This window comes from Gambusia affinis, linkage group LG09 (assembly GCF_019740435.1).
Source record: "Gambusia affinis linkage group LG09, SWU_Gaff_1.0, whole genome shotgun sequence".
NCBI classification, from domain to species: domain Eukaryota; kingdom Metazoa; phylum Chordata; class Actinopteri; order Cyprinodontiformes; family Poeciliidae; genus Gambusia; species Gambusia affinis.
In genome coordinates, this window is record NC_057876.1 from 15756688 (window position 1) to 15873822 (window position 117135).

The 117135-nt window shown below is 37.5% G+C and overlaps 5 protein-coding genes and 1 long non-coding RNA gene across 6 annotated transcripts; 4 read left to right on the forward strand and 2 right to left on the reverse strand.

The window, feature by feature from the left end:
• The first annotated feature begins 4108 nt into the window (after positions 1-4108).
• LOC122836693 (neuronal acetylcholine receptor subunit alpha-7-like) lies at positions 4109-37859 on the forward strand. The gene is made up of 9 exons (XM_044126453.1): positions 4109-4241; positions 14931-15070; positions 16325-16369; positions 16611-16720; positions 29654-29901; positions 32584-32778; positions 33303-33389; positions 34411-34520; positions 34610-37859. The coding sequence occupies exons 1-9, from the start codon at positions 4172-4174 to the stop codon at positions 35210-35212; spliced, it is 1608 nt and encodes a 535-aa protein (XP_043982388.1). The 5' UTR covers positions 4109-4171; the 3' UTR covers positions 35213-37859.
• Positions 37860-46837: 8978 nt separating this feature from the next.
• On the reverse strand, positions 46838-49942 carry si:ch211-175m2.5 (uncharacterized protein LOC568697 homolog). Its single transcript, XM_044126897.1, has 5 exons — positions 49602-49942; positions 49360-49533; positions 49182-49281; positions 48453-48583; positions 46838-47741 (listed from the first exon to the last, which is right to left on the reverse strand). Exons 1-5 carry the CDS (start codon positions 49653-49655, stop codon positions 47457-47459), a joined length of 744 nt encoding a protein of 247 aa, XP_043982832.1. The 5' UTR covers positions 49656-49942; the 3' UTR covers positions 46838-47456.
• A 15-nt stretch (positions 49943-49957) lies between these two features.
• Positions 49958-53647, forward strand: polr2g (RNA polymerase II subunit G). The gene is made up of 8 exons (XM_044126898.1): positions 49958-50140; positions 50303-50412; positions 51156-51315; positions 52155-52205; positions 52309-52374; positions 52566-52637; positions 53107-53140; positions 53324-53647. Exons 1-8 carry the CDS (start codon positions 50129-50131, stop codon positions 53335-53337), a joined length of 519 nt encoding a protein of 172 aa, XP_043982833.1. The 5' UTR covers positions 49958-50128; the 3' UTR covers positions 53338-53647.
• Positions 53648-53805: 158 nt separating this feature from the next.
• On the forward strand, positions 53806-60557 carry eef1g (eukaryotic translation elongation factor 1 gamma). Its single transcript, XM_044126896.1, has 10 exons — positions 53806-53903; positions 54723-54881; positions 55137-55200; positions 55628-55770; positions 55883-56026; positions 56125-56254; positions 56513-56717; positions 57488-57660; positions 58738-58862; positions 60211-60557. The coding sequence occupies exons 1-10, from the start codon at positions 53892-53894 to the stop codon at positions 60367-60369; spliced, it is 1314 nt and encodes a 437-aa protein (XP_043982831.1). The 5' UTR covers positions 53806-53891; the 3' UTR covers positions 60370-60557.
• Positions 60558-62806: 2249 nt separating this feature from the next.
• On the reverse strand, positions 62807-69858 carry LOC122836919. The gene is made up of 3 exons (XR_006371664.1): positions 69687-69858; positions 63925-64076; positions 62807-63665 (listed from the first exon to the last, which is right to left on the reverse strand). It is a non-coding gene; the product is annotated as an uncharacterized LOC122836919 (long non-coding RNA).
• Positions 69859-81264: 11406 nt separating this feature from the next.
• ahnak (AHNAK nucleoprotein) lies at positions 81265-115371 on the forward strand. The gene is given in 16 exon segments (XM_044126899.1): positions 81265-81548; positions 88213-88275; positions 91095-91153; positions 93045-93201; positions 93300-93526; positions 93657-101637; positions 101640-102332; positions 102512-102609; positions 102765-104004; positions 104184-104426; positions 104429-105439; positions 105442-105675; positions 105855-106034; positions 106037-106789; positions 106968-110615; positions 110618-115371. Coding segments are annotated over 13 exon segments (21219 nt in total). The 5' UTR covers positions 81265-81548; positions 88213-88275; positions 91095-91153.
• The last annotated feature ends 1764 nt before the right edge of the window (positions 115372-117135 follow it).

Genomic DNA, 117135 nt, shown 5'->3' on the forward strand with positions numbered 1-117135 from the left:
TTTTTTTCCCTCTATTTACTATTACTTATTCACCCAGCCAAAAAGTGTTGAATGCTTAGTTATGGAGAAACAGAGATTGGGATTGAATAGAGGACTTGTGTAATGACATCATGTGGTGCCAAATACTCTGGGCTCCTTAGGTAGCTGTTTATTTTTTAACTCATAACATTAAATGACTAAATAATGCACAAGAGACCGAGCTGTTACAAACATCTCACAGCTGCTACTTTAGCCTCCAAATGTCTCTGTCTTTACACTCAATATAGTGGTAGGTAGAACAACTCCTTTGGGATTTTATTTTTTACGTCAACAGATGTTTTTTAAAATGTGAAGATGATTAATGGCTGAGCTCGTTATGCGTTTAGGAGATCTACAGTCACAGTTTGGAGTGATATTATGCACAAATTGACGTTAGTTAAACACATGTCCTACAATACAGTTTCCTCAATCATAAATAAGTCAGGTAAGACAAAATACATGGATATGAATGAATTAAATACCACAGACTCAACACGTCATTTTAGATAAAAGTCCTTTTTCTGCTGGGAAGAGTGATAACATGGAGACAGAACATTTGGAAGAATAGTCAGTATTCTTGCTCCCTGCCTGTGGGGCCCTATTTTCATCTGAAATTATTTATGGACTGGAATAAATAGGCCACTTGATTATGAGCCAGCTTGGCACAAAAAGGAGACAAATACAACAAAAATGCAGTTGATGAACCTCATTGTAACACCAGGAAGTGGGAAATTGCAAAGCGACACATGGCACGTTTAGAGAAAAACAGTCGACAGCTGTGCGACAAGCAGGGTCGGCTGGTGATAGCTGCTTGCTTTACGAACTGGAGACACTGATTCTGTCCATTACACAGAACTTATGGAGAATGGATCTCTCTCTCTCCTTTTTTTCTTTTCTGTTATTTTTTAATACGAATCAACAGGAGCTATTTTTGAAATGAACAGTCAAAATAATCTTTCACACAGCTTTAGTTCATTCAGCTTTTTTGATTAAATAAATAATAATAAGAGTAGCTTATAAGTAAGTGTTTTACTCTTAACAGCAAATAATTACTCTGTAGTGTATGTGGTGCCAATATAATTATAGCAGGTCTCTGCAGTGAAGCCATTCAGTGCTGCAACACTCTTACCTCACCGTAATAAACTCATTACATACTATTTGTTTACCAACACGCTAAGTGTACATGAAATGGTCCTTTGCTGTTTTAATTGGGCTTATTTCAGACTGTGTTGAACATATGCAGTTACTATGTAAACTACATTTGTTTTCATTGCAGATTGGAGGCTGTTTTGATTCATTAACAAGCACAATGAAGCCAATTAGTCAAGAAACAAACGGCAGAGAGCTGCACAATCTGTCCTCTCCTGGTTCCAGGCTGCTGAGCACCACCAGTTAAAGGTTTGCAGCACCAACCTGACCTTTTCACTCAACACACTTTGATTTGTTTTCTAAAAAAAATATTTAAAAAAACAACAAAAACCAAATTACCTCATTCTTCAGTCAAAACAAAATACATGTTATTTAATATGACTAAAATTTACTACTGATCAGTTTTTGTTTAAAAGGAAAAAAGCAAATAAATAGAGAGTAGAAATGTGATGGACTACACCTTTTGATTGAAATATCTCATAATTTAATCAAACCTTGGTGAAGAACAAGTAAACACTAGGAAATATTTAGACTATATAAAATGTCCATACACCCGTCCATCTGTCCATCCATACGTCGTCTTGAACTTGTTCAAGATAGAGAAGCAGAGGTAAAAGTTCTAGGAGGGCAACCCAGACATTTCTTCCCATCAATGCTCACTCCAATAAGTTCTGAGTCTCCAGAGTCTCCATTTGGTGGAAAACCTTCACAAGAAGGCTCCTGAGAGCTTAATGACCAGAAACTGCTACATCTAAGCTTTGTTGTTTTATTTATTTTTTTAATGAGAAAGTGCAGTGAATAAAGTTTGAGTTCAATCAGCCTATTTCGTCCACATCTGCTCTTAAGATGTCCCCTTATAAACATGGGAGGAATAAGACATGAATACAGACATATTGGCTCAACTCCTTCAACCCAACACAGGATAACGCTGCAGACAAGGCCTCTTATTTTCTGTCTATCCATTTGCTGCTCCATCAGTAATAAAAATCCTCCATCTAGGTGGAGGTTTACCCTAATTTTGTTACTTGAGAAACATAAACTCAACCTTATATGAACTGATTCTCAACCAAGGGCGCCTCAGTTGCTGACTTCTCCAATGCGAGCTGAATTTCATATTTTTAATACACCAACAAAACCACATCATCTATAAAAACTATGAGTTTCCCAAAAGGACCATCCTCTACTTTACTTCTTCTTAAGATCCTGTCCATGAACACCATAAACAATCTCAGTGAAAAGCTGCAGCTATTGCATGCAGAGTTCCATCGTGCACTGAGAATAACTTTGACTAATATTTGACATTTTATAGCTACTATTTTATGAGAAACAAGGATTTTTACCGTTCCTTCATTAAATTTAATGTGCAGATAAAACACTAGACTCTTTTTGTTGGAGTGTCATTGTGCTCCAGACAGAATGTGACAGGTTCCAGTCTTTGCTCAGACTTCTCTATAAGTTGTCATTGTCTTCCTGACCTTAAAAAGATTTTCCGATGTTCTGCAGGTGAATAATTTATCCTGTTGCACATCTAAATATTCTGTGAGTATGAGGTTGTATACTTGTTTCTAGGGAGCTCCTTTCTTACTTTGATAATATAGACTTTTAGAAGAAACTGAAAGGAAACATTGGGGGGCTCTCTTCAGCTGGAACTACAATCCACATGTTTAAGGCCATTAAAGTAATTTATATGTCTCTATGTCCATCCATCCATCCATTCATCCATCCATCCATCCATTTTCTAACACCCTTGTCTCTAGTTGGGTCGAGAGGTGCTGGTGTCTTTCTCCAGCTAACGTTCCAGGTGAGAGGCTGGGTTCACCCTGGACAGGTCGCCAGTCTGACGCAGTGCAATAATTGTGTAAAATCAAAAGAAAACTGTAAAATGTCTTAATCTTTTAGAGTTTAAATTATCTGTGGCGCAAAGGAAATACAGAGAATTACCCCATTAAAGAATAAATGGTTTGGCAGATGTGGAGCAATTTAAGTTAAAGTTTTTAGGCAGTCAGGATCCTAAGTAGCTCAAAAAATGGATTTAAAATTTTAATTTAAAAAATAACTTAGATTCTGTTCCTTTCTGCTTTTTCTCCAGCTTCTGGGACCTAGATTTCCAAAAGTAGCCTATCATAAAACTTACTTCAATATGAAAGGGGATCTCCATCTCTTGATGGAGATCCCCTTTCAGGTGAAAAAAAGTCAATCATTTGAATTTTTCTCTTACGCAACCCACTTCCTCCATTATTTTTATTATTATTATTATTATTATTATTATTATTATTATTATTATTATTATTATTATTATTATTATTATAGTCACAGTTCTGATTACATACGCTCTCACTGAGAGCGTATGTAAACAGACGCTTGAATGGGTTTTGCTTTGCAGTCCTCAACCACACTTTATTTTCCCTCCACTCAACTTTCCACTAATATCTTTAGACACAACACAACAGAAACAGACATCTTTTTAAGGAATTCATTTTAGAAATCTATTTTAATGTTTTTATGAGACTGTACCGTTTTAAATTGTAAACCGAAATTACAAAATAATAATAATAATAATAATAATAATAATAATAATAATAATAATAATAATAATAATAATAATAATAATAATAATAATCAAAGCAAAGCTTCAAATATTTGTTTCTCTGTAAAAAAAAATAAAAAAGTGAGTGCAATCACTAATAGTAACGTAAATCTATTTGTCTCTCTTCATCTGCTTTGCGTGTTTTTCACAAAAGCACAATTGCAAAGAGACAGACTGCTAACCAGCTTGTGTGTGTGAGTGAATCTGTACCTGGTGCTGCGTGACGGCGCCATTCTGAACTCCACTCTGCCGTCTGTCAGCCCTTTCCCCCCTCCTCACACTCTCTTCCCTCCTCCTCCTGCTCTTTGTCTCTTTCCTGCCTCTCGTTCATTCCACTGGAGAGCCGCAGCGCCATCCTCAAGGATCCGACACGGAGAGCCCACGGCTGGGCAGCGGAGTTCAGTGAACAGCGTCAGAATGCGGTGCCACAAGTTTTGGGGTCCCTGTTCGGTTGGATTTTATATTTGTACTGCCATGCTTTTTAAAGGTAGGTTTGAATTATTGTCACTTTGGATTATTTTAGGTTAAATAGCGTTGCATGAGTTTTAATTCAAAGCCAAGATAATATTTTATTCATTTGAATGATCCCTGTGGGAAGCTACAAGTTTGACTTGAATTTGATATTTTAGCAGTTTCTTTTCATGTTGTGATGCGTTCACTAAGGAGTTATCAAAATTAACTGAAAAAAATATGATTTAGTTTACTACTGCATGCTTTCTGAATTTCTACATGGACAGTTTGAATCAGTTTGGTCTTAACTAATTTATACAAGGGCAAATAATTATCACAAGTAGTTATTTTCAAACCCTGTGCACACGTCTGCTTACATACATGTACCTTCTGCACATTTGGCTTTGGTTAATTCATGTGTAAATTGATGTGCATGCATGGGTTTGTAATTCTCTACGAAGCTCCATTCCATCATCAGCAGCAGCAGCAGCAGCCACAACATCTGGGCTGTTTTCTTCCCACTTTGTAGTGGAGAAGTTTATTAAATTTCTACCTTCAAACTCAATGTGCGAGTGTGCGTTGCCACCCACAAAATTATATATTGACTGGTCCTCACACCTTCCAATGCTCATATCTCACCTTGTTACACCCAGCCAGGGGCCAATCTGTGGGAAGGAAGATGGAGGGAAGGGAGTGCACAAAAAAAATAGATACAGATTACATTTAAACCCATAACAACAGGCCTTCCCATCATATTTATGTTGCACACCTGGAGGCAACTTCCAATTGAATATATTAATAGATATTAAAGTTTCACAAATATTGTAAATTTGGGGTTTTGTGTTCGTTTTTACAAAACTGACTAAGCTATAAGAACCAAAAGCATGCTTGGTTGTCAGATAAGTAAATAAAAAAATGCTATCCAATCTAATCCTGTTCTAAGTGAATAAGTAATATGTTAAATTATGTTAAGTTATGAATCAGCTGTCATTAGCTATATTTTTGGGGAATTTGATAACTCCACACTTTAATGCCAGATATCTGAAGCAACAAATGCTTAAATAGAACCTGTCTAATAACATCAAGTAGAGTAAAAGATCTAAAAAAGGTTCACATTATGCACCAATCTTAAGAAATTAAAGAAATAGTAAGAAATAAAGTCCAAGACTGAAAATGATCCATTTGGAAAGGGTTGCAAAAACATTTTCTTTTTTTTATTTTATTTTATGACTAACGCAAACCACAATGAGAGGCAGTATTCAGAAAAGGAGAGAACATGAAACAGTGGTAAATCTTCCCTGGAATGGCCAAATTACCAAAATTACTCTAATCATACAGAAGGTCACAAAAAGAACCCATAACAACATCTTAAGCTTCACAGGCCTTCCTGAGTTAAGGTCATTATTCATGACTCAGTAATAAGAAAGAGAATGGACAAAAATAGCATCCATTGGGAAACATCAATGCAGAAACCATTGATGACCAAAAACTAACCCCGATCTCATATTTACCAAAAGAAAGATTTTGATCAAAACTTTTACATATATTGATCTTCAAACATATTAGAAATACACTAACTATTAGTCTGACAGCAAATATGCTAAAGTATGTTAAACTTTAGTGTAGTTATTACACCTTTTAGATGCCTCAATCAAGCTTTTTCCTAGTTGATGCTGATTTCTGAGGTCTGACTGATTCTGATTTGTTTTCAAAGAGCTATGAAACATAAAAAAGGTTGATGTGTTCAGAAAAATGGTAGTAAGAATCAATGGATTGTCAATAACTGATCATAGCTTATGAACAGGGAATTTACTGTGTCTCCTGACTGATTGGTGCATCTCTAATATTTTGCTTTTTAAAGTGCACAAGGTTAACAAAATCTATGCCAAACATTCCAGATTTCAAATCACGTTTGATGAAAAAGCCAAATTTTGAATCATCACTACTATGATTGTGTGGTTCCACTCAGTTTGTCCATTCAACTCAGCTTCAGTCATCCAGAACTTTAAGGCTGCTCTTCTCTCCGTGACTCTTGCTGTATTTTTAAAACAGTTTGGGTAATGGGCGAACCAACTGGGTTACCGTCTGAACATCTGTATGCCTCCCTGCTGTTTTCCCCCCAACAAACTCATTCCTCTTCCAAATGATTATGACTGAAATAATGAGGTGCTTGAACATGGCCTCTAAATTATTGTAGACTTTAATCTGTCAACAACAGATAACTAGACTGCTAAAATGAAAAGGAAACACTTTTCTTTTCCTTTGATTCTTTGCTTTTTGTAGGACACTTGTTTCCTGTTATAAAAACTGTAAAGTTACACACATCCACAAATTTTATTTGTTTCCCATTGACATTTCAATGCTAAAACTTCTGTTAGCAATATTTAAGGTGCTTTACAATCTGAAACACAGATAGAAAAGAGTAAAGAATCACATATTTAGTTTCATTTCTTTAATCCTGCCAAAGCGTTGCCCTTTTTTTGTAAAGTTGCGAATTAAACTCACATTTATTAGCTTTTATCCAAATATTCATCTTTAAATGTCTATTAGGTTGGATGTAATAAGTCCCTTTCTACTGTGTGTTCACTGGCTCAGTCTTTCATTTTAAACTTTGAGTTGTGTATTCAAGATTTGCATGCCAGTATCACAGATGAGAAATATGTGAAAGACACTCAGCACTGCCCAGTACTTCACTGATCCAGCCAGAGGATAGTGCAGAGCTGGAGTTGTGTCTATAAAGTTGTAGCCAACAAAGTCAATAAGAATATCATTACCTGTAAAGTATATATGAATGACAAAGTCTAGGTTGGAGGTTGAAAAACACCTTTGGTGCAAAGTTTCAGCGATATCTTTGTAATTATCTCAAAAATAACATATTTCGAAAATCTTTAGAAAAAACAAAAGCACAATCTTTTATTCGTTTTAATACACTGACTGGATCTTGATTGGTTATTTAACAACTTAAAATTACAAATATCTTAAAGCCTGGACTTCATCTTATGATCATAATGTGGTATTACACATGTGTTAGACATGTTGGTTGGTGACAACGTGCATTTATCATTTTAGATTACTATCTGCAGTTTGCATGTTACCTACTCTTCCCTGTTTTCGTTAATACCACTTTTATATTTGCTACAACTTGTCGTATGGCATTTGTTGGAGCATCAGCATCAGGGAGGAACGTCTGTCAGAGTTGACTTTTTATGCTGAATCGGGGTCGCTCCTCAATAACTGCTCTGTTTCAGATTGTTTGGAGATCAGAATACTTACATGTTCCAAACTGCATAAAAGATTTGACTTTTGCATTTATTCCTGATATTCATCAAACGACTTTTAAGATGTGAAATTCTTCTCTGGTCTCCAATGTTGTTTTCCGAGGTCATACCTAAAGAGGAAAACTTCTGAAAGCCATTAGATCTTGAGCTGAATGAGAATGCAAATGTGTTTCCTTGAAAGCAATTCAGTGCTCCAATTTTCCAAAGCCCTTACTCATTTCATCTGTATTTTGTTTATATTTATTTCTTTGAATTTAGGTGAATTTATTACAATTAGACTAAACACATTAGAAAGCAAAAGTAAGAAAAAACTGAATATGCAAAACCAAAGTAGCTAAGAAAAACGTTACGTCCTAAAGATTATCATTATTATTCATGATTACTTTCCATCTTAGGTTGCTGTTTCATCCCTTCCTACTTCCATTTCCTTCATTGAACTATGGAGACAATTAAAATGCTTGAGACCTGAAGAAAATCAAAGTAACTGTTATATCTACCATTCTTCTGATGGTAGATATGATTTAATGGAGTCAATCACTTTGCTTACAGTAAACAATGCATAGGGCATACAAAATTACTTTAGGTCTCTTGTTGTCCAGTGGTGGTAACATCCCCCAAATGGATACAAATTGGTTCATTGCTCAAATATTGCAAAGCTAAAAGCTTCTTTCAGGTTTGAAAACATGCATCAGAGCACTAAATGACAAAAAATCATGTTACTGCTGTTGCTGTATGTCTTGTTGCCATGGCACTAATTATTATATATATTTTTTTAAACAGATGTAATCAGTGGTGGATCGCCTAAGCAAAAGATATTGAATAAACACGGGAAATGTAGTTTTAGTTTTGATAGTGAACAATGTAGTCATTCCTGCTTTTCTTTTTATTTATCACGAGGAAAAAAAATGTTTTTGAACACTATAATGTTATAATAGGATAATTAAACTGTATAAAGAAAAATCAGTCTGATCTTGTAGATGTGGCCATCTGGAGAGTTATGGGAGGCTTCATAAGTTTTATCATGTGTTCAGCATGGATATTTGACTCAAAGTACAATAAGACATCTGTTTAATTTTCTTAACCCCAGTAGTGTGAAAAGGAGGTGCATGCATGTAAATCCTGGACATAATTTCATGTGGCATATAGACTGATATGGTTTCCATAGGAATCAAAACCATAGATATCCATATTTTTAGCCATTCATTCTTCACCACTTGTATCCTGCAATAACTAAATGAAATGTAACATATTTCAGAGCCTGTTGAACCTCTTTGTCAGCTTTATAAGAGCTATTATCTGCATTGTGCAGCAGATGCTGATGTTATCAAGTAAACACCAATGCATATGCACCTAAAAATCCAAGTCACATTGTTTAACTAAAGAGTTACTGAATAACAACTGTTGATTGTGAATTTTAAAGAAAATATCAAGCCCAGAGAGGCAGCAATCACTGTGTTTTGCATGAGAACCAGTCAACCTACTTAGAAGATCTTAAAAAGATGTAATCTCTATATCATTAATGGTTTCGTTAAACATGGATTAGCAGTTGCTGAATATCTCAAATAGGAATGGAAAATATTAATGTTATGTAATCAAAACAAGCCCGCTATTTCTGCTCGGCAGCTTTTTAAGCATTTATCCGCATTAGAAATCTGGTGGCAATCTTTTAATTTACCCAAAGCATAAGGAAAATATTGGTTTATATAGGTTTATATAATGTTTGGATTACTTAGCTTCAACGAATGTACCACAACACCTGCACTGAAAGAAAGAAAAGAACATCCCGTAATTGTGTAGGTAAGCTGCTCTGACTGGATGGGTACAGCTGGGTGCTTCTGGGTTCACAAAAACACCCTGATGGTCATTTAGTGCTCTCCCTAAAATAGCATTCCTGTTTTTTGTTTTTTTTTGTTTGGGTGTTTATCTATGATGTGGTGTGAGAGAAAAAGAGAGGAAAAAAGTCCCCCAGGCTGCCTGATGAGCATGTTTAGAAGCCTCATCTGAATGCACTGACCCAGTAAAGAATATTCAAATTGGCCCAAATCACCAAGCTGGATTTCTCAGTATCTGTTTTCTTGTGAGAGTGTGACTGAAAGAAGTCAGTGCGTACGCAGATGCCCCCCTAAAAGAACGTAGTTTTGGCTTTCAAATAACATAAGACCATTTTTTGATTGTCTTATACCTTTTTACTTTTTCAGCTTTAGCTGTGATATTTTTGGTAATTATTTTGCCCCCATACCGTAAATCATCAGTAGAATGCTCCCATCAACTGCAAATAAGGGCAAAAGTTTGAAGAGCTGACATAAAAGTCTGCGCAAGGACAATAAGAAACACTGAGATAGAGGGAGGGATGCTGTGAAAATAAATAAAAAGAAAGAGGGATTTACTGTTCATGGCAAATGAGGGTTGGTGGCGATGAAGATGATATAAAAGGCTGATGGTGAGAGATGGGAAGCTTGACAGAAATAGAACAGAGAAATGATGGGGACAACCCACAATTGGTTTTAAAGATTCTAAAGATTATTCGTATCCCTTAGTAAATGTTTTGTTTAATCATATAAACAAGAGCTTTTGAATCAGGTAAAGATTTTTTTCTATTCATCCATCCATCCATCTTGATGTGCTTATTCTTACTTCAGATGATAATAGATCAAAGTTTTATGATGTGGATTTAATGCCTTTTTTCTTCAAAGGTTTCTGCTGCCATCTGCATCTCACTTTGAGCACAGCTGTCAGTCCTTCTTACTCATTCTAATGGTGCCCATAATTGTGAAGTGAAAGCAAAAGGATGCACAGATTTTGAAATTTTTCACAAATAAAAATCTAAAAAGTTTTCTGTGCATATGAATTCGGAAGACTTTATTCTAACCAATGTCCTTTTTAGGTCTCCTAATTAGTCACTGAGTACACCTGATATTAACCTAATTATAAATACAGGTTTATTAGAGAACAACAGAGAACAAACAGCATTATAAAAACAGGTCAGGGATAAAGTTACACTGAAGATTTAAGCAAAGTGACTTTATCAACTAATTAAAATATTTCAATAACAACTAAAAAGGAAGGGAATTGTTGTTTGGCTGTCAGTCAAAACATTTTCCAGATTTTCTCCCCCTTTTTTTACAGACAATGTGTATTGTCTTTAAAAGATAAATTATTTCTGTGCTCTACTATGCTGTTTATTTTTATCCGTAAAACTTGTTTTAGAAAATTGTAGATGAAAAGAGAGGAGCATAGAGGAGCATTAGAATACAAACCTTGGAAAGAATGTGTCTCCACATGTTGCACTTTGTTATTTAAGCTTGAGTGCTATCACAATAAAAGATGATATAGTGATCATGCGAAACATTGTCTAGTTTTCATTAAAAATGTATGGCGATCAATTCCCTTGTTTGGTCTTTTTGGAGCCTCAGTTGTTAAGAAAAACTTGACCAGAGAAGCTGAATTACTTGTTTCTGTTAGTTTTCTCTGGAGAAACACAGACGTACTCTGATAAGTCTTGTCTTTTACTTTGCCCTCAACACTGGACTGCACTGTTAATTGAATTATAATCTTGGTTACAGCTTTGGCTTCTCACGGCTATATTGATATCAACAGCCACTATTGAAATTTTCCATTTAGCTGAGCAAAGAGCAAACTAAACTGTTTAAAATTACTTGTCTGACCCAGATGTTTCAGTGATGGATCAATTAAGCAAAAAATAAAGTTCTGCAATGTTAATATTTCATTAAAGAAACATTTTTTCAAGACTTTTTCAAGTAGATTTTTCATTAAAATAGACAGATTTAATTTAGATAAAAGTACTAGAGCTCATTTCTGCACATTTACAACGTGTGCCTGAGCAGCTCTGCTGTAGTTTGTCATGGATTTATGCTCAATGTGTGGGAACGTTTTTTTCCTGAGATGACCTTAATATATTAAGAATCTTAACATGTTTTCTGAATAATTTTAAATCAGTGGTAAAGTACGCACCAGATTTTGTCATGGATTGGATCTATTATGTTTCTCTGTTAATCCTTGTAGTTAAAATGATATCTTTATGGGGCGTGCTCCGGTGGCGTAGAGGTTAGCACGCCCCACGTTTGGAGGCCCTCAGTCCTCGACGCGGCCGTCACGGGTTCGATTCCCATTTGCCGCATGTCTTCCCCCTTCCTGTCAGCCTACTATGATAAAAGGGACACTAGAACCCACAAAAAGGATCCCCTGGTGGGAAAAAAAATTAAAATTATATCTTTATTGAATTTAGCTTGTTGCTTTTTACTAGGCTCAATTGGTTTGGTAAACACACACATGTGAGATTGTGTTCATGTTTTATGTTAGATACAATTAAACAGAAAATGCAGAAAAAATTCTCAGAACAAGAAACGTTTCAGTCTTTCTGTCTCCATTAAGTACGGTGGCTGATTATTTCTTCATGGATTTCTGTGTGATTTTGCCAATTTCTTATATTTGCTTCACTAGTGGGTTGATTAAAAATAATACTCTAAGATCTTTTCCTTCATCCTGAGTTTCTGGTGCACATGTTTTGTTTTTGAATTAAAGTTGCTCTCCTGGTTGATTTTATCCAATTATTTAATTCCCATTGAACACAGTTTTATTATACAAGCAGCTCCAGAGACTGAGTTTTCAATTCTTCTCCACTGACTTTATTAGCTTAGCTTTTTCTTTTCTCCTGGCCCCCAGTCCACATATCACAGTAATAAAACACAACAGAGACGCAGGGGGATGTTGGCAGGATGGCAACTGTTGATGAGGCGACAATAGAATTTGTGTACATGTGTCTTTGAACATCTTATTTTGTGTTTATAGGCAAATTTAGGACTGTTCCTTCTGCTGAGAGCTTGTAATTGTGTTTTGTCTTTCCAGAATTAAAATGAGAAAATGCCTTAAGGACTTGTCCATTAGTGAAAACCCAACCATGTTTACTGGCAGACCAAGGAAAATGCTGCAAAAATATCTTTCTGCATTACTCTGTGAATTGTCTTAATCCATCTTTCACAGAACTCCTAGTGGCTTCAGAAGAGCTTTCAGAGAGGTTGTGTTGTGCTCAGCAGCCTTTCATAGCTCCTCTGTCTCTGACCTTAGGCTCTATTCTGCTATAACTCTCCTTGTTATGGTCTTAATGGACCAATCAGCACCACGCAGGCCAAAGGCACATGTCTCTTCACATTTTTCTCCACAGCTTCACTGCTATGTTTTCATTTCTTTGCCCATATTTCCCATTCATAGTTCTTGTCTGTCTATAATATCCTGTTTACTTTTGATTGGCTGGTTCCTCCCACCCACCATTTATCAATAGAATACTCGCTGGATGTGTGTATGCAGGAAGCACTGTAATTTTAATATCAAGAGCCGATGTTGTCTGCCTATCAGTTACACATTATACACCTAAATGTTTTTTAAGCGGTATTAAAATGCACAGGAATGCCAAAGCTATGCAAGACTATTTTCTTCCATAAGACTGAATTCAAAGACCAGTGGCCCTTTAGTAGCAGGGCCACAGGTAGAACTATTTCCTGAATCACAAGCTTCTTATTCTTTGGAGAAAAACCCCCCCACTGCATTACACCCAACCTCTTGTTGTAGAAATTATGACTACATAATATTATTCAGATTCAGAATTCAGTTTAAGGAACAGCTAACAGAAACAGAATAGTCAACTAATAATAATTACTAGTGAACTTTTTTACCTCATGCTGGGTAACAGGTGTCCCTGGTTTTTATGATTTAGTCAAATTAAATGGAGTATTTTTTCAAATTAAATTAGTTATTGTGGTAAAGCTTTGTGAATTCAAAAATGCCAGAAATAATTGTGATTATGATGTTTTCCCAAACTCAAAACATTTCATTCAGATGCCGTTTAGAACAATGAGTCAGATATTGTTTAATATATTTGAAGATTTGAAACATCTATGTGTTTTCTTATCTCAGATTTTGTCCTTTGCTTTCTACAAGGTTGTGAATGTGTTTATGGAAATTGTTGACTATTTTTCTGAAGCACTGCATCCAATTGGTACTATTTTGTATTATTAACAATAATGTGATTTAATATTTTAATCCTGTGCTATCTCATAAACCTACCAGGGACTCCAGATGACAGGTAATTTCTAAGGCTAAATTTAGCATATTTATTAATAATAAACTCATGTTGATTCATCTTTATTTTTTTTAAATAAGTAGATGAACATAGTGTGCCCATGAAATAAATCCAAAAATCTTGCATACTTGAGCTGATTGGCAGCGCTAAGGCCCACCTCTTGGCTCTGATTGGCTGTTTCTATCCAGCAGCAGCGTCTCTCTGCAGATGACAGTAGGACCACAGGGCAGCTCAATTCTTTTTCACAGATTATCTGTCTCATGCTACAGTGTCATGACATTGTGATAGTTTGAACAAATGTGTGAAAAAACCTATTGTTCGTAAAAGTTACACACTGCAGATTTATTCATGTTACCACCCATTTGAAAAAGGGGTTCTGTACTCTCATAGATGTCACCAGGTGTTCTGTTCTCTGTGATGACGATAAAATACAAATTAACTCGCTCTATCTTAGCAAATGCTTCGTGATGTGTTGTTTTATTAGACCACATTTTCACACATATAAGCAATATCAAATGCAGCGTTGGTTACTGGAAAACAATAAAAACAAATTAAAAACTTTTCCAGTACTGCCTGGGAGCCTTGAATTAAGTAAGAGTGCAGACACATACTGCACTGTATAACAGAAAACAGTTTGTGTGTGTCTGTCATGGTGCTAAATACATATGGAAAGTTATGCAAAAAAGGATGTTTTGGGGTGATGAGAGGCATGCCAACAAACACATCATCCTGATCACCACAGATTGTACGATTATATTAACTCTTAGTTCTGCCACTCTGTGTGCACATGTAGGTGCTACAGTCAGCAGATATTAGTGCAAATGTCAGCAAGTGTTTATTTATTCATTATTCAACAAAACTTCTGCCTCAACAGATACAGACCTCATCCCTGTAAACCAAGCTTGAATGTTCAGGAGTAGAACATCAAAACCCATCCTGGCACAGTCTTTATAGGATAAGTGATGAGGTAGAGTAAGTGGCAGCTTGTTCGAAAATTCATCAAGTAATTTATAATCCATCTGGAGGCAGATGACAGCAAAGGATAAAAGGTTAAAGAACCATTAAAGCACTTTTCTGGATTAGAATTAAGCAGCAGAGCTTTTTAAGGAAAACAGAGACAGAATTCAAGCCAAAACACTGAAAAGTTTAGAAAAACAATCATAGTCTAAACCATTGTTGATCTGGGTATTGGTTATCAGTTTAGGAATTCGTTAATTAAGTAATGTCCATAACCAAAGAGTCATTGGTCATGGCGCCGTTTGTTGCTCTATTGGAATAGATTAGTTTGTTTTGAAAATGCAATGGATGCAAAAATTCAAACCACACTTTTTTTTTCCATTTATTTCCACAGGCTCCTTGCAGGGGGAACACCAGAGGAAGCTGTACAAGGAGCTGCTGGCGAACTACAATCGATTAGAGAGACCCGTTGTTAATGATTCAGCTCCTATCCTGGTGGAGCTCGGCCTCACGCTGCTACAGATTATAGACGTGGTGAGGAAAACTGATTGTGTGTGTGTGTATGAAACGATGTTTGGCCAGTTTAGAGTAGGGATCAGCTTTGTAATGTGAATAAAAGTGAACATTTTTAGGAAATGAATATTTTTATTATTGTCAGAAGAAAAACAACAAAGACACAATCACACATATGCCTTGTGCCTAGTGAAAATATTCACCTTGTTGGCATTTTTTAACACCCTAGAACTAAAAGAGTTCATTTTAGGGTTTGTATAAATTCACCGACAGAACATGTCAACAACTTTGAATATTTAATTTTCTTTTTAGTCAGAAACAAACAACAAGTAAACCGAAGTAACAGAAAGCTTCACTCTATATTCCTATCCACTCCCCTAAATCCAGTACTTTGTAAAGCCACGTTTTGCTGCAATTACAGCTACAAGCTGCCTTGTCTGTGAGTTCCCCTTATGTGGCCACTGAGATTTTTGCCCATTCCTCCAGATAAACCTGCTCCAACTCCTTCAAGTTACGTGGTTTTCGCCAGTGAACAGCAGTCTTTCAGTTTGACCACACATTCTAGTTTGAGGTCTGGGCTTTGACTAGGCCATTCCAATACATGTTTCCCCTTGAACCACTCGAATGTTGCTTTAGCAGAATGCTTCGGATCATTGTTCTGTTAAGATCTCCGTCTCAAATCTCTGATGGACTGAAACAAGTTTTGCTCAAGAATTTATTATCATCCATCCTTCCCTCACCTCAGATCAGTTTTCTGGATATATGAAAAGTAAAGATATGAGAGATAGATCTGGCATGTGTAAATTATTAACTTAGTTCATAGCCTGGACTAAACTATCCACTAAGGCAACGACTACTAAACACACAACAATCTGGAAAACTTTGCATTCCTAGGATTGATGTTGTATGCTGCAAAAATGCTGAAAAAAGTGAAAATGTAAAGCTTTTATGTGCCAAAGGGATGGATACATATTTTTAACTCTATAGTGACATAAGCATTGTGCTTTTCATCTGTTATCCTTGGAATATTGCTTTTCTATTATTTAGCTACTGTGGAGAGAACAGCTCCAGTTCATCATTACTGCTTAGATCCTTTGGGATCAGCAATGCTCATTGCAATGCCCAGAAACAGAGCAGCCATGTTAACAGTTTGTCTTTGAGAGAACTGAAGAAACTATGTGTTGACTTACTGACGGCATTTTGTTTTGCTGTACACCACATCATCTATTTTTTTTTCTTTTCTTTTTTGGTTTTGGCTTTTATTCCCATCTCCAGGATGAGAAAAACCAAGTGCTAATGACCAATGCGTGGCTGCAGCTGGTGAGTCAAAGTTTCTTAGGGACACATTATCAACATCTGGATGTGCTTCAATTACATTTTATGACACAATAATTTTGAAGAGCTTTGTGTGATAATGCTGCTAGTATGAAGAGTGTCACATCATGAAGATTGTGTTAGTGAAATCTAACTGTGTTCATTCAAATATGTTTTCATTCTTTAAAAACGTTTAACAATATTGTTTCCTCTCTGCCTCTGGTGAAAGTTGTTCTGTTTTTCTCAGTACTGGACAGACGTCTACTTAAGCTGGAATCCAGAGAATTACCCTGGTGTCCAGAACCTGCGATTCCCTTCTGACCAGATCTGGACTCCTGACATTCTTCTTTACAACAGGTCAGGACCACCCTTTCTTGACCCATGTACATATTTTCTCTTTTTTTGCTTATGCCAAACAAAATACTCCAAATGATGCATTTTGATAGTACTTTACAGCAAATAAACTGTCAACCTTTATATTCAAGATGTATTTATTTTAGTGTACAGCAATGTGATTTACTATTACGTTTGTTTGGCAATGAATTAGAAAAGGCCAATGAAGTGTGATGTCAGGAGCACTTACTCCACTTTTCATCACCCTCTGGTTGGCAAAACAGCTCAGGTGCAATCTTGAAGTACAGTGCAAAGCTCATTGAAATTATGAGATGTGTGAAACCCAGATGTTCATTGTTATAGAGTTCCTTCTACTACCAATAAAACACACCTCTTCATGCACATCGCATGGAAAAACACAAAGGTTGGGGAGTATTAACCCACATTTAAAAGCAAAGCTTTTAGACCTATGAGGATTACCTACATAATCTCTCTGCTTACACCCCTCTCTTGTCCCCATCCCTGCCTTTCACCATGAGCCTTCACTTTCCCACTCGGCCCATCCTCTCTTTTCATCACAATCTATTTTTGTCTCTCTACTTCTCTCTTTCATGAATCACCCTCTCACTATAATTCACTCTATTCAATCCGCGTTCTCCACCATATTTTATTGTTTCTGACCTTTATAAATAATTTCATCTAACTGACCCTAAAAGTGTCAGCGTTTTACTGTTGCTCTCCTCTTGTGGTCAACCTTTCTTGTTTCACAGATGGCTTCTGTTGTGTTGTTACTCTGCTAACTTCTTAGATATGTGAAAAGTGCAAATCAAACTTCAGGAAATGTTCAGGTGCTATTTGTCCTTCTCAGTAAATGGAAGCAGATCTTCTTTTTATGCTGCTCATAATCATTGCAGCGAGTTTAATTAAGTAACATTTTTATATTCTATAAGTATTTAAAGATGTCTCAAGTATAACGTCCCTGGTGCTTTTTGTCTAGATTTGAATGGTGATAATCATAATGTTGACTAGGGAAAACTGGTTGCCATGTGTTTATGTAACGCCTGTAAGCAGCTTACTGTCATCGTTACTCGCCTTTAAAACTATTGATTGATTTAACCCCTTAACTGTCACCTCCAAAATGCTTATGTGTTAGTCAGTCCAGATAAGTAGTTCTTTTTGTTCAGTCAGTCTTGGATCTGTCAGACATTTTTCGTTTCACATTTGGAAAATATAAACTCATCCCACAGGCACAGTTTCAGTTTGTCTCTGAAGGTTCTGGTTCTGGTTTTGGCTAAAACTCTTGGCCCAAATGGCTGCTTGGAACTGAGGTTACAGGCAGACATTCAGTTTACAGTCAAGCTAGCGAGGTCGAAGCTTCCCATTAGTAGAAATTAATGCTCTTTTGTTTTGAGCATTTACATGGGCTGTTGACGAAAGCTCACTGTAAACTCTTCTCATACTTAAAATCTGATTATAAACATAAACAGAAATGTGGAAGTAGCTGTTTGCATGCAACAAATTAATTACCTGCTCCTTGTATACAACTGATCTATAATGCAATTATGGGAGGTAATAACACACCACACATCATTACACAGTGAATGCAACTAATATCAAGGAGAGTGACTGTGTCGAACAACAGACAGATGTACTCATCGTTCTTATGCTGCTCAGATGAGAACTCACAATCAGTTTACTCATTGATCTGGTTTTAATTTGAAATTAATGATGTTCATAGAGCTCAGTTTGGAGATCAATTCAGGAAGTGAATTTAAAGTGATTACAATGTATGATGATGACTTTGAACTAGTGAAAGCATACACACACACACACACACACACACGCACACACACACACACACACACTATGTTCTCACTAATATTTGCAAAAAAAAGTGTTTTGCTCATATTTAGCAAAACTATTTGCTATACACAAAACTGTTATAAGGGAAAAAAGATTAAAAATGGCTGCCCTGAGTGGGGATTTTTCCATCTTCTTGATGTGTTCCAGTAGATCGAATTTACAGTTGCTCTCTTAGCTCGTAGCCACAACTGAACAACATTTTCTACATGCGAGTCATTTTCTGCTAACAGTTTTCATTGGGAGATTTTTTCTTTTGTATTCCGTCACAATAAGTTTACATTTCCCTCTCAATAAATATTGTGCTACATCGGAATAGGGCTTGCATTTTCTCGCAAAATAGTTGCAAATTAACCCTGGTCCATTTTGTATACAGTCAAAGTGATAACAAATGTCTATTTAAAATTGCATTGTAGAACTTTAAGGTATAACTTAGTCATACTCTCGATGTTCTTTGCCTGAACTTTTGATGTCAGTGTTGTTGCCAGCTAATGCCATGGCATTACAATATTTATGTTTACATAAATGCAAATTTGTGACTGGAAAGTTCTGAAGGCCTGGGTACTTGTGAATAATCCTTAAGCTTTTTAACATGCCTTAAATCAGGGGTGCCCAAGTCCAGTTCTCAAGAGCTGCTATCTTACAACATTTAGATGCATCTCTGCTCCAACAATCCTGAATCAAATATCTACATTTTCTCAAGGCGCAGAATGAATGCTGATAACAAGTAGTTCATTTGATTCAGGTTTGTTGGAGAAGGAATGCATCTAAAAATTGAAGAATGGTAGGACAGGACTTTTGCACTCATGCTTTACATTGTATTGTATTTACAAAGTGTAAACAATTAAATTTAATTAGGCAAAGCCCAGACAAAGAAATTTTACTTCCGCTTATTTAGTACAACTTCACAATCAATCCCAATAAAGACCCAAGAAAGGCTTTTTGTTTTAGTTAAAAGCAGAATGAGATGGAAATAATGTTTTTTGCCTATTTCGTCCTGACGTGACAGCTGAGTTGTTTTGAGTAACACAATAACGTTGAATGCAAGGAAGGTTTTATAGCATCTGTTGAGTCATGTATTTACCATTCACATTGTGTCCATGTACGCCTGGAGAAATCATATGGCTAATTACCACAATTCTATACATACTGCCTGGGGAAAATATGTTGCTAATCACCATGTTTGCATCTTTTCTGCTTTATGATTAGCAAACAGAATGTTCCAGTTCAGTAATTACTGTGTCTGATGCCAGAATGACTCAGTTTGATAAGTAGAATGGAAGATATTTAATTTTTTTTTCCCAACTGAGATGTGATTTTATAATACAGATTTGAACAACCTATATTTTGAAATCCAGTTATGAATTAAGAAAAAGGTAACTCTAGATCTTTCAACTACATTTAATAGATCTAACAGTGAACTTCGCATTGGTTCCTGATGTCCAGGAGTCCATGCTTGGACAGTTGTTTGTGAATGCCTGTGTGAATCAGGAGTAAACGCTTGCATACAAAGTACAGTATATGCTTCTAAAACAGTCATGTTGGCTGCTTGTGTCCTTTTTCAATGTCAGTGGTCAATGGTTTCACTTGACTGGAGATCGATGAGGCACATAAAGGACATCAAGCTCCGGTAGACCATATAGATTATTTCTGTTCAGGTGACAGAAAGGTTTGGCATTAGGCTCGCAATTTTTTAGATAGCTGTTTCGATTTGTTTTCTTTTATAAAATATGTTTGTTGTTGGTAAGAAATGTGCTTTTTATAGCACCAAAAAGAAGAACTGAGTTTATGCCTGACTATATAAGCAGGCTGTTGTCACCACAGTTGTTGCTCTGTTGCCTTGACATAAGAAGGTCCTGGGTTTGAATCTTGCCCTCAGCTTTTTCTGCATGAAGTTTGCATGGATGGATGGATGTATCTAAAAGCTTTGCAGTACACACAAGATGTTGTGATACATACACAAGTTGCTGCTCATACATACACAAGCATGAGCACGCCTAATGAGGATTTCCGTAAGAACAGAAAGGGTTATTTACTTTTACAGATCTCTACCCTGACTAATCATTTTTTCCCCTTCCTGTTCTTTCTCTGTGATTGTAAGATAAAACTAAGCCGTTCAGCTCTATGGATCTGTATCTACAGGATTAAAAACATCCTACTTTAAGTTGGAAACATTTTGCTCATTGTTTATGCAGTTTGTTCTTGCAGCTAGTGAACTTTGGCACCTTAAGGCTGTCAAACAGAATGCCTCACATCATGTTTCTCAGAGGGCCGTTTAGTTATTTGGTTATGACGTAACATGTATGGATGGATGGTTCTGACAACACCGCAGCCTTGAATTGGAGGCACTGACCTCAAGGTGCTCTCAACTATGAAAAGCCGAAAGCTTCCAGGAAGAAATAAACCCTCTTTTGTCTCTTTTTGCCATTTTTAATAACAAAAACTGAAATCATTTTCAAAACATAAAAGATAAATAATGTTAAAAAGAAAAGAACTGTCACAGATTTTTTTTCTAACAGATACATCATTAAATAGGAAAGTTAATTTTAGTAAGTATTACTATAATAGAAATTATGTAAAATAAATTAGTTTGGTGTTCTGCACCACATTTAAAGTTTTTAAACTCTGTAAACGAATATTTTAGTAATCAAGTATTCTATTGATTATTTTTACGATTAATTGAGTAATCAGATTTAAAAAATTCGAAAATAAAATATTGATAAATCTATCATAACAGCAGTGTCACTATCGGATATCAACATCAGTCCAATTTTTCATATTTGAGCATCCCTAGCAGTTACTTTTCTGTAGTTTATAAAATTAACCTGTAACGATGTAACATGTTAACTCTGAGATGCATTTTTTGGCAAAGCAAATTATTATCCCCTATGAGTTTCATATCAATAGGATAATATTTGGAGGAAATAGACAGGGCAAGCAGATATCGACAGGCTAACAATTTGCTTTGCCAAAAATGCAACCCCTGCTAACATGGATAAATAGAGTTAAGGGTGAAATGACCTTTTCTACATAGTGACACTTCTTCTCTGAGCTGCTGGTATAAGTTTCATATCAATAGGACAATATTTGGGGGAAATAGACAGGGCATGCAGATATTGGCAGACTCAGAAATTAAAATGCATCCCATCCTATGTTAACAGACTGGATAGTTAAGGGTGATATAAAATGTTCTACATAATGGGCCTCTGTTTTGTCATGCGTTAAGCTATTGTGGTGTTAAAAGAAAAAGTGGGGAATTGCATCAGACACTGACTGTAAAATGTTCGACTCATATGTCTCAATAAAGGTGTCAAAACCGTATTTATTTCAATTCATCTGCGAAATAAAACCCACTGATGTAGGGCTTATGTGATTAAGAAACATGACAGAAGAGGCAACTTTTAAAGATATTAGTAACATTATCATTCTTACAGATCCCTCAAAAAAACGATAAAAACATGAACATTATTATCAATCAATAAAATCCCCATTGGCTGAACTTGAAAGTTGGATGTTATGCTGCTAACACTTAGCTTTCATCAACAACTCAGGTGGAAGTGAGAGCGCTGCTCAACACAATTAATATCACTGCCAGAGCATGGTGCACTAAATAATAAAACATAAATTAACGAAGGCAAATAAATTATTCCTCGAGGAATTTTAATAATCGAGGTACTCCAATCATTCGCAGAATCATTGCAGCCCTAATATACACGCATATACATACATATAAACACATATATTTAATAAAATATGCTTATTATTATTATTATTATTATTATTATTATTATTATTATTATTATTATTATTATTAACTGGTCAGTAATGTAATTCAGTCTTTATACTGGATTAAGACACTTTATGGTCTCTGTAAAACCATCTGAGCCGCACTGGATCACAGAAATGTTGGAAAGTCTTTTCAATTTAAAGGGCTGTTATGATTTTACCTGTCTGGTTTTCCAGACGTCCTACCGTGTGTGTGTGTGTGTGTGTGTGTGTGCGTGTGCGTGTGTGTGTGTGTGTGTGCGTGAGTGTGTGTGTGTGTGTGTGTGTGTGTGTGTGTGTGTGTGTGTGCGTGTGTGTGTGTGTGGATAGCAGCAAGTGTTGAGTGAGTGAGAGAGGAGTTTGGTGACTCATGTCCCACAGTGCAGGATATCATCACTACCACCATTGTCACTGTGGATCAGCGTCTGGTTCCCTCTTGCTCTACGCTGAGGTTTTCACAGTGCTCTTTCTCCAGTGAGTGTGTCTGTGGGGGGTTTCGGGCTCCCCACTCTCTCAGGGATATCACTTGTCCATTTACATTTCTAACACCTGTTATGTGTATATTGCAAAAAAGCACTTTATGCCAAAACCCAGGGGTCTTGAACGGAAATAGAAAAATCTCAGAAATTAAAATATTGTGTAAAAGTTCAATGTTTCTCGTCAGTCATCTGAGAAACTGAAATTGACATTTTATATTGTTTCCGCATGAGAATCCCACTAACTGCAGTCTCTTTATGAACACAAGAAGTCACTGCAGATAAAAAATATACTTCTAATCAATGGAAATGGCAAGAGAAGCAAAGTTTTGACTTTTAAAACACAAAACAAATAGTGTCAGATTTGAATGTCTTCATACAGCCATTGGCAAAATGCAGCCGTTTTTAGTGCTGGTATCCAAAACAATCTTGTTACTAATTTTGAATAATCTTGTTTACCTTTATAGTTTTACTGCCTTTATATAGACATTTGCCATTTTTATTTTGCCCATTCAAAGCACTCTTTATACGTGTCGTTATTTTTAAAAGTAGCTTGATAGGGAATTAACAGTGAGTTGGAATATTTATTTTCAGCATAGTAGCATATGCAAATATATGAAAAATATTAATATAGAATAAAATACTCCAGCACTGCTTTTTTTTCCTTGTGACATTATTGTCTTAAAGTAGAGATGTGAAGTAATTTTGAGATATTTGCAAGTGTTTTCTAGTCTGTGGACTGTGGAGTTCAGAGTTTTTCTTCAAACTCTCACCAGCAACAGCAGAACAACTCATTAAAGCTAAATTAGAGTTTAACCAGAGTGCCAGAGCAGAGGGTGCGTGAAGGCTTTCCCAATGTAACTGCATAACCCTGACTGTTTACTTGCTAATTTAATATCAATACAATTTAGACTCTATTCTGGTAAATGATTCATTGTGGATGGGGGGTCACGTGACCGAGATCCGAGATGGCAGCACAGTGAAGAACTCCGATGACAGTGTTCGAAATTTTCTTTTAAAACCCTTGTAAAAGCTGTGAGTAAGGCTCGAAACATACGACACTGATATGTCTAAAGCGTCGTCTATGAAACAGTGCGAAATTTTTTCAAAAAGACGCAAGGCAGCCACCAAAACAACATCGAGTCCAACGTGCGGTGAAGAAGCTAATATGGCTACCATAGCTGAGGTGTTGGAAGAGCTAAAGCTACTCCGGTCGGATTTTGGAGTCAAGCTGGACAGTATAGATGAAAGACTGACTGGAATGGCGAGCGCTATGACTGCACTGGAGGCTAAAGTGTCTGAGGTAAAACAAGACCTATTAAACCAGGCGGCTCATATGGAGGAGGCCGAGGCTCGCATTGCCGAAGTAGAAAGTTCGCTTGAAAAGGCTGACACAACGTTGACTTCAGCTATGAAACGAATCATGCTCCTTGAGGCCAAAACAGATGATTTGGAAAACCGAGGAAGGCGAAAGAACCTGCGTGTCTTTGGCATTCGAGAAGGAGCGGAGGGACGACAACCACTTTTTGACTTTATTAGCAACATGCTACCGAAGTGGCTGGAGCTCACACCGGACAAGTCATTCACATTGGAGCGGGTACACCGCACACCGGCCTCCGGGAAACCTAACCAGGGCAGAGCGGTTCTGATTCGCTTCTTAAAATTCCCGGAGAAGGAATTTGTGTACCGAGAGGCAAGGAAAAGAGATATTATGCAAGATGGGGTCAAAATAACGTTTGCACAGGATCTATCTGCGGAGACGGTGCGGATTAGACGCGGGTTTCACCCCGTGGTGAAGCTGTTTGTCGACATCGGTGCGTTCCGCGGATTCCAACACAACCCCTGCAAACTTCGGATCCTCCACGATGGAAAGATTCATCTCTTCTCAACACCTCAAGAAGCTGAACAATTTTACAAGTCTCTTCCAAAATAAGCACAGCGGATGCTTTTGATCAGTGAGTCATGAAAGACATGCTGGTTAAGAAACAGGTAAACCGATAAGACATTCTGTGTGGCTATTCCTGCTCCAATAGAACTGATCAACGACAGGAACATAAGCAGGATAAGTTCTACGTTAGTGGGCAGTTCATATATGCATAGCTGATTGCTGTTATGTGCTCACATATTCTAAGTCTAATTTGAACTGTTTTGGAATTAATGCTAAAAGTTAAGCCTTAAATAAGTTACTACTGTTCTATCAAGGGTTAATGGTATTATTTTATTTTTATAGTTGGACACTGTCTACTGTGTGGAGTTTTGGTGAGGTCACGTTGACTGGTTGCTCCTCAGTAGTGTGGATCAACGTCCTCCATATGCTTGGTTCAAGGGGAGGGGGAGGCATTTCAGACAAGGAAATGCAAAAGTTCAGTCGGGGGTTGTTCATGACGAGTTCTGTGTCTTGTATGGTTGAATGTGTGAATGTATGTACAAACCTGCACTTTCAGTACTATCTTTATTTTAGTTTAACAGTATATTGAATAATCTGATATGGAGAAGACAACCAAAGGAAATGTTTTGAATATCAAAATCACAAGCTGGAATGTCAGAGGAATAAGAAAGCTAACTAAATTGAAACAAGTATTAGACCGACTAAAATATTTGAAATCTAAAATAATTTTTCTACAAGAATCTCATTTAATTGATCCAGAAATACATCGGATAACCAAAAGATGGCAGGGTCAGGTGTATCACTCTTCCTTTACTAGTCACGCCAGAGGAGTTATTATTCTTATACATAAGTCAATACCATTTCAAACTATAAGGTCAATAAAAGACCCTTATGGGAGATATATTATTGTGCAGGGACACATCTCAACTTTAAAACTAAATTTGATAAATATTTATGGACCTAACAATGATAACCCATCCTTTTATGAAAATTTATTCTTAACCTTGTCAACCCTGGAGGGACTTTATATCATTGGAGGGGACTTTAATTGCACCCTAAACCCAAGTCTGGATAAATCTACTCAAATTGATACCAGTCATACACAAACCAGGAAAATACTCCTGAATTATATGAAAGATTTAAGAATAAATGAAGTATGGAGAACAAGGAACCCAAATAGCAGGGAATTTTCATGTTATTCAAGCTCACACCAATCCCATTCGCGTATTGATTATTTTCTCATCTCTGTGGAGCTATTGTCCCACGTGGAGAACTGCTGGTATAACAGTATTGTAATTAGTGATCATGCTGCAGTGTCCCTGGAGATTAAAGTAAATAAGATTGATCAAGAGGTGAAACGATGGAGGATGCAGACACTTCTGCTAAAAGATTCAAAATTTGTTACATTTATAGAAACTTGCATCGACAAATATTTTGAAATGAATAAAGATGAAACAACAGCTAGTATTAGATGGGAAGCTTTTAAAGCTTATATTAGAGGAGAAATCATCAGCTATAGCAGTAATAAAAATAAACAATATAACCAAGAATTAAAATCATTAGAGAGACAAATTAAATCTAGCGAAGCAGAACTTTATCAGAGCAATGATCATACAAAATTACATAAACTGACTGTTTTAAGAACCAGATATGATAAATTAACGACAGAGAAGGTGGCAAAAAACTTAATGTGGACTAAACAAGCATTTTATGATCAAGGAGAAAAGGCCGGTAAATTATTGGCTTGGAGGATAAAACGAATGCAAGCAGAAAGAACAATTAACAGCATAAAATTAAAATCGGACATTTTAACCACAGACCCTTCAGAAATAAATGAAAATTTTAGAGAATTCTATAAAACCTTGTATAAATCTGAATACTCTGGAAACGAAGAAGCACAAACCGCATTTCTTAATCAATTAAAATTCAAAACCCTTTTAGAGGAGGAGAAAACAACTCTTGATAGTCCTTTAACAGTGAAAGATCTATCTGAAGCAATAGACAGCATGAATAGCGGTAAAACACCAGGTCCTGATGGGCTTCCAATAGAATTTTATAAAGCATTTAAAAATAAATTAATCCCACCACTTCTCAACATGTATGAGGAATCATATAAAGCTGGAATACTCCCAGAATCACTGAGGTTAGCTACAATAACTCTTTTGCTAAAACCAAATAAACCCCCGACTGAATGCTCCTCTTATAGAGGAATCAGTCTTATGGGATGTGATACAAAGATTTTGTGTAAAGCACTCTCTAGGAGATTAGATAAATATCTTCCCAATTTAATAATAGACGATCAACAAGGATTTATTAAAACAAGACAAGGCTACCATAATATAAGACGGGTTCTTAATGTATTGCATGAAAAACATAATTGTCAGGACACAGCGATGTTATCATTGGACGCACGTCAAGCTTTTGATAGAATAGAGTGGAACTATCTGTTTAAAGTGCTCCCCAAATATGGATTTGGTGAAACCTTTCTGAAATGGATAAGACTACTATATACTGATCCCACAGCACAAGTTTTAACCAATAATAACATGTCAAAACCTTTTAATTTACAGCGGTCAACCAGACAGGGTTGCCCCCTGTCACCACTGCTTTTTGTATTGGCAATAGAACCTCTGGCGATCGCTGTTAGAGTAAATAGAGGAATATCAGGAATTAGAATTGGAGGAAGAGAACATCTCATTTCCTTGTTTGCAGATGACATCATATTTTTCATAAGTAATTTGAAGATCAGTATTCCCAATTTATTAAATCTAATACAAGAATTTGGTGAATTTTCAGGATATAAAATTAATAATTCTAAATCAGAGTTAATGTTTCTTAATGAAGATGAAAGGAGAAGTCCTATTGTGGTTACTCCATTCAAAACAACTACAAAAGGTTTTACATACTTAGGCATTAAGGTCACCCCATCCCTCAATGAAATAAATGCAGCAAATTATGACCCCCTTGTGGAAAAAGTCACAGAAATGTTAAATCGATGGTCAAATTTGCCTATATCCATGATAGGTCGAATAAATTTATTAAAAATGACAATTTTGCCCAAATTTTTGTACTATTTTCAAACACTTCCATTGCCACTGTCAGATTCGTTTTATGACAGTTTGGACAAACTATTTAATCAATTTATTTGGAGTAATAGAAAAGCAAGACTCCGTCTAAAGCTACTCTATTTGCCCTATGAAAGAGGTGGACTTCAAGTCCCTAATCTCAGATGGTATTATATGGCCGCCCAATTAACATCAGCTACTCATTACTTTTGTCCAATGGCGCCTCCAGCTTGGGTAGACATTGAACAGAAATCTGTTCCAGACTTCCCCTTAAACACCTTCCTATATTCTTCAGATATAAAGACACTTAAAAAAAACACAAAGAACCCTTTCTTAAAAAATACAATTATAACTTGGCATGCAGCACATAAACATGTAGGTGACCGACCAGAGTTATCACAATTCACCCCGATTTGGGGTAATGAAAGGTTCACCCCAGGAAAAAATGATGGAGGATTTAAACTATGGAAAACCAAAGGCATTCAGAAAATTAAAGACCTATATGCCAATGGCATGTTGCTTACATTTGATCAGTTATGCAAGAAGTATTTAATACCCCCAAAACATTTTTTTAAATATTTACAACTGAAAAATTATATGTCATCAAAACTGAAACGAATAGTTGACATTCCACCCTTAACAAAAATAGAAGAGGTGTGTGTTGGGGACTCAAAAGGGAAAGGTTTTCTTTCGGTGTTCTATAATTTGTTGATGCTTTCCTCAAAGGATTCAGCAATTGATAAGTTAGAGGCTTGGAGAAGCGATACTCTTGAAGATATCGATGAGGAAGACTGGAATCAGGCCTGTTTAAAAGCGCAAAAACAAACGATAAACACACGATTTAAACTTCTGCAATATAAATGGCTTATGAGAACCTATATAACCCCAGTTAGGCTTCATCACATGTCCAGTGATATTCCAGACACTTGCACTAAATGCTTATTTGAAAAAGGAACTCTTCTCCATTGTTTGTGGGAATGTCTTAAAATCCAGAAGTTTTGGAGGGAGGTTATTAGATGTTTATCTGAATTGTTTAAGGTTAAAGTTCCATTAGAGGTTAGAATCTGTGTTCTAGGAATATACCCAGTGGAATTTAAACAATCACAGACTAAAACTAAATTGATTGATTACGGACTTCTTCAAGCCAGAAGATCTATTGCATTATGCTGGAGGAGCATGGACGCTCCATGCCTGGGATTGTGGAAGAAAGAAATTGCAAATTCACTCGGACTGGAAAGACTAACATACATCGCCAAGGGCAAACACCGGGACTTTGAGAACCTCTGGGAGCCGTATATGAGGATCATAGGGACTGAAGGCGGAGCTCATTAACGGGTGTCTTAAATGGATGTCTTGACTACAGTTTTTATTTTCATATTATCTTGTTTTGTTTTTTTTCTGTCATAATCTAAAGTGTTTTATATATATTATAACAAATGCAGGTTTGAAGGGTGAATGCGTGAGTGAATGCAAGTGTGTATAAGTACGTGTTTACAATGTTAAGTTTGTTTGTAAATGTCCTAAAAGAGAAAATTCAATAAAATATATTGGAAAAAAAAAAAAAAAAAAAAAAAAAAAAAAATGATTCATTGTGGGTCGTGTTTTAAAATTATGCAAATGAGACCAGATCCGTTTTAAACCTTTGTTGTTTCAGCAGCAGTTTGGGGAAATATTCTGCGTCTGGTTTTGCTGATTGGGTTACAGTGGATTTCATTGAATAAAAAATTATATTTTTGTTTAATTTGAACAACAATGACTTTGGAGTTTTCAAATATCTGTCCTAAAGCACAAACATCTATTATTTATAACAGATGACTGACATGTCTTAGTTGTGCAGGGATAAATATGTTGAACTTCACCTGGAACAGGAAATTTATTAACGTCCCTTCTGTCCTTTCTCCAGTGCGGATGAGCGCTTTGATGCCACATTTCACACCAACGTCCTGGTGAATGCTTCTGGTCACTGTCAGTACATTCCCCCGGGCATCTTGAAGAGCACTTGTTACATCGATGTGCGTTGGTTCCCCTTTGACGTGCAGAAGTGTGACTTAAAGTTCGGCTCGTGGACTCACAACGGCTGGCTACTGGACCTGCAGATGCTCGATGTGGACACATCCACTTACATACCCAACGGAGAGTGGGACCTCGTGGGTAAGTGGGCATCGATGTTTGCTACATCACTGGAGCTGAGCAGTGGGGAGGTATAATTTTAAAGATTGTCTAAACTCTTACACAGGTCAAAGCCTCGTAATTAAATCGAAATCAACAGCGATCAAAATGCTACGTGAAAGACTGCAAAAAGAATAAATGTAGATCAGTCCCACTGCACAGCCACAGTCTGTAAATTTGAATATGCATTGCAGTGAGGATCGTTCTTCAGCTTAAAAGTATGTTTTGAAAACAACAACCTTTATTAAGATATTAAGCAAATTTACATTTCTGTATTAAAAATGTTTTTTGTTATTCATCTGATATAAATGGTCTAACCATAAATGTTGTTCTAAGTGGAAAATTATCATTGCTAACAGATATGATTATATCTGTGTGTAATTACATAATGTGTTTCCCTACTGCCTATTGAAATAAAAGTAACATATAAAATAAAATTTATAGCATTTGATTGATTAATTAACATAAAAAACTGGGTCTTTAAAAATTTGTAACTGAAACACATTTGGTACAACCTTTGTTTAAATTCTGAAATTAAGAAGCGTGTTATTACAGCCTCACTGCTCAGGAAGAACAACAGACTTCGACCAGGACAGATTTAAAAGGAGGAAAAACAGCATCATGTTCTCAGTATGTAGTGAGGCGGCGAGGGAAGTGGAGATCATTCAACATAATGAAGGAGAAACAGCCCACACTTAGAAACGTGTGGGCTGATTAGAGCTATTTTATTCAAAATCAAAATAACACATATCTAGTATTCATCACAAAAATGAGGTTGGACTGTTTGTTTTTTGACAAACAATGAATATGACAGGATTTATAAAACCCTCCATGCTGTTTTTTTTCCACCCTGGACAATTCAGAATATGGTCCTTGTGTCAAGACCCCCTGTTGTAACAATTAGCAGGAAATGGGTGTCAGACGGGGCCAGATGGTATGCAATGGGATTTTGTGACACTCAGGCAAGCAAGTAACAACACCATATGTGATCTCTGCACTGCCCATCTCAAGAGTTTGCGCTGAAGGTGAGAGAGTTCTTCCATCAAAAATGAAATGGTTCAGCCACTTCTTTTTTTTCTCTCTATAACTTTTTAATACAAAGTTGAAATAAGGACAAGGTAAAGTTTACTTCACTGACAGACTCAAAGTTCTTCACCTGAAAGTTTTCAGGGTCGAGGAAATAAGATCCAGCTCAGTGATCTGAGGGAGGGGTTTCTCATATTGACCATAAATTATATAGCTCCTTCTTTCTCTTCTCACAAGTGCACAGCCTGTATTCTTATACTGAAATATAAAGTTTTAGTTTTTTTATCCAAAGGGGCAAAAAGAGTGTCAATGTAAAAAAATATTTGTTTCTCATTTTGATCAAATTCATGAAACAATTTGAGTTTGTTCAGATTTAGTTTTATGATCTGTAAATAAAAAACATGATTTTCCTTCTTCCTGGGTAAACTGCAGATTTACCTAGATGCAAAATTAATTGTTTACATATAATAAAACAAGAATTTAGTAACATGGCCAGGTTAAATGCTGTTGTGCTTCACTGAATACTTACTGTTACAGTTAAATTGAACAAAGGTGTTTTTGGAAAGGAAATACCTACATAGCTCCTTTACATGACAGATTATGGCTTTTAAACTTTTCTGCACACTTAATAATACGTTCAGCAATAATAGATTTCTTTTTACATGAATAATTTACAGCTGCATTGAATAAAACGTTTAAAAGGAAAAATCTCTGATTTACTGGGAGATGTGTTGAATTTTGAAATAACTAACTTGTATCTATCCTGATGTCTGAAGGATGTCTGTCTGTGATTGATTATTATTTATTTACATTTGAATAAGCAGCCAGTATTGCACAGCTTCTGTTCTTTCTCTGGCTCAATTTTGAAATACCTCATTGATACTGGAAACGCTAATTTTGAGTCTTTCCCACTAAAGCATGGTTTTGCTGATGCATCTAGTTAATACACAGGTTGAGTTGCTTTCACTGATGAGACTACACATCAGATTTTTCATTTCAGACTGTTTGCTCACCAGTTAGGACAGCAATGATTCAGAAGATTCCTGTCACCAGCCAATATCTCAGTGTGTCCTTAAAAATGATCCAGTTAGGGTGACAATTTGAGCTGTAGGTCATTATGGAGGGTCATTATTTATAGGAATATAACATTATCTCTGGGTAGACAACCATTACTGTATCAATAATAACCTTAAGGTGCAGATAAATAGGAAGGATTAGCTCCTGGTGGAAAATGCTGGACAGCAGGCGGATCATTGGCATTTGAACCTTCAGATTGTTGGTTCAATCCCCAACAACAGACCTGCTAAACTACATGCTCTCTGCCTGCTTTTTAATTTAATCCAAACTCTCGTGTTTTCTCACATGTACCAAAGTCATGTATGTTGAGGTCCACATATGTCTGTTATATATTTTTTTCCACCAATTTAAACTGGTACATTACATTAAACGCAACGTTTCTGCCTACTTAGGCTTCTGCAAGAGTGGCAAGTTATGCATTTTAGCTTGGATCTCCGTTTTAAGTTTCTGCTGGTATTTCTACCACATTTAGATTGGATTTTTATTTATTTCAAAAGCCTAAATGGCTTTATCATAGCTGTAAAAGACACCGTTATCTCTGTGGATGTGCTTCTCCCACAGGTGTGCCAGCCAAGCGTAATGAGCTGTATTATGAGTGCTGTAAGGAGCCCTATCCTGATGTGACCTTCACAGTCACCATGCGCCGCAGGACTCTTTATTATGGACTAAATCTGCTCATTCCCTGTGTGCTGATCTCTGGCTTGGCTTTACTGGTCTTCCTGTTGCCAGCAGATTCTGGAGAAAAGATTTCTCTGGGTGAGAGGAGATTACTGGAATCACAAATGAACCATATTTTAGATGCGGGGAACATATCAGATAATGTTTATGTTGGTGCATTTGGCAGACATTTTTATCCAAAGCAACTTACAAATGAAGATTTACCAGTTAGCTTGTCCAGTGTAAACATTGTTTACATTGTCATGGAGATTATTATTATTATTATTATTATTATTATTATTATTATTATTATTATTATTATTATTATTATTATTATTATTATTATTATTATTATTATTATTATTATAAGTAATGGTGGTCATTTCCATGTAAAATTATTTCTCTGAAAGCCATCAGCATAAACATAATGTTAGTGTTTCAGGGGTTTTTAAGCAACCTTGGGCACATCAAGCAGCCACAAACTGACAAATGACTGTTGTCATGAAAATCGATTGCATTAATATGTAATTACAGGAAGACTTTCACACACCAGTGACCCCGATCACATATTCAGCTGCTGTGCTCTTGTTCTCTTCCCTTGTGTCTCTGTCTTTGTCACACAGGCATCACTGTGCTGCTTTCGCTCACTGTCTTCATGCTTCTGGTAGCAGAGATTATGCCTGCCACATCTGACTCTGTACCGCTTATCGGTGGGTTTCGTTTTATGTATTTCCGTGTGCATACAACATTTTTACATCTGCGTAAATACAGAATGAAAAGAATCAAGCAAAATTTAAGGAAAAGAGAAAGAATTTATCTTTGGTATTTTTTGTTATATTTCTGTAGTTCTCTCCAAAGCTTTTAAACTATTCACCTTTTCATTTTACTTTGTTTCAACGCGACAAGAATTTGAATATATTATATATATATTTGTTGTGCAGTTCTTACAGTTCTAGAGGTAAGAATAAGAAGTTGTAGTCATAAAACAAATTTGTAAAGCAGACAAATAGTTTTTGAAAGTCATAGGTGTGACTGACTCAGGATGTTCGAGAGGACTTATCCTTTAGTTGATCATATGTTAAATGTCAAATTTCCAGTCAATATATTTTGGGAGTCTCCTTATAGGTAAAAAAAATAAATAAATGTGCCTCATGTATCCAATATTTGTTGTTGTCACCAATGGAAACAGCATGACCTTTCCATAGCACTGATTTAGATTACTAAAGTAAAGATTGGCTTGAAACCTAAATTTAAGCCTAGATTAAATAATTGTCATGGACAGGTCTGCTTCTAATTCGGGACTGCTGCCCAAGTACATAATGCCCTTGGATTCTGGCAAAAAAAACTCTGCACTTCAGTTCTGGCTCAGAAAATACACAACTGGTTGCAGTAAAATGCTTAAGTCTAGACTGACAAATGCATTCAGGCAATGTTGTGGTTAGGGTTATGCACATCTTTTATCTATAATATTAAATTTCACCTTAATTTTTGTTTAAGGTGCACCGTAACGTCACCACCAAATTCAGTAATTAATTCAGTGCAGTAAATCTATTCAGCCGTCTGGTATCAAGATCCGCAAAGACCTCGTTTTAAATATAACATTTAACTCGTGTGTTGAAGAACAAAGTATCTGAACTCTCCAGAGTGATATGTTAGAAGAGCCAGAATTGGGAAATACTTTACTATACAGTTTGCAGTAAAAGTTAGTAGCACTGTTTTTCTACCCAACAGCTCAGTACTTTGCCAGCACAATGATGATTGTGGGAATGTCTGTGGTGGTGACTGTCATAGTCCTGCAGTTTCATCATCATGACCCTCACGGGGGCAAGATGCCCAAGTGGGTGAGTGAGTGGAGCAAACCATATAGGCTAAATCATGCACTAGAATATCATTGACATAAAAAATGCTGACACAGTCTTTCTCTTCTCAGGTTCGTGTGGTTCTGTTGAACTGGTGTGCCTGGTTCCTCCGTATGAAACAACCTGGTGATGAGCGCAAGAGGCCACAGTACAAGTATCGCCATACCTCCCAGCATCACTCCAGAACCAGCTCCATTGAGATGGGCACGATGCCAAGCCTCACAGTGCCCCTGTCACAGGCGTCATGCCCACCCTGCACAACAGGCTCTTCCAATGGTTCCATGAGTCTCTACTTTGGGAGTTACCATCCCATGGAGAGTCCACATTGCCCACCTTCCAGTGACTCTGGAGTCACGGTGGGTGGACGTACTCATGGATCTCTGGGTGACGAGGCTGAGCCGCCAGGGGGAGTTTGTGGTGTTGGAACTCTTGGGATGGGAGTTGGCATCCCCCCACCTGAGATCTTGCGCATCTTGGAGGAGGTGTCGTACATTGCACAGAGGTTTCGGGACCAGGACGAAGCTGAGGCAATCTGCAGTGAGTGGAAGTTTGCAGCTGCTGTAGTGGACCGACTGTGTTTGGTGGCCTTCTCTCTCTTCTCCATCATTTGCACTTTCACCATCCTCATGTCAGCTCCTAACTTCATTGAGGCTGTTTCCAAGGACTTCACATAACCAGCTGCTGAAAGACAGAGAAGGAAGGAGGTGTAAATAATCAACCCATTATGTGTTGAAATAATCAGACTTTAAAGAGAGATTTGGAAAGGAAATCAGAGACAGGGAGAAGTGTATTCCCCAACCCACCTACTTGGCAGCCATTTGTTTTGAGATGGGCTTGTAGTGTTTCATTAGAAAGATAATATTTTCTTCAGCAAGTTTGTAAAGAAATCATATCGTAATAAGCAACTGTTAAATAATGTAAACACCTAAACTTATGAGAAGATATAAACTAATTACAAACCTGTAAATAAAAACTTGGTATGTATGTAAGATTAACACATAAAATTCAGCTGTTTACAAATGATGTAAATCTTAAATGCAATGTTGATACAGTGAAATATTATTTTTAAGCAATTTTTGCTTTCTTGATTTTAATATCATCAACAACTTACAGAAAGATGGCAGTACCTTCAAATATATTGAAGCTACTACTTCAATATCTTGATATATTGCCTTGCTAATCAGATAAATTGGCATTCCTACTCCCTCTTTAAACCAGTCATTTGTCTATATCAGAGGATTCAGCGTAGAATGATGGACAGATTTTTATCAGGCTATAACAGGATAGAAAAGAAGACCAAAGAAATTGACTGGGAACAAAGGAAACTACCAAAATCAGATCACTGTGAATGTTGGATTATTTTAATTTGGGTAATCCAATAGCTTTAGACTTTTCCACTTTGTGTTTTGCGTCAGACTTATCTCCCTCAACAGACAATGCCAAAACACAGATATTATATCATAAGACCACTTTGACAATGTTCATTAGTAACACAAATGTTTCGCCATAACACAGTCTTAAATCTAGTAAAGTCATTCAATTGTTTCCCAATGTAATGTATCATAACAAGGGAGCACATTAGTGTGACTGTGGCTCAGTGGTAGAGCAGTCATCTTTTAATCAAAAGGTTGCATGTTTGATTTCAGATTCCTCTTGTCATAATGCTGATGTGCCCCAGAGCAAGGTACTTAACCCTAAGTTGCCTCCTAATCCTTGTATTGGTGTATAAATGTGTGAGTTTGAATTGATGTGTCTGTACTCTCTATATATTTGTGTGCTTGACTTGAAAAGCACAATATAAAATCAGTCAATTCACCAAGCTTTTAATTTATCCACTGAAACTAGCTGTGATTATGCATTTTCATAAATAAGTAGTGGAATCTAATAATTTCACTTCAGAATGATATTTCTGTTCAAAACAGAAATCATCATAGCTGTGCAGAAAAAAAGCATCTATAAGTACAATTAAATTATTCAAAGGATCCATAACAACGATCTTAATCCAACTTGGTTGATAAATATGCTTTTTGAAGATATCCATTGGGAAACGGTGTTTAAAACACAAATGGTATTAAACAATATACTGGTATCTAATGGGACTCTATTGGCTTTTAAAGTAAAAGTCCTAAGTATTAAAGCTTTTTGTTTGATTTATTTCAGCAAATAGAAATAATTGAGAGTCTCACAGCAAAATCCATTCAGGGCCTTCACATTTATTGGCACCCATTGTGAATTATTATGTGTAAAAAAGCTTAAATAAATGGATCTTTTATGATGCTATGAGTTCTAAGCAATGTTCCCAGGGCTTTTCTTAATTTTAACCTTAGCTTAGTTTAACAATCCCTACATTTTTATGTTTGTGTTGGTCGTGTAGGAAAAGCTTTTTCTGAACCCCAAACAATCTGTTAGCACATACAGCAGATATGGTTTGATGGTTGCAGTGTGGTTGACAACATAAATGTATCTCTTTGCTGCAGCACTGAGCTGTGGATTTTTTTTTACTTCCCTCATCATCCTACTCATTGTGCATGGAGGCAACATGAATATGCCTCGTTATCCAGTGTCGTGACCAGGGGCTAAAAGAAATGACCGTCTGTCATGTCATATCGAGAGAGGCAAAAGTCATGGATTAATAATGAGGAGTTCCTAGAAGTTCAAATTAACAGAAAAAGTAACTTGTGAATATAAAAATGTGTCACTTACATTTAATTTCAAAGGGTCTTGGACAATCAAGGATGCAGACAATTGTAGGCAATTTCTTAAACAAATTAGAGCTTGTATTTTTCTACATTTTCCAATGTGAGATTAGGCTACAGGAATTAAAAATATGTATATTTTTTATGTGTTTTTTACACATTTTTAACAGGGTGCCAATAAATGTGGCTCACAGGGTTTCAGAGTAATTTTTATAAAACTACTGTTTTGCTTAGCAGAGCAGTGTGCAATTATCCTTTTCAGTGTTTCTCTGAGTGTGATTTATCAGTAACTTTACGGTATGGGGACACACACGACTTACCGAGCCTTTTAAATCTTCTCTGGAAATGAAGAGCAATCTAAATTTTGAACATTAAATCCAAAACACAGTGTAGCTTAGGGCTTAATAGTAGACAGAAAACTTACCACTCTCTTATTGTACCATATTGTACATACAGAAAAGACTTTCTGGAGTTTCAATGATTTATCTGTTTTGCAAATTCAGCTGAGAAAGTAAAAATGAGTGAACTTTGTAAATGTGCTTGCATCCATCTCCACCCTGTAGTTTCAGTTGTGGTTGCGATCCTTGTTCTGTTCATCTCTGTCATTCTAACCATGCATTCGTCACTGTGGTAATAAAAGGTATTTATTCTGTCTATAACAGGCTCTGGGTGAATGTGTGCTACATATACAATATGATAAATACTTATACATAAAAAGAGTCATTAGATGGATTGCTCCCCTGCTGCAAGTATTAAAATTATGTCATCGTTGTATTTAAAGTAGTATTAATGGTATGAACTTTGCTAGTAACATTAGACAATTTTAGCCAATATGCAGAGACATGCTGATTGCAACAGAGTGCCAAGCTGAAAGAAACTGGATTGTTTCATCACTGACAAAAGGGAATTTGGAAGAGAAGAAGAAATTTGGTTTTCTGCAGTCAGGAAAGTGAAATAGTGGCTCAGGAAAGGGAGAGGCCCAAACCACTAAACAAAAACCAAAAGAACATTAATGTAGGCCATCATTTTCTCCAGTTTTGTTCTAGAAAATATGGTTTGATTTGTTTTTTACGTAACCAAGAAAAACATCTTCAGAACAGTGGATGAGCCTCTATCAGCAAGACCCAGACTTCAGGCAATACAACGTCTGTAATTATTTTTTACAAGCCAAAGTTTTTTTCTGGAGCACCAACCATGTTCTTCTAAACTCAGCCCATTCCCTCATGACACTGTAATCTTCAATATTGAAACTAATTCAAATACAGCTGAAAACTAGACATCAACTACAAAGGTTAGAGATGCAATATTTGGTATAGCTTGAAGTTGTTTTACATAAAATAAACAAATTGTTAATATATACATTTTGTTAAGTAACAGCTTCTGTTTACAACATGTAGAAAAATAGTCCAAACTGCTCTTGTTAAATTATGGGACTTGTTCTTTTCCCACATAAAGAAAGTCTGTCTCCACATTTGAAATATGAAAAGCAACGTCCCACAGCATTAGTACTACCTCAGCCACACATACTGTATGTATACTCTATAAGCAAAACAAATGAGGAGAATCCCTGCCTTGCATAAACAAGTATCAAAAACATTTAACCTCTGGTCCTGTTATTCAGAGAAATACATTAAAGACGTGCTTCTGCACATTTACAATTACAAAGGGTTGATTTACATTTCTATTATGCAAAATACCAAGAAATAATGCAAGAGTTGACACAGAAACTTCTCCAGTCCATTAAAATCCAATTATGCAAACGTTGGCCACATTATCAGGAACAACTTGCTGAACCTCATTGCTGCAGAGTGGACAAAACAAGTGCACCATATTGAGGAGAGGACAGATGGGCCATCGCTACATTTAGGGCTACGGATTACAACCTCATTTCCTCAGTAAGAGTTTTGAAGATGGGTTGTGGGTCTTCTGGCTTGAGAATGATGTGAAACATTTCCAGAGCAACTTAGTAGTGGCTCCATAAGAAGTATTACAAACTTCATAATTTTTTGTTAGTAGGGAAACATGAAAAACCAGTATTGTATCAAATGCTTATTTTTTTCTACTGTACATCATTAAAAATACTTGCTGTTGGTGGATGAATAAATCATTGACAAAAACAAATACGTACATGAGTGTCACCAGCTTGACATATTGTAGTATTCATTTAAAAACTCCCAACAGGAAGCAAGAACTCATGCTACAAGGTGAGGCTGCTTAAAATTTTCCAAGAGGAAATTTTGTTTAATGAAAACATCTCACCTGACGATGAAGCCATGGCTGTGTTTGTTTTTGCAGTTCCATCTCATTAGGAAATGGAGACAGACGGTACTGAGTTTAAATCTAAGAGTCAGAGTGCCTTCTGTTTAAAGGTTAATGAAAAGTACTTTTACACTGCCAACATAGCCATTTTCACACACTGACCATGCACAGTAGGGTTTTGAGTGACACCAGATTTTGTTTGGCAAACTGCTGAGCTCAGCACACAGATAAAATATTCCTTCTGGAGGAACAAAACATTATAAACCAAAACAAACATTACATTTTCTCAAGCAATTTTGATTGAAATATTATTTGTGAAGATTCATGACTGATGTAGGTGAATTCTGCTTATATACAAACCATGTAGGTAGATGACTGACGTGGCAGGAGAAAACAAGGAAAGGGCAAGAAAGTATAAAAATCTGTTTAAAAATTCAAAATGAAGCTCAAAACAGCATTGCCCTCTGTCTGCAGAACTGCTGGCCCAGTGTTGTTTTCAACAAAAATAAAAGCTCTCTGTTTGTATATGTTTGTGAGTGCCAGGTATTCTATAGGAGACTGAAACTGCATGTGCTTATTGTGGGTGGGAGGGATTTGGCAGCTAAATCTTATTGCATTCCCAAAACAGAGATGCTGCGTGTCACCTGAGGTCATTACAACCTCTCTTGCTCCCACTTCACGTTTTCTCATTCCAACCCCAATCAGTCCAGCAGCCTGATTATTCCGTGAGGGTGGAGAGAAGAAACAACCCTGAAAGGTGCTCTGGCCACCTGTCTGGTCTAAAAGAAAACAGAAACGTCAACAACTTTCTGTCCTTTTTATATCCTTTTGTCACTTTTTGTTTTTGGATCATAAACTTTTTACACTGAAAAAGCATTTCAGTGACCAGAACAGACCAGAATATCAGTTAGTAGAAATTATTTAAATGTCCATGTAACACAAATCATATCACAAATAAAAATAATGAATTATTGTGTTTGTGTGTGTGTGTATAAAGCATACTTGTCCTAGAATAATTTATTTCATTCCAATCTCATGGGCAAGACAAAGGCACTGGCATGCCAGCTTTTATTTAGGCATCTAAATGAGTCAGAGATGCTTGGGAAAAAGTGCTGTGGTCAGATGACAGCAAAATTGAACCCTTTGTCTTCACCCACCAAGTTTGGTGGAGAAGGAATGCTGATTGTTAAACTTAAGAATTAAAGAAACATTACTGTTTGGGGTGGTTTTCTAGAGGCAAAGAAAGACTTAACTGGATTGAGAGACCAAAAGACAATGAAATGTGCCATAAAATCGCAGACAAGAATCATTCCTTCCATCAAGACAAACACATCAAAATTTACCACCAAGTTAATGAAGTAAAACTGCATTAACGTCATGTATTCTCCAGACTTCAGACCTGCAGGAAGTCTGTGAAGGAAGGTGAAGCTTTGGAATATGATAACCAGGAAATATAAAGATTTTGTTGAGTTTTTATCAAGAAGAGAGGGCCAAAATTCTTTCAGAGATGTAGGAAAACATAGGCCAACTCAAATACAGAAATGTCTTTGTGCCGTGTCTGCAAATAGAGATTTTACAAATAGAGATCCCCATGCTTCACTTGAGGATCAAATCCTGGTTTCCCACAGTGGCATGCAACACAGTTTTTAACATTCATGTCAAGGATTATTTTCTGGATTTTTGGTTGATATCTTCTTTCTCTACATAAAAGGCTACAATGAATAATTTACATCTTTTATTTTCTTTGTAAAGGAGAAAACTAAATAAGTATCACCAGAGGATCAAATATTTATTTCCCTTTATGTAATTGAGTCTTAACAAAAGAAATATATAATGGTCTCTGAGCCAGGATAACCTCGAAAAACCTTTCGCTCAGGAAGAGTGAAATGTGTTTTTGGCTTATTTTTAGTTTTTCAGATTTAAGCAAGCATGAACTGGAAGCCAGTAATATTGTTCTGCAGAGTATCTCTCAGGAAAAGTAGTAGAAATTTGAAAAAAAGAGTACAGACTGAGTATATATATATATATATATATATATATATATATGTATATATCTTTCTTAAGCTGTGTGTTAGCTGTCTGGTACATAAAGTTGTTTGCGTGAGTCTTTTTGTTTTTACCCCAGTTGGTGATATCAGTGCACATCTGCTTAATTACCAGCATGGCCTCACTTCAACTGATGTGTGTTGAGCATAATTTCACACAGATGTTGCATCAGAGTAAGATTCATGACATTAGCAGTTCAAATTAATTCAGTTAAGTTCAGTTTATTTATTTAGTAAATTTTCAAAATAAATGTTGTCTCGGGGGAATTTTACAAAACAAAAAAAGAAATTTAGTCTAATCAAGTTCAGTTTGTTATTCTAAAAGTTAAAAAGTTTTTGGAAGTAGATTTCATTGAGTCAATGACTTGCAGCATTCATTCCTCCTATGTTGTGATGACAACATAGGATGAACCATGTTGGTTCGATTTTATTTTTTATTTTTTAGTTTGGCCAAAACAGTTTGTGTTTGTATGTTAAAGTGATTTCATATCAGTCTGTTTGCTCTACTTTCTGTAAACTGGAACAGGTACTGAGGAAGAGCCAAATGGAAATTAGCCACAATAAAGAAGTCTGAGGCAAAAGAAGGGTGATGTGAAATAGAAGAGAAATTCAGGACGCAAAGCGTAGCAAAGGGACTTGAACGATAGAAGTAGGTTGACGTAATGATGCCTACTGGTTAAAAATGAAAAATATTTTAGTAAATTAAACTGACCTGATACAAAGCAAAATTCAACCTTAAATCCATGTAAATTAAAAAAGCTGTTGCTGAACTCTTTGGTTCAATCTGCAGTTTAAATCATCATCATCATCATCATCATCATCAAACTTTATTTGTAGCACATTTCAGCAGCAAGGCATTTCAAAGTGCTTTACATCAAATCAAACACAAAAACACAATGCAACATAGAATCAACAATAAAAACACAACATCAAGTCAGGTTCCGTCAATAAACTTGCAATTGATTACATTTCAAATACAACTCTAAACAAGTGGGTTTTTAGTTGAGATTTAAAGGAAGTCAGTGTTTCAGCTGTTTTACAGTTTTCTGGAAATTTGTTCCAGATTTTTGGTGCATAGATGCTAAATCCCGCTTCTCCTCAAATCACATCTTTTCAGAATTTTCTGCATACAGTAGATCAAAGTGATTCATTTAGCAGTTCTGTTTGAACATTTTTGTAGTCTCTTATATCCTTTTTTGGGACATTAACTCCAGAAGCTGACTCTGCACATTCTGTTTGATATATTCCACCATTTCTACGTGGTAGAAAGGGAAATATTGTTTTTGCATTCTGGCTGTCTGAAATATTAATGCTGTGTTCAATCATTATACAACTGATCATCATCGTTTTTAAAGTCATCGATCCAAAAAATGACTAGTTTTGGGATGAAACTGTTACTGATCCAAAAACTTTCCTTCCTTATTTAAAAAATGTAATCACTGTTATGAGTAATAACCTTCAATTAGAGCACTCCTGATTTATCTAATCTAAACTTTGAAACAAGCTCTTTTGCAGTGATGACATATTGCCAGATTTAATTTAGTTAAATTAAATCTGCTCGACTCCTTTTTCAGTTTTTTTGTCCTGTCTTTTCTCGCCTTAAAATGATGATTTAGAAAAATCAAGGAGATAAATATTTTTTCAAGGGACTCTATATGGTATTGTGAACTTGTGACATCAGATCTTTAATATATACTTTGCTATTTTGTGATCATAAAGTAATGGATAAAGGTTTTTATTGTACTGCTGGCCTAATGACATCAATATAAGACACTGAATATTATGGCTTCAATGAACCATTGTCATGATTCTCTCTTGGTTCAAAGTTATGGAGATGTTGCAAACCGAATTTTATTGTAATATTCGAGAAACAAGTGCTCTGAGCATTAAAGCTATCAACTTGCTAATTTCATGTCACTTTTGTAATTGTAGTAAGCTGTAATCCATTTCTTTGGGTTCAAAATGAAGCAGCCTGTAAGAATGTACCTCAAAAAGAGAGAGCTCAGCGCTGGCTTACGTTGAAAATAATCCTCGCAATTTGTCAATCTTCTCTCCTTCTGTTCGCCTTCTGGCTGTCCTGACAGTGCAGATAATTCTTCACACAGCTCCGTCTGCAGTTTGAAAGTTTTACATGTGAGATAATGTGAATCCCCTTTCAAAAATATAACAGCTAATATTTATGTTCATATTCAAGTCACACCCAAACAAATGAGCTCAGCGGCCAAGTGACTATCTTGCCAAGTTTCAAGGACAACCCCACAGGAAGCAGATTTAAAAGAAAACGCTCAGATTAAACCATATTCCGGCGCCTGGAGGCTGTGAAAACTAGGAAGGATGGAACATTTTTGGTGTGCTCAAAGAAAAAGCTTCAGGTCAAACACAAACTGTTTGCACTAATCAGCAGTTTAGTTCCCATCATGAAAAACAGATAAAAACTGTATAAACAGAAACTGTGAGCAGCAATCTCTCTTCACCCAGTCGACACATGGCAAAGCCTGGTGCATAATCCCCAAACACAAAGTAATCTGAGTAAAAGTCCATTTGGATTATGAGTTTGAAACAGTCTAATCTGAAACATTTCAACTTATCCCTGGGAGGTACAGCCATAAGGAGTTTGTGAATGCTAGCTGTAGAGGAGTCACCCTGGTTAGTGACAAAATACTTTTGCTCAAGAAAATTGTCACACTTGACAATCATCCTGATATTTATGTTGTTGATAGTCGGAGTCAGACAACCAGATAGTAAAAACTAATCATCAGAAGAAACTCAGTTTGTCACGATGCACAGCCCTGGTTGTGTCTTTCCTTGTGTTTCATGCATTTAACACTTCCTTCATTACATGTGTCCTCGCCCTGATGCTATTAACAAACCGCATACCTGACACAATTACACAATAAAACAAACTACAAAACAGACTGTAATTTGCTACAATTTATCTGAACATCTCTCCATCTTAAAGAGCTTATGTTTTTTCCACTGATATTTGGCATATGGTTCATCAGCTTAGAAGTCCATCACTGTCTATAACAGGACATTCACAGTCTGGCTGCGTGTCATCTAATGCAAACAAAGGAAACCCAAGCTGTAACCTCTGACCAGTCATTTTAATGAAGTAAAAGGATACACAGCTCAAAATTCATGCGCTGCCAGAAAACGTGTGCCTTTTTTTTATGAATCCATTATAATATGGTACCTCCCTGATATTTATGCCCCACCAATTTTCACAGATATGTTTAATTTTATTTCAAAACAGGGATTGCCCATGTTAATGAACAAATATACGTTAATAAATACATCACTGTAAGACAATAGCTGCATAAAAGGCAATCATGTCACCTTCTTGGCAACTTAATGCCATTGTTTTGCATGTTTCCCTTGATATGAACATAATTTCGTCCTGCTGCAGTAAGGCTGTGCATAAATATTATTTTTGTTGACATGATATCTTATCTCTGCACACACTCCACCAGTAATCCCATGCACCTTTGCAGATATGGAGCACAGATTTCCACCAGTCGAGGAATCTCTGCCTTCATGGACACCAGAAAATTCTAGCAACATGAACAAGACTTTTCCCCTTCTGGTGACATGCTTATTCTTATTAAATCTTAGTACTTTTTTATTTGGACATCCCTCCTGTCTCCTCTGGCTGTGTAAAATATAAATGACTTGTCTGACAGGATTCAAAGTTGTGCTAAATGAAAGCAAAAATGTTTTCATGAATACCCACAGGAAACCTCTCTTCAAGCTGTAAGGGTCTCCTCTGATGTACTGTAGAGGAAGATGCTGTGAGGCACTATCTATCTTCCTCTCTGTGCATAAAGATCACATATTTTTAAGTGCTACTGATAAAATTTTTAAGATTTTTCTGATAAAAGGGACATTGCAAGTGCAAATCGTGATCCACCGATGTAGTCAAGTCACATAACTGTACAAGCTTCATGTATTGTAACAGGAAAATCTAAAAGAAAATTATATCAGCATTTTGACACATTATAGCAATCGGTAACTGTACATATTATCCTATTACTTTCTTGTGTAATCTGAGACTAAAGGTTTGCCATGTTATATTTAAATCTATAATTTTTTGTGGTTTCCTCATGCCTGAAACATGGACCAACACATCCACTCTAATTAGAAATCATCTGATAAGGAAATTAGATTTTATGGCGGGTGTATCATTTCTCACTCTATCTTTCTGCTCTTTGTCATGCACCATTAGTTGCATGTTTCAAGACTTGATTTAATACCCTGAGAAGAATAACGACACAGCATCTCCCCCCTGCCTCCACTTCTCAGGTAAGCATGGATATAAAACCACATTGATTTGTCTATTAATGTAAGTAATTTGCATATTCTATTCTATGCAGAGTTACGAGAGAAATGCAGAACAGCTGCAGGTCATCAGCTGCTCTCCAGGAGCCTGTCGTCTTGTTTTTGCAGTGTGAGGAGACGTGGAGGTTGTGAGAGACTGATGCCTAATTAGGATCTGTAATGCATTTAAACATCAAGACAAAGAGTATAGGTCAGGCATATAACAAGAGTTATTTGTGAAATATTTAAATAAATTTCAGGGATATACATCATCCAGTCTGTGTGGAAAAAACAAGTAATTTGAACTCGGAATGACATTCAGATCACTTAGAAAATATCCATAATGTGTGATTCTGTGGAGTGATTGCAGTTATTCTCAAAAGATCACATTTAGTCCCTACATATTCACAAATTAACATTCACCACAGCGATGAGGTAAATTCTGTGTTGATTTTTTTAAAGATTTTGGGGGAAAATGTAACATAGAACCAAGATCAGGAATAAAAGAAAGAAAGTGCTTTCTTATCTTTTTGTAATGGTATGTTACACTGCGTTTCATTAATGATTCTATTAAATATATGAACACGTTCACATTTTAGCTGCGCATCCTAATAAGTGCAGGAATATACTGCCCTCTAGAGGTGACATAACAGGATTGTAGCTGTGAACTTTGTGGGACAAAAAATCTAACTTTTAACATTTTACAAGTACAAAGAGCTGAAACTTTCTATCGTTTTGTATCAAGGCTGGTTTCCAGTTCATTAAAAATAAAAAATAAATCAAAAGATAGCTCTAAGTAGTTGTCAACAACAGTAACGTTTTTGTACTTTTATTTACCAGGTGACAAATACTGGAAAAAAAAGGCAGTGTATTCAATAAAAGTGTTTTCTAGTTCTGAATAATGAAAAAGTAACCAAGATGAGGTTCAGAGCTTTCAGACAGTCATTTTGCACCCCAGACTTTAAACATAAAGAGATACAATTCATTGGCAACAGACCTCTGTCTTTTATTCGGATATTCTAATCATGTGCAAACAGAACCTCTTAGCAGGAAAATAAAGCAAGGAAAATTCCTAATATAAAGAACATAGCCACTACAAGCAAACAGCAGAAAAATATTTAAATTTAGGTGATATATAAAGAAAAACTCTCCCAACAACATACACACATGAATCACACATTACATTATATTTGTGCTTCTTTGTCTTCTTAGTGCGGAAAGGTTTTAGAGGTAAATAAAATTCACATACGCAGGACATTTCTGATTACCCTCTTTCTTTTTTGTGCTTAAGGTAGTTCCAACACGGAGCTTCCTTACGAAACTATCTGTCATTTCATGAAAACACACAGCAGATAAAGTTTTTTACAGACATTGAAGATTTACGTCCAATCAATAATAATTGAAAGTCAACATGCATTTAACTCCTCTCATGTCGTCTTCACTTTAGGTAGTTTCCCTTCTTTCACTACACTGAACAAAAAACATAAGAGAGACAAGAAACCAAAAATAGACCTGAGAGATTTCTGGCTGTATTATGAATGTGTTGCATCACACATAACTTTTGCTTTAGAAAAGACTGCATGTGACACAGCTTTCCTTCTCCACTAGTTATCTTCTGTCTTGTCCTGGCTCTTGTCCCGGGGAACACGGCCCAAGTTAAAAAACTCCTGGTTGGGCCTCATGTCTGTGAAATGGGCGAGTCGGTTGGACATGGCAAAGAAACCAGCGATGGCCGCAATATCCCAGGCGTCCTCGCGGTCAAAGCCGACTTCCTCCAAAGACTGAAAGTGCTTATCTGTGATGGTGTCACAGCGACACACGGCCATCGCAAACTCCAGCATGGCATGCTCCCGAGGTGTGAGCTCCGCAACTTTGTAGTTAGCAACTACCTGAAATGGGACATAAAAAGCTTTTTTTTTTAAAAGTGTTTTCCAAAACTAACAATTAATGTAGAAACTTTTCAGATCTTCTCAACTACCAAAAAGAAACCTCACAGTATATTACTAGGACTTCTGGGGTAGGCCAACATATTATAACACGATATATGGTGGAAGGGAAAGAAACAGATAAATGACTTGCATTTTTCATGAATTTAAAAAATGTGGACCAAGTGTATTTAGAAATTTTAGTTTAAGCAAATCTTTGAAAACCATGTATCACAATTACTTACTACTTTGTTAATTTATCCAAAATTATAATAAAATACTATGAAGTTTATTGTGACATGACAAGATAGGAAGAAATCAAAGTATATCAATATTTTTAGAGCGTTCTATAGTTGCTAAGTTCTTGAGTCACTGGCAGAATTTAGTCATTTCCTTGACTTTTTGTCCTTGACTCCTGATCCAGTTTTTAATTTTATACCTTCTAAGGCTGTAAATCTTTCTTCTGAAAATGTATTATCAGTGGAGAAAGCCTTGTTTTGTTCAATCCCAGCAAAATCTTTTTAGGAACATTCAAACAAAATCAAAAAACCCTGAGATTTTTTATCTTTTTACATGAAACAATGACAAATGGTGTAGTTGAATTCAAAACTAACCCCTGCCTTTTGACTGCTCTAACTATACTTTTATAAAGTACAGCACAAAAGATGATGATACCTGATCAGAAAGAGTAGGGTTCTTCGAGTAGATGCGGTGCAGAGCACTATGGGACACCACACAGTAAAGACATTTGTTATGACTGCTGGTGGCAACCACGATTAGCTCACGGTCTGCCTTAGTTAGCCTGCCTGGAAAAAGAAAAACAGGGACAAAATATATGTGAATAAACCATTAGGCATCATCTGGAGTTATGCAGCACAAACAGTAGCTGTTAAACATTTAATTTTAGATGCTGGATATCTGAAAAGGTGAACTTAATGGAGATCGAACTTTGGGTTTAGACAAGTCACCTTGTGTTATTGTTAGTATTCTATTACCCTAACTCCCTCCCCATTTTATGCATATTATGGTGTTGGTGTCTTGCACAACATTCTGTGATCTGACCAAAAATAATAGGATTGAATGATGTAGTAAGACACCATTTCCAAATTGTGCTATCAAGCTCACCTTAATGTTCACCAATTCCCATTTTCTGACATCTTCCATCTTTCCTACAGTACATTGACAAAGTATATGGCTGCACTGTGTTTTATCTAGTTTCATCTGATTAAAAGGGGCTGGACACATACTGATGCCACACTTAGATTTTTCCTTTTACTTCATATTTATGCTCTACTTTTAAAAAAGAAATCTACAACATAAAATCCTAGCAGGCAAAAGTGGGGGTTACTTGTTGAATTCAAATTAAATATATGACTACTCCTCATGTAGAAAATAAACACCAACCTGTTTCCTTGTTCATCAATTCATTGTAGTATGCGAAGAAAGCTCTGAACTCTGCTGGCCTGTGAGAAAGTACTTTGAAGATATTGGGTAGAAAGCCTCCCTGCAAAAAAAATTTCAAAGGTTAAAAAGTAAAATGGAAGTTAAACGCCTACCAAAACTTTTACTTTCTTGTATTTACCTTCGACTCCACTTCCTCCATTAGCTCCACTATATCATAAGGTAAGTCCTTCTTGTAGGGAATAGGATAGCGGCTGATTTTTTCCGGAGGAGAGTTACTGCTGGACCATCTGCTGCCTGGAACCTTAACAGCAGCAGCCTTTTCCTGCAACAAGCTTCCCGTTCGGAGACACGCCTGTGTGGAGAGAGGCAGCTCAGCAACACAAAACCACCCAAGAGTCAAAAATGTATTCAACTACTTACAAGTTGCATGGACGTAGGAACACGAAGCAACTTCGAGAAGATGTTCCTCGCCATGTTCCGTCAGCTGAAATGATGACTAGATGGGTTATTACTTCTTTTTAAGTAAAAACTCAGTTTGGTTAAAAGGAAGCACAGCTTAGACTTAAACTTATGTCTCAGTGTGGGTTAAAGATGATGTTATACAAAACACCTGTCGCAATGGCGGTAAAAATAACTGTGCCTTTTTTCTAAATGAGTTGTTTTTGCTTCGTTTCTATATCAGATCTTGTGAGGCCAGTCATACCAACCAATCAACGCACAGCACTGAGTCACGCCTGCTGTTTTTAACGCCCCTTGCACTAATTCATTCTCACCCCCAGGTGGCAGGCTATGGCCCGAAGTGACATTACTACTACGGCGCTCATGACTCGTTTGTCATTGACCCGGAAGTGACTTTACTGTAGAGATTTTCCACTCCATTCAGTACTGTTCAGGAGAAGCGGTTCGTCCGATAAAAAGTATTGTTAAAGGCAGACATTAATGCAGACATGTTTTACCATGTAAGTATATCTTTGTTATTCTTCTGATGTAGGTTGGACTGGTTTATTAGTGGTTTGTTTTGCATCGTTTTACGAACGTGGTCATGACGGTTGCATCCTCAAACATCCTCAAACTTAATCTTATTTTTTTTTCTGGTCGCACGTTTTTATTGGTGCTTACAGATTTCTTTGGAACATGAAATCTTACTACACCCGAGGTATTTTGGACCCAACCTGCTGAACACCGTGAAGCAGAAACTTTTTACTGAAGTAGAGGGAACATGTACTGGCAAGTGAGTGAATTCAGATCTTTCCGTAACATTTTACCGCCTAATTTTATCAAGGTATTTCTGGCTATTATCCTGCATTCATGTGTAGCTTTGTGTTGGTCGTTTTAATGTACATAAAATTATATATCTATTTGTTTTTGAATTTTTTTCATTTTTTGATTTAGATATTTTACTAAGTAGTAGCGTATTTTTCGTTATAATGAGTAAATCTGTCGATACATTTTCTAATTCACCAACAAATTTTGAACTTTTTAATGGTCATTTATTGCTCATCTTAAAATAAAATGTAAACAAATATCACTTTATGGTATGAATTATGTATAAAAATTGCTATCTCCCGAAAGATAAGTGAATAAAGACTATTATTGTATTTATGTTTATTTAGAAATAAACAAGAATAAATATTAAATTGTTCCGTCATTGTCATTAGTGGAACTCAATTTGGTTATTAAGCAAGTTTAATGTAAGTTTTTTTGATCAGCTGCAAGTCTGCACATACACAGACACAAAATCACTCAACAAAATGTCGGTCTAAATCTTTCCTAAAATATTTATTCAATGTAAAACATAGCATAGAGACAATGTTTCTGACTACATAGTGCAGACACATAAGCAGGTATTGACGATTGATGTAATATGTTGCTGACTGAAATAATGTTGATAATATTGACAACAAGTGATAGCTGTGATTGCATTTATAAGCTGTACATGTGTTTTGTTTTGTTTTTTCTCGTTGTGTCTTCCAGGTATGGCTTTGTCATTGCAGTCACCACTATTGACAACATCGGGGCGGGTGTAATCCAGCCAAGCAGAGGCTTTGTTCTCTATCCTGTGAAGTACAAGGCCATTGTCTTCCGTCCGTTCAAAGGAGAAGTGGTGGATGCTGTGGTCACTCAGGTTAACAAGGTGAGGTTTAGTCTAGGTTAATGTCCCAATTTTATTCTTTTTAGTTAAAATATTAAATAGATATGATACAGTAGGAGTTGGGCAAAAAATATAATATATGCGAGTCAATATTCAAAAACTAGAAGAAAAAAACCAGAAAAACAAAAAAATTTACTTCATCCCGATGGCACAAAAATAATAGTTAGAAAATTAATCACCATAAAGGCGCAACACATTTAATTTGTTAATGTTGGACTATTATTCAAGTGGAAAATGTATTACTCTGTACCTATGACAATTTATTTTTGGAGCATTTTGTGATTCCTGATCTTTATATTTTTGTCAGATTTGTCTCTATTTAGAAGTCATTAAATGACGCTTGGCAGGATAATGTATAGTTTATTCTTTACTCTAAGAATCCACATGTCTTTAACTGAAATCCTTGGGACAAATTTGAACTTGAGATGCTGTTTTTATATGAAGCAACATATTAAAACTATTTTAAAAGGAAGTGCCCTTTTTCGTCTGGCTCCAACCACACAGAAACCACTGAAAAGTTTCCTGTAGTAGCTTGCAGACACATTTTGAACTCTTACAGTACCAAGTATCTCAAAACAGTGATTCCCACTGAAATATCAGTGGCATCTTTAAATCCTCCTTTTTTGTTTTGCTAATTTAACTGGTCATAAATAATAGTATATTGTTTCTGACAGACAAAAATAATGGTTGGTAATGTTTTTTCATCTGTAATATGAGGTTCTAAGTCAATGTCGGATGTTACTACTACTTCTCCATCTCTACTTTTGGTGTTTACTCTTATTAGCCTTCCTTTAAATGACAAGTGTTTCTGTTTATTGCAGGTTGGGCTATTCACAGAAATTGGTCCCATGTCTTGCTTCATCTCTCGCCATGTAAGTCAGTTTTAACCTGTTGTACTTAATTTATTGCTTTACATGCTAATTTAGAGTTTGTATTGTTTGGTAGATGTATGTAATATAAATTTCTCTTTTGCAGTCCATTCCTTCGGAAATGGAGTTTGACCCCAATTCTAATCCCCCTTGCTATAAGACTGTTGATGAGGTGGGAATATTTTTAAATTTTATTGCTTTTTCTGAATCCCTTTTCTTTATTTTAAAAAGTTTTCTTGGTTTTTTTTTTATAGCAATTACATAAAAAGTAATAAAATTAAGTAGAAAAAAGATAATTCTGCTTTTAAATATCTGGTGTTATTTTGTTCTTTGACACAGCTACTGTAATCTCTTCTTTCAAAGGACATTGTAATTCAGCAAGATGATGAGATCCGGCTGAAGATTGTGGGTACAAGGGTTGACAAGAATGACATTGTAAGTGTTTTTTTTTTTTTTTTTATGAAACTGTGGTTGGACTTGAGAATTTTACCTTTTATTTCATGATAAAGTAACATTTGTATTAACAATTTATCCATGTATTCTTTAGCTTTTAATTTTTACAGCTCAGTGTGGCTGCTGTAGTACAAGGTCAATTTGTTGTGCATCCATATAGTTGTATGATGTAAAGCACTTTGAAATGCCTTGCTGCTGAAATGTGCTATACAAATAAAATTTGATTGATTGATATAGTTAATATTATTCTGTGCAAGAAGTTTGTTAAAGGCCTATTTAGGTTCAATGAGAGAAATATTAGATTGCCAAGCTGTTCAGCTGCTGCCCTGTCATTTCCCATTATTGTCATTAGACATATTTAGCTTTTTGGCATTTATGAAAAATCAAACAAGAAATGTCATGCGGTCCTGCTTCAGTTTTACTGATGCTTAAATATACCTTTGTTTTTCAGTTTGCAATTGGATCTCTCATGGATGACTACCTGGGTGAGTGTTTTGATGAGACCTGTTGTCGGTGTGCTCATTAGTGTGCACACAATAAATGCATTTGGATTAAACATATGTCTTATTTTGTATATGTTGATTTTTTTCAAGCTACTGTTATTTGGTTTTCAAACCATTATTTTAAGAAAGGTTCTGTACTTGAAATGGTTTTTACTTCCTTCTCAGGTCTTGTGAGCTGATTACAACTTCAGAGTGGTGTGTCACATGGAGATTTTTCTGCATCGATCTTCTTTTGTATATACTTATTTTTACTTTTATATGTATGGTGACAGCTGTTGAAGCACCCTAATCAGTTTTTTTTTTTGCTGTTCTTTGCATCCTATATTTGGTGTTTATTACAAGTCATGTAAGAACTCAATCAAATACTGCTGTCAAGAATAACACATCTTGTCAATTAATGTTAGAGTAGCCTACTTTATTTCATGTAGAAATTATATTATTTTATTTTTTTTGTATGTGGACTGTAATAAAGTATTTTATTCATTCTTATATCTTTGTATAATTGTCTGCATATCACTATATTAGTTTTTTTTTTTTAAATAACTATTTTGATGGAGTTATCCCATGTTAAGTTACGTTTGTAAACGTGGCAAACTTTAAAGATAGGACTTTCAATTCAATGCTGTGACATGGCTCGATATGTGAACGCGGAATTTTCAGGGGCGCGCACGTCTCGCGTCCGTAAATACGTGGGTGGAGCGCGCCGGCGTTCTTTCTTTCTCTCGTCCTGAAGATGGCGGCAGGGGTGAGTAAGATGGAGAGCTGTTAGCAATGGAGCTTGCTTTAAAATTCACTGTCACAATCAGACCAAAATCAGAGCCATCGACGCGTTTACAGCGCATGTTTTTAAGATAACAACGTTACGCCGCTGTTTGCTTGGTGATGGGTGTTCTATTTCCAAAGAATTTAATACAGTTTTCTGTATGTGGCTAGCTTTTGCTACCCCAACGAAGCATTGAAAGTGCTGGCCCTGGGTTATGCCACGTTACCTTAACTGCTCGAGATCCTTTGAGTCGCGTTTGTTGGTTTACGGGTAATTTATTTAATTTTCGTACAGAAACTGTATCCAGTGCTATGTTTGGCCTGTGAATTTTGTGAACTGGGAGATTAGCTTTTATGGGGGAATGTATGTAGGTAGATAACGTTTAAATTATGCTATAATCCTCTTGAACATGGATAGTTGATCTATGCTTTTTAATACACTCACTGCCGGTTTTCATTTTAGCATCTAAAAATCTGTTTTCTATTTGAAATGCGTTTCTTTGCGTTGTCATCTTTAAATGAATGATGAGCTCACAGAGCGGATGCCTTCATTCATTGAGTGAAGGCACCAATAGCTTAGTTTCTGATCACCGCTTGGTTTTTGGTTGACAATTTGAGCGTCTTCGCTAAAGCTTCTAATCAGTGAATTTTAAATGCTGAAGCATAATAGAGCCCAACAACATATTGTTTTCAATGGAAATGCTGCAAAAGCTAAATTATTTTCTAGGAGAAATAAATCTTAATGTTTCTTTTAAATTCTGTGTAAATAAATGTTCTGGTATCTTTGTGTTTTTCTTTTTAGACTCTGTACACATACCCAGACAACTGGAGGGCATTCAAGGCCCAGATTGCTGCCCAGTACAGCGGCGCTCGCCTCAAGGTGGCCAGCAACCCTCCTGCCTTCACCTTTGGGCAGACAAACCGTTCCCCTGCCTTCATCAACAACTTCCCTTTAGGCAAGGTGAGTAAAACCGGTTAGCAGAAAAAATTGGGCTGATGCCTTTTCATCTTTCATGTCGACGTGACCTCTGGTGTTTAAACATGTCACACACAATGTCTTCTTGACATTTCATTAACTGCATGGCCATACTTTTGCTGATGAAATCGTTGAAATTGGGTGAGGCGTGCTGTCCCCGTAATAATCTTGACTACAGTTGTGATGTATAACATGTTCAAAACCATTTGATTTTCAAAAATGAATCGTCTCCATCTTTAGGTACCTGCCTACCAGGGTGATGACGGCTTCTGTCTGTTTGAGAGTAATGCCATTGCTCACTACTGTAAGTGTCATGCTTTTAACTTGGATTTAAATATTGTTATATGCACTGAAACCTTGCGAAAAGAATTTCTTAAGTATTTCTAGTTTGCATTAATAAAATTTGAAACGGTATTCACTTTGGAGCTAAAGTAGAGCCAAGGAAGAAATACGGCAAACGTGGCTCCACAATATTGGGAAGACATGAAATTGACCATTTGTAGATATTATTAACCACAACTTTTACTTTTTATGATCATAATGTCTCTAACCGCTCTACACCAAGCTTTACTTTGCCTCTAAATCAAGTTGTGTGTTCTATATGTTTAAACTTAACAGCCCTACATTAAGGAGCTCATGCTTTGAAAGACCACAAATAGACAAAGTAATATTTAAAATAATTCATGAGTCTGTCTTAAGTTGAACATGGTTGTTTTGCCGTGTCCCTGCAGTGAGCAATGATGCCCTCCGCGGCGCCACTCCTCAGGCTGCTGCCCAGGTTCTGCAGTGGGTGAGCTTTGCTGATTCAGAGATCATCCCTCCAGCCAGTGCGTGGGTCTTCCCCACTCTAGGAATCATGCAGTTCAACAAGCAGGTACGCAGCTCAACATTAAGCTGGTCAAAGAAGTGACCTAGTTGTCTGTTGGTACCTAGTAGGTGTAGAACCTTGTGGTCATGCAGAGTAAATGTTTCGTACGTGTGTTCAGGCCACAGAGCAGGCCAAGGAGGACATAAAGAAGATCCTGACGGTGCTGAACCAACACCTGACCACTCGCACTTTCCTTGTGGGAGAGAGAGTGAGCCTGGCGGACATTACTGTGGCCTGCTCCATGGTTTGGCTCTTCAAGCAGGTTTGATATACACACGGATTTCCATAAGTACACACTAGGGTCGTCGCCATTTCTTACTACCCCGATTGATCCGATTTAATGGTGCATGTGCTCTGCAGGTGTTGGAGCCATCCTTCCGTCAGCCTTACCCCAACGTGACCCGCTGGTTTGTCACCTGCGTCAACCAGCCTCAGTTCAAGGCTGTTCTCGGAGAAGTCAAGCTGTGTGAAAAGATGGCCCAGTTTGATGGTGAGTTAGCAAAGAGAGAAGACGGGATCCTCAGAAAAAGCAATGAGAAACCATTTGTTAAATTCATCATTTGTTTAACTGTCTGGAGATTTTGATTCATGCTCCATGTAAATCAAACATATCTGCAAACACAAGCACTCTGGAAAATGCATTAATACTTTTAAAAAAATTTCAAGGTTCATCTACAGTCAGCCAGAGAATAGTTTTTTGTTTTTTTTTCTTAAACGGGACTTGGGAGCTATTTTTCTCTTCTTCTAGCCAAGAAGTTTGCTGAGATGCAGCCCAAGAAAGAAGCCCCAGCCAAAAAAGAAAAGGCTGGAAAAGAGGCAGCCAAACCCCAGGAGAAGAAAGAAAAGAAAAAGGAGGAGAAGAAGCCTGCTCCAGAAGAAGAAATGGACGACTGTGATGCTGTTTTGGCTGCCGAACCCAAAGCCAAGGACCCCTTCGCACACCTGCCAAAGAGGTAGATATCCAGGGAAACGCCTCAGTCGACACGTAAAATGGGGATTTTGTTACAGCTGACCGCAGTCGGAATGTTTGCTGGCAAACTGAAGGTTTAATCACGGTGTTTAACTTATAAAGTGAAGTCAGGACTTGGGCAAGAAGTTGTAGTGGTTCATGGAAGTAAGAGTAATTAATCCAGATGGGGAAAATGGCTGCTCCCCTGTCATTGGGCAAGGCAGTGTCCTGCCATGACACCCGAGTCTTAATCTGACAGGGGGAGATAAAGTAAAGACCACATTCATCCCAGTCACCTCTGATCAGTGAGGTAAAGGCTGGTTCATGCTGTGGTCACAATGACCTTGAATCTCAATTTCAACTTTATTGTAAACATGGACAATAAGAGTGCTGTGTGTTGTTGTTTTACAACCAGCAAACATTTCCCAATGTCTGTCGAACATAAAAAAAACAAACTCTGGGTCAAGTTTAGTTACAGTTTAGTTTCTAACAAAAACCTCTGTGTTTAACACATTTATTTAAATAGTGTTTGCTGATGCAGTAAAATACAAGAGGATTTAGAAAAGACAATAAAATGTCTTCAGTGGATTTAAAATGTTTAGGGACAGATTATTCCACTGTCCCAGAGAAGTTAGCTTGACTTAAGCTTAGATCTTGGAGTTGAAAAGAGCAGCTTTGACTGAACTTTTTTCTGCTACTGTTGATTTAAAAAAAATCATCATTTTCTCCAGTTGTGTGCACTGAAAGCACACTTAATTTCTGTTTTTCTTGCAGCGCATTTGTCATGGACGAATTCAAGAGGAAGTATTCCAACGAGGACACCATGACAGTAGCGCTTCCTCACTTCTGGGAGAACTTTGACAGAGAGGGCTACTCAATCTGGTACGCTCAGTACAAATACCCAGAGGAACTGACGCTCACCTTCAAGAGCTGCAACCTTATCACAGGTGAGACTCAGCAGGAGTGGCTCATTTCAAAGGATTGTTTTTGAAAGCTTGCCATCTCATTTGAAAGAACACTTTTTTTTTTTGACTTTGTAAATAACTGCTGTGAATGTAAGAGTCTACAAGTTATACATATTGGATTTTATGATTTTTTTTTTTTCCCCAGTTTTTTCATATCCTTAATTTTTAAATGTAGTTTTAGCAATGACTGTGTTATGGTTATGTTTGCAGCAAAGTCCTGTTAAACCACTGGATTGTTTTGTTTTTTTCTACTGGTCTCATTGAATTAGAAGTACAATATAATTTATTTGAGATGTTCCTGAAAAACCATGGAACTAAGTGATTTTGGGTTTTTTTCTTTCCCCCATTCAGTTTTTAAATTTAAAATGCCCATTCACTGCCTTCAGAATGCTGTGCAATAAGTTCTAGACTGCAGCTTTCTACAAGCTTCCAGATTGATTGTTTTGCAGTGATCAACCATGATAAAGAAAACCTGACATTTAGTATAATGACTTTTTGAAGAAAGCTTTTAAAGAAGATTCCCATGATGGAATTTTAGATTGTGCCGTTCATCCGAGGTGGTTTTGAGTTTTTGCACAGTCGTCATCTGGCCTACATATCTGAAACAAACGGGACAAGGATAAATAGTTGCAGGAATCCAGATGCGAAATGAACAGAAACTTCAGTAATGGGAGCTAAACGTTTCCCCACCCCTGTCATTGGGCAAGGCAGTGCCCTGTCATGGCACCAAGTCTTAATCTGACAGGGGAATATAAAATAAAGACCATATTCATCCCAGTCGACTCTGATCAGTGAGTGAAAGGCTGGTTCATGCTCTGGTCACAGCAAACCACACCTTACACTGCGTTCTATAGGGATTAACAAAGATGCTTTAGTTGTAACCAAATCTAGGCTGGTACAAGTTTAACTGGATTGGATTTTCCAACTAGTAGTCAGTCTTGTTCCTTTTGGTCTTTCATCAGGCAGATGGACAGATTTCGTCTCTTTGTGGCAAAGACTGGGAATCAGTGTTGTGGTAAAACACCTTGCATGTTATAAATGCCTCTCTGGCTTTTCCAGGCATGTTCCAACGCCTGGACAAACTGAGGAAGAACGCCTTTGCCAGCGTCATCTTGTTCGGCACCAACAACGACAGCAGTATCTCTGGGATCTGGGTCTTCAGAGGCCAGGAGCTGGCCTTCACTGTAAGTACAATAAACATCAACTTTCATTTCATAATGCTTCAGTTAGTCAACAAAAACTTGACTTTTTACCATTTATCTCAGCTTATCAATCTCGTCTTGGCTACTGATTTTTGTTGCTCTTTAGTTTTAATGCTTAACTTGGTAATGCAATGTTGAGCTTGTTTGGAATGGAAATTTTCCAAACGTGTAAATAAAAAAAAAAAAAACAACAAAACAAAAATGCTTGATAACCACAAAAGCTTATGAACAGAGGAAAATACCACAGATCTTTGGTGAAATCAGACTTTTCAAAAGTAACTTGAATAAATACTCAAGGGCACATTATAAACTCATACTTAATGTAATAAAATACTCATATTCTCTACTGTGCTTCCCTGTAAATGTCACATTTAGTTGGGTTTTTTTTTAAATTCCCCTGTCATTGGGCAAGACAGTGTCCTGTCATGGCACCAAGTCTTAATCTGACAGGGGAAGATAAAATAAAGACCATATTCATCCCAGTCGACTCTGATCAGTGAGTGAAAGGCTGGTTCATGCTCTGGTCACATCCTCTAACCAATAGGAGGTTGTTGTTTTTTTTTCATGTTAAATCGTTATAGAAATGACATCAATGATAGAACACCTTATTTGACTGCAGGCCATTTACTATCAATATGGGATCTTCCATTTAAAACAAAATTCATTCTTTCCAAAAGTTAAATTTCTTTGTCCAAAGAATAGGAGTGAAATGTTAGCTTTTTAAAAAGTGCTATTTTGGATGCATGTAAATGGTTATATCCTGGGTAGAAATGGTTTGAATTGTAAAGGTGGTTTGACCCCTGAGTGGACATATGCTTTCATCTTAGCCAGCTTCTGCTTGACTGAAGTTTAAAGTTGTAAACAGTTTAGAAATGGACTTTAGAGTTAATGAAATGTCACCACTTTAGTTTAAAAAACCCTTTCAACAGTTTTTATACCTAAATATTCTTTTCTATCTTCCTTATTGTCACTAATAAAACTCATTGATACACCAAAATTTATTACACAAAGATTTTTTTTATTTATAATGTATAACATAATATAACCTTGCTCAAAATAATTTAATCTGTCCAAATTTGAATCGTTAGTCTTAAAGCCTGATCATTGCGTCTCTTGTGGCACCGCAGCAGTTTCCTTTTGCCCATCGTTGTTTTTGCCTAGACTGTGTACCAATTGTGTTGGACTGCAAACGTTTTTCAACCCGTTTTTATTTTAAATGTTTCATACGTGAATATAAAGTGGTTTTGCGTTTCGTTTTTCAGAAAAGCTTTTCTTGTACAACCCAAGAATTCCTCTCTTTAACTTCTTTTCCTTTTTGTTTTTCTCTTAGCTGTGTCCAGACTGGCAAATTGACTATGAATCATACGATTGGAGGAAGTTGGATGCCGAAAGTGAGGAGTGTAAGACCATGGTTAAGGAGTACTTTGCCTGGGAAGGAGATTTCAAGCATGTGGGTAAAGCTTTCAACCAGGGCAAGATCTTCAAGTAAAAGGACATGGAGGCAGTGGAACTGAAGCACTTTGTGCTCCTGCTCTCAACACTTAAAAATAATGGACTTTCAGCCACATGTGCTTACTTTGCTGCAAAACGACAGTGTTTGAAGACGAGTGAATTCTCAATGGCCCCCAAACTGGTTTTTCTGTTGTTTTGACTTGCAAAATAAAACATTTTCCTCGACGTCGTGGAGAATTTGAATTCTGTGATTTACAACTTCACCACTAAAATTAGAATTTTTGGTTTGGTGTTTACATTTTGATACATTTTAGATGAGGGTTTTAATTAATCCATAAACATACTTGTGCAGTGATCTATTACCCATGTTAAAAAAATTATTGGGATATTACTTCATTGATTTAGGAATATTTAGAGCTGTGAAGCTCAAACGATGAAAATTTTTCAGTAACACTAATGCTTTAACTTTTGTTTGTTGCAATTTCTATTGAGTATTGGCCACTATGAAGAGGGATTAAAAAAAATGCTGTTATTGTGTAATTATCTGAAAATTCTTGCAGTTTTATCTCTGGAGTGCAGAGCATACTTGAGGCCTTTATTTTAACCAATCTTTCCTTAAAAGGATAAACATTTTTTTATTTTTTCTTAAATTCTAGTTGGTCAGGTTGAGCCCACATGAACCTGTTGTGGAAAAATTCTTTAACAAAAGGTAGAGCAACTTAACAAATGAAAGATCAATATTAGTCTTATAAAAGGCTTTATTTGAAGGCTCTGACTCTGGACGTCAGAGAAGAAGAGCCCCAGAATGAAGTTGTACATAATCCTTCACAGTGAACCACACGCACACACAAATCTAGGAAAGAAAAGAAAAGAATGAAGCGGATAAACTCGGCCTGTCAGTGACAGAAAACCCGAATAGAAACACAAAAATATAAACTGGCACCTCCTTGAACCATTCTTGCTGTCTGTGGTTTTCATTCTTGTTGATTGACCCTTTAGTCCACTTGCTTCTTGCACTATGTGCTAAACTTACAACAGAAATAAGACGGGTCTATAAAAATGCAGAAATATGTATAATTTTGCCACTTCAAGGTATTTACTGAATCAGGATCTCAGAGCAGCAAAGTTTCTTCAAAGAAAAGCATCATGGTGCCAAGAAACTTAAGGTGGAAAGGTATTTTATTTACTCATTAATTTGAAAACCAAATTTAAGACCTACAGAGTTGGTCACCTGTGCTGACGGTTAAGCAGAAGTAAATTGCTGTAGCTGATGGTATTTAGTTGTCATAATGTGTGTCAACCTCTAACCTGCATATTATGGCCTGCTGTGAAACTCATTTTATGTTTTTATTTTTAGCAGATATTTAGGTGTCTGGTAGCGTTTTCCTCACTGACATAATGCTTTGCAAGAACAGAAAATGTATTCACTGTCCTAGAAATTGCAAAAAGTCATTTTGTGTTCTAGCTTGTTTCTGGCAAAATTAAGCACTTTTTGTTGTTGTTGTGTTGGACAATTCTTATCCAAATGTAGGTAGAGTTGAATAAGTCTGGTTACACCACTTCTGTTTGGGCCAAAATTACAACTTAACGAGAGACGCTGGAAATGCACTTAAAATGTTTAGCCCAGACCAGACCAGATACCAACTCCTAAAGGAATTACTTTCTGAATTAAAACAAATATTCAGCCAGTTATTAAAAGGGTAAACTAATGTGCCATTTGGATTGATGGTCGTTTCACAAGAGCAGACTTCTTCCAGGTTCAACTCAGAAACTTTAAAATTCGTTTGACTGACTGTAACTGAGGTCAGGGTGGCGAGGCGTAGAGTATTTGCAGAAGAATATTAATCCTTGACCCTGAGCACTAGCATCAGTCCTGTCATGGTGATAGTGGAGCGTTCTGACACCATTCATGAGTGGGGTTGCTTTCTGAAAGTGGGTTTGCTCTCAATTTTGCATAAACAAAACATGTAAAGAAGAAGAAGAAAACATTATCCAAGAGCAACTTTACCCAGTGTTTTATAAGAAACTTTGTGATGAGTTGTTTTTTTTGTTTTTTTCCACTGCGATGGAGCACCAGGTCAGAAATACGTGATAAGTGGCATAATAATGAAAACAAGAACACTTTTAATGCCCAGGACTCTTCTCAGATCTTTACCTAATCCAGAACAAAAATAATTTTTGACCATGTTCATTTAGACAGTTTGCCTAAACTTCAAGTATTTCTTAGAAAAGCCTCAGGACTTTATGAAATGTTCATTATTAAACTTCTGTACCCCAAAGATGCCAGACAAACGCATATAAAATTAAATTTAGAACAAAAGAAACATGTCAGTCAGTCACAGGTCAGTCCATTTTAAATCGAATCTGTAATAAGTATAACAGACCTTTTCAAAATTTTGCTTTGTACTGTAATTTTGTACAAACTTACAAATTTAGTACAATATTACAGAACAAAATTGTGTACTGTAATTCTTTTTAGCGCCTCTAGAGGGCAGACAAAGGCTGAAATGTATAACCCGTTCGAATGAGATCAACAGAAAATGCTTGTAATGAGGTCACGTATTCTTCTACTTTAAACCGGTTCTTTATTAGGTTTTAGAAGTCATAAACAAGTTAAGGACTTACTGGGACCCTCAAGCCAAGAGAGCAAGTTTCTGAGTTTCTTATGATGTCAAAGCTTTCCCCAATTTTGCACTAGTTTAGTCAGATGCCCACAATTATTTATGCACAAGACATTTGTACATGGTGTAACAGTAAAAGTAGGAGTAAATTAAAACCATCTCTAGTCAATAAGCGTTTACTAGCCCTGAACAAAGACATTTGAGACGTCGTAGAAAAGGTTCCACTTTACAGTATCTTTAAAAGTAGATAAGTAAATTCAATAGCTTGTTTTAGAAGTTTGTTTTTTTTATTTGAAAGTCAAATATGGAAAAAAAAAAAACAAAACAAAACATTGACCACACCCTTATTAAAATGCTGAAATATATTGTTTCAGAACCCACTTCTGCAAGCTGGGGCCTCATAAGAGGAAGAGGCACTACCTCTAAAGGGGGTAAGATCATGCCCAATTCGTTTTCCATAAATAGAGTTTGTTTCAGACCATGAATGCAAAAATTAAACCACAAGTTTTTCTGTTTCTTTTTCTTTTGTAAAACTTCCAGATGCATATGAATGTTGTAAGTCAGTTATTACTGGTCACAAAATGTACTTGGCTTCATTAGACACACCCAAGAAACAAATAAAAGTTTTGATCCCGGTTTCCGTTCCCACACCTGCTGTGTACTTCTGTGTGTTGCCTCTTTGTCGTTCGTAGCCGCAGGTAAAATGGAGCACCTGGAAGAGGATGAACAATGAATTTCATTTCAGAGGCCATTTGATTTTTGCAACGACTGTTTTGAAATGTTCTTTGAAACAGAAGACAACCAGTAGTAATGTAGTCTATGATGCGTTAAATTACAAAGCTTTTAAACCTTTGGGTGGGTTTGAGGACTTTCAGCCTGATTCACATTATCCACACACACACACACACGTGAGATGCCCAAGGGAGGACTCTCATCTTCGAGTGAGTCAGATGTCATTTTTTCCAACTTACTAAGCGTATTTTAGCAGCGCAACCATCTCCTTCTGCAATGTTGAATCAGGGAGGCCATTTTAGTTTGTTCTGTGGCTTCATGGAAATCAGAAAATGGAAATGTTCCCACAACAGCGAAGCGCCCAAGTCCTTGAACACATGACTCACCCATCCTGTGGATCAGAATGGAGCAGGGCTGTAACTTGAGCAAATAACTTTGCCTTGCAGCAGAGTACTGCAGCAGTTACAACAATGGAGCTGGATCAGCCTTCATCTGCATCGTGGGTCTTTGTTACGACACATTTGTATTGTGAATTAGATCTGAAAGCTGAAACAATGTACTTTAGAGCTTCGTTTTAAATCTAGACATAAAGTCCATTCGAGATTACAACGGTTGTTTGCACTTAGGGTCTTCGGAGTTAAAAGGCTGAACTAAAGCCTAACACGAGAACAATAAAACAATCTTTTGCCAACAGCAACATTTTCTCTTCCACTCCTGCCAGCCGTCCCTCCCTGAGCCTGTTTCTCTCTAGCCACACACCCTTCCACTATGATCTGGACTTTTTTTTCTTTCTTTCTTTTCTGTGTTCTTCTGTGAAGAAGGGAGAGATGGGAGAGGCAGTGGAGAGAAGGGGGCTCTTAAAAGTAGTTGATGCAGTGAGGAGTGCTGAACACAGAGAGAGGCTGTATTGTTTTACCACACAAGGACCCTGTGTGGTTGTCGGTCCTCAGTAGGAGCTTTAGGCATGGTATGCATGTGCTGAGCATCTGCTAGTAAAAAACGCATCTGGAAAAGGGGGAGGAAGCCGATGGGACAGGGAGGTGAAATGCTGGGTTGTCAGATGCTGAAATCTTACAGTCCAGAAGAACCCTGTGGTTTGGTAAAACTACAAAACTACATTTGGTAACTGAATATGTATGAAGAGTTGAACTTGACTCTTGTCAATTTGACTCTTGTCTAGCCAGTCATCAGATACAGAACCTTGCAAAAGTTCTCATATTCCTTTCTCTCATATTGAGACCTTTTAGCAATACACCAAAACAAAGTGATACATAATATGAGGTGGAAAGAAAAGCACATGACTTTTAAACAGTAATACTTTTTTTTTAAGTATAGGAAGCTTTTGTATTCAGCCCCTCTGAGTCAATAGTCTTCACTGCCCTGCAGGTCTTTTGTGGAAGGCCTCTTTGAACATGTTTGCCTAGTCTGTCTTGCAAAATTGCTCAATCACAGTGAGATAAATAAAACTGAATGTGTGAAAATGATTTTGAGTCGTGCCATAGATTCCCAGTGACATTTTGGTCGGAGCTTTGGCAAACACATGACTATCTGTTGTCATTACACTGCACATTTGCTGGAAGGGGAAATCTGAAGACGAATATTGTGACAGCATGATGCTGCCATTGCCATCTCTGACTGGTAGGACGGGGTGCTCTGGGTCATAGATAATATTGGTTTTCCTCAATGAATCACATTTTGCATGTAGACCAAAGTGTGCAATCTTGGTTCTGTTGTGCTGAGCACCCTGCATGGCATGTGGTAATTAACTTAGGGGATTTCTTCTGGCTTTGTTTTTCCCTCTCACCTAGTTTTGAGATGCACAGGTAATCGTTGTTGACAAACTGAGCTGTGGGCCTCTGCAGGTTGTCCAGAGTTGCCACAGGCCTTCTGGCTGCTTATCTAATTAATGCTCTCCCTACCCGGCCTATTCATTTAGGTGGACAGCAATGTCTTGATAGATTTGCAGATGTGCCATACTCTTTCCATTTTCAGATGACAGACTAAACGGTGCTTGATGGGATTCCCAAAGATTAGAATATTGTTTTAAAATTTAAACCTGCTTTAAACTTCCCCTCTGCTTTACCCATTGCATGTCTGATGTGTTCTTTGGTCTTTATGGTCGTCCTGTTTATTCACTATGTTTCCTCTAACAAACCTCTAAGAAAAGCTGGATTTAAATGTTTACAGTGATACAGCTAGACTGACTATTAGATGATGTCTGAAGACAATTAGAAGTTGCAGTAGATTTTATATCAAGGTGTGTCTGAGCAAAGGGGTTGGAATTCTGTGTTTTTCAAATGATCAAGTAAACATAATTTTGTGTTGGTCTACAAAATCCCAGTAATCTACTGAAGTGTATGAGTCGCAACAGCAAAAAGAGAAAAATGTATGAGAGGCCTTAGAGGGATTGGAAGGCACAGTTCAATGTCTTCTGCTATAACACGGATATCAAGATGGGTTAGTCCACTATGTTTTCCAGTTTCGTTTCCAGTCTTGTCCGCTTAGTCATACTCTGACATGTTTCGCAAAAGTTTGAACATACTTAGGGAAAATTATTTCAAAAACGCAGGGCATCTTCCTGATAGGAATGACAGGATTGCAGATTAACCACTGAAGACAGAGCTCTTTAAAAAGCAGGCACAAAGAAGAGTATGAGACACCATCTGTGTTTTGGTTGCAATTTGATGAAAAAGTAAAAATTATTTAAATAAAAGATCAGGGTTTTTTTTTTTACTTGCTCACCAACAAAGTAAGCAATATTTTTATTAAACAAATAAAACGGTCAGTGTTTTATGGGAAAAGGTTGATTAAATTGCTGAAGATACCAAACTTAGCATTTTGCACATTTGACACATTAAAAGAAAGACATCCAGCCTGCAAACCTTTTTGGGCTCGATAAAAAAGTCTAATAAGAACAGGATTTGGATCACTCTTTCTTTCTTGCTGTTTAATAAAGTAATGAAATGCAGATTTGGATGCGCCAAAGTCTGCTTCTGAGTAAATGTCACTGGATAGATGTGTTTAATGTGAAAGTAAAGCAAAATAAATAAAAAAATTTCTGTTAAAAGCTAAATTGATCTACTTTGTGTTTGACCTTGCAGTTTGGACGCCCCTGCTCTATCAGACAGCATGAAACCCATTTACAGTCCCAACCTAGGCCTTTATGGGAACCCATAAAGTATGTCTAGGATACAATCATTAGCAGAGCAGATGTTTATAATGTAAACTTTACATATTTTATTGAATTCTAGATAAAGCCATGCACTTGAATGCTACATTAATGTCAGTACAAACGCATCATTGCGTGCACTGTAAGAAAAATGACCTTGACTGCTTCTTCCCTTCCGTGTGTTTAAAGGGTGTGAGCGCTCATATTTCTATGGCTCAGAAACATAGCAAAGTAATTTGGTACTGGAATGGAATGAAGGAGGTCAAAGGTGAGTCCGCAGAGGGGAAATAGCTGAAGAAGGCAGGGAAAAGGAGGATGGCGTACTAACAACAAGCAACTTTATAGCAAGCGGCTTTACAATAACACATAAAAGTGAAGCGCGTCAGCTGAGGCAGTCATTGCAATCAAAATAGTTTTTTAAAAAGTTATTTACTTGAGAGGTCCCATTTCCCTGCAGCTGGAAGAGACTGCAACTGTAAGAGTGGAGGGGAAAGAGCGTGACATGAGGGAAGAGAGGAACACAGAGGGAAAACAGACAGCCCCTGCACTGCTGGGCTTGAAACCCCAGAGTTGAATTTGGCTCATGTTACCACAATCCAGAGGTGGGGCATGTTGTCAAACTAAAGCAAAACTGTAGAAACGCACAGACGTACCCAAAGAAAAGAAAAGAAATGCTGATGATTGTCCAAAAAACTGTGACCATGTATATTAGAAAATGATTCATCAACATGTGCATGCACGAGTGTGGGATTGGTAAACACTAAACGAAGAAGCCCTAAATGTCCACAGCTGTGGTTTGGGTGTGGTCTGATCTTACAAAATCTTTTACAACACAAGTTGATCCTTTGTTTTTTTATAAAACATGAGGAGCGCAGGTAAACCTGGGTTGGTTCCATTCCCTGCAAGACTTTAAACCCATGTCTCACTGCATCGCTCCACAGATAAAAAGCAGTTTAGACCCAGAGGACATTTCTGAGTAAACAGGTACCCCAGCCTGACTTCATGTGTTGACTTGCTGCTCTTTTACATCCCACCCATCAGGAGAATGGCAGTGTTGAGACATTTTTAGGAATGACTGGAATGTGCAATTGAGGAACACAGTTGCCTAAGTCAAAGTGTAGCAGATGAAAGGTCGCAAGAAAAATGAGCGCCCCCATTTTGATCAATAGTTTAGTACAACTATGGACTGTGAGGAAATCACTAACATAAACACATCTATATCTGTTACTGGTCAGATCAGTAGAATTTTTTCCTGCGGGAAAACATGTAAAATTTAAACAGTGCCTTGCAAAAGTATTCATACTCCTCGAACTTTTTCACACTTTCTCACATTGGAACAAAAATGATAGTTGGTTTTTTTTGAGACAAACTAACTCAAACTACTGACTGAGAAGGAAAAGCATTAATAAAAAAATTATGCGTGTACTTTTATTCAACTTTCATATTGATGCTTTGTTAATTTATCTAGCCACAATGACATCTGCAATTCCTTTTGGGTTTGGCTGTATTCTTTTTGCAAAATAGCACAGTCTCATTCAGATTGGGTAAGGAGGATCTATGAACAGAAATACCAGATTCTTTCCAAAAATTCTCAGTTGGGTTTAGTTTGGTCTTTTTATCAGGCTTTACCACAGAAACCAAGGTGTTTGACTGGATCTGGCCAAATTATCTTCTTTGCTGTGTCTCCTACATTGGCAAGCTAAATTTTTACATTTTTCTTTCAATAAATGTTTTCTTTTTGCGGCTTCTTCCTCTTAGCCAGAGTCTACAGCTGACAGTTTTGCTTTCAAAAAATTCTCCCACTTGATCTTAGGTTTCTGCAGCTCCTCCAGAGTTACCATGAATCTCTGCGCTGCTTCTCTGATTAATGTTGTCCTTGCCTGAACTTTCAATTTCTGTCTGTTCCTAGATTTACAATCTTCCTTTTTTTTCAGATGACAAATTGAACACTGCTTTGTAAGCTGCTATTTTGAAACCTAACCCTGTTTTACACGTTTAAACAGTCCTGTCACTGATTTGTATTACGTATTACTTGCATTATTCACGATGGTCACTAATATTTCCCAATAATCCTCTGAAGCTTTCACAGAAAAAAACTATTTGTTCTGTAACTAAATCACACACCAATCACATTCTAATGAACTCTATTTACTAATTAAGTTGATACAGTTAATGGCTACAATGGCTACAGCTAATTGTGCTGCGTTTTATATAGGAGTCTGAGGAGAAAAAGTTAAATACAAACACACATCACTTTTTGAAGTTTTTGTTTTTGACCAGATCTCCTCTGGAAGAGCTTTTTAATCTCAGTGAGTCACATCTGTTTACATACATGTATGCATGCACACATACATTAATACATACATGCATGTATTTATTAAACAATTTGAAAACCATACATATACAGTATATCTTCCCATGGTATTAGCATGTCATAGTTTGTGTTGGTCTGTCACACAAAATCTTAATAAAGCAAAACAGAAAGTTTTTTGTGGTTGAAACCAGACAAAATGTGAAGAACCTTAAGTTACTGTTAGATGTTTGCAGGGCAAATTACAAATGGAGAATAGCAGCACAGGAATATTGTCCCTGGGAGCACAATTGTTTAGCATGCATAAAAAAATCTGATTATGATGTTGATCTTTACTTATTAAAATAAAAACTACATGGAAGAGAGCAAGCAAGACAAAACAAGCTACTAAAACACAAGTTAAAACATGATGTGTAATCATTGCACTGTTATATGACATCCAAAACAGATTAGCTAATAGCAACAAAATCATAAGTAAAGTAGTCCGACTACACAGTGTGGTATTGATGGCAAGATCTAACCTGTGCAAGGTGTTCCAGCATCCATCGCTTTGTGCTGACACAAAACGACTGATCAGATCTAACAGGGGAATAAAAACAAGGTAAGGAGAGAAGGCCATCCTTTCCTGAAACTGTTACAAACTCTACAAAGCAGAGCAGGGTTCTTTACATTACTATAAACTGCTTTGAGGCATGTGATATTTATCCATACACACGCAACCTTTTGCTATGGAAACATTCATGCCCTCTTGCTTATTATGTTACTATAGCAGCCATCCCAGAATAGTCTCTTTTTCTGTTCCTTCCTCGTGTGCTTGACTCACAAGTTGAAGTGGAAACCACAATGCAATCTGCCTCTCATTCCCGTTTTTTTTGCTCACATTCTTTCAAGAACCAAAGAAACAGCCTGCTTCTCTGAATCATAAGCATATGTTCACGCATACGCAGTATACATGTGTATGAGTATGCGAGGGAGCGTGTTCTCTGGGGAATTCCACAAATAAACAAATTTGAGTTACTATGGCAAATATGAGGCAGTGTGACCCGTGTGTTGCGAGATAGTGTATCTTGAGGACTGCATGCTGTCATTAGCAGCCTGGGGTTGCTTTGTAGTTGTAATCTCACCATGGATACCCTTTACTCTGGGTGGTTACTTTAGGTCCACTTTGTTTTGACAAGTTCCAGCTTGCGGTCTGCTTACTCACGAGCTTCCAGTGCTGGACTCTGACAAAATCAGAGACGTGAGTTGTGTGAAGTCTGGTAAATGACGTGGGATAAAATGTTAAAAGCCTTTCAGGATTTTTTGTTTAATGTGGTGATCATGAGACATTCACTTATTAGTGCTAATCAGATTTAGTTAAATTAAATCAGGAGCCCTGTGATAGACTGGCAGCCTGTCCAGAGTGCGTCCCCCTTTTTTCTCCCTCAGCTCCTGCTTAATGTGATTCTGTAAAGGGTGGATGGATGTAAAGATGCATTAAACTGGGACAAAAAACAACAACATATATTTAGACAGGAAAATGAGTTGTACTTTAAACTTATATATCACATTTTCCTCTAAAGTCAAACAAACTTTGTATTCAATTCAAAGCAAAAATGAAACAATAATTTCTCCCTCATCTGACGTTAAATCAGGCATAATTTAACTTAATCTAAATAACAACAAATGTATAATTTCTCCACTTCTTCAAAGTCCTAAGTTTACATAAACTATTATTACTACGCCTACAAACAATTTGGTCAAGAGTCAAGATGATGTCATGCCATTGTAAGCGTTCTATACAATCATTCCCGTCATCTAATTTAAATTGAGCTGCACTCAAGGATGCATTTTAAGGCATTCTTCAAACAAAATAAATGTCAAGGTATCAGGAAATAAATTGTTGATCAGCGCAAGTCTGGTTAATCCGGTTCTGGAACATAAAATTGCCAGATGCTTGAAGGTGTAACGTTCATCTGTTTAAACAATTTTATGCAACTAAACACTGTGGTTATAGCTAGTAAGAGACTCTTGTTATCTACAGCAAAAAGAGATCAGTGCTGACATGAGGTGAAATAACGATCAGCGAAAAAGAAACAAATACGTCAAAAGCAACATAAAACAATAGATTACAGTTTCAAATGCACTTAGGCACAAAGACCTTAATTTTTAAGGACATGTTCTGTAGGTTGATAAAACTACTGTTAAAATATTTTGCAGGGATCATCGTTACATTTGAGGAAAAAAAACTGTGGGTTCCCTATAAAGCGGTTCTGTCAGGAGGAATGGGACAAAATTCTAGCAAAGTTTTGCTAGGAGCTTGGGAAAGTACAACCAAGTTTAATGCAGTTTTTAACCCTCCTGCAATCTTAAGACATGGGGGTCATTTGAACCCCACAAGATTTTTACTCTGTGAGCATCCGGCATGCACTTTGACAAGTTCTTTTTTGTTTGGTATCAGAAACTGACAGTTAAACAGGACAACACCCCGCTTCCCAGCTGGCCCACCACAATATTTGCTGCACTCCTTCTGAGTGTCGTGGTTAAAGAAAGACAACATTGTCTTTTCCTGTCTGATATTTAGCAAATATAATTTTAAAAATTCTATCCTATTTGACTTAAAACAGGAAACATTTAGTTTGATTACAGATTGTCATTTTTTAAGAAGATGTACATTTCTTGCTTTTCTAGTTCAACCACAATAGAAAATGCCAGAATCAGTTTTTAATTTTATTTTATTGTTTGTCAATATTTAACTAATGGGTAGAGTTTACCCATCCAGCACACTGACATCTGTATTTCATTTCTACATCACTGGACATCACAGAGGTGTTAAGGTATTGCACTTTTTAGATGTACGCATTCTGTTTTTTTGCACTGTTTGTGAACTTTTGTGTTTGCAAACAGCAGAACACAAAAGTTCTACTGTTTGTGTTTCATTCATTTTTGTTTGTTCTTCAGTAGCTTCACTTCTATTCTGAACTGTTGCTGCAAAACTCCTGAGCTGTATGGACTGAAACCCCACGGCTGTCTGGATAGTTCAGCCACAAAAAAAGACATGGAAGTCGAGGTCAGACTGGACTTATTCGATTTAATTAAGTAGAAATTAGATAATCCTGCTTGCAAAACTGATGCATCATCTGTTACAAGAAGATCACCACACGGACTGAAACCTGTAGCATGCACAGAACTTAGACAAACCTAAAAAATGAATCAAAGGAAATTTTTTACAGGTTTAGGATCATTATCCTCATCGTTTGCTTCATCCTCTGTGTCTGTGTTGTCATCCATAATGGCTTAAGGATAATCAATTGTATTCTCAAGTAGACATGGTTAAGCTGAACCTCTTGCAGCTGAGACAGTCTGATCATCATCCTCATTATAATAATCTCACAGATTGACTTACTCATGTACAAAATTCATGACAACAAACTCATCATGTTCATAGTGTTTTTAAAAAGAAACAAATCACTTTAAAATGTTTATGTTTGTTCTCCACCCAGTTGTTTGCTACTATTCTTGCCACATAGCCTCGGTCCATATGAACCCATATGACATCAGGTGACATGGATGTTCACTATGCAGAAATAAGAGCTTTGTTGTTATCTTACTATTGTTTTATAATTATATATATATCTTTCAGGTTTCACTATAAAAATGTCACAGAACAGGCCAGTTTTTCTTTTTGATTTACCTTAACTATCTTGACAGTAAAAACAAATTAATTATTGTTTTGATGTTAGCAGGAAGAGGGCAAAGTCTATGTTTCTTTATTGACGTAACATACTTAAAGAAAATCATTATGTCAATTTGTCTGAGTCTCCCCTCCTTCCTTTAAGGGAAAACTAAATCGCAGTAAAACTCCACAGTTTTGCTCTTCATGGTGGATTTAAAAAAAAATTTTTTTTGCATTATTCCTTTGCAAGAAACAAGGTTCTAATTCTGCCTGAGGTCTTTTTTTGGGTTCGCTCACTGGGTACTCTTGTTCCTCTCACAGTCCCATTACAAGCCTGTTAAATTAATTGGTCACTTCAAATTGCTCTTAGGTGTGAGGAGCGTGAATTGGTGACTTGTCCAGGTTCTACAGAGAGTTTTCACAAATTGTAAAGTCAATATAATGTATAAATCAGCAGCTTTACGCTTGAAAATATCACATCACAAGCCCACCACAGATTATGCTCCTTTTACCCTGACAACAATACAAAACTAGTATCCTACACAATGATGCCAGGTAAAAGTATTACTTTTATATATACATAAACAATGTAATACATTATACTGAAGCTACACAGTCACACTGAAAACAACAACTAAAAAAAAAAAGTTTTAGTTTGAGCAGTTACATTTAGTTTCAATTCAGTTTATTTATTTGGGGCCACTTTGCAACGAAAGTCATTTCAGGACATGATATAAAACAGAAACAGACGGAGTTCAGCAGAGGAAAACAACAATCTGTTTAGTTAGTTATTTGATGAGATTAACAGTTTACAGCACATAGGGGGGAAAAACCATGAAAATTTACAACATTCTTCTAAAATATATTTAAGTTTTTTTTCACAGTCCACAGACCATAAATGTGGAGACCGTTTCCTTTTGTGGTTTTCATTTCTTGCTTTCATGAGCCGTGTCCTCAGGGAACACCACGCAGTGCAAAATGGAAACTCAATAGGCACTAACAGTGATAACAAAAGGAAAAAATAATAAAAACTACATTTGGTGTTATTTACATTGGAAAAAGTAGCAAGATCACATACAGAAATGGACTGCTACTTGATCTGTGGCTTTAAAAAAATCCACAATAGTCCATTCATTAATCAAACGCATGAGAGCTGCTGTAGAAAATACCCTTTGACATTTCTTCAACATCACAATGCCTCTTTGACTGTCCTCCACATTGGCCAGACAAACACTCAACATAAAATAAACAATGTTACAGAAAGAAATACACAAAGAAGCATTATAAATGTTTTTTTTTCATTTGCTTCTGTAACAGAAGAAAAGTCTATTTCAATATTTAATGGAATGTCTAAAACTGCAAACCTATCCAGTGTTAAGGAATACTCTCAGTATTTTTTAAAGCATTTTTTCTTCTTTCATTTGTGCTGCATGTCTTAAAGACACAGTGATATGTACTGGAGACAGAAAACAAAGGGAAGCCAATGACAGTTTCTTTCAGTCTCTGCATTGCTTTCACTTTTAGAGGAGAGGTGGCAAAGACATGTGACAGTTTATCATTCCAAATCTATGAGACAAGTTTTTACAGATGTCAACAGTTCACCCAGAAACATATCTCAAACATGCAAACAGATAATGAAAAAATAAGAAAGAAGAAAGAAGAAAAAAGGAGGATCTACTATTGAGTTATTTTCTTAAATATGTTTTGGAATAAATTCTTCCACTGGATCTCGTGTTCTTTCAAATTATCTCCGTGACTCACACAAGCGGGCCTCTTTGCTCAGTACACTGCTTTCATTGTCTGAATTTAGGAAGGAATTTTAGTTGAAGATTGTGACATTTTATAACACAAGATAATTTTTTCTCATACATACAAACATAGTCAAATACCTATTATAACTAATTTAATTCGTTAAAGCCCAGAAGGCGATTCCACCACACCAGAATGAATCAGTTCTCCATGTATTAATTAACTTGCTTTTCACAATCTAATGTGTCAGCTCATATCTGTACGTGCTGCACCTACAGGAAATGCCAAGCTGTTGCTTAAGGAGTTTTGATCAAGTCAAAACAGTCATCAGGTCCAGGTGCTGTGCCAAGTCTCTGCTTTGCTCAGGCCACAGCGATGCAACTTCCTTTATCCTGCGGGAGACAATAATCACACTCTTGCGCATGTACTCCACCAGTCATACCTCCAACGGTCCACCCCCATTTAATCCTCTGATTTTAGGCCTTACTCCAGTTGCCATGTTTTCATTGTTGTTATGGGCTGTGACTCATCTCGTGTCTGTTCTCACTGGCTGCCACACCTAAGGCTAGGAAACACACCCATTCCCACATATCCTTTTATTCAGCCGGAGCTATGAGCCACAAAGCAGTGACAGAGAAGATTTGGTTATAAAAACATGCAAAAAAAATTAAGTTTATGTCCTTAATGATACACTTTATTTCACAAACAATGCCTTGAAAAGGGATTAATACACCTTAAACTTTGTAATGTTGCAACTTCGTACTTCAAAGTATATTAGTGGGATTTTAAATAATGCGACAACACAAAGCAGTGCACAATTATGAAGTGTAAAACAAAAATACATTTAAAAAAAAACAAAAAAACAACAGTAAAAAATCTGAAAAGTGTGGTGTACATTTGCACTTAGTCTTCCTGTGTTAATACTTTGCAGAACCACTTTTCCATTACAATTACAGCAGCAAGTCTTTTGGGTGTGTCTGTGCCAACTCAGCAAATTTACAGATTAAAGAGTCCAACCTCTTCTAACTAAGCTCATGTTTAGTCAGACTGGATGAAAAGTATTTAGTAACAGTAGTTATCAAGTCTTGCGGCAGATTCCTAATTGAATTTAATTCAGGACTTTGCATGAATATAAATGTATTTTCATCCAAGTCATCTCATTGTAGCTCTAGCTGCATACTGTCTGAAAAGGAAACATCCTCCCCAGTTTCACAACTTTTGCAGCCCCTAATATTTAATATTTTTCTTGAAAATTGCCCTGCATTTACCTCCATCCTTTGTTCTGACATCTCGGTCATTATTACAAAAAAGCATTCCTAATGCATTGCGTTTTATGGAGGGGATTGTGTTCAGGTTGCAGTGCAGTGCTACTTTTCTGCCAAATATAGCATCTCTTATACAATCTTCAGAATGGAACAGATATTAGATATGTTGTGATCTTTATGCAGCTTAGAATAGCATTTGGCCACATAAATAAGCTTTGATCTAAATCTTTCGATCATAGCTGACTATATTTAGGGTTGCTGTGGCACTCGAAAGTAAACTTCTGCTTCGCAAGTTTGTTGCTTCCTGAAACGTTTTTTTATTTTTCCACTGTTGCCATGTATTTACGTCCATTAAGTTTCAAACCAATTCTAATTTCCTTCTCGGTCTCCACAGCATGATGCTGCCACCATCATGTTTGTTTTTTGTGTCATTGTTCTGCAAAGCATAGTGTTTTCCATTAAGGTGAAAATGTTTAACCTTGGTCTCATCTTTTTTTAATGTTTTGCTTTGCCTAATAAATTATGTGTGGCAAACTGCAAACATCTTCCTATAGACTTTTTTTTTTCCTGTCACTTTTCCACAACGGCTAGATTTCTAAAGCACCTGACTAACAGTTGTCATGGTAACAGATTGTCTCATGTGAGCTGTGACTCTGCAGCTCCTCTAGAGTTATCATGCCCACTTTGGCTGCTCTCCTGAGTGTTGCTCTCATTCCCAGGTCTGATAAATTAGGTGGAAGGCCATGTCCAGGTAGGTTTGCTACTAGATCATGTTCTACCAATTTCCAGACGATGGATTGACAAAACCTGTCATGTTTTATAACCAAAAACTGTTTTTAAACATCTTCACAGCTAAATTTTAGTCGATAAAAGTGAGTGCATACATATGCAACCCACACATGTATGATTTTTGTTTTCAAAACCTGTGACAACCATGCAACGTTTTTCACAATTATGCAAAACTTTGTTTTGGTCTAGCACAATCACACTAAAATAAATTGAAATTTGTGGTAAAGACAAAATGTGAATGAGCTAAGGAACGAGTAACTTCTGTAAGGCAGTTTAAAGATTAAAGTTGCCCTGAACTTTAAATCTTTTGTTAGAGTTGTTTTCCAGCAGCTCTTGCTGTAACCTGCTTCAGATTTAATCCAGATAAGGAAATGAATAACAAAGGCTCCCATCAAATTTGTCCTCATATCAGCGTAGGAACCTGTTGTCAAGGAAAACTGAATTTACAGGCACTAAAGGCCACATTTACTGTCTGGCTATTACGGGACCATAAACAGCCGCTGTTGAAAAGTTGTTGAGCGAAAAACAGCTTTAAGGAGAGCCACGCTGTTTACATGCCCACACATCACAGGAGTTTTGGTTCAGAAAGCAAAAAGGTGAAACCCATCTTCAAAGGTGATGCGGGCCCTAATCTCAGTAAAGGGTTACAAACGCTCAGAGGTCAGCAGGCACTTGCATTAGAAGGACAGTTAGGAAAATAGTCACTGATTAAAATCTGGACGTATGTGTTAAAGAATGACTGTAAGTTACTGCAGGTATAAGTCTATCATAAAACACACTCCTTGATATCTTAGTCCAACAATAACTATTTTCATGTTGGATTCTTTTTGCTGCCTTTCAGAGCTGTTTGTTAAAAACAGTTCAAGTTCAAACACTAGAGAAATTCTACAGTTCTCTGAGTTCTGCTAATGTTACACATGTTGGGAAATTTACTCTCTTTTATCACAAAGCACATACAGCAATAGAGCTCCATTTCCGCATACACATAAGAAGTCACTCTTGTTTTTGTGGAAGATCCTCACAGTGTTATATATTTTTTTTTTGAGGGGCGACAAAACAAACCCCAAGCCGTCTTGATATGCAGCGTTGGAAAGCCGTAGCTTTTAAATGTGAGCATGCACACGTCCAAGCGTCTGTACCACACCCTGTTCGTCTACCACAAAGCAGCGCGGCAACTTCCTCTGTTCATGCCTCTTGCTCGCTGTTTGCTCGTAGAGCACGGGTGTGTAGAGAGGAGATCGGCGAGAGGGTTATTTCAGATATGGTTAAAATTAGGAGAAGCAGTTATCCGGCACAACAGTTGAGTGACTGCATCTAAGAACAACATGAAATTTTCTGTCCACAACTGGAAGTGTACATAAATACTGGAGAGAACTAACTGGGTGAGAAAACTTGAGCTGGGAAAGTTTCCAGAGAAGCTCGAGTAATTTTAAATAAAAACTATAAAACAAATAACATAAAGAGAAACTTTTTCAATAAAAACTAGAAAAATTATTTACATGGGAAATAACATACAGTGCTCTACTCATCTAATAAAATTGTGAAAAGTCTTAGAATAAATTAATCTTTAGTGCAGTTGCACAATCTCAAATTTCTGTACATTTGTTATTAGAAACAAAACAATTATTGGGAGCCTCTAAAAATACCAATGAACCAGATGAAACTAAAGTTTTTGTAATTCATATGTTATTCCATGTTTTACAGTTTTACATGTAAAGCAACATTTAATAGAAATAAATGATGCCTATTTCTCATAGATACTCTTTAAAACTGAAAATATAGCAGAACACTTAGACAGAAAATGAGAAAACCATGAACAATTTTATTTGTTTCAGTAATTCAGATAAAAAATGTGACTATTAAAAGTTATACAGGTATATACTCAAAGTGTTCATTTTGGTACAATTTTATTATTGAAAATCCACAAGTCCATTTTTTTTTATAAGAAATATTAATTACACAGAATCTATTAGAGTATTGTTTTTAAATATAAAAATGTTGGCCTATTGAAACATATTTTCACATACTGTACCAGACAGTATATGCACTCAACAGTTGGTCGGGATTTCTTTTGAATGATATTAAGATAACTGGGAGAATCTTCAGCTTTACCTGCATCATCCAATCGCCACGTTACATATCTTCACCAGCACCAGGTCCTCTCTCCACCTCAGCCAATCGTAGATCAAGAATCCCTCTATTAGGCTCATCATCCATGGATCAACCTGCTTCCCAGCCGTGCTTCGACCCGCCTCCACCCCATCTCCACCTGGTCCTCCCAGGCTTCTTCAGGATCCCCTTCTATCTAGTCTCCTCTCCACCAACAGTGTCAGGGCCCCAGGGAGGAAAAAGACCCTAATCCTGACCCTAAATTGTCCATTCAAGCTGATGGCAATTCTCAGCATGCACTTCTTCTACTGGCATCCGAGCGCAAAAGCACTTTCATATAAAACCTTCTAATTGCTGCTTCCTCAATCTGTGAGTCTCCCAAGCAGAATTACTGCATCACTGCAACGTGGAGCCCATGCCTGTGGCTTTGCTGAGGTGTGAAGTCCAGGTTTGAAGCATCTTTGAGGAACATGAAAAATGGGTTCTTTAACTCTGAACCCATTTCAGAGTTAAATAAATGGGTTTCGTTAACTCTGAAGTTAAAGAAACTTCAGAGTTAAAGAAGTTTAACTCTGAAGTTAATCACACAGAATCTAATGTGTAATTAGATTCTGTGTAATGTGTAATTAATGAAATAAATGGCTTCTATTGAAGCCATTTATTTAATTTAATGGAAGCCTTCAAGTACAGTGGAGTATCGATAAAATGTTTATGATGTGTGTTTTAAGGTATTTTGTGATATCGACAGTCTTCCTTATTTCCACTCCTGGGTGTACAGGCAATCAGGGCCAATGAAAATAGATGACCCTCTTGGATTGGCTGCTTTGCAAACGCCAGTCAATAACATGTCAATTGCAACTCAATATTTCAGGTCATTCAATATTTTGAATGACCTGAAAATCAAAACAATTGATGGATTTTTCTGCGAAGAATTTGGAGCTATGTCCCAGGGAAAAATCCACAAATAGGAGGGAGTTGACTGCACTTCATGGATTCCAAGATCAGTGGTAAATTAAGAAAATGTGATTATTTGGCCATGAAAGCAGGTATTAATATTGTGGGCAATGTGAAAAGGGTGTAAGTCATAGATTTGATACAAAACAATTGACCAACACCAGCATTTGACTTTCTCCTGAAATTAAAAACGTGTCTATATTTGTTGTGGGACTGAAAATTTACATAATAATTTGTCCTTGACGAGAAGTGGAAATCTCCAAAGAGTGGCATTAATAGTTTCTTTTTCAGTTTTTATTATTACTGAAAAACTGGGGGAAAAAAATCCCCCAAAAAATAATTATTAGGTATCCTTCTTCGGATACCTAATAATTGTAGGAGAAGTTGTAACTTCTGAAGGCTCCAGTAAGTTGAAAATCTAGGTATTATAGTCTGATGTTTCTGACATCAGCTTAAATGAAAGCAACACAATGGGTGGTGTTAGAAAAAAGGGCACTTAAGTTCATATGACATGGCCAGTGGGAACATCAGAAAGAAAGGTTGGGTTACTCTGTTTTAGTTACTGAACTCCTTTAACCAGATATTTTAATATATACCCCAGCTGCTAGTCCAAATACTCTCATATAACTCCAGGAAGATTTTTCTGCTGAGGTTGTCATTGAGCAGCAACTCTGTTAATGTCGTATAATGCCTTCCTTTATTTTACCAACACATGGAAAACTGTGCAGCTTTGACCAATTTCCAAGTGTTTAATTTAACATTGGTGTTATTTTCATTGGCTGCTCTTCCATAAGAGCTTGAAGCAAAACTGTGCTTATTTCAAATGACTGCAGGCTGGAAGAGGAGCGCCTACCTCATTGAAATGTTTGACAGTGTATTTCACTGTGACTATTTCAGAGCCATGCTGCAGTCATATGAGATTTTTTGGCACATTAACTACCATTACAAAGGGAAATTTATGCTAGAGAACATCTGCAAAAAATTATGTAAAACCTGCATTTATTATAGTTTTTACAATTCAAACAGCTCAAACTGAAATAAAAATATTTGAGTTTTTGCAAGTGAGTCATCCTGGGCGGCACTGCTCCAATGAAAAACTTACATAAACAGATAGTTTTGCTTTCAAGTACAGGAAAACTATTCATTTATGAGTCACTCAGTTAATGATAAGTTTGTATTAGATTGTGTACAGTGATTTCAGTGCTGTTATAACAGGGTTGTGCTATTGTCTGTCATATGATACCCACATTGGGATGTGTTACACTGTGTCAGCATGAGATGAATACTAAACACATGAGTATTACATTTAAGTAGTTATACGTTGATGGCAATGAAAATGTACACGAATATGTTTGAGGACAGTTTCAAAACAGTTGTTTAACCAGTTTCCATACTGTCAATCACCTTTTCTCCCCTGAACCAGAACTCAGTTTTCTTGTTACATGTCTCTGCAGCCCTCTATGTGGAACAGTGGGTGGTCCCAGTGCAAAGGACCACTCCCTCCAACAGATCTCCTCCCTTGTATTCTCCTCCCTCTGCAAACCAGGAGCCCTACCCAGCTCCTGGTCCAACCACTCGGCTTAGCCCAGAGTAGAAGCCACACAGAGGAGGGGAAAAAAAAACCAAACAAAAAAAAAAAACAAGAGGCTTAAATCAACTCAGAGAAGGGAGGGAGGGAGAGAGGAGAGGGGAGAAAACGCCCTGGAAGTCTAAGTGGTCGAGAAACTGGAAAACAGAGACATACTTCTGACAGACTGCAAACTTGTGACAGTGTGAAAAGTGCTGGGGTGAAGGGGAGAAGACACGTTTTCAAGGATGCTCAAGCGGGTGTGAGGCTTCTTTGGCGCAACGATTGCGCACAGGTAAAGATGAACTTTTTCTCTCTTTTTTTCTGTTTTACAGTAAAGTTAATGTTTGCTTTTTGACTGCTGAAATTTGACAAACTGTTCTTTGTTTCATGCTTATCTGCCCATCAGATTTAGGTGTTCAGTCAGTTTCAACAGCACAATTGCAAAAGAGTGAGTGTTATCAGTTTATTGTACTGTTAAGGGGCACTTGCTATGTCTGTGTTTGTAAGTTTACAATGACAGTGTCCTGCTTTATTGCATGTGCTTATCTGTTCTGATGTTGTGTGCTTCTCCCAAAAGAAAAAAAAGTTGAAGAGGGGGTATCCAATAGAAAGTTCGGGGAAGTTTAGAATATTATTTTTTGTTCAGTATATTTCTGTAAAGTGACAATCTGTATGGATCTCATTGCATATTCAAAACCTCATTTAAAGCAAAGCACGGCATGAGAAGTGGGTGTGTACCCACAGCCACATGAATGCTGAGGGTTTAACTGCAGTGGCGCACTTTATTTTCCCCTAACAGAAGAAGTTGAATGGGCATGAAAGTGTTTGATAAACTTTTTCAAAAGTGATTTAAGTGACTTGAGAAATAAAAATAGGGATTTTACACAATCACAGATTTTCTGTAGTGGTTTGATAATTTGATGCCTATTCGCATCCAGCCTATTCTGTATCCTGCTTTGGAAAGAAAACCTTTAAAGAGTAATTTGAGGATGGAATGACGTGGCAGCGGCTGGATAAAAAAAATCTCGATGTGCTGATGTTATGGTTGATGCCTTTCTCCAATTTATACTCCACCTTTTGTTAGATAGCAAGTGAAGATACTTCCCTGTTAGAGCCTGCAGCAACAAGTTTGGGTGTGGATCTCTCTCCTTCACCTCCTTTCTCCTGCTTCTTTTTTCTTCCCTCTCTTCTTGCTTTGCTGTCTCCTCAGACAGGCACACCCTTTTACAGCCAGGAAAAAAAAGGAACCCATACACACCATAGACAGTTGTCACAGTCGAGCTCTTTAAACCTCCTGACTGGATAGTGAAGGGCACATGTTGAATGTTGTTAACTTTTCTCTGTTGATGTTTTATGTAAGCTTTCAGTTCAAAATGTTTTTTATGAAATGTTGAACGTCTGTGTAGATGTTTTTTTTTTGACCAAATATGTACTTTATTTCATATGGTAGAAAAGTTAAACCCCTGCAGCCGTGACGCATGTAAATCTTTTATGACTTACTCGTTTGTAAGTCTTGGACAGAGGACGATTTCTCCTTATTTTCCCCATACCTTGGGTTACTTAACCTGGGCTCCATGCCAGGGTATGTGGGGGGGAAAAGATGGTAGGAAGACAGGGAAAGAGAGTCAGTAATCGTGTTGGTGAGAGGGGGATGGGTGGTTCTGGGGTGAGGAGGGGAGTTATGGAATGTAGTGGTTTGGAAAGACAAGCTAATTGAAACCAGGTTTGAGGCATAGAAAGGGGGAGCAAAGGCTTAGCACGTTGGAAGAATGGGGGAAAACGTTTTGTTTTTTTTCTCAGAAATCCAAAAACTGACAGAGGTTTCCAAGCATTATTATGTCATAGCCTTATATTTTGGGCTTTTCAATACATGTATTGCCACTTAATGTTTTAATCGTGCCTATAATGGAACACCATTTGAGTTGTATAGTATAATTTGTATAATTCTTTGCTGAACCTTAGTTAGAAGTTAGATTTGGCAATGTACAGTCGCCTGTCCTCCGCAACTCCCTCCTGCCACACCCAAAACTCCGAGCTGCTTTTCGCACCACCCTGTTCACTGTTTGCTACCACGTACGTCGAACCAACGTTTAGTGCCCCGCAGCAGTAAATGTCTGGCATGTTTTTAATTGCTCTTGTCAAGCTGATTAATTGTAACATACACTGCTTATAGAGCCAAATTGATACATTGAGCTAAAAGGTATTTTTAGGCATTGTGTTGAGTGAGGATGCGCCTAATATGATTAGATTAGTTAGGAAATAACTGTAAAGGTGTGAACTTTAAATTAACATAATAATTCGCTTATCAGGTCGTAACATGTTTTGTCCCCAGCTGTTAGATGCTGAAATGCTTGTCAGTTAAAAGGGCCTCATTGTGGCCTTGGGTGGGTACTGTTTGTCTTCATATGCGCTGTCGGCCTTTCTAATACAGAGTTGGTATAATGTGACATCTGCATGGAAAAAAATAGTCTTTAGTAAGCCATGTCTCATGACTGCTGAGAACCTTGACTTATGTCAAGATATTGGTCTACGCACTACATCAGATACAGCTGCACGCACTCTTTGGGTGCTGCTGATTGACAGCAGGAATGAGAGCTGTGCTGTTTTTAATACTCTTCAGTGTGAAATTAAAGGAAACTGGTCTTCAGCACACTTCCTTTGCCGTTTCCTTGAGATTTCATGAAGTGGGTGGCTGCAAGAAGTCACAGTGTGTGTTGACCATATAAGAGGGTGGTGAATGCTCTGAAAAAGATGAAAGAGAAAACTATAGATTGTTTGTCTCTAAACTGGCTTTCTGTTAGATTTACATAGCTCCAGCAGAATCCCCTTTTGAGGCTTCTTTCAGCTGCAAATAACACACATAAGATTATAGTACACTTTTAGAAAGTTTTTTAGGCAATCCACACAGCAGCCACTCCCTTTTCACCCATCCAGCGCTGGTTTGGATTGTTTCACCGTGCACTCAAAACTCTGAGGAGCTTTTATCATTACTCTTGCAAGCTCTATTGCTGAAAAATAGTGTTTTGAGAGTTATGATGATCTCGCCAGAAAAGTCCCACCCATGCATGTGGATTCGATTCAGTTTTGTTTATTGTAGCTTTTCATTTGGCTGAACCTTTGCAAGCATCGAATTCAAAAGGGGTGTGAATGCTTTCCCTTATTTTTTGAAGCCCTCATAAGCTAATAACTTACACTGCCGTTCATCCAAACATCTGCTTCACAGAACCACCCAGAACAATAAATCTTCTACAAGTGTTGCTTCACTGTACAATCTCACCTTGCTCCTCACTGTTAAAACCTGTCATGTATCCCCATGCAAGGAGTAACAGGCTGCATCTGTTAGCAAATCTTTTAGCAGGGAGGGGTTGGGGCCCAGAATTTCAGGGAGCAGTGCCCGGAATGCAACGTTGGGAAAGCATTTGGTGTTTAGGTTTTTCTTATCTGGCGGATGATAGTCAAGGTTGGCATGGCTCGCTGTCTAAAATGCTCCAACAAATCTCACTTCTGTGCTTTAGATACAAATGCATATTGCTGGCTCCAGTCATGATGTAAATTCTGTAGCAAAGGAACGTAGCTACAGAATTGTATCTATAAATATATACATTCTGCTGCCACCTAGCTTTATTTGTAATTGCCTTGTCCCCTCCACTGTAAACGGCTTTAGATTACTTTTACTGTAAACATCAGCTGTAGCAAATTAAACAGTTTGACAAACTGCCTTGAAGCTGAAAAACAGCATGTCATGACATACATACATTGTTTTACAATATCTGTATGATTTAGTTTTAAAATTTATTCTCCTATACCAGTGTTTAAAAACAGTTAAAATTTTGCATCATGGCTCTTTATACCTATGTAAGGAAATGGGTCTATGCTTTTTTATTATTTATGCTTTCATTTGTTGCTCAATGTTCTTGGCTGTGAAACAGTGCGCTGGCTTCAGTCCAGCATCACTTCTCATTTTAGAAAAAACAACTAAAGTGAAATTCTGTAAAATAACGGCACAGCTTAATTTTTTCAATTCCAGTCTGTATTTAATTATTTATTTTTGGGTACATTAGAAGAACTCGTTGACTTTCAGGGTGTGATATTCCCAGTTTTGTGTGCACAAATGATTTTGATGCTTTTCTTCGAAAGGATAGGAAAAGCTTCCTGAAAACTCTTTGCACATATGGAAAAAGTTGGAAACCTTGGTGAGAGGAAATTCAAAGCGAGATCCTCCCCTCTTTGTTGTCTGCTGGTGGGACACAGAACAAAGCTTTAAGAAGGAGCCATGAGCTGTCTCATACCTTTACCATTTTAAGACATATAAGTCAAAGTTTTCCATGTCTCATGAAGTTTGAATGGTGGTGAAGGCAGAGTTGCAGTTTGCATTAGAAGGTGGTTGGTCTCGTTTGTGATTTTGTAAAGGAAGGAGAAGAACTTCTCAGTATTTCCATTTTCTGTCGGATTCCTGCCAAAGTCCCAATGGTTTAATCAGCAGCCGACCGAGCTGGCGTCAGCAGACAGGCTTTGGTCATATTCAGGACTTGTGGTTTCCTTCAGGGGTATGTGAACACTGAGAGGAGAAAGGAACAATTTAGTTTGATGCTCATTCCTTTTATGTGTGTCAGACATGCAGAGGCTATCTGCTTCTTTGGGGAATAACCAGAGGCTGAGGCCTGCTGTGTCTCTCTTTGTGTTTGCTTTACGTGCTGCGTCAAACTCCAACGCGGCAAGGGGAAACAGGGAGCCTATTCTGTTTTGACAAGAAGACTGATTTGCTCACTTCTCCTTGTCCTCTTTTTGCCTCACTGCACAGAGGTCTTTTTCTACTTGCTCATAATCAAATCTTATCTTTGCCCAGCATCACTGCTTGATAAACTAAGCAGTGAGATGTAATCATTGTCACATTGCTTCCCTTCTCTGCACACAAAATTGATTAGATTTGGCATTCAAAGGAGTGGAATAACCTCAACTCTCTTCATATGTTTCCATCACATTGTGACCTACTTACGGGGAAATTATGATGGCAAAACTGATATGTGCCCGCAGGAGTTGGGAAAACCGGTACAAATGAAATTCAAAGCATCTAAAAGATTCTCACAGTGTCAAGCAGGTGGGGAGAAAGATTTAAGTGAAATGATAATCACAATAACATCACATCTGTGAAACAAGTTCACAGTTTTTTAAAAAATTGTATGCTTTGTCTTGCCGTTGCACTCACATATTTGGACGGATGTAGGGCTCTTGTTCATCAGTGCAGAACCTAGAGTTTTAGGGGATATAGAGGGCTGACTTGCAGAGGTGTGAGCAACTGAGTAGGGTATGGGGTAGGAATCAGTGTGAGAGAGAAAGAGGGACATTTCTGTGCAGTTAGTCACTGCAGGGAGAGGCTGGGCTCCCTTCCAGTTGGCCTGACAGCTCTATCAAGGAATGTGTGTGACTGGAGGCCTGGGTGGGGTTGCACTGTGAGTACCTCACTCTATAAGCAAGACATATAGGCAAAGCAAACGTTCTTCATCCCACATGTGTAATGTACTATTTGTATGTGTAGTTGCTTTAGTATTCATGAGACTATTCTCACTACGGAGGACCACATCAGTAGTTATGTCTAGAGTGCTACCAAAGCTAAGAAGGTGTGGCAACCTTTTTGCACATTAGTTATCCATCGTGCTTCTGTCCCATCTTATGTGTCAGATTAGATTTGGCATTCAAAGGAATGGAATAACTTCAACTCTCTTCATATGGTTCCATATGACCATTAAAATCAGTCCGGATGTATCTGAATGACTTCTGACAGGGCAGTCTGATTAATACCTAACAGTAACAAGAGGATGGACTGTAAAGTGTACACAGCTGCCGTGCTGCCAGTCTCCCAACACAAACAACTGAGAACTCGATGTGTTGATCTGAGTTATTCCAGTATGAGTCACATTCAAAAACAAACAAGGAAAAAACTATATATGTAATCTTGATTTTAAGCAACACTTTTACTTTCCTTATATTTATTGCTGTATTTTATGCCCACATAAGTAATACACAGACTACTGAGAAAATGCTTCTATCTGATAGATCCTTTTATTTAGGATCAAAGTGGTGAGCACTTTAGTGCATATTAAAAATAGGGTGTTGTGCAGGAGGAAGTTAATGAGAGGGCTAGGGGACTATTTGTTTTGATCGACATGTTCCCACTGGTAGATGCCTTTCTACACTCACATCAAGTCTGGTTCTGTTTGTTCTCTGACTGACAAAATGGAGGCTTTGTTTCACAATATGCCACTAGCTTGACACAATAATCCACACAAGACCTTTAAAAAGTCGGGCCAGTTGCAGCGGGTAGAAGTAAGACAGACTAGGCCTGCCTACGGAAGATCAGGATCCGAATGATAAATACAACTCCTACAACAATTACTTTTTTCACTAGCACTGGGAGTCTGTGACTGGCCTTTGGTGGTTTTCTACTTTGTAGTCACAGCCCAAGAGTAAGAACAGAACTGAAAATGTTAAGTTTAGTTTCAAACTTTACCTTAGTTATTAGGTGGGAAGGGTACAAACGTGTCCATTTGTCTACCCTTCCCTTAAACTGAGGACCATACAATGCAGATATGTAGATTTATTTACTTAAATCTAAATAACAGAAAGTTTTGCATGATTACTTATATGGGTAAACATTGCTGTCACTGATTGGTAAACTATGAAAGTCTGAAGATTCTGATCGGAGATGAAGCATTTGATTAATTTAGTATGAATAATTAACTAAGGAGTAATTAAGAATGAACTTAAACATTTGACCGAGACATATCTTGGTAGACTGACATTTTTTAACAGTTTAACTGAAAAAAGGCATCTCATTGTATAAAAAAAAAAAAAAAAAAACACAGGTGGGTTTTTCTCTGTAGCCATAACATTAACTAGAAGTATATTCACAAATTACATATTAAATCCCAATTCTGTTTTTGTATTGCTCTCAACAGAAGTCAAAAAAGAAGAACACAAGAAGCAGACTGAAGCCCTTGGATTAGCTTGAGCAATCCAAGGTAAGTGTCCTCACACACCACACAATAAAGACAGCTAACTTACATACTGCACATCACCCCACTCCAACAATACGTCATGTGACTGGACTCAAAACTGCTTCTGGAATATCAGTTGCAAGGCTGCATTTGAAACCTTAATGGTCATGCCCGATCTGTTCAGCTGTGCAGAATCTTGCAGCCTGACATTTGGCACCTCTGCAAGAGACCACCTGTTCTACTCTAACCCTTCTTATGAAACAGTTCACTTAAAAGCCCGCCAAACTTGTGCTGTTTACTTGGTAGGAAAAAAAAAATCAAAATCAAAATATCTGCAACATCTTGTGGGTCAGCGAGAAGGCATGGACACCCAGAAATGTTTTGTGGTTATGCTTTATTATAAGAGGCTTTAGTCTGCCGTGTTCTCCACGCCCCCTTTTCCCAACACACATACCAGACTGTAATAAAACATGACAGGCGAGCTTGTCTGATTCCCTCTGTCCTTATTTTCACATCCTTCATGGTTTACTTCAAAGTTCCAAATTGAAAAACACTTATCTACTTTTAAGTAGAGAAAGTAAAGTTGATTGTCATGTTGTCTGAGCTGTTTGAGTCATCCACTGCAGGCTTGTCTTATGATTTTGAGAACAAAGCCATATTTATTCAGCAGCTGTTTGCTGCACAGTCTATAACTAATCATGTGATTTTGCTGCAGCAATTGTATTGCTTATTGCCATTTTCAATCCATTTGATGAAATGTTTAAACCTATACTAAAGGTAAAGGTATAAGTTTAGCTTTAGTATAGTGGGCAAAGGAAGGATACTTGAGACTGTTTGCTCATTAAAGAAAGAAAAATAGAAGGGGACTCAACTCTACTTGGCCTTTTGCATTTTGGTGTTGTTTTAAAGGAAACATATTGTTGCATTTAATTTAAGCAGATATGCTTCACTAAAATTTATTAACTAAAATTGTACATAAGGCTACGTTACTCCTCTTCATAGTCATTCCACACAGAAATAAATTCATGCTTACTAAGTTGTAGTTTGAAGTCTTCACTGATTTGCATTTCAAGCTTTAAATGGGTCACACTGAAACATTAAGTGAGATAAAAAGCATGAAGAGAAAAGAAAAGTTGAAGTTTTAGTTACCTGCATTTGGTTGTCCGGATCTTTGCCATAAACTCTAACCCACTTTTCACTAACATAAGTTACAATGCTCAGTGTGTTGTGCAGTCTATAGTATTGTAAAAAAGGTATTCCAGATAGATAGGTTAACAGGGTTTAATATTACCTCAAAGCATTGCACACATCCCCCTGTATCCCCAATTACACAGAACAAGTCTATTTATTGACTTGTTACGTTGTGTCTTTACCCTTGAACGGGACTTTAAAAGCTTGAAAACCAAGGTTACGCATTAGATTTGATTATTACATCTTTCTCATAAGCCTACAATCTTTAAGATTATAAAACTATTTAATATCAGATAAAGATTAAATTACAGGTCAAAATGATGTTTTTAGATGATAAATTTACTTATGAAATGAAAAAGCATTTCATAAGTAAACAGACTCTATGTGAAAACATAATTTCGCCCAATATCTAATAACTGATTGGGCCATCCTTGGCAGCAACAACTTTTATTAAGAATTTTTAATAACTAGCAATGAGTCTTTTACATTGCTATGAAATAACTTTAGTTCACTCGTCTTTTAATTATGCCATACTGGAATGTTTTCTAAAGTAACAGACCTTAAACAGGTCTGTCACTTTTGGGACCTACCCCATGAGATAGGACCCAAAAGATATAAGTCCAGAATTTGGCTAGGTAACTTCCAAGCCCTTAAATCAGAAATAGACTTATGGGTGTGTTTCTAATCACCACACAAGCTCCTTTGGGATATTTTAGGAGAGAGTACAATTCATGGCTTAACAGATATGACTAATCGTTAAAGTCCTGCAGGACCCAAGCAGATTCAGACTCTGAAATATTGTTAGCGATACATCAGATGTCAAAGGATGCACCCACTGCAAGAAGTTCCACTTTTGTCTCATCAACCTAGAAAATATTGTCTTAAGAATGTTGAGATATGGAAGATGTTTTTGGCAAATGCATGATCTTGCTTTAGCTCAGTAGTGGTTTCACCTTCAAAATTTCCCCTTGTGTGACAGATTAAAAAGGTGAACCATTATTCAGTTTACTTGAAAAAAACATCTTATCTCTAAATATCCCGCCATTTACTTGAATGACCTTGGATTTAGGAAACACAAATTGGATGCTAAGACAGAAATACAGCGAACAGTGTAAGCTGATGTTTACTGAAAGACTGGAAGACAGTCTTTATAAAGAAACTCTTAGTAAAGAGACTGAGACAATTTCCTATGTACAGTACTTTTGAATTTATAGTAGTTTTCCACTTTGTCGTTTGTCAATGTGAATATTTACTTTTAATAACAATAGCTTGCAACATAAACATGCATGTGTTTTCTGTTCAGCTTTCTGCAGCATATGTTTTCATAAAGCTGGACACCATCATTGTTCCTTTTACTGACTTTGAAGCTAGGGTGCAGGCACAGGATTTGCCTGCTTTCCTCAGGGCAGGGTGTGGTCTAACTGCACCCACATTTACAAAAACATGCCCTAACACCATTCTAAAAAGAGGGAGTTGTCAATGTGATTTTTGGAGTTAGTGGAAGCTATGTTGTCAATTGAGTTTTATCACCATCTAGTGTTCATACATGGGTCTCATATATTATTATCTTCAGTCATGATGAATTATTTTCATAGAGAAATTGTTTTAATTCTTTTTTGAGGTTTTCTTTTGTTTTTGTGTTTGTTATATAGGAAAACAACAACAGCATTTTCCTCCCACCAGGACTGGTTTAGAGGAAAACAGAACCAAGGTAACATGCGTTAGCTTTTATTGCAATTATTTTAAAGGCAATTCTGAAAAAAAGTGTTGTCCTCAGTAGAGTTTATTTTGAGCCTAGATTGTCAGCTTGAAATCAAGTACCTTTACACTTAAGATAAACTCATTCAAAAATTGAGGAAATAACTTCAATAAATTGTATTTATTTCCTTCAAACACTGGGTGAGGAACTTCAGCTTCCATGTCCCTAGTTTGGTCTGAAATATGTCAAATAAATTCACAAGACACATTACTATGGTCCTAAGTGGTGGAAACTGCCACAAGCATACACACTGGTTTGTAGTAAATACACTGTCACAATTTATTATGGCAGTTGTATTTATATATATAAAAAGAGAGAGAGAGAGAGGTCGCAAGCAGGACATTTAGACAGTGTGTCATCATTAAGCTGAATACATTAATTTAACATTCTCTGCAGTAACAGAGTTTTGAAACACTTCACCAACTGAAGCGATCAAAAGTTGGCTAGACTCTGAATATTAATTAATTCTGCACACATTCCCCTCAGTGGGATTCTGCTGCATTTGATGCGCTCCAAAGCCTCTTGACCAGAACTCTTCAATGTGCCACTGTCAGTTCTCAGAAAAAGTCAAGATCAGACATGATGCTGTGGTGTAAATGTATCATAGAACCTATTGATTCAGTTAGTGACTACTATATTCTCTGTCTGAAACTGTCTGTCCATCTGCACCAAGTGGTCAGGTGTGTAATCGGTCAAAATAATGGATGGCCATCAGATTTTTCCATCATCGTTTAAAAAACTCCATCAAAGATGGAAAATACTCATTAACTTACAAATTTAGTATGGATTTTCATTAATTGAAATATCTGAGGCGGTCATGATGTATTATACTTGCTGATTTTCCTTCTCATCATGACAACCAAATAATTTCTGATAGCTCTTGCAGGTAACAATAGACAAATGTCCTCTCATGGAGCCTCTTGTGGACTAATTGTAATGCAGTATTTTAACAATGTTCAATAACTAATGTGAAACTCTTAAGCATGGTCAAATCAAGTCAAACCATCGATGCACCATCAGGCGATTTTTGGATGTTTGTTTTCACACAGCCCCTTACAGTTTGCAAGACACTTTGAGCCGAGCTTCTGTGAACCGCATCCTGCTGCAATAACGTTATAGTGTTTTGCCATGTGTCTGGTTTACAAAGGCAGCTTGCTGTATAAACAGCAATCATGGGAGAGAGGATCAATTCTTACACAAATTCAGAGAAGGAGGAAATAATGATTGATAAGCTGGAAAATCTAATTTTACTTTCCATGTTAGAAAAAAGAAAAGAAGTCGTCTGTAAGTTGTTTGCCCACTACATTGGACCAGAACTGAGCATGAGGCATTTAATGCTTCAGTATGCACTTCCAGGAGCTAGCCGGGGCAGTTGTGACAAGAAAGGGTGGACAGCATGAGGCTGAGATCAAATTTATGTGATTTTGGTCACTCAGCTTCAACAATGAGAACCGATTTCAGCAGTTTGCCTCAACCATGCAGCCTTTTAGCCTACCACCATTTTAAGTCATCAGCATCACATACCACCACAATACTTACAAATCCTAATAAATATTTCATTAAAATTAAAACTTTGTTCGTAAAAGCCATAGAAGAGGAACACAGAGAACCTGAAAAATTACATTTCATTTTTACATAAAATTTTTTATGTAAAAATTCTAAAACTTCAGTGTGCACTGTGGAAAACCTTGTATTATTATGTAGATAATTTCTTTTCTATTTTGGAAATTTCACTTGCAATATGTTATAACTGTATCCCACAGGAAGTTAGTTATCAAATGTGACAACCAGACGTATTTTGCCCCACTTTTTTTTCTGTCTAATTAAATGTTTACTTTTATAGATGGCTGACGAAGAAGACACCAGGGAAGTGCTCTTTCAAGACTGGGAAGGCCCAGACAAAACTGGCTTGACCATCGAACACACAAGTGGAGGGGAGCTCCTCGTCAAGGAGGTGAAAGGAGAGTCACCTGCAGCACGATCTGGAAAAGTATACGAAGGTAGCACATTATCTTGATGTTTTTAACAATAATATTTTTTCACCATCTATTTTGTTTTCAAGATTAATTCATAACAAACATTTATACTGAATTTGTAGGCGATCAGATTGTGGGTGCAACTATCTACTTTGAAAATATGAGCTCCGAAGAGACAGCAGAGTTACTGAAAACATTGAACAAACACAAAGTTGGACTGAAACTACAAAACAAAGGAGACAAATCCCCATGCTACTCACCCTTGAGCACACCATGTCGTTCTCCAATGGGCACACTCACATGGGAAGGGAAGTCACAGTTTGGAGCATCAAGTCCAGAAATCATTCTCGTAAGTTATCTAAAACCAAATGTTTGAGTTTGCTTAGAGATACTACAATTATCAAATGGATAAATATACAGTATCCACTATATACTATTTCTTAATATTTTAACAAACATAATGTTGTATGTTGATACAGAGTGGAGATGATGAGGACTACAAGAGAATATACACAAAGAAGATTAAACCAAGGCTGAAGTCTGAAGATCTTGCAGAAGGAGTGGATGTTCGTACAGAGCGACACAGCAGCACTAGCAGTGATGGCAGTACTATTACAACCATCACTCGCCGCATCACTACTTACACAGTGGATATGCCAAGTGGGATAGGTGAGAAACTAGAACTTTCAAGCCCAGACTTCAAGGGACAACAGCATGAATCTGGAGATGGCTCTCCTCGTGTCAGAATATTGCATGGCAGTCCTACAGTTAAAGGGGTGGGAGAAGAGGGTGTTTTTGAGTCATGCAATGTAACCTATACTGGTCTAAAAGGTAGCTCAACAGAAACACATTCAAGTGGAGATCAGTCAAAGACAATTATAAGAGAGGGAACAGAAATAAGTAAGGATCTCAGATTTAAAGGACCTAAGTTTGGAGTTGTAGGTCACGAGGGCACTAAAATCTTAAGAGAAAGTGAAGAACAGACAGCTGGAAGCATAGATGAGTCTGAAAAACAGACTATATCCGGTGAAAGTAAAAGCACTTTTATAAAGGTTGTTACAGTAAGAGGGTCAGGAGATGCAGAATTAACCACAAATGATGATAACAAGAGATCAGCTAGTTTGTCTCTACCACAAGAAGACATTAAGTTCCAGAGACCATCTGGAGACACATCCCTCCACCTGAACAAAGGATCAAGTTATTTTGATGTTAAAAAGGTTGGAAATTCTGCTGATTCTGGAAAGGTATCATTTGTTACAGAAAGTAATGCCAACACTGGTTATTCTTCAAATCCAGACAGAAATTCATTGACAAGTAGGCAAACTAGTCTTCCAAGTGCAAAGCCAAAAAGTGGGGAAAAAGATGATGGAGTTCCAACAGCAACAAAAATAGGGTTTAGATGTCCTGATATAAACACTGAAAGAAAAGAAGGTGATTTAAAATTACCACATATAAACACATCATCATTAAAGACCACTAGTCAAGGCAGCTCAGAAGAGGCCATTAAATATCAAAAAATGGATTCAGACGTTGATAGATCTCAGGTAACTGATGATGGCTTTCATTACAAAACACAAACCATAACAGAGATAGACACAAGAAGTAAAGGCAAAGCTGACATGTCAGACTCAAAGGTAGGAGTTAATGTAAGAATGCCTGAGATGAATCTGAACTTGAAAGCTTCAACAATCAAAGGTAATGTGGATGTAGAACGTGTAAGGACAGCAGAAGCTGACAGACAAGATTTTGAGTCAAAGGACGGATTTTCATTATCCCGGATTGAAACGCTATCAGTTAAGAGCAAAGACCAAGAAGTTGATGTGAGAGGGAAAAGTAGTAAAACAGAAAATGATATGGAAATTACAGAGCCAAAGAAAAACAAAGATGTAAAAAAATATACGGAAGTGGAAGCACCAGTCCTAACAATACCCTGCAAATCTGGAACAAAAATATCCATGCCAGATGTAGATATAAACTTGAAAGGCCCAAAACTAAAAGGTGAAATGGATGTTTCACACCCAAAGATGAAAACAGATATCAAATCACCCAAAATTGACATAAAGGGTCCAGAAGTTGATATTGAAGGGACAAAGGGAGAACTTGAAATGCCAAAATTAAAAATGTCTTCAATGAAAATGAAAGGTCCAAAGGTTGATGTGCCAGATGTTAATCTTAATCTGAAAGGTCCTAAAGTTACAGGAGATATGGATGTTAAGTTGCCAAAGAAGAAAGGAGATCTTAAAGGTCCAGATGTGGATATTGAAGGCCCAGATGATGACACAGAGGGGTACAAAGGTGGACTGAAAATGCCTAAATTCAAGATGCCATCATTCGGTATTATAGGCCCCAAAGATGAAGATCCAGATGTTCACATCAACCTCCCAAAGGCAGATATTGATGTGAAGGCACAGGATGTTGAAATTGAGGGAGCAGACCTTGACATTAGGGGACCAGATGCAAATCTAAAAGGGTCCAAATTCATCATGCCCAGCATATCTGGACCAGAAATATCCATGCCAGATGTGGATTTCAACTTGAAAGACCCAAAACTCAAGGGTGACATGAATGTTTCAGGTCAAAAGGTCAGAGGAGATGTCAAATCACAAGAAATTCACATCAAAGGTCCAGAAGCTGAATTTGAAGGACAAAAGGGAGGATTTGAAATGCCAAAAATAAAAATGTCTTCACTGAATTTGAAAGGTTCAAAGGTTGATGTTCCAGATGTAAATCTTAATCTGAAAGGCCCTAATGTTGAAAGTGATGTGGATGTCGAACTGCCAAAGATCAAAGGCGATCTAAAAGGTCCAGAGGTGGACATTAAAGGTGTAGACATTGACATGAAGGGAACAAATGCCAAACTGAAAGGTCCCAAATTCAACATGCCAAGTATATCTGGACAAAAAATATCCATGCCAGATGTGGATTTCAACTTGAAAGGCCCAAAACTCAAAGGTGACATGGATGTTTCAGTTCCAAAGATCAAAGGAGATATCAAATCATCTGAAATAGACATCAAAGGTCCAGAACTTGATAGTGAAGGACCAAAGGGAGGATTTGAAATGCCTAAAATGAAAATGCCTTCACTAAATTTGAAAGGTCCAAACGTTGATGTTCCAGATCTTGATATTAATCTGAAAGGTCCTAAAGTTGAAGGGGATCTGGATGTTAAAATGCCAAGGATTAAAGGAGATGTAAAAGGTCCAGAGGTGGATATTGAAGGCCCAGACATTGACATTGAAGGTCACAAAGGTGGAATGAAAATGCCCAAATTCAAGATGCCCTCATTTGGTTTCAAAGGCCCCAAACTAGAAGGCCCAGGTGTTGACATAAACCTCCCCAAGGCAGATATTGATGTGAAAGCACCAGATGTTGATATTGAAGGAGCAGACCTTGACATTAAGGGACCAAATGCAAAACTGAAAGGTCCCAAATTAAATATGCCAAGCATATCTGGGCCAAAAATATCCATGCCAGATGTGGATTTCAACTTGAAAGGCCCAAAACTCAAAGGTGACATGGATGTTTCAGTTCCAAATCTCAAAGGAGATATCAAATCACCTGAAATCGACATCAAAGGTCCAGAAGTTGATATTCAAGGACCAAAGGGAGGATTTGAAATGCCTAAAATAAAAATGCCTTCACTAAATTTGAAAGGTCCACACGTTGATGTTCCAGATGTTGACATTAATCTGAAAGGTCCTAAGGTTGAAGGGGATCTAGATGTCAAAATGGCAAAGATTAAAGGAGATCTAAAAGGGCCCGAGGTGGACATTGAAGGCCCAGATTTTGACATGGAGGGTTACAAGGGTGGAATGAAAATGCCCAAATTCAAGATGCCATCATTTGGTTTCAAAGGCCCCAAACTAGAAGGTCCAGATGTTGACATCAACCTCCCCAAGACAGATACTGATGTGAAAGCACCAGATGTTGATATCGAAGGAGCAGACCTTGACATTAAGGGACCAAATGCAAAACTGAAAGGTCCCAAATTCAACGTGCCAAGCATATCTGGACCAAAAATATCCATGCCAGATGTGGATTTCAACTTGAAAGGCCCAAAACCCAAAGGTGACATGGATGTTTCAGTTCCAAAGATCAAAGGAGATATCAAATCACCTGAAATAGACATCAAAGGTCCAGAAGTTGATAGTGAAGGACCAAAGGGAGGATTTGAAATGCCTAAAATGAAAATGCCTTCACTAAATTTGAAAGGTCCAAAGGTTGATGTTCCAGATGTTGACATTAATCTGAAAGGTCCTAAAGTTGAAGGGGATCTGGATGTTAAAATGCCAAAGATCAAAGGAGATGTCAAAGGTCCAGAGGTGGACATTGAAGGACCAGACATTGACATTGAAGTTAACAAAGGTGGAATGAAAATGCCCAAATTCAAGATGCCATCCTTTGGTCTGAAAAGCCCCAAACTAGAAGGTCCAGATGTTGACATCAACCTCCCCAAAGCAGATATTGATGTGAAAGCACCAGATGTTGATATCGAAGGAGCAGACCTTGACATTAAGGGACCAAATGCCAAACTGAAAGGTCCCAAATTCAGCATGCCAAGCATATCTGGACCAAAAATATCCATGCCAGATGTGGATTTCAACTTGAAAGGCCCAAAACTCAAAGGTGACATGGATGTTTCAGTTCCAAAGATCAAAGGAGATATCAAATCACCTGAAATAGACATCAAAGGACCAGAAGTTGATATTGAAGGACCAAAGGGAGGATTTGAAATGCCTAAAATGAAAATGCCTTCACTAAATTTGAAAGGTCCAAAAGTTGATGTTCCAGATGTTGACATTAATCTGAAAGGTCCTAAAGTTGAAGGGGATCTGGATGTTAAAATGCCAAAGATCAAAGGAGATGTCAAAGGTCCAGAGGTGGACATTGAAGGCCCAGACATTGACATTGAAGGTCACAAAGGTGGAATGAAAATGCCCAAATTCAAGATGCCATCATTTGGTTTCAAAGGCCCCAAACTAGAAGGTCCAGATGTTCACATGAACCTCCCCGAGGCAGATATTGATGTGAAAGCACCAGATGTTGATATCGAAGGAGCAGACCTTGACATTAAGGGACCAAATGCAAAACTGAAAGGTCACAAATTCAGCATGCCAAGCATATCTGGACCAAAAATATCCATGCCAGATGTGGATTTCAACATGAAAGGCCCAAAACTCAAAGGTGACATGGATGTTTCAGTTCCAAAGATCAAAGGAGATATCAAATCACCTGAAATAGACATCAAAGGTCCAGAAGTTGACATTGAAGGACCAAAGGGAGGATTTGAAATGCCTAAAATGAAAATGCCTTCACTAAATTTGAAAGGTCCAAAGGTTGATGTTCCAGATGTTGACATTAATCTGAAAGGTCCTAAAGTTGAAGGGGATCTGGATTTTAAAATGCCAAAGATCAAAGGAGATGTCAAAGGTCCAGAGGTGGACATTGAAGGCCCAGATATTGACATAGAAGGTCACAAAGGTGGAATGAAAATGCCCAAATTCAAGATGCCATCATTTGGTTTCAAAGGCCCCAAACTAGAAGGTCCAGATGTTGACATCAACCTCCCCAAGACAGATATTGATGTGAAAGCACCAGATGTTGATATTGAAGGAGCAGACCTTGACATTAAGGGACCAAATGCAAAACTGAAAGGTCCCAAATTCAGCATGCCAAGCATATCTGGACCAAAAATATCCATGCCAGATGTGGATTTCAACTTGAAAGGCCCAAAACTCAAAGGTGACATGGATGTTTCAGTTCCAAAGATCAAAGGAGATATCAAATCACCTGAAATAGACATCAAAGGTCCAGAAGTTGATATTGAAGGACCAAAGGGAGGATTTGAAATGCCTAAAATGAAAATGCCTTCACTAAATTTGAAAGGTCCAAAAGTTGATGTTCCAGATGTTGACATTAATCTGAAAGGTCCTAAAGTTGAAGGGGATCTGGATGTTAAAATGCCAAAGATCAAAGGAGATGTCAAATGTCCAGAGGTGGACATTGAAGGCCCAGATATTGACATTGAAGGTCACAAAGGTGGAATGAAAATGCCCAAATTCAAGATGCCATCATTTGGTTTCAAAGGCCCCAAACTAGAAGGTCCAGATGTTGACATCAACCTCCCCAAGACAGATATTGATGTGAAAGCACCAGATGTTGATATCGAAGGAGCAGACCTTGACATTAAGGGACCAAATGCAAAACTGAAAGGTCACAAATTCAGCATGCCAAGCATATCTGGACCAAAAATATCCATGCCAGATGTGGATTTCAACATGAAAGGCCCAAAACTCAAAGGTGACATGGATGTTTCAGTTCCAAAGATCAAAGGAGATATCAAATCACCTGAAATAGACATCAAAGGTCCAGAAGTTGACATTGAAGGACCAAAGGGAGGATTTGAAATGCCTAAAATGAAAATGCCTTCACTAAATTTGAAAGGTCCAAAGGTTGATGTTCCAGATGTTGACATTAATCTGAAAGGTCCTAAAGTTGAAGGGGATCTGGATTTTAAAATGCCAAAGATCAAAGGAGATGTCAAAGGTCCAGAGGTGGACATTGAAGGCCCAGATATTGACATAGAAGGTCACAAAGGTGGAATGAAAATGCCCAAATTCAAGATGCCATCATTTGGTTTCAAAGGCCCCAAACTAGAAGGTCCAGATGTTGACATCAACCTCCCCAAGACAGATATTGATGTGAAAGCACCAGATGTTGATATCGAAGGAGCAGACCTTGACATTAAGGGACCAAATGCAAAGCTGAAAGGTCCCAAATTCAGCATGCCAAGCATATCGGGACCAAAAATATCCATGCCAGATGTGGATTTCAACTTGAAAGGCCCAAAACTCAAAGGTGACATGGATGTTTCAGTTCCAAAGATCAAAGGAGATATCAAATCACCTGAAATAGACATCAAAGGTCCAGAAGTTGATATTGAAGGACCAAAGGGAGGATTTGAAATGCCTAAAATGAAAATGCCTTCACTAAATTTGAAAGGTCCAAAAGTTGATGTTCCAGATGTTGACATTAATCTGAAAGGTCCTAAAGTTGAAGGGGATCTGGATGTTAAAATGCCAAAGATCAAAGGAGATGTCAAAGGTCCAGAGGTGGACATTGAAGGCCCAGACATTGACATTGAAGGTCACAAAGGTGGAATGAAAATGCCCAAATTCAAGATGCCATCATTTGGTTTCAAAGGCCCCAAACTAGAAGGTCCAGATGTTGACATCAACCTCCCCAAGACAGATATTGATGTGAAAGCACCAGATGTTGATATTGAAGGAGCAGACCTTGACATTAAGGGACCAAATGCAAAACTGAAAGGTCCCAAATTCAGCATGCCAAGCATATCTGGACCAAAAATATCCATGCCAGATGTGGATTTCAGCATGAAAGGCCCAAAACTCAAAGGTGACATGGATGTTTCAGTTCCAAAGATCAAAGGAGATATCAAATCACCTGAAATAGACATCAAAGGTCCAGAAGTTGACATTGAAGGACCAAAGGGAGGATTTGAAATGCCTAAAATGAAAATGCCTTCACTAAATTTGAAAGGTCCAAAGGTTGATGTTCCAGATGTTGACATTAATCTGAAAGGTCCTAAAGTTGAAGGGGATCTGGATTTTAAAATGCCAAAGATCAAAGGAGATGTCAAAGGTCCAGAGGTGGACATTGAAGGCCCAGATATTGACATAGAAGGTCACAAAGGTGGAATGAAAATGCCCAAATTCAAGATGCCATCATTTGGTTTCAAAGGCCCCAAACTAGAAGGTCCAGATGTTGACATCAACCTCCCCAAGACAGATATTGATGTGAAAGCACCAGATGTTGATATTGAAGGAGCAGACCTTGACATTAAGGGACCAAATGCAAAACTGAAAGGTCCCAAATTCAGCATGCCAAGCATATCTGGACCAAAAATATCCATGCCAGATGTGGATTTCAACTTGAAAGGCCCAAAACTCAAAGGTGACATGGATGTTTCAGTTCCAAAGATCAAAGGAGATATCAAATCACCTGAAATAGACATCAAAGGTCCAGAAGTTGATATTGAAGGACCAAAGGGAGGATTTGAAATGCCTAAAATGAAAATGCCTTCACTAAATTTGAAAGGTCCAAAAGTTGATGTTCCAGATGTTGACATTAATCTGAAAGGTCCTAAAGTTGAAGGGGATCTGGATGTTAAAATGCCAAAGATCAAAGGAGATGTCAAAGGTCCAGAGGTGGACATTGAAGGCCCAGACATTGACATTGAAGGTCACAAAGGTGGAATGAAAATGCCCAAATTCAAGATGCCATCATTTGGTTTCAAAGGCCCCAAACTAGAAGGTCCAGATGTTGACATCAACCTCCCCAAGACAGATATTGATGTGAAAGCACCAGATGTTGATATTGAAGGAGCAGACCTTGACATTAAGGGACCAAATGCAAAACTGAAAGGTCCCAAATTCAGCATGCAAGCATATCTGGACCAAAAATATCCATGCCAGATGTGGATTTCAGCATGAAAGGCCCAAAACTCAAAGGTGACATGGATGTTTCAGTTCCAAAGATCAAAGGAGATATCAAATCACCTGAAATAGACATCAAAGGTCCAGAAGTTGATATTGAAGGACCAAAGGGAGGATTTGAAATGCCTAAAATGAAAATGCCTTCACTAAATTTGAAAGGTCCAAAAGTTGATGTTCCAGATGTTGACATTAATCTGAAAGGTCCTAAAGTTGAAGGGGATCTGGATGTTAAAATGCCAAAGATCAAAGGAGATGTCAAAGGTCCAGAGGTGGACATTGAAGGCCCAGACATTGACATTGAAGGTCACAAAGGTGGAATGAAAATGCCCAAATTCAAGATGCCATCATTTGGTTTCAAAGGCCCCAAACTAGAAGGTCCAGATGTTGACATCAACCTCCCCAAGACAGATATTGATGTGAAAGCACCAGATGTTGATATTGAAGGAGCAGACCTTGACATTAAGGGACCAAATGCAAAACTGAAAGGTCCCAAATTCAGCATGCCAAGCATATCTGGACCAAAAATATCCATGCCAGATGTGGATTTCAGCATGAAAGGCCCAAAACTCAAAGGTGACATGGATGTTTCAGTTCCAAAGATCAAAGGAGATATCAAATCACCTGAAATAGACATCAAAGGTCCAGAAGTTGACATTGAAGGACCAAGGGAGGATTTGAAATGCCTAAAATGAAAATGCCTTCACTAAATTTGAAAGGTCCAAAGGTTGATGTTCCAGATGTTGACATTAATCTGAAAGGTCCTAAAGTTGAAGGGGATCTGGATTTTAAAATGCCAAAGATCAAAGGAGATGTCAAAGGTCCAGAGGTGGACATTGAAGGCCCAGACATTGACATTGAAGGTCACAAAGGTGGAATGAAAATGCCCAAATTCAAGATGCCATCATTTGGTTTCAAAGGCCCCAAACTAGAAGGTCCAGATGTTGACATCAACCTCCCCAAGACAGATATTGATGTGAAAGCACCAGATGTTGATATTGAAGGAGCAGACCTTGACATTAAGGGACCAAATGCAAACTGAAAGGTCCCAAATTCAGCATGCCAAGCATATCTGGACCAAAAATATCCATGCCAGATGTGGATTTCAGCATGAAAGGCCCAAAACTCAAAGGTGACATGGATGTTTCAGTTCCAAAGATCAAAGGAGATATCAAATCACCTGAAATAGACATCAAAGGTCCAGAAGTTGATATTGAAGGACCAAAGGGAGGATTTGAAATGCCTAAAATGAAAATGCCTTCACTAAATTTGAAAGGTCCAAAAGTTGATGTTCCAGATGTTGACATTAATCTGAAAGGTCCTAAAGTTGAAGGGGATCTGGATGTTAAAATGCCAAAGATCAAAGGAGATGTCAAAGGTCCAGAGGTGGACATTGAAGGCCCAGACATTGACATTGAAGGTCACAAAGGTGGAATGAAAATGCCCAAATTCAAGATGCCATCATTTGGTTTCAAAGGCCCCAAACTAGAAGGTCCAGATGTTGACATCAACCTCCCCAAGACAGATATTGATGTGAAAGCACCAGATGTTGATATTGAAGGAGCAGACCTTGACATTAAGGGACCAAATGCAAAACTGAAAGGTCCCAAATTCAGCATGCCAAGCATATCTGGACCAAAAATATCCATGCCAGATGTGGATTTCAGCATGAAAGGCCCAAAACTCAAAGGTGACATGGATGTTTCAGTTCCAAAGATCAAAGGAGATATCAAATCACCTGAAATAGACATCAAAGGTCCAGAAGTTGATATTGAAGGACCAAAGGGAGGATTTGAAATGCCTAAAATGAAAATGCCTTCACTAAATTTGAAAGGTCCAAAAGTTGATGTTCCAGATGTTGACATTAATCTGAAAGGTCCTAAAGTTGAAGGGGATCTGGATGTTAAAATGCCAAAGATCAAAGGAGATGTCAAAGGTCCAGAGGTGGACATTGAAGGCCCAGACATTGACATTGAAGGTCACAAAGGTGGAATGAAAATGCCCAAATTCAAGATGCCATCATTTGGTTTCAAAGGCCCCAAACTAGAAGGTCCAGATGTTGACATCAACCTCCCCAAGACAGATATTGATGTGAAAGCACCAGATGTTGATATTGAAGGAGCAGACCTTGACATTAAGGGACCAAATGCAAAACTGAAAGGTCCCAAATTCAGCATGCCAAGCATATCTGGACCAAAAATATCCATGCCAGATGTGGATTTCAGCATGAAAGGCCCAAAACTCAAAGGTGACATGGATGTTTCAGTTCCAAAGATCAAAGGAGATATCAAATCACCTGAAATAGACATCAAAGGTCCAGAAGTTGATATTGAAGGACCAAAGGGAGGATTTGAAATGCCTAAAATGAAAATGCCTTCACTAAATTTGAAAGGTCCAAAAGTTGATGTTCCAGATGTTGACATTAATCTGAAAGGTCCTAAAGTTGAAGGGATCTGGATGTTAAAATGCCAAAGATCAAAGGAGATGTCAAAGGTCCAGAGGTGGACATTGAAGGCCCAGACATTGACATTGAAGGTCACAAAGGTGGAATGAAAATGCCCAAATTCAAGATGCCATCATTTGGTTTCAAAGGCCCCAAACTAGAAGGTCCAGATGTTGACATCAACCTCCCCAAGACAGATATTGATGTGAAAGCACCAGATGTTGATATTGAAGGAGCAGACCTTGACATTAAGGGACCAAATGCAAAACTGAAAGGTCCCAAATTCAGCATGCCAGCATATCTGGACCAAAAATATCCATGCCAGATGTGGATTTCAGCATGAAAGGCCCAAAACTCAAAGGTGACATGGATGTTTCAGTTCCAAAGATCAAAGGAGATATCAAATCACCTGAAATAGACATCAAAGGTCCAGAAGTTGATATTGAAGGACCAAAGGGAGGATTTGAAATGCCTAAAATGAAAATGCCTTCACTAAATTTGAAAGGTCCAAAAGTTGATGTTCCAGATGTTGACATTAATCTGAAAGGTCCTAAAGTTGAAGGGGATCTGGATGTTAAAATGCCAAAGATCAAAGGAGATGTCAAAGGTCCAGAGGTGGACATTGAAGGCCCAGACATTGACATTGAAGGTCACAAAGGTGGAATGAAAATGCCCAAATTCAAGATGCCATCATTTGGTTTCAAAGGCCCCAAACTAGAAGGTCCAGATGTTGACATCAACCTCCCCAAGACAGATATTGATGTGAAAGCACCAGATGTTGATATTGAAGGAGCAGACCTTGACATTAAGGGACCAAATGCAAAACTGAAAGGTCCCAAATTCAGCATGCCAAGCATATCTGGACCAAAAATATCCATGCCAGATGTGGATTTCAACATGAAAGGCCCAAAACTCAAAGGTGACATGGATGTTTCAGTTCCAAAGATCAAAGGAGATATCAAATCACCTGAAATAGACATCAAAGGTCCAGAAGTTGATATTGAAGGACCAAAGGGAGGATTTGAAATGCCTAAAATGAAAATGCCTTCACTAAATTTGAAAGGTCCAAAAGTTGATGTTCCAGATGTTGACATTAATCTGAAAGGTCCTAAAGTTGAAGGGGATCTGGATGTTAAAATGCCAAAGATCAAAGGAGATGTCAAAGGTCCAGAGGTGGACATTGAAGGCCCAGACATTGACATTGAAGGTCACAAAGGTGGAATGAAAATGCCCAAATTCAAGATGCCATCATTTGGTTTCAAAGGCCCCAAACTAGAAGGTCCAGATGTTGACATCAACCTCCCAAGACAGATATTGATGTGAAAGCACCAGATGTTGATATCGAAGGAGCAGACCTTGACATTAAGGGACCAAATGCAAAACTGAAAGGTCCCAAATTCAGCATGCCAAGCATATCTGGACCAAAAATATCCATGCCAGATGTGGATTTCAACATGAAAGGCCCAAAACTCAAAGGTGACATGGATGTTTCAGTTCCAAAGATCAAAGGAGATATCAAATCACCTGAAATAGACATCAAAGGTCCAGAAGTTGATATTGAAGGACCAAAGGGAGGATTTGAAATGCCTAAAATGAAAATGCCTTCACTAAATTTGAAAGGTCCAAAAGTTGATGTTCCAGATGTTGACATTAATCTGAAAGGTCCTAAAGTTGAAGGGATCTGGATGTTAAAATGCCAAAGATCAAAGGAGATGTCAAAGGTCCAGAGGTGGACATTGAAGGCCCAGACATTGACATTGAAGGTCACAAAGGTGGAATGAAAATGCCCAAATTCAAGATGCCATCATTTGGTTTCAAAGGCCCCAAACTAGAAGGTCCAGATGTTGACATCAACCTCCCCAAGACAGATATTGATGTGAAAGCACCAGATGTTGATATGAAGGAGCAGACCTTGACATTAAGGGACCAAATGCAAAACTGAAAGGTCCCAAATTCAGCATGCCAAGCATATCTGGACCAAAAATATCCATGCCAGATGTGGATTTCAACATGAAAGGCCCAAAACTCAAAGGTGACATGGATGTTTCAGTTCCAAAGATCAAAGGAGATATCAAATCACCTGAAATAGACATCAAAGGTCCAGAAGTTGATATTGAAGGACCAAAGGGAGGATTTGAAATGCCTAAAATGAAAATGCCTTCACTAAATTTGAAAGGTCCAAAAGTTGATGTTCCAGATGTTGACATTAATCTGAAAGGTCCTAAAGTTGAAGGGGATCTGGATGTTAAAATGCCAAAGATCAAAGGAGATGTCAAAGGTCCAGAGGTGGACATTGAAGGCCCAGACATTGACATTGAAGGTCACAAAGGTGGAATGAAAATGCCCAAATTCAAGATGCCATCATTTGGTTTCAAAGGCCCCAAACTAGAAGGTCCAGATGTTGACATCAACCTCCCCAAGACAGATATTGATGTGAAAGCACCAGATGTTGATATTGAAGGAGCAGACCTTGACATTAAGGGACCAAATGCAAAACTGAAAGGTCCCAAATTCAGCATGCCAAGCATATCTGGACCAAAAATATCCATGCCAGATGTGGATTTCAACTTGAAAGGCCCAAAACTCAAAGGTGACATGGATGTTTCAGTTCCAAAGATCAAAGGAGATATCAAATCACCTGAAATAGACATCAAAGGTCCAGAAGTTGATATTGAAGGACCAAAGGAGGATTTGAAATGCCTAAAATGAAAATGCCTTCACTAAATTTGAAAGGTCCAAAAGTTGATGTTCCAGATGTTGACATTAATCTGAAAGGTCCTAAAGTTGAAGGGATCTGGATGTTAAAATGCCAAAGATCAAAGGAGATGTCAAAGGTCCAGAGGTGGACATTGAAGGCCCAGACATTGACATTGAAGGTCACAAAGGTGGAATGAAAATGCCCAAATTCAAGATGCCATCATTTGGTTTCAAAGGCCCCAAACTAGAAGGTCCAGATGTTGACATCAACCTCCCCAAGACAGATATTGATGTGAAAGCACCAGATGTTGATATCGAAGGAGCAGACCTTGACATTAAGGGACCAAATGCAAAACTGAAAGGTCCCAAATTCAGCATGCCAAGCATATCTGGACCAAAAATATCCATGCCAGATGTGGATTTCAACATGAAAGGCCCAAAACTCAAAGGTGACATGGATGTTTCAGTTCCAAAGATCAAAGGAGATATCAAATCACCTGAAATAGACATCAAAGGTCCAGAAGTTGATATTGAAGGACCAAAGGGAGGATTTGAAATGCCTAAAATAAAAATGCCTTCACTAAATTTGAAAGGTCCAAAGGTTGATGTTCCAGATGTTGACATTAATCTGAAAGGTCCTAAAGTTGAAGGGGATCTGGATGTTAAAATGCCAAAGATCAAAGGAGATGTCAAAGGTCCAGAGGTGGACATTGAAGGCCCAGACATTGATATTGAAGGTCACAAAGGTGGAATGAAAATGCCCAAATTCAAGATGCCATCATTTGGTTTCAAAGGCCCCAAACTAGAAGGTCCAGATGTTGACATCAACCTCCCCAAAACAGATATTGATGTGAAAGCACCAGATGTTGATATCGAAGGAGCAGACCTTGACATTAAGGGACCAAATGCCAAACTGAAAGGTCCCAAATTCAACATGCCAGGCATATCTGGACCAAATATATCGATGCCAGATGTGGATTTCAACTTGAAAGGCCCAAAACTCAAAGGTGACATGGATGTTTCAGGTCTAAAAATGAAAGGAGATATCAAATCACCTGAATTTGACATCAAAGGTCCAGAAGTTGATATTGAAGGACCAGAGGGAGGATTTGAAATGCCTAAAATAAAAATGCCTTCACTAAATTTGAAAGGTCCAAAGGTTGATGTTCCAGATGTTGACATTAATCTGAAAGGTCCTAAGGTTGAAGGGGATCTGGATGTTAAAATGCCAAAGATCAAAGGAGATGTCAAAGGTCCAGAGGTGGACATTGAAGGCCCAGATGTTGACATTGAGGTGCACAAAAGTGGGTTCAAGATGCCTAAATTCAAGATGCCATCATTTGGTTTGAAAAGCCCCAGACTAGAAGGCTCAGATGTTGACATCAACCTCTCCAAGGCAGATATTGATGTGAAAGCACCAGATGTTGATATTGAAGGAGCAGACCTTGACATTAAGGGTCCAAATGCAAAACTGAAAGGTCCCAAATTCCACATGCCAAGCATATCTGGGCCAAAAATATCTATGCCAGATGTGGATTTCAACTTGAAAGGTCCAAACCTCAAAGGTGACATGGATGCTTCGGGTCCAAAGATCAAAGGAGACATCAAATCACCTGAAATAGACATCAAAGGTCCTGAAGTTGATATTGAAGGACCAAAGGGAGGATTTGAAATGCCTAAAATAAAAATGCCTTCACTAAATTTGAAAGGTCCAAAGGTTGATGTTCCAGATGTCGACATTAATCTGAAAGGTCCTAAAGTTGAAGGGGATCTGGATGTTAAAATGCCAAAGATCAAAGGAGGTCTCAAAGGTCCAGAGGTGGACATTGAAGGCCCAGACATTGACATTGAAGGTCACAAAGGTGGAATGAAAATGCCCAAATTCAAGATGCCCTCATTTGGTTTCAAAGGCCCAAAACTAGAAGGTCCAGATGTTGACATCAACCTCCCCAAGGCAGATATTGATGTGAAAGCACCAGATGTTGATATCGAAGGAGCAGACCTTGACATTAAGGGTCCAAATGCCAAACTGAAAGGACCCAAATTCCACATGCCAAGCATATCTGGGCCAAAAATATCTATGCCAGATGTGGATTTCAACTTTAAAGGTCCAGACCTCAAAGGTGACATGGATGTCTCGGGTCCAAAAATCAAAGGAGATATCAGATCACCTGAAATAGACATCAAAGGTCCAGAAGTTGATATTGAAGGACCAAAGGGAGGATTTGAAATGCCTAAAATGAAAATGCCTTCACTAAATTTCAAAGGTCCAAAAGTTGATGTTCCAGATGTTGACATTAATCTGAAAGGTCCTAAAGTTGAAGGGGATCTGGATGTTAAAATGCCAAAGATCAAAGGAGATGTCAAAGGTCCAGAGGTGGACATTGAAGGCCCAGACATTGACATTGAAGGTCACAAAGGTGGAATGAAAATGCCCAAATTCAAGATGCCATCATTTGGTTTCAAAGGCCCCAAACTAGAAGGTCCAGATGTTGACATCAACCTCCCCAAGACAGATATTGATGTGAAAGCACCAGATGTTGATATCGAAGGAGCAGACCTTGACATTAAGGGACCAAATGCCAAACTGAAAGGTCCCAAATTCAGCATGCCAAGCATATCTGGACCAAAAATATCCATGCCAGATGTGGATTTCAACTTGAAAGGCCCAAAACTCAAAGGTGACATGGATGTTTCAGTTCCAAAGATCGAAGGAGATATCAAATCACCTGAAATAGACATCAAAGGTCCAGAAGTTGATATTGAAGGACCAAAGGGAGGATTTGAAATGCCTAAAATAAAAATGCCTTCACTAAATTTCAAAGGTCCACACGTTGATGTTCCAGATGTTGACATTAATCTGAAAGGTCCTAAAGTTGAAGGGGATCTGGATGTTAAAATGCCAAAGATAAAAGGAAATCTAAAAGGGCCCGAGGTGGACATTGAAGGCCCAGATTTTGACATGGAGGGTTCCAAGGGTGGACTGAAAATGCCCAAATTCAAGATGCCCTCATTTGGTTTGAAAAGCCCCAGACTAGAAGGCTCAGATGTTGACATCAACCTCTCCAAGGCAGATATTGATGTGAAAGCACCAGATGTTGATATTGAAGGAGCAGACCTTGACATTAAGGGTCCAAATGCCAAACTGAAAGGTCCCAAATTCCACATGCCAAGCATATCTGGGCCAAAAATATCTATGCCAGATGTGGATTTCAACATGAAAGGCCCAAAACTCAAAGGTGACATGGATGTTTCAGTTCCAAAGATCAAAGGAGATATTAAATCACCTGAAATAGACATCAAAGGTCCAGAAGTTGATATTGAAGGACCAAAGGGAGGATTTGAAATGCCTAAAATGAAAATGCCTTCACTAAATTTGAAAGGTCCAAAAGTTGATGTTCCAGATGTTGACATTAATCTGAAAGGTCCTAAAGTTGAAGGGGATCTGGATGTTAAAATGCCAAAGATCAAAGGAGATGTCAAAGGTCCAGAGGTGGACATTGAAGGCCCAGACATTGACATTGAAGGTCACAAAGGTGGAATGAAAATGCCCAAATTCAAGATGCCATCATTTGGTTTCAAAGGCCCCAAACTAGAAGGTCCAGATGTTGACATCAACCTCCCCAAGACAGATATTGATGTGAAAGCACCAGATGTTGATATCGAAGGAGCAGACTTTGACATTAAGGGACCAAATGCCAAACTGAAAGGTCCCAAATTCAGCATGCCAAGCATATCTGGACCAAAAATATCCATGCCAGATGTGGATTTCAACTTGAAAGGCCCAAACTCAAAGGTGACATGGATGTTTCAGTTCCAAAGATCGAAGGAGATATCAAATCACCTGAAATAGACATCAAAGGTCCAGAAGTTGATATTGAAGGACCAAAGGGAGGATTTGAAATGCCTAAAATAAAAATGCCTTCACTAAATTTGAAAGGTCCAAAGGTTGATGTTCCAGATGTTGACATTAATCTGAAAGGTCCTAAAGTTGAAGGGGATCTAGATGTTAAAATGCCAAAGATCAAAGGAGATGTCAAAGGTCCAGAGGTGGACAATGAAGGCCCAGATTTTGTCATGGAGGGTTACATGGTTGTAATGAAAATGCCCAAATTCAAGATGCCATCATTTGGTTTCAAAGGCCCCAAACTAGAAGGTCCAGATGTTGACATCAACCTCCCCAAGACAGATATTGATGTGAAAGCACCAGATGTTGATATTGAAGGAGCAGACCTTGACATTAAGGGACCAAATGCAAAACTGAAAGGTCCCAAATTCAGCATGCCAAGCATATCTGGACCAAAAATATCCATGCCAGATGTGGATTTCAACTTGAAAGGCCCAAACCTCAAAGGTGACATGGATGTTTCAGTTCCAAAGATCAAAGGAGATATCAAATCACCTGAAATAGACATCAAAGGTCCAGAAGTTGATATTGAAGGACCAAAGGGAGGATTTGAAATGCCTAAAATGAAAATGCCTTCACTAAATTTGAAAGGTCCAAAAGTTGATGTTCCAGATGTTGACATTAATCTGAAAGGTCCTAAAGTTGAAGGGGATCTGGATGTTAAAATGCCAAAGATCAAAGGAGATGTCAAAGGTCCAGAGGTGGACATTGAAGGCCCAGACATTGACATTGAAGGTCACAAAGGTGGAATGAAAATGCCCAAATTCAAGATGCCATCATTTGGTTTCAAAGGCCCCAAACTAGAAGGTCCAGATGTTGACATCAACCTCCCCAATACAGATATTGATGTGAAAGCACCAGATGTTGATATTGTAGGAGCAGACCTTGACATTAAGGGACCAAATGCAAAATTGAAAGGTCCCAAATTCAACATGCCAAGCATATCTGGACCAAAAATATCCATGCCAGATGTGGATTTCAACTTGAAAGGCCCAAAACTCAAAGGTGACATGGATGTTTCAGTTCCAAAGATCAAAGGAGATATCAAATCACCTGAAATAGACATCAAAGGTCCAGAAGTTGATATTGAAGGACCAAAGGGAGGATTTGAAATGCCTAAAATGAAAATGCCTTCACTAAATTTGAAAGGTTCAAAGGTTGATGTTCCAGATGTTGACATTAATCTGAAAGGTCCTAAAGTTGAAGGGGATCTGGATGTTAAAATGCCAAAGATCAAAGGAGATGTCAAAGGTCCAGAGGTGGACATTGAAGGCCCAGACATTGACATTGAAGGTCACAAAGGTGGAATGAAAATGCCCAAATTCAAGATGCCATCATTTGGTTTCAAAGGCCCCAAACTAGAAGGTCCAGATGTTGACATCAACCTCCCCAAGACAGATATTGATGTGAAAGCACCAGATGTTGATATTGAAGGAGCAGACCTTGACATTAAGGGACCAAATGCAAAACTGAAAGGTCCCAAATTCAGCATGCCAAGCATATCTGGACCAAAAATATCCATGCCAGATGTGGATTTCAACTTGAAAGGCCCAAATCTCAAAGGTGACATGGATGTTTCAGTTCCAAAGATCAAAGGAGATATCAAATCACCTGAAATAGACATCAAAGGTCCAGAAGTTGATATTGAAGGACCAAAGGGAGGATTTGAAATGCCTAAAATGAAAATGCCTTCACTAAATTTGAAAGGTCCAAAAGTTGATGTTCCAGATGTTGACATTAATCTGAAAGGTCCTAAAGTTGAAGGGGATCTGGATGTTAAAATGCCAAAGATCAAAGGAGATGTCAAAGGTCCAGAGGTGGACATTGAAGGCCCAGACATTGACATTGAAGGTCACAAAGGTGGAATGAAAATGCCCAAATTCAAGATGCCATCATTTGGTTTCAAAGGCCCCAAACTAGAAGGTCCAGATGTTGACATCAACCTCCCCAATACAGATATTGATGTGAAAGCACCAGATGTTGATATTGTAGGAGCAGACCTTGACATTAAGGGACCAAATGCAAAATTGAAAGGTCCCAAATTCAACATGCCAAGCATATCTGGATCAAAAGTATCCATGCCAGATGTGGATTTCAACTTGAAAGGCCCAAAACTCAAAGGTGACATGGATATTTCAAGTCCAAATTTAAAAGGAGATATCAAATCACCTGTAATTGACATCAAAGGTGCAAAAGTTAAAACCGATGTTCCAAGTCTTGATATTGATCTAAAGCATATCAGTGAACCACCAAAGTTTCCAACAATACCTGTTTCCAAAGCTGCACTACCAAATGTTGACATAAATCTGACGGGATCGAAACTGAAGGGAGGATTTAAAGGAGAGGGTCAATTTCCAAAAGCTGACCTGAAAGACACTGTCTTGGAAGTCACTCCAAAAAAATCTAAGTTCAAAATGCCAAAGGTTGGATTTAAGAGTCCAAAGATCAAGACCTCAGAACCTGATATTAAACTGGAGCATGGAGATGTCAACATTAAAGGAAAGACTGGGAGCTGCGAGGGACTTGATGTTGACATTGGTTTGTCTGGTTCAAAATCTAAAAGTCCCAAATTTAAGATCCCAAAATTTGGCCTCAAGGGCCCAAAAGCTGACATGCCAGAAGCTGATCTTTCAAAATCTGGAATTGACATAAAAACATCAGATGTCATGACAGCAGGAGCAGGATTTGATGTCGATACTCACAGTGGAAAACTTACAGGATCAAAAAATGTGGATTTAAATCTGACAGGTCCACAACTTAAAGGGGATTTGAATGTGTCAGTTCCAGATGTAGATCTAAACCTGAAAGAAGCTGATATAAAAGGTCCAAAGTTTGAAGTTGAGGGACCGAAGGGTGGATTAGAAATGCCCAAGATCAAGATACCATCTTTTGGCATCAAACTTCCTCAGCTGGAAAATTCAAATGATACTATAACCATTCCAAATGTCAATGCTGATACAGTAACCCCCAAAGTTGACATTGGTGGAGTTGATGTTAAAGGCCCTGAGGCAAGTCCCAATGTTAAACTTCCATCAGTATCAGGACCCACCTTGCCAGACTTAAACATTAATCTTACAGGGCCAAAAACAAAAGGAAATGTCAATGTTGCTCTCCCTAATACTAATATTGATATCAAAGTACCAAAGACAGAAATCAAAGGAGCAGGAAAAATAACACCACCTGAAGTTGATATCAAAGGTCCACATGTTGATCTTGGGGTTGGCAAAGATGGGTTTGAAATCCCTAAAATTAAAATGCCATCACTAGACTTTAAAGGCCCCAAAACAGGGAGTCAAGGTGTTGACATCAACCTTTCCAAACCCAAAATAGATGTTGATTCCTCTAAAGTAGACTTTAAAGCACCCAAAGTAAAATTGCCAACTGTATCAGGCCCCGAATGGGATATTAATCTGAAAGGTTCAAATGTTGAAGGAAAAGAAATTAATGTTAACCTTCCTAAAACAGACATTGAAATTAAAGGACCAAAATTATCCATGTCAGATGTGGACATGAATCTTAAAGCTCCTGATGTTGACATCAAGGATCCCAAGGTTCAAACTGGAGGGCCCAAGGTTGGTTTTAAAATGTCCAAAGTCACACTCCCATCAGAATCAGAAGTTGATGTAAATTTTGCAAAAGCTGACTTTAACATTAAAGCGCCTGAAGTAAACATAAAAGGACCAGAATTTGATTCCAATGAAGCAAGTCTTGATGTCCCTGACATAGATGTGAAGGGGAAAAAGGGAAAGTTCAAGCTTCCAAAAGTGAAAGGAAAAGCAAGGAAGCAAGAAGCTGATATTAAAACACCAGAAGTAGACCAGGGTATTGACACGCCAAATATTCATGTGAAAGGGACAAACACTAAGAAGCCTCTTTTTGGTAAACTTCATTTCCCTGATGTAGAACTGGATATGAAATCTCCAAAACTGAAAGGTGATGGATCTTTAGCTGAAGGATTTAAATCACCCGATGCAAATGTATCATCTGACAGTGCAAAGATTTATTTGGAAGGCCCTGATGTTAATGTCAAAGGAGTTCCAGAGCTTAGTGCAAGAACTTCAGGACAATCAGCTAGTGGCCTTCAGTATCCAGAGGGCACAATACTGTTTCCAAAAATTAAAGTGCCGAAGTTTGGTATTCTTCTGCCTAAGGTGGAAGGTCAAGATGTTGCAGGAAAAGGAAAATCAGATGCAGCGATGGGTGGAAAATTAAACTTGGAAGGTGGATCTGGAGTCAGTTTGTCAGCTAAGGGAAAGTCAGCCTCACTGGATCTATTTAAAAAATCAAAGCACCGATCTTCCTCTGCCAGTGACGAAGGTTCCCTTGGAGCTAGCTCTCCTTCAGCTCTTTCAGAAGCTGAATGTGGTGACATTTCAATAGATGTAGGAGGAACTAAGGTCAAAGGCAAGAAAGGCAAATTAAAATTTGGCACATTTGGAGGTTTTGGATCTAAGTCCAAGGGCTCATACGAAGTAACACTTGGGAATGACAATGAAGGAGAAATAGAGGGGAGTACAGATGCTTCTGTACCTCTGAAAAAATCTAGATTGTCTTCCTCCTCAAGCAGTGATAGTGGATCAAGAGGTGCTTTCAGGCTTCCAAAACTTGAACTATCGGTTTCTCCAAAAAAATAATAGTAAGATCAATTAAACATTCATGCACTCAAATACAATCTCCTAATGCAGTATAAGTTTTGAACTTTAATTCTTTTAAATTAAATAGAACATGCACAATTATCTCTGTTTACCTATGAATGATAATTTTAAAGAAAATGAAATAGGAGAGAATTAGATTGTTAAAAAGTTCTTCAAACTGTACATAAGATAAATGTATACTTTTATTAATGAATATTGTTTTGTAAATAGTCCAGATTTATTAATCTATTGCATCACACAAAATTATAGGTCATACGTTTTGTTTCTTCTTTAAATGAATGATTTTTATTGAATGGTTGTTACATATGCGTAACCAGGGGTCTACTGCAAAGAACATACATCACAGTTGTTTCGAAGGAAAATGCTCTACAGACATTTGAAACACAATTTTAATCAGTTTTCATTTTAGTACGTGTACAATGATGGTTTTTTTTTTTCTAAGCTTCAATAGTAGTCAGTGCAGATTGTATTTTTGCAATGTAATTTTGACAACCTTCTGAAGATTCATATACTTGTATATAGCATAATTGCAAGGACAATCTTTTTGGAAATTCTTTGAAGTGCTGTGCGTACTTCTGATTGCTGTCTCTTCATTTAAGAAAAGTTGTAATTGCTAAAATTTTGTGTCACAATAAAAATTAAATTGCTTTGTTTATTTTAAACTGGTTTCTTAATCCTGTCATTTTTACATTCTAACAGTTAGTAATCCTTTATATTTAATTTCATTTTTGACACTTTTTATTTTGTATAGACACCTATTCTGGTCATGTCACAGTCACATCTTAATATCATCTGTTTTCAAACAACTTCTTTGCAGGTAGAAAGATGTATGCCATTGATATTTGATGGAGTGCATAATTTTATGGATTCATGCTTCTGTCTGCATTCTGCCAACTAAATGCAATAAACTGATTTATAGAGATTATTCCTGTTTTCGAACTTGATTTGCAGTTTTTGTGAGTCAGCTGACTAATAAATATTTTTTGAGTCCTGTCACAATTTTATTTTACATAATTATATGAAAATTTTCAGGGCAGCTATAACAATTTACATTAAATACATTTACACACTGGGACTATAAAAAACAAACCTGGTATGGTTTATTCGTTTTTCCTTCCAACCTTTACGTTTTATGGTTTTTCCCATTTAGGCCGTTCCTACGTTTTCACAAACATTTTTATTTTTCAGTTGGTATTTATTTAATGAATAAAAACAAGATGAAATATGTGGTGCTATACATTTTTAAAATTGCAGCAATATTTCAGTTCAGTTTAATTCATTTTAGAAATATAGAGCCTGTTAACAGTCGATGCCGTCTTAAGGTACATTATAAAACAAAGAGCTTTAAGCAATGTATGATAATATTGAATCCAGTTTGGTCCAAATTTAATCCAATTAATACCCTTACAATATTCATGTATTCAGACCATGATTCAAATTCAGCTCAGCACAGTCAAAATCAGTTAATCATAAAAGGTTAATTGGTATAAAACTGTTATGCAGATTGTATGAAGTCCATGACGTCTCTCCTCTGGAGCAAACATGTGGCTACAATGGTAAGGAAGAACTCTATTTTAGGCTCTACTGGCTCTTCCAGTAGAGCCAGTATGAGGGGCCATCTCTTGTGACAGGTAGCCACTTACCAGGACAGAATGTCAACTGAAAAACCCCCAAAACAAAACAAAAAAACAAAACAAAAAAAAACATACAAGCACGACTCCAGGAGTATTTCTACAAAAAAAA

Excerpts from the sequence above, each read along its gene's own strand:
- LOC122836693 (XM_044126453.1), top strand. The coding sequence starts at position 4,172 with ATGCGGTGCCACAAGTTTTGGGGTCCCTGTTCGGTTGGATTTTATATT. Across the intron at positions 15,071-16,324 it reads TGCTACAGATTATAGACGTG|GATGAGAAAAACCAAGTGCT; the intron begins GTGAGGAAAACT and ends TCCCATCTCCAG. Across the intron at positions 16,721-29,653 it reads GACATTCTTCTTTACAACAG|TGCGGATGAGCGCTTTGATG; the intron begins GTCAGGACCACC and ends TCCTTTCTCCAG.
- si:ch211-175m2.5 (XM_044126897.1), bottom strand. The coding sequence starts at position 49,655 with ATGGCGAGGAACATCTTCTCGAAGTTGCTTCGTGTTCCTACGTCCATG. Across the intron at positions 49,282-49,359 it reads TGGAGGAAGTGGAGTCGAAG|GGAGGCTTTCTACCCAATAT; the intron begins GTAAATACAAGA and ends TTTTTTTTGCAG. Across the intron at positions 48,584-49,181 it reads ATTGATGAACAAGGAAACAG|GCAGGCTAACTAAGGCAGAC; the intron begins GTTGGTGTTTAT and ends TTCTTTTTCCAG.
- polr2g (XM_044126898.1), top strand. Across the intron at positions 50,413-51,155 it reads GAGGGAACATGTACTGGCAA|GTATGGCTTTGTCATTGCAG; the intron begins GTGAGTGAATTC and ends TGTGTCTTCCAG. Across the intron at positions 52,638-53,106 it reads GGGTTGACAAGAATGACATT|TTTGCAATTGGATCTCTCAT; the intron begins GTAAGTGTTTTT and ends TTTGTTTTTCAG.
- eef1g (XM_044126896.1), top strand. Across the intron at positions 56,027-56,124 it reads TGGTTTGGCTCTTCAAGCAG|GTGTTGGAGCCATCCTTCCG; the intron begins GTTTGATATACA and ends TGTGCTCTGCAG. Across the intron at positions 58,863-60,210 it reads GCCAGGAGCTGGCCTTCACT|CTGTGTCCAGACTGGCAAAT; the intron begins GTAAGTACAATA and ends TTTTTCTCTTAG.